The 144,179-nt window shown below is 39.0% G+C and overlaps 1 protein-coding gene and 1 long non-coding RNA gene across 10 annotated transcripts; one reads left to right on the forward strand and one right to left on the reverse strand.

The window, feature by feature from the left end:
- The first annotated feature begins 5,325 nt into the window (after positions 1–5,325).
- Positions 5,326–82,845, forward strand: LOC134535546 (endoplasmic reticulum junction formation protein lunapark-A). Of its 7 annotated transcripts, XM_063374713.1 has the most exons (10): positions 5,669–6,378; positions 6,750–6,951; positions 14,619–14,660; positions 17,286–17,473; positions 23,385–23,574; positions 31,918–32,146; positions 35,222–35,392; positions 38,421–38,579; positions 46,441–46,608; positions 49,363–49,897. In XM_063374713.1, exons 2-10 carry the CDS (start codon positions 6,949–6,951, stop codon positions 49,416–49,418), a joined length of 1,206 nt encoding a protein of 401 aa, XP_063230783.1. In that variant the 5' UTR covers positions 5,669–6,378; positions 6,750–6,948; the 3' UTR covers positions 49,419–49,897. The 7 variants fall into 7 exon arrangements, with proteins under 7 accessions (XP_063230781.1, XP_063230779.1, XP_063230782.1 ...); XM_063374711.1 differs by lacking the exons at positions 5,669–6,378; positions 6,750–6,951 and adding an exon at positions 5,326–5,586 and having other exon boundaries at positions 38,421–38,564; XM_063374709.1 differs by lacking the exons at positions 5,669–6,378; positions 6,750–6,951 and adding an exon at positions 5,335–5,586.
- A 561-nt stretch (positions 82,846–83,406) lies between these two features.
- Positions 83,407–92,631, reverse strand: LOC134535547 (uncharacterized). Of its 3 annotated transcripts, none has more exons than XR_010075638.1 (5): positions 92,408–92,625; positions 89,695–89,833; positions 89,067–89,372; positions 88,858–88,953; positions 83,407–85,682 (listed from the first exon to the last, which is right to left on the reverse strand). It is a non-coding gene; the product is annotated as an uncharacterized LOC134535547 (long non-coding RNA). The 3 variants fall into 3 exon arrangements; XR_010075639.1 differs by having other exon boundaries at positions 88,858–88,969; positions 92,408–92,610; XR_010075637.1 differs by lacking the exon at positions 88,858–88,953 and having other exon boundaries at positions 92,408–92,631.
- Between the last annotated feature and the right edge of the window lie 51,548 nt (positions 92,632–144,179).

Raw genomic sequence — 144,179 nt, forward strand, 5'->3', positions numbered from 1 at the left:
TTAAGCTCATCAGGCAACCAGACTAGTGCATTTCCTTACACTAACAAATACAGCATACCGTACAACCTTGGCTAGCACAGGTCCTGACTTGGACACAAAACATTTAGCTTCACACACTTACAGTGCTTGATGTGCAATTCCTTGATTACATAGGACTGCGCAGTGTAGGTAACATGTGCACTTATATTGTTACTTAATTCCCCAAGAAAAAAAAACCATTAAACACTATTGTAGTAGCTGACACAAGCAAATAACACTTGTTACTGTGGGACCATAGGCTTGTGGTAGGCCCTTAGCTGGGTTAGGTTATACCTGCCTATGCTGTGGTTGGTGGCAGGGTCTGCCAACTCATAGCAGTTGTTATGTATCCTGTCTGTGACCACATAGGGTCCCTTGAACAGCAAGAACAACTTCTTGGTGACTTTGTCCCATTTCTTGCTCACACTTGCACTCCTGCATAATACGAGCTCTCCTATGTTAAATTGCTTGACTTTCGAAGCCTTCTTCCTTCTTTGCCTTGCTTGTGCCTCAGACTGTAGGCGACTGTTGATCAGATGTTCTACCTCACTGCCTGTGGGTAGTTCTTCGTAATCGGTTTCTTTGTCAAATTTGGGCATATAGAGCGGGTCGATCGCCACCGATCTATCCAGATACAGAGCTTCATAAGGGGTGACATGTAGGCTCTGGATAGCGGGTATGAGTTCGGGGCGATGCAAACCTGACCCGTTCTAGTTTAACACTCTATCCTGGTTGTTCTGGCTGCACTGCTGGGCAGCTGAACCTGCTGGGTTAGGCCCTGTCCAATTACTTGGACCATTAGCAGCCCTGTTTACTGCTGCCTGAAACTCTGCAGCAGCAGGATTCACCGGTGCGTTACGTTGAAAATAGCCTTGTTGTGGCTGGAACTGTTCTTGTGATGAGAATGAGGGTGGTGGATATGCAAAATGAGTTTGTATGCCGCCAGACGAGCTGTGATGACTCGGTGGTCTGCCGCTTCTGTCTGGGCTGGCGGGGTTCTTGAGATGTGGCTGGCGGAAGTCATGTTTACCCCTAGTATAGTCAGCGTAAAATTGGCATTGACTCTGGTGACGGTAGTCAGCCTCACCATCTGAATCTGCATAACGATGGGGGTACGTGACCTTCCTGGGGGGCCGTTCAACAGATGTTTTACCCAAGCGCTGGCCGTGGTGGCCATCCTCACCATCACTACAGGCATGTTTGTTCGACCACCAGATAGTCTTGTTGTAGGGCTTGTTATGCCTATTCTTATGGGTATACTTGCCCTTTTGTTTCTTAGCGAGATGCCCTTGGTTGTGGTCCTCATCACTCTTGACTGTACTCTCCCACGTCAAGGTGTGCACGTTTGCCTGCTGGTCCTGTTTGGTCCTGTTCTGCCAGTAATTGTGCACTGGCACATTCTTACTGGGTGGTTGGTGAGGTGTTCTTTCAGATTCCTCTCTAGCACCTTGACCTCGCTGTAATCTCTGTAGTTTGTCTACAGCCAGAACATGGTCCCTAAACTCAGTAACATCTTTGTAGGTATGTCCCGACATTTGTATTTGGTAGGCGATAGGGAGTTGTGTCAGCATGGTTGCGATGAATTCATCGTCTGACATGGTAATGTCTAAATATCTGGTGCGCTCATACATTGATGAAAGGTGCGCCTCCAGACTGCTCCCTTTCCTACTGTCGAATCTGTCGGAGTGTAGCTGGGCCCTCAAATTCCCTTGTACCTTTAGATTCCAAAACTGGGATCTAAATTTTTCTTTGAATTGTTCGTAGGATTTGATGTGCAGGCTTTGCAACTCCCACCAGAAAAAGGCAGTACTTTTAAGGGCTACGTTCAAACACTTCAATTTATCATTGTCACTTAGTACAAAGGTTCGGGCATATTCCTCAAATTTGTTGAGGAACCTAACTGGATTTTCTAAGGATTTGCCAGAGAACGTAGGCATAGCCTCAGCCCAATGTTTGGCTGGGTGATGTATCAGAGCCACCTGATCAAGATGTGAAGTACTGCAAGATGGGGTCTGATGAGGTGGTGTGGCATTTGAGGTAACCACTGGGGCTGGTGGTGAAGGGTAACTGGCAGTCACGGTAGGCTGTAGGTTGGGTAGCTCTGTCCTGGAGGAGTTGGCAGTTGTCATCCGATTATGTAATTCCTCCCCTCTCAGTTGCCTCTGTTCTTGTAGTGAGCTGGTGCATGCTTGAGCAGCTTGTTCAGCGGCTGATCTTGCCCCTGACTCTACTGTTTCCATTCGTGACTGCAGAGTGACTGCTGTCTCCTCTATATGTGCGAGTCTCTGCTGGAGTAGCTGTGACTGGTCTCGCCCCTCTATTCTTACCAGTTCCATTGATCGAATCATGGAGGTAGTGTGTGACTCCAAGTTCTCAACTCTTTCTTGTTGTGTCAGTACCTGGTTGGCCAGCTGTCCCACCGACTGACATTGTTCCTGTAATCTGGCATCCAAACGTCCCTCCAGGTCACTGAGGCCTGTTTGCAGCTGATGATCTAGAACCTCTATTCTGGTGTTGAGTTCACTCTTCAACTCGCAAAGGTTTGCGTCCAGCTGACCTCTGACTCCGTCAATCTTCTCAGTAAGCTGCGTCACGTTCTGTGCGTTGTTATCCAAACGGTTGGTGATAGCTGCCATGTTCTGTGCGTTGTCCAGAGCGTTGGCGTCCAAACGGGTGGTGATAGCTGCCACGTTGTCGTCCAACCGGTTTGTTATAGTTGCCACGTTCTGTAATAACAACATAATGCTAGACCACTCAGTTGACTGCAGGTTCTCGGTCGGTGTGGTGGTGTGAGTCATGTTCGCTGCTTGCTCATCTTCAGCTGCAGCTGTAGGTGTGGCTGTAGCTGTCCCACTCTCTCTGTGACATTCATTTCTTTCTGGTGTGCTGGGTTCAGGCTGTACCTCCATTACCAGTTGATATACAGGCTCATATCCTTCCTGTATACTGTCGTGTTCTGAGAGATCTTCCAGGTTGTTGCTGAGCTCTGACCGACTCCTCAATTCATAGGTCTTATTAACAGACATCTTGTGTTTTTACCTTGGAGAGGTAGTCTACTTAGGGATTCTCTTCGAGCCCCACACGTTGCGGCGCCACTTCCTCTGTTCTGCACCTCCCTTTGTTACACTAATAATTCTATCTCTCTCTTTCTTTAATTTATTGTTGAAGTAGGGAGAGAAGGCAGTACAGGGTGGAGGAAAAAAGTGTAGGTACTGTGTTGTTGATACCTTCGTAAACTTAATAATATAACATTGCATAAAAACCTTAGAAACAATGCTCTAACAAATAAACAATAGTAGACGGTAACAACTGACGAATCCAATCTGTAGTTTACTATGGAAATATATAGTATTTTAATTATGGAGTAAGAAATTTGTATATTATGTGGATAGGAAATTGATTATTTAAAGAGTGGTGAAAAATCTGAAGTTTAATAGTTTGAACCATAGATAGTAAACATAACACAGCAACACTTTCAATAATAAACATACACTGACATACATAACCTGAACCTGACTCTTGATACATATGAAAATTAACAATATTATTCAACGATATAATTAGGAATCTTTTGTAAGTTTGAAAATATTATAAGAAATGTATATATTCATCCTTTCCAAGTGTGTATAAGAATTTAAGGTTGGTGGAGTTATAACAATTTTAATACTCAACAATAAAATATGAATTTACTTAAAAATTCTTAATTTATATTGTGACAAATCTTTCCTGGAGATTATTTGCAGTTCAAATGTCTTAGGATGTATGTTGGCACAGATCACACCCAAAAGTTCAAAAATGATTTAATTAAGTCCAGTAGTTGTTTCAAAATTTATATCGTTCATAAATCAAATGATTTCAAAGTGAGTTAAAAATTAGAGAGTTTAATATCAAGTTAAATTCTATTTTAAATAGAATTACACGGCTTTAGTTCAGCGGGAGTACGATTATCTTAAAAGTAGGACTTCTGGGTGTCTAAGTAGAATTACTTCTCTTTATATTATGTTATATACACAATCTAATTGAAGTTCAGTTTTATCAACTTTTGCAACAATATAGTTTGTTTGGCTAGAAATCTCACGTATTTATAAGCATGTAAGCAAATTTATACTGGCCGCTTAAGCCTTGAACAATGGCGACACTGCTTAATTATGGCGTCCCTAGCTAAGCAATTCTTAAATTGGCTTATACTTGGCATAACTGCTTTAAATCCAAGTAAATATTACTTACAGTTCGTTAAGATATTTAGTTGTAACAATTTCATTAATGTACACAACCGACGATACCCTAAACTCATATTTTTAATAATTTTAATTGTTCAGGCGTCAGGCCTTAGCCTACACGTAGTAACGCCAAAAATCACACTTTTTTAAGTTACTTCCTGTTCCTGTGTGGCTGAGATACGTGTATACCCAATATATATGGTTCATAACATCCTTTCATGGCCTTTGGTTACAACAATACGGTAAGGAACTAGAATAAAATTAATTGAATTTACAAATTAAACAGATGGTCAGAATAAAAAAATAAACGGTAAAAAAAAATTAACGAAAATTACAACAATGCAGATGAAAGAAAAAAAAATATTAATATTATTAAAGTTCCACAGATGAAAAGTTTATGGTTGTCATAAGGCGAAATATTTACTAAACATTCATAGCAGATATCTTAATAAACACGAAGATGTCTGTGCTATTACCATGTAATAGTACACCAAAATACCCAGTTTTACATATACATGCCAACATTCATCGCCAGAGCATAAAGTTTGCAAAATATGTAAACACTAAGAATTGAAGTATAGGGTATATTCCAAACTTTTCCATGCTGGTTCACCAGGTTACAGCGCAAATTCTGAAACAGCTACAATCAAATTTCTATCTATTTGAGCGCCAATTTATTCTTATGACTGATTTTCACAAAGTCAACCCACCTGTCATAAAGTAATCCCTTTTTACGGTAGATACTATAGTTATTTTAATAATCAGTGTTTGAAATTACATGGCCACTATTAACCACAAATTGCCGTATACCAGTTCTCTCCATAATTACATCATTTAATTTTTTAGACAGAGACAAAGATAGATGCGCAAAAACTCACTTTTGTAGTTTCACGAAAATTGGTAACGATAAACACGCTAGCCATTCTCAATTAAATTTTTACTTCTTAAAATTTGCAATAAAAAACGTAGATCAATCTGTATACTCAATAATGTACTATTAAGGTAATATAAATGAAAATGAAATTTAAAAAAATAGAGAAAAATTACAGGTGAAAAATGTCTTACACTTTCTATTCTTCTTTCTTCTATGTGTTTGTTGTCTATGATCGATGTACTTGTTACTTGTTTATGTTTTGTTTTTTAAAGAAAGGGTTTAAATTTTTGATTGCTGTTACTAGTTATATTATCCTGAAAGTGGTTTGAAAATTGGAAAAGAAATGATTTGTAGCTAATAGGATGAAAGTAGTGAAAAATTGGTTGAAATTGTTTTTTTTTATTATCGCTACGAGTCACATTTTATAAGTCAATATTGTTTCCTGCAATGGGGGTGCTATTTTCAAGATTTAAGGTATTATATTTATCTTTTTATTTCAGCAAATCTTATCATAGCTTATTTTTTGAAAACTAAAAGTTCACTAGCTTCTGGAAAATTTATTAATTAAAGATTCTACAGTTAATGCTATAACAAATTATTTTCTATCAGTATTCACTTGTTTTTAATTTGGTAGACCTTAAAATTTTCCTTTTCGCAAAACAGTTTAACTACAGTTTTATTCAATGTACATCATATAAATTCACACTAAAAACAAATCTCCTTTTTATAATGTTTATAAAATGCAACATTACCCACCTCAGCCACTCTCATAAGTATCCAAAGACAAAATGACATTTCAATTTTTTATGTTAATATCAGTTTGGAGTAAAGTTTAAATGTATCAGTTTTGAAAACCTAAAGTAACTGATGAAAATAAGTTTGTCTTTGGTTTTGGTTTTTTTCTCAGAGTTTGAGACCTTCAAAACAAGAGAAAGGTCCCTGGCCTCATGAAATGAAATTGCCCTATTGTCTATTGTCCTAAAATGAATACTTTTTACTATTCTTAAAACCATGCAAAATTGGATACCGTGGAATGGGGTTACTTTGATATTGAGGGGTTTCTTTGATCAGGTGCTACTGATTTTAAATTGGCTCCATAACATTGCCAAACAGTTGAATGCAATGTTACTTTCATAGTAGATGGCAGCACAAGTATTTTCTAGGCCATAATAACATTTCTTGGTGCCATTTTGTTTTTGTTTTTTTAATGGAATGCCTATTTGTTGATGGGAGACAGTTCATACATTAATTTTTGTCCCAAAAAGTGTAAGTATTGTAAATACTGCTAGCTTGTTCTCACTGTTTTAAGAGTTTAAATGTTTAATGTATGGTATATATGTTATAGTTTTGTGGTTTGTACAAATTTATGCATACCCATATGTTTATTATAACCTATAATTTATTGTGGGGTTACTTTGATCACTTTAGTTTGAAGACAAGTACAAATTGTACCTACTTACTGTACTTTTGTAAACATAATATTTAAACCATGTAAGCATTATTACACATATTTTTGTTCAATGTTAAAATAACGAAACAAATAGGCTTCTAAAATAAAAATAGTAAAATAGTATTACCAAGAACTGGGTGTGGTAAAAATAAGAATGTCTATGTACTGGTATGGTATCTACTTTCAGGTTCCAACTTTAATCTGGCTACAGGGCTTTTTTTCATAAGTTCAAGCCAAAACAGGCAAGATGCCTCGTGATTATAAAAGGAAGTTAGGATCTAGGTGCTACCAAAACTACACAGAATTGAAGTTAGAAGAGGCTTTAGAAGCAGTTGCTGATAATAAGATGTCGTTACGCCAAGCTTCAAGGGAGTTCAACATTCCTTATGGTACTTTACACAATAAGTTTAATGGAAAGCATGGAGGTAAGCCTGGGCGAAGAATAGTGTTTTCCGAAATTGAAGAACTGGCTATTATTAATGGGCTTCTTACGTGTAGTGACTGGGGTTTTCCACTGAGTGTCCAAGATGTGCAGATGTTTACTAAAATGCATTTAGATCTTGAAGGGCGCATTGAACCAAGATTTCAGAATAATGTGCCTGGAAAGGATTGGGTCCTGTCTTTATTAAAGCGACATAAAGATAAAGTAGGCCAAAGAATGGCATCAAATTTAAAAACCTCAAAGGCAGAAGTTTCCCGGGAAATACTTAAGGAGTATTTTAAAAATCTTGATGAAACTCTGAAGGATGTTCCACCATGTAACATATTCAATTATGACGACTCCAATGTTTTTGACGATCCTGGTAAGATGAAGGGAATTTACAGAAGAGGTGTAAAATATCCAGTTAAAATCTGCAATCACTCTAAGTCTGCAACAACTGTATTGATGTGTGGTTCTGCTTCCGGAATACTGTTGCCACCATACATTATTTATAGGAGTGAAGGAATTTATGACACATGGAAAGAAGGAGGGTTGAAAGGTGAACCTTGCTGTTCAGATTCATGTTGCTCGAGGGGCTTTCGATACAACAGAACCAAGCATGGTTGGATTGATTCTGCTACATTCCATGATTGGTTTATTTACACATTTCTACCTCATGCAAAAAGGTTGGAAGGAAAAGTTATTTTAATTGGTGATAATCTCTCCTCCCACTTCAATGAAAATGTCCTACAATTATGCAAGGTGAATAATATTCATTTTGTTTGTTTGCCACCAAATGCTACACATCTATGTCAGCCGTTAGATGTGTCCTTCTTCCGTGCCTTCAAAGTAGCATGGCGTCATGAGCTGACAGTTTGGAAACAAAATCATCCGAGAGTAGGTGTGCTACCCAAACATGTTTTCCCATCACTTTTGACTTCAGCAATCCAGAAGATGGACAGTGTGGTGCCCAGAAATCCCACTTACATAAAGAATGGTGTGTCGAGAAATCTGGTCAGTGGATTTAAAGCTACCGGTATTGCACCTTTCAACCCTAATTATGTTCTGGGCAAATTTCCTTTGGATGCCAATCCTGATGATGTCCAGAAAGGAATAAATGAAAGTTTGGTGGCATTCCTACGAAAACAGAGAGAAGGTGGACCTGTCAGGATTCCGAGAAAGAAGAAACTCACTGTCACACCTGGCAAAAGTGTAGTAGCAAGCTCTTCGGAAGATAGTGATGACAACGAGAAATTGGTGTCTTCTAGTGGGAGTGAAAGTGATGAGCACTGTGAGGAAGAGGAGGTTTTTTTGGAACCAGTCTTAAGTGATGATACTATTTGTCCTGGCCAGTATGCCCTGGTAAAATTCTACGGAGGATCACGAAAAAAAAACTGTTTTTAGGTATGCATGTATCATCCAGGAAGTCAATAATATGGATATTAAGGTAATGGGAATGAAAAGTGTGGATAATGGGAAGAAATTGTTCAAGGCAATGGAGAATGATATTTCAAGCATTACAAAAGAAGATATTCTCGGATATTTACCAATTCCAAAAATTCATATCGCAGGGCAAAGAGTACTGTATGACTTTGCAGCAGTGGTGGATGTGAAAGAAAGTTAAACTATGTCTTCATTTGTTAGATATTCGTAATGTTATGCTAGTTCTATGTTTTATTTTCCAGCATTCATGGAATACATAATTAATCTGAAAGTAGGACAGTGTGCCTTGGATATCTTATGTGAAGCACCACAAAATAAAACTTTTCATACAGTATGTTTGTGTGTTGGCAGGAAGTTAATTATAATGGCATTTTGAGCTAAGATAGAAACTGTGGCTATTAGGAAGAAGTTAAGACAGTGGAGAGCATTATTGCATCGATAAAAAAACGACAGTTGAGGATTATTACCAACCCCACATATTTTGAACATTGGGGCAATCAGTTTGCAGCAGAAGTGGATATGAAAGAACATTGAATTGCAGTTGTAATGATAATGGATTTTTATATATTTGTATAGAAAAAGTAGAATAAAAATCAAATCTTTACTTTCGCTGAAGTGTGTGATCAAAGTAACCCCCACGACATAAAATTATATTGTGAAGAAACTATCAAAGATATTCTCATGGGGGTTACTTTGATCTACTCCATAGGCTTTAACCTTACTTTCTGTGTAGTTAACCTCATAGTGATCAAAGTAACCCCAAACCAGGTGTATCATTGATCACACATTTAATAAGCTGTATCATTGAAAAAAATATTAATTAAGTGAATAACTAAATTTTAATAAAAAGTACTTGTATGGCTACACCAAAAAATAATTATTTAATTCCCTTAAATAAAATACTTTTTATATGGAAATGAGAACAAAGGGGACATTTGATCAAAGTAACCCCATTCCACGGTACTTCAGTTAGTATATAGATCCAAATATTTAAAATTTCGGTAAATATGTAGAGTCGCGGTATATGCGAAAAAAATGCTAAAAATCCGAAAATACTTTTATTCTATGCTCTTTCACTTCCTCTTTTCAATAAACCCGGCGGAGATAAGAATTTCCAAATACTTTAGGAGATATTGAATTTTTATTTTCCATCACAATACCGACCATTGTTGCTAGTTTACGTTTATGACTTTTTTATTTTCGCGACGTAGGTATAACGACTACATCATTTTCTACTAATGGCAAAGGAATGGTACCCGCCTCTAACGTATGTGAGTTTTTAACGTTTCAAATTTTAATGTTTTATTTGTTGTGCAAGTAATAAGTAAAAAAAAAAAATTATGTGAGTTCCTACTGTTCATCCTTTGTCCCGGTTTGTTAGGTCAGGTCAGCTACATTATAAATACTTTAAAACTAAACAACCATTAAAATTAATTTATATTATTTTTAATGTCTGCTTAGTTTGAAAGTATTAATAATGTAACTGACCTGACCTAATCGACCATTTTAATTAAATAGGCATTCACGAACGGTAAATCAAGACGCACATAAAGTTCTGCCATTCCCGATTACACCCGAACCATTTACCTTCGGCCAACCTCGGGTTTATTTATTAATATTTATATTTCTCTGTTTATTTTAATGTAGCTATACTAATCTAACTAACCGTCCATAGTGTTTTAAAGTGTTTTAATGTAGCTAACATAACATAACTATAATAAAAGTATTTTCAGATTTTAATAGATACTCCTAAACAAGCAACAATGTAGTCGTTTACCTACGTCGCGGGAAAAAAAATCATACTCGTCTCGTAAACAAGAAACAATGGTGGCCGCCTGAATTCACAGGTATTATGATGAAAATTTAAAAATTCGATATCTCCTAAAGTATTTGGAATTTCTTATCTCCGCCGGTTTTAATGTAAAGAGGAAGTGAAAGAGCATATAATAAAAGTAATTTCAGATTTTTAGAATTATTTTTCGCAAATACCGCTACTCTACATGTTCAAAATTAAAAAATTACATGTCTCCTAAAGTATTTGGAATTTCTTATCTCCGCCGGTTGATTTGAAAAGAGGAAGTGAAAGAGCATAGAATAAAAGTATTTTTGGATTTTTAGCATTTTTTTTCGCATATACCGTTACCCTACATATTTACCAAAATTTCATACATTTAAACCTCTAATAAATACATGAAAACAAATAAGCATAGCAATAAAATCTCTTTATTACAAAACAAATAAAATTAAACACACTAAATCAAATAATTATTTTACTAATGTTAATTTTATTTATATATAAATATTTTAATCAGTTGGCACATCCTGTTTGAATATTTAAGAAAAATTATGACTACATTAAATTATGACTACAATATTGTCAGTATGGAAAACTGGTAAGAAATTCACGAGACACGTGATGTTACCGAACCTGGTGGTGCATGGTGTACCTACATTTTTAAGTGCATGAAACTAGTTTACAGTAGTGGCATCGAGTCTAAATAAGCTTGAAAGAAATGCTGTAAATTGTCCCTTGCTTCATCAATGCTAATTGGCTAGTTTCCCATATTGTCCTATTATGATATTGATATGGTGAACACTGTATTAAAACATTAAAGTCGGTTTACGGATGATAATTTTACGTGATAACGTGAGTGGAAGAGAGAGAGAGAGAGATGCGTCACAAGCCGAACGCTTAGGCCGATCGTGCCTCTCTATCACTTGTTCCGCGCTCTCTCTTGCACGCTCGGCTCAGGCGGAACGTGACAATGGGTCATGCTTTTTCGTGAATGCAGCCGGCATTCATCGATTTATAAGACGTTATCACGTCAAAAAAAAAGAACCAGTCTAAAAAAGACTTGTTTACGGGTGAAAAACAAATTGAAAAATTGTATTGGCTTTTTCAATAGACATAGTATTAATTAATTCTTGTTGCTAAAAAAATTTATTGAGTGTATTTTTCACATTTTGTTCCAATGAGCCACTACTTTACAACATTTTTTCCCCACAAGTGAATTTTCAATTCTTACTGCCAAAATATGAAATATGTAGTTGAAAGGGTGTGTATGATACAGAAATTGGGAGTAGCCTAATAAATTTATTACTAAAAGAAAACTCCAGATATGTTTTAGAAATGGATAAAGCTGAATCCTTATAGCTCTTTGTACATTATTTTGGAACTCCTTTATACTATCAACCTTTTAGTTAAAGTTAAGTAGTAGTATATAAAACACTGATTATTTTTTTTTTCTTCTCACCGCCACTGTTAGAAACAGAATTAACAATGGATTTTTTTTTTTTGTTTTATAATGATTCTCTTCTTGCAGACAAATTTTTTTCATTGATGCTTTAAAACTTTTTACTGTATGTTTTGGCTAATGTGGCCTATGCTAATGTGTTTCGGTTATAAGTTATAAGAACAGTTATTTTGTATTAATTAAATATTTAGCAGCTCAACATTAGGTAGGTAAATTTAATTGAATGTATGTAGAAGTATTTTAACGTGTGCTAAGAAAACATTAATTGAACTGTAGTTGTGGTGAGCATTGTAGAAACTATTCTGAGATCTTCAGAAGACAACCGAAGTGCAAAGCTAGCATAATTACTGATGGTCAAGCAGTGGGTGTGTGGCCCGATAGACGTCAAGACTGTCGGCGGAGAGAAAAAACAAATTCCAGTGGCGACGTTCTGCGCGCCGATTGCTGAAGGAAGTTTAATGTGGTGTGCGTCGCAGTGAACTTGCGTGGAGCGAGGCTCCAATGTGTGGGCATGGTTCTCTCGCGATTTGGTTAACAGTCGCCGCGACTTCAGCCGACATTGTTGGATAAGATTGTGAGATTGTGAGAGTATGGCCTTTGGTGTACTCCATCAGCTTCATAACACAAGCTCAACGTATGTGTTGTCAGTTTCAGCCGAAGAAAACTATAAGTTGAATTTTTACAATTTATAGGCTCGAGTAAAAATTCATCCAGGATACAGAGGACTACAGTGCTGCAGGTGGAACACAGATTGCAGGCCCAGTTATGGCAGTGGTTTGCAAGTAATGTGTAATCATCAGAACTTTAACATAAATTGCAATTTGAAATTGGTATTGTAATAGGCGGCCAATTTGCTGTGACTACGGGACGGTGTGACTACTGCGGACACGCTGGCATTTTGATACTTTTGAATTACTTTCAATTTGAAAACTTCGGTATACCTAATGCATTTCACAAGATGCATACACTATTATCAGGAGCTCACCAAAGAAATGTGAATCAATTGCAGTTTTAAATTTTTTGGTACCAAAGAAAAAACAATGATGAACCTTTAGTTTGGTGGTTACTGATTGTTAATTCGGGCTATTTCTCAGGCCATTTTAGGTAACAGTTCTAATGAAATTCTAGTGGAGTTATGCCCATTGTAGGTAATCTAATGAAGTTTAGAGTTTGTTGAAGCAGGTATCTGTTGAGCTGTAATTTTTTGCTGTTGGTACCATATTAACAGAAATATTGTAATTTGTGTGTATATAGATTTTAAAGTATTAATATTTTAGTATTGGGTAATAATTTTTTTGTAGTAATATTTTTTTAATAGTAATTTTTGAGATTAGCTTTTCATGAAGAACTAAATCACTATAACAGCCTTTTTTATTTACTGATTTGTACAATATTAAGATTCTTGGTAAATAAAATTGCTTTTGAGGTTTACAGTAAGAAAAGTTTGCAGTTATTGATAATTATGTATTTATTCCATTTCATTCCTAAATCAACGCAATCATCCTGTAATTGTAACTCTACTAGATTAAAACTGGGTAATCTATTGCTATTTTGTAACAGTCGTTCCAGGGAGTTGAGGGATTTTGAGAATGAATTTAGCTCATGAAAGTAGTTTTGTTGTGATTTTCTTGGGACTCAACTCCTGACAGAGCAACAAAATTGTGAGCCTCTGTGAGTTAAACTGGGTGTTGATTACAGTGTGGGCCATACTAACTTAAAAATACGTCCATGACAAAAGATTTATGTGATCTTAACAACATGGTATTACCCTATTTCGGTGAAAATAATGTCTTCAGTTTCCTTCTGTATATGAATTTTTTGCATGCACTTAAAGTAAAATATTTTATCTTCATTTGAGGGTATCATGTATCCAAGATCATCCCTTATCCCAATGGAATGATCCTTTATACATTGATCTTGTGGTGCATGAGGCTTGCTTTTTCATTTAGTGTGTCAAAATATCCTGGACATTACAAAACTTGTGACATAAAACAGTGAATTATGATCGTAAGTTGAATATGAATGAAAAAATTCCACAAGACCTGACATTTGTTTTTGTAGTGATATTAAAATCTTTGTTTGGCCAGGATCTTTCAACATACTAAATTAAAAAAAGTGAGCATCATGTTACACGGGATCAATATATACCACAACTACCCTCATAACTCAATACTTCCAAATACATCAGAAATGCATGAAGATTGCGGGCTTCTTCTTTTCTAAATGTCTAATTGCTAACTTCCTATTTAACTGGGAGGTATTTCAAACCTACCACCCAAAACCTTCCAGTCATCTGCTCCCCTTCCTCCCCCCCCCCCCACCCTTTACTTTCCCTTGATACTGGATCATGTAATCAGAATGAAGGAATAAAACTGGATACCTATGTGATATGGGACAATTACCCATTTTAGAAACAAAGTTTATTACTGTGCAAAAATATTACCAGCCTAAGAAAGTACCGTAAAATTCTGAAACTAAATTTTGAGTAAGGCTCATTCTACCTTGAATTTGCAAGTCGTAACAGTTGAAGTAGTAGTGATTTTTGCATGCACTAAGAAAATACTTTACTTTATACTGTTCATAAGTCCACAGTCAATTACACTGTGTTTAACTGAATGGAACCAATATTTTTATTACATCATAGCTAAAATAAATATTCCTCATACTTCCCTGAGTATGAATACCAGGGACATACAAACAGCTTTACACAGTGCTGATTGGCTAGTCATTGCAAAACATCCTATGACTATTTTTGCAGCACAAAATATCTGTGAATGGTGTATGCTGAGCTTAGTTGAAAAATTAATTTCTTTTGCATTGGAAAATGTGCTTGCAAACAGATATGTTGGATTCATTCATGCAAATACTGCATTATGATTTTTAATCTATTTTAGATTATTTTAGATTTAAAAATTTAATACTTATCTTTTACTTTCAGAAAAAGGCCCCAACTTCGGACATATTGGAAAGTTTGGAACAGGTAAGTTTTTAGTTTTAAATAGGTACTTTTTCATCATTTTAATTTGGACAGTAAGCCAGGTTTTTTTTGTAGAAAGTTGTAAATAAAATTTCGAACTCCAGTTAACTGTAGCTACTAAGATTTCATATAGCTATATATTTAATATATGTATACATGGCCTTTTAACCTTTAAAGGTAATGCTATTTAGAAAGTGTTTGTGTGTTATTTTTTATTTATTTGGGCATTATGTCATGCCAACAGAGAAGTCACTAGAGATTGATACGTATAACACAATTCAGGGAAATTGGTAAAGGAATTAGCATACAGTAAGGATTCACCCTTACAAATTCAAAAAACCAAAGGCAACTGAATTCAGTGGAACTAAATCGAGATTTAAACCCAGTTGCTGCAGCATTTAAGACCTGTGTTTACTCCACTGTACTTTGTCACTTAATTTTTTATTTTAGGCCACCTACCATATGGTGTGCACAGCTTGAGAAAAAAACTGCTCAAGTTAAGAATACGCTGAGGGCGGATGAGTAGTATTTGTATTTCCTTTAAACCTGTACTTGGCTGAAAGGCCTGTTTTCAGAACAATTTTTAGGCATGAAACACCTGTTACAGATTCATGAAAGCACTCAATAGACTTGCATTGCACGTTTATCTTCATTTCTCAGCCATATGAGGTTATGGTTGCTGCTCAAATCCCATAGTTGTCCTATTCAAGAAAAGTCCACAGCCTTATGGTTTAGAGGCGATACCGTGCTAGAAGCACCAGTGAACATCACTCTTATCATCCCACTTCACTGACAGAAATACACCACTAGATGGACCCCTTCAGTTAATCTAGAAATGATGTGCTCTAAAGTGTGTTTCTATTTATGTGGGATATAAATAGGGTGTGAATAGGAAGCAGTGTTAAAGACAACGTAAAAACTCTAGGTAACTAATAGAATGTGTTCTACAGAGAAATTTTCATGTGTTTCACGCTTGGGAAGGGTCTTCTTGAATTAAAGTTATATTTGTGTTTCTGCCGCATTTCCTGTTAATCCAGCTGGTATCAGGGTTTCCATTATGAGAGAAAAAAAGAAAAAAACCTAGCAAGTTTTAATCTCTGAAAAATTGGGGTATAGTCAGGGAAATAATTGTTAGGTCAGGGATTTTAAACAAATGCTGACCTATTAACTATGCCATGCATATTGTATTTGGGTTTAATTGCAATGCTGGTGTGCCAAGAATTTTTTAGCATAGGTACTTAAAGTTGTATATTTATGGGTACGTGAGGCATAGTTCCATTTGTGATGATGGTGCCTTGGAATATGATGTAAGAAACATTACTTTGAAGCATAGTAGTTAGGAATTTTGTTTTTCTGTAAACAGCTTTATCACAATATTGTGGCTATGACAGCGATACCTTGTTTGTCTTCTATGGAAATATTACTTATTGTGAAAAATTATAAAAGACCTGGAAAAGTCAGGTAATTCTGTTTGTGGGTTTTTCTGGCCATCCTGGGGATGCATCACTACACAAGAAGTCAATATGTCTACATTAAATGCACTCTTCACTTAGGCTGTACAGTTTGATCATTGCAACAGAACTAGTAACACACACAGCTCCAATTAAGGTGAAGAAATATCCTCCATCTTTGATATTTTTAGGTATTTTTTTAGAAACTGTAATACTGTAAAAAGAATACAAATAAAAAAGAGGGTAAAATTATACTTTTTTATTATTTATTTTTTAAATATATTGGCCAAATGTGTACCACGTATAACTTCAGGTTTTCCATTTAATTTTTTCTTATTGTTCTAAACGTCTTCATTCTTTCACTTGTTATTTATCTCTGCTCGTCCGTTATGACCAGTTATGGCCAATATTTTTTGATGGATTCTCCTGAAATTGTTTGGTTTTGATTTTATTCCTGAATTCTTCCTGTCTTCTGTATTGATTCCGCTCTCTCCTACTTCCTTCTTGACCTCTTCCATCCACTCCGTAGTAAATTTTAATTCAGCAATATAGTTCAAATTCTTTTTGTTCTGTCTATTTTCATTCATTCGCACAAGATGACCACAAAATTTCAATCTTTTATGTACTTGCATAGTTACTCGATCTTCTTCTCTTCTTCCATGTCCTGTTTGTAATTTCCCATGGTTCTTAGGTTTTCCGCAGAATTTTCCCTTCCATCTTTTCACTTTCTTGCAGCTCCCTTTTCGTATTCAGAGTAAGACACTCAGAGCCAAACAGTCCCTCTGGTTTTATTGGCTGGAATTCAGCTTTGTAGGATATTGTTCAATATTATTGTTCTGAGTTAACCTGTAAACCACTTAAGACTTCCTGTTTCCATGCTCGTTCGTTATTTGCCTCTATCCAGTCCATTGGGAAAGTGTAACGCTCAGAGGGTAATGGAAAGGCAAAGATCATGAGTGGAGCGCTCAATCAATGGCATATTTCACACTTGCATACTTGTGCACCTGCAAACTTGTACATATTCTTATACATTCTTATACCTCTTTCATTGTAGGTTCAGTCTGAAAATGTTTGGAAGCCATGCACCCATATATCTTTTATATTAATTAAATTGGTAAGATAATATGATTTTTGTTTGTAATACTTTGTGTATTTAGTTAATTTTTATATGTTGTAGAAAATCAAATCAATTGAAGAAAACAGAGTTCGTGCAGAGCAGCGACAGAGGAGGATAGTAGGACATCTGATATTGTATTCTATCGGACTTTATATCATAGCAGCCTTCCTTTTCTACCTGTTCTTCTTCCCGGCACCTCTGAAGGAGCAGATCATCTACATCACGCCTATGCTGATATTCCCTGTGTTGTAAGTAATTTTTTGTATGAAATATAGACATAATGTAATTTTATTTATTTTTTTTTCATTTGGTTTGTGAACTTACAGTGAAGGGTGTTTTGCAGACTGAAAAAATCTGGAAAACAGGGAAATTGATAATGTCATAAGTTACAAAACTGGATTAATAATTTCCTGTTTTAGTAGTGTTTTTTTAATGTCTTAAAAACCAATCTGTATTTTAGTCACAAATTCATGTGTTGTTCAAACCCATCTGTTTTCACAATTAATTACATGCGAGAGAAAATATCAATCAATAAACTGTGTACTAAATAAGTGATTTGAGGCATAATCAAATGTTGATTGTCATTCACATGGTTACAATGTATTGTTTCAAAGTTTGTTTAAATATGGTGGTTTTACATTACGAATTGACAGAGTTGATTGTATTGCATTGGGGGAAATGATCACATTTCAAACTGTGTATTATGCAGTTTTCAGTGTCAATTTTTTGACATGTGTTTCAATAATAGGTAGTTGTAATTATATGTATTTATGTTTTTTTTGCAAGACTATTGACCAGATAGGGAAAACATTATGGTCAGATAAAGAAAAAAAAAGGAAATTCAGGGTTATTGTATAGAGCATGAGTGTGAGAACCCTGCATTTTGATCATGAGAATAATTTAAAGGAGATGCAAAACTAAACATTTGAAACAAATTTCTTCAATAGCATGTTTTCTTTGTTCATGGATGTTAACAGGCAATAATTTTCGTAAGTGTCCTAAGGCATAATTCAGTTTGTAATCTGTGAGAGAACTCTGTTTCTTGCCAACAGGACAAAACATTTGACAGTGCATTCAGGTGGATTCAAGTTCGAACCCCTGTGTGGTTTATGTTTTCCAAATTTCCCTGAATCACTCCAGGCAAATGCTGGGGCGGTTCCTATGTACAAGCCATCTTCCTAAATTTCTCAGTAAAAAAAAAACTCCACCACAGATCCAGTAGTAAATCACACCTTTAAATCTTTCCATTTCTTTTTGTCAGTGCCAGAAAATAAGGTTTTCTATTTTCAGACCTAGGTACTATTAGGTTAATGCAAAGTAGGTTGTTACAGCCATAAAACTCAACAATTATGAAGTGAAAATACATTTTAAAAAACTATGTAGTGAAGTAATATAAATGTTAGCTGAATGATAAAGGTGAATCTAAAATTTTTTTTTAATATTGCCTCATAGACATATCAGAACAGTGTAAAAAAATAGGAATTCAATAATAGCAAAAAAATATATATATATATAAGCAGTGTGTGTGAAAAACAGAATTCATAAAAAACTGTAGTCAAGTAACATTGAAGTTTGCTCGGAGAACATTTAATGTGTTTGTAGAGTGCAGATTAACTCTATTGAAATCATTGTTTTGTGTATTCAAATCTTGTTTTAAGCAACCTGTTATCTGTTTGGAATTTATAAGTTAAATTTGTAATTGGGAACCATTGAAGGAATATTGTTAGTAGGCTGTGCATAATTATGTAAGTTTTTTTTTTAATCTTTTTTTTTTTTAGATTTAATCAAATTTGAATACTAACAGCAAAATATTTTTCAATCAAATATCAAATTTAAATTATAAAAGTGGAAAATTTAATTACAACTTGTTTTTAGTGTTTTATTGTTATATTTCAACAAATACTTCTACATTAAATTTCACATAAATGGTTTTAAATACTTCAACCCAACTAAAAATATTATGCTTTAAAATTTTTTGGTAATTTTTTTGTAGTGTTTGCAAATAGCTCACTGTTTGTTTGCTTGCCTTGGAGGATAAATAAAAAAAATATTTTATATCAACAAACTTGGGAAGTTATAAAAACATCAATTCAGAACAACATTAGTTGGCTTTTAGCTGATACACAATTTTGCTAAGTGCAAAACTTCTGATAAAATTAACCCATAATTACAAAAGGATCAAATTATGAAAAAAATATTCATCACATAATTTAAATTAAGGCACTGCAAAAGGACCAAAGAATTTTCAGTTTTACCTTCATATTTTAGTAATTGCAGAATATCTTAATCTAAACGTAATTTTATGAAAGGAAAAGACATAGTCTATAAGAAGAATATTAAATTTCAGCTGAAATTTCTTGATTTGCTGTTCTTCGAAAAGTATAGCTTCAACCTCGGAATTAGTAATGCTATACTCTAGAAAAACAAGTATTTGCAATCATCCGAAGACTTTTGTTATCTAAGTCAGTCTTGATATAATTAGTAAGACTTTTTTGAGATTATTAGCTTTACCGACATAAATAACGTGCTTCATAATATCAAACATTCAATAAATCCCTGAACATTCAGAAGCATCTACAAGTTTTGATTTAATTAACTCGCTTCCAGTAATTTCTTTCATCACATTATTTAACTTATCGTCATTGCGAGCAACTATAAGGAGCGTGGCAATCCATAAAAAATATTTAAAATACTAATTTTAGCATTTTTAACTGTTAATTTTTCCTCCCAATGACGATGAAATTGAGTCATGTAATGTTTCTTTTAATTCCCTGCTGTATTATTGTCATTTTCTTCCATAACATTGTTTTTTACGGTATTGTCATCAAAGAAAAAATGTTATTTTAACCTCATCGCCTACATTTAAATCTACTTTTGGGTAATAAAGCGTAATATGCATTACACATGGCTTAAAATAAACATCAATATTACCGCCAATTGAAAGGTACAATAACGGTTCCTATATATTTACCCTCCTTAATAATTCTTGGCATTGCTTTTGCTAGATTAATCAGATATTTGTTTCGATTATTTCTAACTTCACTTATTACAGCAGTTTGGGATGCTATATCTCCTATATTCTCATTGTCTAAATCAAGATTATTATCAAGTTTTTAATTCTTTAGATAAACCAATTACTGCATCTATATCAGTGACATCTATTTTTTGCTGAATACAGTTGAAAGCAACATGCCAGCAAAATTGGCTAAAGAGTGTAATTTGTCTAACTTTAAGCTTATAGACAATTTATCTTTCAATTATGTTCTCTCAGGATATCAAAACAATAAACCTATTGTATTGAAATTAATTTTTGCTGCTAAAGACTTAGCAAATAAAGCGGAAGCTTTAAAAAAGCTTTTTCAATCACGTTCGTGTTACGATCCAAAGCTGTGACATAACAGTCATAGCTTTCTAATATTGCTTTGCTATACCCTCCTCCGTGTTTTAGAGCTAAATTTGCTAGCATTTTATTTAGCACTAGATGACCCGGTGAACTTCTTACCACCTAAAATTAATTTGATTGTACCTCTTCATAAGCGATTATCAATCCTTATCAACCTTCCAACTCTCATTCATTGAGGTCGAGAATTTTAGCAGCATCGTGTACGGTTTGGGTTTGGTTAGGTTATTAAATGAAATTCATTTGTAATTTAAATTAAATTCAATGTATTTTATTTACATGAAAGATAAATGCAGTTAACATTCTATGCAAAGCTTTCTGGTAAACTACATTTTTCGTTTTGTTTTTCGGCGCATAAATAAACAAAGATTATGTTTTACCGACACGCGAACACGCGACATACAGTTATCCATGCGCGAAACACGGAAACTCCAAGTTAATTCCGCAAACTACAGTGGTCATCAGTGCAGTTCGCACGTGAAGTAGCTCGCCGTGCATTTAAATCACTTCAATGACCTATGTCAGCTCGTCCTCTCCTTGGTATTGTAATGAACACTGTAAAACAACATGGAATTGTTTTCATAATCACTAAAATATATAGAACTTTCCTTGAGAACTTTACAACTTATTATTAACCTCAAACTTATTCCTCGAGCTTTACTAAAACACATTTAATGAAATTGTGGTTATGTCTAAGCCTACAAAGTCAATTTACCTTAATATAATGGCTGATCAAATTGAGTGTTCACAAAATTTAACCAACCAAATTTCTCAAAAATTCTTTAACAAAAAGAAAACTATTTAAATGTAATAGATTTCACACAACCGCACAGAATGAAAAACACATAGAGGAAAAACAGTTATGCATGGCGCAGCTTCAAACAAAAGGTCCGCCATGTACGCCATCTATTGAATGTAATCGGAAGTGGCAATTCCCATACAAAATTACCAATTAATGCCCGGCATGTGTTGGAATGCCTCTTTAATTTTGTTTTTTCCAAATTTTTAAAAGTAGGTATACATAAACAGAGTGTGTATGAGTGTGCCTCTATCCTGCTCTATCTCTATACCTCTCTGTAACTCCTTTGTGTTTCGAAGGTCAAGTGTGCAAAATTTAATTGAGATCGGATCAGTGGTTTAGGAACGCATATAGGACAAACAAAGAAATATTCAAAAGTAAATCAGAGTGGCAATTCCCATACAAAATTACTAAATTTGAATTTTTAAAATTTTTCAGATGTTTCTTTGGGTTTTCCCTAATGTTTTTCTCTGTAAACTATCCTTGTAATAAGGCAAACAAAACAAAAAAAAAAAATCATTCAAATCGGTTGAGCCGTTTTCTAGTTTTAGCGAGACTAACGCACTGCAATAGACTTTTATATATAGATATCACCGGTATGTGAGCACCGTCATTCTAAAAGTTTGATCCAAATGAATTTTGTGGAACTCGTCTGTGCAGACTCATCGTAAAATTCATCTTGTCTGAAGATTTTTTAATTAAGCTGTGATATTCATGTGCATATCATAGAGTTAACACTTTTCAAAAGCAATTTTTGAGCAGAATTTAAAAAATTGTCTAAATTTGTGGCTGCCAAATCTTGAAAATCGCCCCCTTACCTACAAAACATTCTTGTTCTTCAATTCCGACATGCTACATTAAAGACTGCGGCAATGCAACGCTTCCCTCCCCGTCAAAGAAAAACTGCAGGGCTTCCCCAAATATTATAGTTTCAAATTCATCGCGCTCTTCGGAATACGGATCAAGCGTCTAAACTGTTGAAAAAATTTCTGGATTATATATTGTCTTCCAGTCTGAACTAAAGTATGTCTGCTGTTCACTGTGCACATGTTGGAATAAATCCTTGAGTAGTCCTATTGGGCCCATTAATTCATTGAAATTGTGATGTACTCATTTATATTTTGCAACAATGACCTAACCATAATTTTAATCATTTGACGAGGTGAAATTAAGAGTTACACTGTACTTTAAAAACTAAATAATATTGGTTATTTTGAAGTGTAAATATTTGAAATTGAATCCACTGTGATAAATTATTTCTTAAGTGTCTCAGGCCTAATTGTGAGATAGTGTAATACTACTTACTGGATCTTGCTCGAGGTACAGATGTGTGTTCCGGGCCCGCCTGCAGGGTTAACTAGATGGGTGTGGTGAAGTGCTGGGACACACGGCAGGGATAGGTTGCACACATGATAGTACCGTAGCAGAACTCGCTTGCTGGCATCAATGTCTGCCAGGTCTACTTGCTGAGGATCGAACCTGGATCTTCTGGGTGAAATCTCAGCTGAGGGATGGATTCATTAGAAATTTGTACCTAACACACTAATTATTATAATTCTTACTTAGGTTATATATTCATGTAATCCATTAGGTCTGATGAGATAATATTTATATTACTACAAGAAGCCACACACTTTTTTTTTTTAAGTTTCAAATTTTGAATATAATCATTTTTATTATGTAGAGAAAAATAATTAAGAAGTGTGTCTTAAAAAAAATTAAAGGTAAAATGAGATGTGTCTGCATCTTCAAATGTGCGCCCTTGATGAGTGGCAAGTTTCTCTAATTACTGCTGCGTTGTGGCTTTCACTTAGCCATAGTTTAGCATTAGCAAGCGCACAAAACTATAACTAGTTAATTGTGAATAGTTTGGAATGAAAATATATTAATTACTTGAGTTGTTTAATTGTTTGTTGAGTGTTGCTAGTAAATGGCACTTTTCTCCCCTTTGATTTTTCAGAGTAGTGTTTTTAAAGAAGTTGGTAAGCTGGTATTATCATCGTAAACTGTTACAAGATCAAAAAAAGTTACAAAAGATGCGTGAAAAGAAGAAGAAAATGTTAGAAGAAGTAATGGATAAGGAAACGTACAAAGTGGCAAAAGAGATACTGGAAAAATATGCCCCCGACCAACTTAGGAAGCAGGCACCAGTATGTATTGAATTTTTTGATTAATTTCAACTTTTACCATATACAATTCTTAAGAGTATGTTAAACTCTCTTATAATTATTTCATTTGCGTAATTTTTTTTGTGACAGTTTTTAGAATACAAAGCCAAACAGAGTTTGTGGCAGTTAAGTTAGAATTAGGTTTAGTATATTGTCTTTGATTTTTTACTATTAATAATATATTTAAAATTTCATTCATTCATTTGAAAGAATTTTTGATTTTGAATCTAAGGTAGTTCCGAGATCTTGTAAATATTAAGATTTGATTATGAACATATTTTAAAGTGATTATTCATTAGGTTGTATTATTATCATAGTGAAAGTAGTGAAAATTTACAATGTTGAATTTGCACAGTTATCAGTAGCGGTTTTTTTGTGATTGTTTGTCATTAACATATTTAAATTTACTCAAGTCATCAGAAAATAAAAAAAAAACTTCATATTAATTTATCAAATTTATGATGTCATCACAAACGTACAAGTTTTATGTCGTACTAGCTGTGCCCGCGACTTCGTCCGCGTGGAATAGTGTCTTTGGGTAGCATTTTTAATTATTTAGGCTAATTATTTTACAAATAATACACATAACGTATAAATACTTTAATGAGCTATTTGCAGTGTTTCACACAGAAAACAAAACTTCCTATTACGAAAATTACTTATTTACATTTATTCAATTTTATAAGAACCTAAATTATATTTAAGAACCTAAGTGAATTAGTATTCAAATACTTTTATTGACCCAAATAAACAAAACCTCTATACTCTAACTTTTTACACTTAACTTAAGAACATAATCAAAGCAAAATAAACTTACTTAATTTATTTCAAGAACCAAAAGAACGCAAAAGATAATGAAAACTACGTATTACAAAAATACACACGAAACTACAAAATTAATGACAACAATGGTATTTTATTTATGATTCACAAACAAAAATCTTATGGAAAAAAAATTGTACTGATTGTTTGTTATTACAAAATAAACAAAAGGAGTTACCGTTCTCAGGTACCTAGCTAATATCCAAAAGTGCAACAAATAATAATGACTTAATAACATCTAACTAAATTCAAAAGTAATCTACTTTTGACGAATGAAATAAACAAAACAATGACCCAACTAAAGAAAAAATATTTAATTAAATGAACAAAAAATCATGTAAGCAAATCGAATTGTAATCAATTTGCAGTGAAAAATAATGAATTTGCAGCGGAAAAAATCAGTATTCGCATGCGTGTAGCACAGTCGTAAGCACACTTAGGCATATTTCCCCATCTACACCGCGCTGTACCACGCCGCGCTCTGCCCCCAACTCCCGCGCGGCTGCACAGCGCTCATTGTGTATGGCACGGTGCTTGACAAGTTTCTTACTCACGTTAACTTCAGTTTCACATTTTGTAATGACTCTGTAAATGTTACATCAGAATAGCTCTAATATTTTGTCTCTTGTCGCAAACTTATAAAACATTCACATAAACCTTACATATTTCCATACAAACTTTCATTCCCTATTGTTATTTTACACCCTTGAGGGTAAAACTTTTACAAATTTTGAATGTCATATTTATTTATATCGAATCAACAGCCTAAAAAATAAGTTTCAAGCTTCTATCTCTAAAAATGATGATACTTCCATACAACTTTTCATCCCCCCTTTCAACCCCTTACAACCCTTTTTTTGCTTTAAAAAGTAGCCTATGTCCTTTCTCAGGCTCTTGACTATCTGCGTACCAAATTTCATATAAATCGGTTCAGTAGTTTTGGCGTGAAAGCGTGACAGACAGCCAGAGTTGCTTTCGCATTTATAATATTAGTAAGGATTTTGAAGAATGCCAATGCAGTCTGAGTGAAGACATTGGGAAATCAGTGTGTGGCTAGATTTTTGTCAAAGGTTTTTTTTTGTAAATTATGATATATTTTCTTGTTTCTCATTGCAATTATTAAAATAATAGAGATTTCTGCATCGGTCTGCCAATGGATCCTCAGAAATCTAGGGCCTCTGTAGAAGTAGTGGATGGTGATATAAAGAGTATATAAGGATTAAAATAAGAAATTACATACAAAACAATTATTTGTACTTTGTTATATTCTCTGAAAACCCATTGCAGGGTTGCCAGTGGTCTAAAATTCCCTCAAAGTTCGTATTTTTAAGTTAGTCCCTAGAAGGAACTTTATCAATAATGAATTTTTTTAATTTGTGAAGACCAAAGACATGACCAGAAAATTATGTTTTTATTGACCAACTTTGTAATTACACATTTATGAGGAAAAAAAAGTGATTAAGTCATTTGCAAGTATTTTTCGGAAGAGCAAACATTTTTTTGGAAGCTGGGTGCATTTTGAACAGTGTAACTTTGAAATATAAGTAAGTACATTACATTGAAATTGAAGCAATTGTGAACTATAAAACATATTTATTTATTATTTATTTATTAGATTTGTGACATGCACACCAACAGCGGAAGCTTTGGGGGTGTGCACAGAACAAGTAATAAAAACACGACACATACAAACAAATAAATATAACATAAACAGGATAACAAAAGACGACACATACAAGTGAATAAATACAACATACACAGGATAATAAAAGACGACACAATAAAAAGAAAAGAAAAAAAAACAATAACAATAACAAACAAAACAAAACAGCAACTGAGATAATCTTAACTAAATGATCAAGAATGGGAAGAATAAACAGGATTATAAAATTACTCAAGATATTAGGGTAATCATAAAAAATTAAAATTTAAAGTTTTTAATACAATTTTCATATTTATTGAAATTTGAGATAAGTCTGTAAATTAAATCATTATTATTGTGTAAGGAACATAATAGGGATCGAAGGCGGCTTTTGAACTGCGGGACTCGAATACCAGAGTTATCAAGTAAGTATAAGCAATTAATTTTTGAACTATAGCACTTAAACACAAACAGGGCATCCAGATGGATGCGACGATTTGAAAGAGATTCTAATTTGGGTAATTGATGGTGTCTAGAACTAATTATTTTGAAAAATTTATTTTGTATGGATTCAATTTTGTCACTATCGGTGGTGTTAATACTGTTCCAGATAACTGAGCAATATTCGAGTTTACTTCTAACTAAGGACAAAAAAAGAGTAAGAATGGATTCAATATTAGATGCATAGTAAGTTATATAATTTATTAAATATAAGGTTCTACGGGAAAAGGATACTAAAGAATTAACATGTTGATGAAAGAATAGTTTGGAGTCAAGAATAACACCAAGATCTTTTATACTAAGAGATATGGAAATTTTTGAGTTGTCAAGAAAATAATCATATTTAACTGGATGAATTTTCCTTGTGAAAGAAATAATTTTTGTTTTATCTTTGTTAAGTGAAACTAAATTCATTTTACACCAATTATAATTATGGTGAGGTAAGGTTGGCTGAAGGATATAGGAGGAAAAGTATTATAATACTTTAATCAAAATAAAATATTTATTGTTAAAATATTTATTGTTATACAGATGTATCAAAATTCATGTTTCAACGCTTGAGGGTAGAAAGCTCTTATTATTTGCAACCATTTTTGCCAATAAACATGTTGCCGGAAACGCGTAGTTAAGCCCTGTAGCCCCAGAAAGAGTCAGCGTAGGCAACCCGTTGTAGAGTGTTATGTTGTGGATGTGCAGGCGTTCGAGTAGAGAAATAACCTTTTTAATCGTGGCACAGATTTTAATTTCACTCTGAAATCAATCACAGCTTCGGCTTTGTTTCACAACATTGAAATTGTTGCATACGTTTAAACAACGTGACAGCCTAAAGCAACGGCTTAAAAACACGCCTACCTACCTTGAGCGACACAGAGGTGGCAACGGCGAATCATGTTTTCACAGATACGCTGGAGCATATGTGGAGTCAACCTTATGATTTCGAACGCTTCAATGATTCGCTGTGTAAGCTCTTCTACCGTTTCTACTGGCGTAGCGTAGATAAGCCCTTTTACGTAACCCCACAGAAAGAAATCTAACTGGGTTAGGTCCAGTGACCTTGGCGGCCATGCGACAGGGTCCGCTCGTCCAATCCATCGGTTTGGAAATGTTTGGTTTAAATACTCTCGCACTTGCAGGGAAAAATGAGGTGGTGCCCCGTCATGTTAGTACCACATCACACGTCGGACATGCAATGGAACCTCTTCAAGAAGACCTGGTAGTTCGTTCTGAAGGAAGTGGAGGTATCCGGCGCCGGTAAGTCGTGGCGGAAGAAAAAAAGGCCCGATGAGTACGTCGTCAACAATACCGGCCCACACATTAACTGAAAAATGTTCCTGGCGAGCTGTAACACACGTTGCATGCGGCTTGACATCATTCCAAACATGACTGTTGTGCGAATTGAGAATAGCGTCTTTAGTGAACTTGGCTTCATCGCTGAATAAAACCGCTAACTCGGGGTTCCTCAATACTCTTCGAATGTACCAATGAGAAAAGGTCATGCGAAGAGGATAGTCCGCCGGACCCATGTGTTCCACTTTTTGAAGGTGGTACGGGTACAAGAGTTGCTCATGAAGAACTCGCCAAACAGCCATTTTGTCAGCGTCCATATCGGAACCTTCTGCCCTTGTGCTTGTATCCGGACTCTCCTCAAATCTCTGAAGTACATCTTCTTCAAAACTGGGAGTACGAACCCTGCGTCGAGCACCAGCATTTGGTTTTGTGACGGCACATGTACCAGTATCACGCATTCGCTGAGTAAGTCTTGCAAACATGGTGTGAGCTGGAATCCTACGACCCGGATATCGTTCTTCGTAGAGACGACGGGCGGCTCGTCCATTTTGTCTAGCTTCCCCGTAAACAAGCAGCATGTCCGTGTACTCACTACGCGTGTACTCCATTGAGCTCCACTAAAACGTCGCCCTTTTCATAACCACAGCGAAAGAAATGATACTACGAGTTTGCTTGTACTACAGAACAGTCAACGACAGACCACCAGTGATATCAAAACACACTGCGACACTGCGATGTCACGCTGCACAGTGCTATAGCACGGCACGAACTGAAGAAAAGAGGTGAGGGCGCCACCAACGGAAGTGAAAAGGGGCAGGGGTCAGCATTCGACATCGTACAGTCCTCTCGAGCGCTGCCCGGCGTCGTAAACACGTAATTCACCACAGCATCGTCTGTCTCGCACAAAGCCCAACAGGTTGCCTACGCTGACTCTTTCTGGGGCTACAGGGGCTTAACTACGCATTTCCGGCAACATGTTTATTGGCGAAAATGGATGCAAATAATAAGAGCTTTCTACCCTCAAGCGTTGTAACATGAATTTTGATACTTCCTGTATATCTGTTTGACATATGGTGAGGCAAGGATGGCTGAAGGGGAGTTCGTTAGTCCACTGGGACGTAGTGCCTGTCTATTCTTTAACTAGCTAGATATCGAGATTGCTAAAGACAGTATTTCAAGGAGGCATAAGACTAAGGAGCAATCGGCAAAAGTGAGTGAGTGTTTTTTTTCAGACACATTGTGTATATGACATGTAAATTTGTGAAGTGAGAAAAATAAATTTACCCTAATTCATTTCCAACCTCTTATTTAAATACAACATTTAATAGTTTTGAAGGAGTCAACAATCAGAAACAGAACTTTACACCCCACTACCAACAACTTTGAGTGTGTTCTGTATGTGCAAGGAACAAATGTCATCTTAGCTGAATACGATTTTGACTTGTCACAACCGGGTATGATTCCTGGTGGGGTCTACACTGAATTTTACATTTGAGGAACGGGACGGACATTACTGTGTTCATCTGTGCACGTCGAGGAGCATATTACATTCCTCGGCGACGCCTCGGGACGGTCCACACGACGCCTTTCCCAGGCGACTTAGCAAGTTAGACCCCCTTCCCTCATCCCCCAACTGTGGCTTCCTGGGAATTTCAACCCGGAGCATCGACCTCCAGTGAACCCGCGCAGGGTACATGGTCTCTCCAAGGACATACGCCCTTGTCCAACAGAGCCCTCAGCGAAGCCTAGCGGCGGCAAAAATCCCTAACCTAGCTCTGTCCGCTGGTTGCAAGTGCGCCCACTGCACTCTAGCGAACGTTTCTGTGACCCTCCAGCAAGTTAGACCCCCTTCCCTCATCCCCCAACTGTGGCTTCCTGGGAATTTCAACCCGGAGCATCGACCTCCAGTGAACCCGCGCAGGGTACATGGTCTCTCCAAGGACATACGCCCTTGTCCAACAGAGCCCTCAGCGAAGCATAGCGGCGGCAAAAATCCCTAACCTAGCTCTGTCCGCTGGTTGCAAGTGCGCCCACTGCACTCTAGCGAACGTTTCTGTGACCCTCCAGCCAGTTTCTCATCTTTGCCGCCAGAGCTCTCTAATCATCCCTCCCATAAGAGACAGCTTGTCATAATCGACTTTGGAAGGACAACCCCTCCCCCCCTCCTTGGATGGGCGCAGTAACTTGCTTTAATTAGTTGCGCCGACGTCATTTTTGAACATTCTGCGGGCAGCATCTGGTCAGTACGGACCACGCGTCGCGATTCGCGAGAGTCCACCTCAGTATTCCTTCCAAGACTTGACACTACGTCATGTAGTCTCAATCATCAAGGCATAAATGCCTTATTTTTCTTTTTTAAAATTGGCTGCCCGTAATAGTTTTTTTAAATCTAAATTACTTCTTCACTTTTCTGGTCATGGCTACCGCGGACTTCCGCGCCAAGAGTTGCCGACCCTACTCCTGGAGCCAGCCAACATGACTTCACCCCGCTGTTTTGGGTAAGTTATCGTAATATCATCCCCCCCCCCTCTTTTTTTGTCTTTCCCTGGGCGTAGTCTTGTCCAGCCTTAGCCGCCTGTTAACCAGTCTAAGCAATTTGGGACTTTGGTTACAGGCGGGGTTCAAGAATTGGATACCACATTAGAATGGAACTTCTCTGCCAAAATTAGCAGTCCGTGATTGGCCTCTCCCCTCTCCGGTCGACATACAAGTTTCTACATAAAACAATTTCTTCTGGACTTTAATCTACAGAAACCTCCGGTGCCAGGACCGCCAGTTTTCAGGACATAGGTTAAATTTCATTTCAAAAGCAAATTAAAAACAAAATGTAATTGTCTTTTTTTTTGAGCCTGCAGCTCACGTAAAACCAGGGTCAATTTTAAGATTTATGGTTGTTTTACTTTTATAAGTTTTTTTTTTTTTCCCCGGGGCTCCCTTTTGTTTGTAATTAATATCTTTTAATACATGTGTACTTAAAGATAAAAGAAAAGAAAAAGCTAAGTAAATTATTTTAGTAAATGGGCAGTTATATAAATCAAACCAGCTTTCTTGTTATTTTTATTACTCATCCTCGATCCACATAGCCTCATAGAATTGCTAGTAGGTTATAAGTAAATTCCTTTGTACGACGTCTGGGCCCCTCTGTGATAATAATTGTTGTTTTTTGTTTGTGGGCTGACACTTCCAAGGCCTTATTTTTTACTTATTCATTTTTTGAGTGTTTACCTGCAGCCCTGCGTACGTTACAGTTCCTCTGTTGCTGTGTTATCCAAAGTTGTTTTTTATGTGTAGTTACTGTTTTCTGTTGCAGCTGTCTCGTCATTGTCAGCCCACTGTGTTTGTCTGTGTTGTGATATTGTTCTGTCTAATTCTTCCAGATTTTAGCTCGTTTTCTTTGTGTTTGTGTATTTATCTTTCTTTGTCTGTTCGTCACGTTGTCTCTATGATATGCAGTGGCATATGTTCATAATAATGATTTTAATCAAATCATTAAAAGAATGTTATAATTTTATAGTGTTAAAGTCCATCACCTTCTACATGGTGTAGTTTATGTTTTATTACAATATCAGAAAAATAAATTGACTACACTTATAGAGAAAATATTTTTTTTATTGAGATGATATTATCGCTTATTGGGGAGAAGGGTAGCCATTCTTAAAAAAATTAGAACGGTTTATTTAGGAATGTTTGTTTTAAGAAAGTCTTCGATAAATGTTAAATGTTAATGAATTTAGGAAGTACCTAATTTCTATCTACCTGGTGGGTGGCAACACTGTCATTGATATTTCGTGTCAATAATAAATTTTGTGTCATTTTGTGACATTTCGTGAGAATATGGTGATGCAGTATCAAGTATCGAACTGTAGTGTTGTGGTGTAGTATGTAGTCAGAAAATGTAGTGTTGGGCTATGGCTTAACAGTGCATTACGCATTTTCCGCAGCACACACACCCTCAGAGCCTTTGCAAAGCCTTGCAGGTGCTACGAATATACAATTATGTATGGAAACAGCCATGAGGCTGTTAGTTTTGGAAATATGCTGTTGTGGTTTCCGTAGCAGTTTTGTTGTTGCAGTTGTCGCCTACGCAGTTGAAATCTCCGCTGCTGACGAGCTCTTTACAGCCAAGGCTTCAGCTGATGCAGCGTCCCGTGGGACAGGCCCCGTCGAGTGAAGTGGAGTTGCGTCGTCGCTCCATCGGCCAGGCAGCCACCAACAAGTCCGCTCTTCTGCCGCCCGGTGCTCGCTCGATGTCGTTGAGCCTGGAGACTGTTGCGGCCGGCCAGATCAATGGCAGACAACGGGGTAAGTTAAGTTTGGTGATTTATCAACATTATTTGAAGAGACACTGTTTTTATTGCGCTGGTGAACAATAGTTTCTTTTTCTGGAAATGAAAATAACGAACAACAAGAGCGACGTCTGCGAGATTTGCGGCAGTGTGGAGCACAACGTGTAGCTAATGAAAATGACGAACAACGAGAATACCGATTAGAAGAATAAAGACATTGAGACGGAAGACGTCGTAGGGCTTTAGTACTTAATAATTGTGTTTTTTTCAAAGATTGTTTAGGCATTTTTAAGTGAACACATGAGTTAAAAAGACACAAATAATATAAGTAAACAATTGATATTCTTAGTCTAACCTCAAACCAAACACTCATTGGCTTAGTGTTGCTTAACACCACCATCTACTGGAGTAGCTGTCAGGAAGAGTCATTTATGTTTAAGTTGATTATGGATAAAGTTGATAATTGAAAACACGGATAAGACATTTTATATAAAGGAATCCTAGCTAGATTGATTTATCGCCCCCGAAACCCCATGCATACTAAATTTCATGAAAATCATTGGAGCCATTTCCGAGATTCAGATTATATATATATATATATATATATATATATATACACATATATATACACACATATGTATATACGCACACATATGTATATACGCACACATATATATATATACACACACACAGACTCACACAGACACTGACACACAGAACACACACACAGAAATATGATGTTGTCCATCATGTTTTGCTTAGGGTAGAACGTCAAGTACAAAGAGCCTCACTTTAAAGGATTTCTCAATTGTAAGTACACCTGCCCCTCAAAGTAATACTGTTCGTTTTGCATAGTTTTTGAAGTAATGACGCTTGTAAATTACAGCATGATTTAAAGTAGCACGGTCATAGATTCAAAATATCACTTTTTTCATTAACGTGAATTTTTATTTTCATGCGCGTGCAATGGCAACAGCACTTGTGTAGCTATTCGCTTCCTTCATTGCATAATTGTCTCAGACAACGGTCCGAGTGTTCAGCCAATGTTTGTATTACGCCATCCTGTATGTCAGCAGCAGCTGTGGAGAGAGAAACTAGAATCTCTCAGGGCTAGGTTACCTTGAGCCTACTAGGATGTGCTAGTGGCAAATCATGGCAGACACACATTTTGTAAACAACAGAGTCTGGAATTACGTTAATAGTTAAAATAATCTTTCGAATAATACAATATATTTAGTTTATGATTTTTTAAAATCTTATTAGAAAGCCTCTGAAGAATGTTATGCCCAAGCCCTATTATGTAAACTATGTAGTCCATGAATTTTTAAAACTTAATTTTCGTTTGGTTGATCTCAGAATGTTACTCAGTATTTATTTAAATATACTTAAAATGTATTTAGACAGTAAATTGAGTTAGTGATGCTGGTTACTGATGAAGCAATATGGTATGATTTCTTAAACTTTCAAATACTTTTGTAAACATTTACATACTTTCTCATACTTTTGCCTACTTTTGCAACTTTTAATTTGCAACTCTAAAATCTCAACAATATGTTAATTAGCTAGCTATCATAAACATATTGATTCATTCTTAGATTTCATTGAAGACATTGACAGACACTTGTAAATTTCTACTTTCAATGCATGATTACGAGTATTTCAAATAATAGAGTACCCTAAAAAAATTCCCTGTCCCTTTTATATGTGAATTTGAACTTTTTATGTGTGTGGTAGCCACGTATCAATGTGTTTTTAATAATTTAAAACGAAGAAGGCATTCTTCACAAATTATTGAACTACCATGATAATATATACCAAAGAACTTGACATTTACTCAATACACACACATTGGGGGAGCTGTAAATAATCATCAGGGGACAGTAAATCACTTGGTAAACACTCCTACTAAGTCCAGATAGCTAATATAAAGTTTCACGCTGGGTTTAGCTGGCGATGAGCACAACAAATTGCAATACAGTTGTCTAGATCACATTTAACATTAACTGCCTTCTATCGACACTTTCCAATCCATTGACTTTGGTATGCCTGCTTACAGAATTTTAAAGTTGATTAAATTTATACTTTAGCAACCGTATCTATAATATCACTTCAGTTATTTTATTATTTATTTGCATTCAAAATTAAAATTAGTTTTTTTATCATGCCAAGTAAGTTTTAACTCCTAACGCGTGTAAATATTTTTATTCTTCCTTGAGTCGGTTTCCCATGTTGTAAGGTGGTGGGCAGTTTATCTAACTGAGACATTGGTTCAGCTCCAGGCCCCAGGCTGATCATCACACCTCAGTAACCAAGTAGCTCTGCCAGGCCAGTGCCCGAGTGTCCGCCCGGCAAGGGGATGGGGATCACATGTTGGGCTTGCTCAGCATGTGTTCAACCTCTGAGCCCTCAAGGATCACCCCGTGGTACTCCCAGGTTTCAAGGGCACTCGCAGGCAGTTCCCCGCTCTTTAAGGGTGCTCGGGAGGAGCGCTGGATCACCTTGGGCAACTCACTCCCTGATAGCCACAGGCCTTTGGGACCACAGCCGTGGGTGTTTTCGGGGAATGTCCCCACCCTAGCCATTTTCACCGACCCACTTTCTTTGGTTCGCAACTCCCAATTTGGGCATTGGTGCCCAGAAGCTCATGGCCCCTGACCAACCACAAAAATTTGACCTTGGGCAGTCTTGGTTAAATCACCTGTCCCGCAGGTGGGACCCAGTGCTCTCGCGTAGCCTTTTAGCCTGTGCTTGGAGGCAGAACCTCCCGGTACAATCCCAGACACGTGTGTCCAGATTTCCAATCCTGGGGGCCTAGAACCGTCTGCCCGGTCTTGCACGACCCGGACATTAACAAATGCTCGAACCCACCCCTCCCCCCTTCCACCCGCCAAAAAAAAAATCAGAACATGAGCAGTTTGAATGTTGTTAGAATAAAGCGTGTGCCAAACAGAAGAATGAATGAAACAGCATCTATTATATTATTGTTTTCATTGGTTGTGGTTCTGTGTATGTATTCAAACAGTAGTGACAGCTAAAGCAGAGGAGATATTCATTGTTTTTCTACTTCCTGGTTCTTGTTTCTGATTCGCAGGTGTTTCAGGACCTCCCATGCCTAGACCAATATTCCCGCGGGAGCGTTCCTATGCAGACAAGCTGATGGAGTACATCCTGGGCGATGGCCCAGGCAACCGTTATGCCCTGATATGCAAACAGTGTGAATCTCATAATGGCATGGCACTCAAAGAAGAATTTGAATACTTAGGTGGGGTAAATCACTATTTCAATGAAATGTGCATTTCTGTAATGTTAACATAAGAAAGTTTTTAATAGAACTTTTTAACAGTAGTAGTAGTAGTAGTAGTAGTAGTAGTAGTATTAGTAGTATAGAGAAAACTCACTCAAGCTCATTTCAAAAGGAATTGGGACAATTAGTCTGCAATTACTAATTTCATTTGCTTTTGCCTGCTTTTTCCTCAATATTTACAACTGACATTACAAAAGCAACTCTGTATAACATAATTTTTTAAATAGGCTTAAAATAAGAATCAAGTAATAAACAAAACAATTAATTTTCATAGTGACTATGTAGCATTGCAGAACCCTGCCCTCCTAATTAAATAATTTTTCTTTTAAACTTCTTTTTTGTATATGTAAGCAATAATAAGTCAATGTTTTTTGAATGATGTATAAGTTTTGAAACAGTATAATCAGACGTTATGATGTTATTTTGCACGTGCTAGGTGTTTTAAGAAGGTATTTTGTATTTTAACAGACGTTTTTAATCATTACTATTTTTTATGTAATTATTCACAAATGAGCCGTTGTACTAGAATTTTACCTGTTTAGGCCTACTTTTTCAGGTTTTTCTCAATAAGTTTAATTTTGTAAAGTAATTCGTACTATGATTATTGTTCTTAATTTTAATTAACGTGTTGCAATATAATTATAGATCACAGGACTGTGTCTGGGCTGGTGTGATGGTTAGAAAGAGAGGCATGAGAGGCCTGTAAGTGTAAGTGAGAAAGGAACAGTGCTTCCCCGCCAACCGAGATAAAGACGGTAATTTCCCCCCTGCATGGGAACTGATTGATAACTGCTGTCTCACTGTGTGGGAGAGAGAACGAGAATGGGAGTCCCCGATTTCGATGTGAAATTGAAAAGAGACAAATCAGGGGAAGCCCAGAGTTCTGTATGTAAAAGATTTTTTTCATGGATTGAAACTTGTTCTGTGATTGGCTTGTATCCATAAGCGTGAATGAAGCGTGCGTGTGATTGGTCGGTGAGGTCATGTGACGTCTACTCCCTGCGTGGAGAAGAGTGTGGCAGGACTTCACCAGTCGTCTGTCGATCGCTGCCCCAGTAGGTCGCGTTCGGTGGCTTCTCGCCAAATTATGATGTAATTTGCTAATGGATAATTTAACGTTGGTGGTCAGAGCCAGGCCGAGTATTAAGTCGACCTAATTTGTTTTATTTTCTTTCGAACAGTACTAAATTAGAAATTGCGGCCACCTTCGTCGGCGTTCGGCTCGTAGCGAAATTTGTTTTCGCTGGGTGCGGCCCTGTTCGAGGTCGCACCATCTTCGTGTACTTGCAGTGAAAGATTACTGAAGGACGTTATTTTCGTTAATTCACATCGCACAAACTGTGAGCATTTTTCGACGGGCAGATGTACGTGTTGAACGAGTGAGTAAAACTGTGAAAATGATTGGATTCGTCTATGCATTCTAATTGTGAAAAAATATTACAAAAAAACTAAAATTGGCGGAACATCTGTTTATTTTTTGTATATAATGAACCGTTATAACTGTCCTCAATAATAGCCATTTGTGGTGGAAAATTTAAGATATCAGACAGTGTTGCGCTCTTCCTTCATTTTCTTAATGACTCTATCCTAACGAATAGACATTAGTGTTAGAAAATTTAAGACAACTGATATCAAGTACCCCACACTTTTTTTCTTCATTAAAATTAATGGTTTTTTTATTACTTGATGTTTATTTTAAGCCTATTAAAAAAATTATGTTATACAGAGTTGCTTTTGAAGAAATTACTTAAATCTAATTGTTTTTATTTTTTAGTTCATACAGCAAAAGGGAAGCTTTTTTTTTTTTTAGTTTTTTAAAATATAATTTTATTTTTTACTTTTTTTAGTTCATAATTAATCAAATTTTTTATAAATTCTTCAAAATGTACCACAGGCTCAATTTGTGTTATCAGAAGCATGGATATAACTATAAACTACAAAGAGCCTGTTGATACTTATAGAGTAATCATTCTTCTATGGAAAACTATATATTATTCTATGATAATACTGAAAGTCAATATTGTATAAATTTTGTGATATGTTTTTCCAAAAGAGTGACCCAGTTAACAGTATTTTTAAGAAAAAGAATATTTCGTTGAAAAGGGCCAGGACCCACCATTACCCTGACCCACCGGCATCCCTCTTCATAATATTCCTCTCAAAATGCACCACAAAATCAATTTTCAGAGTCCTGAAAATTTTAGAGGAAATTGATTCCCCCCCCAAGGGCTCATCCAAGCAGGTCGGATGGTGCCTGAAGACCTCGGGAGCACACCATAATCAATGGACTTCAATATTCCTGAATTTCAAAATCGGGGGCAAGTAACCACCCTTTGAGGGGGGGGGGGGTTAGTTGAATCGTCAGGCACATTTTACACCATGCTTCGGCCTCTTGGATCTGAAACAAGGCAAATCTAAAAGGAATAAATTTTTTAAATTTTTTAAATTAGGGGGTTGACCTCCTGGGAGGGAGGGAAACGAAACAGCCATCCCCTGGGCTAATTTGCCACCTTGCCCCAGCCTTATGGGTGTATAAAAAGCATGGTTATTGCCCATAGCACGAAAGTAGGGGTTTTTTCCCCTTTCCTTCTCTTTTCGGGTCAAAGTTATGAAATGATTGTATTGTCATAGGGATTACATATACTTGCAAATTTTCAAATCGATATGACAGAAGTAGTTTAAATCGATTGCATAGTTAGTTAAAAGTGAAGCTAATAACAGTGTGTCAAAAAAATTGGACAAAATAAAATTTGTAAATTGAACTTAAGTTGAGTTTCAAACAATTGTCTTAAGCATATTAACATTTGCTTGTATTGTTAATTCCTCAAAGGGTACTTTTAGGCCTTCGTAATATTTATAAAGCTTTTATTCCTGCAAATAGTTACAGTAAATTGTTGAATGATAGTTGAAATATGAACGTGTGACGCTTCTCTTTGAGTTCATATACTGTAATAGTGTGAAAAGTGTGTGTTTGGTTTGTTTGCAGCTTTTAGGTGTTGTTATTGCTTTTACTGGAACCCAGCTCGCAAACAGAGGCCTCACGCGCCTGCTCTGGCGCTACCCGCAGCCACCAATCAGGACATTAGTACGTCCTCGTCCGAACTGAACAGCGCGTCAAGCTCAGAAGATGGTTTGTATTTCAGCCGTATGTTTCTGTTATTGACTCTGTGAACTCCTATTTATGCTCGGCTTTCACTTTTTTTTTTTTTCCGTAAATTACATCTTAGGGGGTCATGAAAACCTTTTTGCCTTTTTAGCTTCATAAAAATTTTGAACTATTTTAGGAATTTTACTTATATTTTTATATTTGACACCTAATGTAAACACTTGATAATTTTTGACTTTCACGAGTATGATATATAATGCAAAGAATGGTTTTGAAATTGTTGTAATTTGTTATTTACTGTAAATTATGTAATTAGCATAGGATAACACATAAGGGATAAGATATTTGTTATTTTGTGAGGTGTTCATGATTTAAATAAACAGGAAAGCATTTGAAGCTCTTTTACAGTGTCAGGAAATCCACAATACAGCTTACATATAGAGTTCTAAAAGAGAGGTTATTTTTTTCTTAAAAGCCACGTGGTTTTTACAGAAGACCCAACAAAAAACAAGGTTATTTTGTTTTAAGTGCATCTTTTAATTAAAAAAAAAATGGTGAGTTATTCTTTTAGTACAGGCTATATATGTGTAACATCTAACCTTGGCAACGAGAAAAATTAATGTGTTCACATGTTGCAAATACACCTCTAATACGAAACTTGGACATGAAAATTAACTTTGAATTCTTTAAAATAATGCAGAGCATGATAAATATACAACAATTGTGTTTTCAACTACATTTATTGATGCAAATCACACACAGTTTCTGCACCCGCCACTAGAATATTTTGCTGGAGCAGCTATGTCGACTATTGAATCATTTGATTTGCAGAGTGAAAGTTTATATGTACTTTAATGAAACAGCTCCAATGAAAGTGAAAAAGTTTTGAAACACCATGGCTTTAATTTAATTTTTGTTAAGGAATTTTAAAATACTGACAACCTTGTTAAAACATTTAACGGTTAATGCTATAAAGTTTTCTTTTGGCTTAATGAACTTTGGTTTGCATCATCATCCACCACAGAGGGCAGCATCGTGGTTACACATTTCTGTTCTTTGTCTTTCATTCCATTCACAAAATTACTCCTACCAAATCCTGTATATCGAGAGCTAAGATGTTACACATCAAAAATTAAACCATAACATATTGCTCTTAAGTAACTTCACAGTTTTTTTCCCCATAAATTTCTTATTGCATTTAATACTAATGGTGCTGGGAAATTTAAACATTGTTGAATTTAGTCATCAAAAAATGAACTCTTAAACATTCTTTTTCTGGTTTTGCGAGAGCTTAGTTAGTAACTGTGATTTAATGCTGTGGTCACTAAGGTTTTTAGGAAGAGGAACGGGAGGAGGCTGCCTTTACTAGGAGTCAGGGAAAGAAGAGAGGCAGGAAGTGAAAGGGACTTTGCAACTAACTCCATTAGCACTCTTCTCTCTCTCTCTCTCTCTTTCTCCCACCCCCTCCACGCTTGTCTCATCTGACGTGCCCCTGTCTGTTCAGAATGCTGTCAAAAGTGGCATAATGATGCTGTTTAGAGGCAGAATGTATATTTTTTATCTAAGCCCTTCTCGTAGCTGATGGCCCATAAAAATGACGAATAGTTGAATTGGAATAAATACAAAAGAGAACTTTTTTTTCGTAAAAAAAGTTATAACAATTTTTACTCTACATATTTTATCTCTACAATATACCATTTTTTTGATATACTTGTAACAGAAAAGTTTTGAAAATGTAACATTCATAAAATTATAATCTACATATTTCTGTAGGAATTTGTGTAAAATATTTTTAAAAAATTAGAATATTGTTTTCTACTTTAAAGCATTAAAAATCAGGTTATTTTTCGAGTTAATTGTGTTTGTGAATTTTTCAGGTCTCTACTTATTACAATAAGTGTGTAAAATGCATGACATGAACGTGCTTATAATTTTTTTACTTACACATTAACACATATCACACAAGATGCATGTGCCAAATACAGTACTATCTTGCACACATTCATATTAATAAATATGAATTAACTACATATTACATAAATATATAAAAACTATAAACTCACCTGCAATTTGCTTTAGGGAGGTACAAACTGATACTAAACATGATTTGGCTGTGGCATTTTTCAAGTAGACTACAGTTTCTGTTTCTAATACTATACACTAAAATTATACAGGTGTGCGAAGACCATTTTTTCAATTGGAATCAAAATTGAAGATCGCTGAAGTCTAGGATTACTTAAATATTTTGCTACATTAATAAAAATCTATAGACACAACATTGAGTGCAGTATGTGTTCAATCAGCACTTCTTGCATACCACACAGTGCACAAGAACAATGTAGGAAACATTTAGCAAGTTAACCAACTGCCACTGCTTGTAAATAAAAAGAAAAAATTTTAAAACCAAAAATTACTTATGTAATAGCTTGAAACATGAACAAATTAGATTATTGCATATAACCAAGCATGTTTTCAAGTATCTAGAAAACAGTCTGTTATGCCAATTCTAAAATACTGTCAGGAATTTTACTCTGCTATACAGATACTATGGTGTAATTACAGCTTAATAATTATCTGTTCATTGTAATAATTTCATATTGCTAATTTGGAGAAATGTAAAACCTTTTGGTGAGATAAAATGAAATAAGAGAGACTAAAGCAAGCATACATAATGCTGCAAAACTCAACATCAAGATGTAAACAGTTTATAGGCCACAAAATTATGGTCCTGAATTTAAAAATAAGTTAGTATTTGTCAAGTTTAGTGCAAAATTTTGTAAATCAGTTTATTAGATACTGTGTCTACAAGTTTCCATATTATATTTTTCTAATTTTTGTTGTGATGGATAATAAAATGAATGCTGTCAAGGTATTCACATTCTGAAAGTCAAGAAAAAGTCAGATCATGGAAAGTCAGGGAATTTATTTGAAACCCTGGAAAAATAATTGAAACTACATAGCCAGTGGTAGTAATTTGAGTGGAAAATTGAATGGTCTAATCTGCCATCACCTAGATTGTGAAACAATTTTTTTTTCGTGTGGTGTTTTAGTGCTTAGTCATTCATACACTATTAAATGGCATATGCAAGGTTTTGTTATAATTTTAATTTTTTGTTAAATAATTCTAGGTCAACTATGGAAATGGTGGGGACTATTTTTTCATTATTTCTTTGGAAAAATCGCAAAATAGGTAATCAACTTAAAGGAAAAAAAAATAGTGAATGAAATTGAAATTTTGGTAATATAGAAGTCAGGGAAATTTTATTAGACTTGTGTGTAGACACTGACTGTTGAAAACTCAAATTCATTTAGTCTGTGTGAGACTTACAGTGCGAGCATTATTCAATGTGTGTCAGAGTGACTCAGATGGTGAAATTAAAAATGAAACTAACCATTTATTGAAATTATTTTATCAAATAAATTATTGTAAATGACCTGTTATCTTTACTCTCTGTCTTACACAGACTAACTGAATTTGATCTCTGAGCTTTTTAATATTAGGTACATATGTATTATTACAGTACTGAAATTTATTCAAAATGAGTTAATATTGCAAAAAAATACTGTTTTTATAAACAAGTAGTTTCATGCCGTGTTAAAATTTTAATAAATGATCCTTCTTTTTAAAATAACTTGCCAAGTTAACATAGTAATTTTTTTTACAGTATGACTAGTCAATGTTACGATATTAAATTTTTTTCACCATAGGTAATGCAAAAAAAACTTTTTTACCTAACATTATAGCTTCATTAATATTATTTTAAATTAACGATACTTAAATTTATTCAGAATTGTTTGGCAAAAATTATATTTGAGAAATTTTTTAATGAATCCACAGTATCTAATAATTTGGTGCAGGGTGGGGTTTTAAAAACTGTTGAAAAATACGCCTGTAATTTAAAAACTAAGATCTTTTTTTCCAGAGCCATCATTAATTGGCCTTATAACTGTTCACAGCTTACACACAGTAAGAAATATATTGCACTCTTTTCATGATAAGGTGAGACTTTTTTTTGTACTATCATTCAGCAAACATTCAGATTTCAACATCTCATTATTGTTACTAGACTTACTAATCATGTATAATTTTTTGTTTTGTTAATTTCACAAAATATCCAGCGACCCAAGTCTAAATGTTCACTGAATACCTGCCAAAAATGTGTCGCCTCGACTTGAACAGAGTGAAATAAAAGTTCAGAAAATTGTTTTCCTTCTAATGCCTGCATGTTTCAGTGAAAGACACTTTTAAGCTTTTAAGTATTCTGCTTTTAGAAAAAAAAAAAAAGGTTTGTATACTTATGTAGGTGTGTTCAAAGTTATACTTCTTTTTGATTTAAGTCATTGAAGTATTTTTGAATTTGCTGTAACAAAAATAAAATAAAATATGTAATTACTCAGTATTCAATATTAATATAAACACGTATATAAAATTAATTATTTGATTTAGTAAGACAAATGAGATTAATTTTAATTAATAATGAAAATCAATAAATATGCTGAATGTTTATTCAAAAGTATTAATTTTTTATATTTTTAATAATAATGGGATAATTTATAATTGTATACACATGTTTCTATGAAAACTAATTGTTGTCTGTTTATATTTTAATTGAAGTTATTTTTTTAAATATAGTTATTTTGGTACATGATGCATGCTGTTTTAACAGGGTTGCTACAAGTTTCAAACTCCAAAATTCCCTGATGTTTACAGCTTTTCCAGATCTGAATCTACAAGTTTCCCTGCCCTTCCAGACATAAACTATTCCATGGCTTACTTGGTGTTGCTTTTGAGGGGGAAAGACAGATATACTTTTAAATGTGTCACCTTAACAAAATTAATGAAATTTAGTTGAAAGATAATGCCATTTAGATAGATACACGTATTTGTATAATTTTGCTATAGATTCACCTAAAGCTATCAAACCTATATGTATGCATCCGAAATTAGTTTACCCCCTTTATATGTACAGTAATGAGACCAGGACTTCAGGAAAAGGAAAATCAACTAAATTTTGTGATTAGTAAACATTTGGGCATTTTTTGAGGTGCCGGAATGTAGGCAGAAAAGGTTATTTTTGCTTTAATTTGCTGTCGCAAGAAAAAAGTTACACAAATATTTGGTGATTTCCCTGGCTTTTCCAGGTATTTTCCTTTTTTTTCCCTTTTTTATATACCTAAAACAACCCTGTTTCGTTTAGTACATCAAAACATCCTGTACATACAAAAACTGGAATAGCACAATAGAAACAAATTATGTCAGGTCTTGTGGAAATTTTTTATTTTGTATATATTTTACAACCATAATTCATAGTTATATTTGGTAATGTCCAGGATCTTTTGATGTACCAAATTAAAACAGCAAACATCATGTACCACAGGCTCAATGTATACAGGATCATGCCTTCAGGATCAAGGGATATACAGTAGAACCTCTGTATGTCGAACTCGAAGGGAGACACCAAAAAATTCGAGTTATAGAGTTTGTTATAGAGTTTTCGACTTATGGAGGTTTTCGACTTAAGCTAATTTTGATTCGACATAAAGAGGTTGAAGTTCATTCTTATACATTTTGAGTTAGTCAGGTAAAATTATTTAAAAACTTCAAGTTCCATTTGTTACAGGTTTCAATGTTGACACTTGCACTTTCCCCACAAACGTTTTTAAAAACAGGTTCATGTCTTCTTTTGAACTTTTATAGCCATCCATTACTGGCCCTGAAATTAGCATGTCTCAATGATTTAGAGTATGTTTCCGCTTTTTCTTGTAACAGTGGTCCACTAACACTGATATTTTGGCTCCGACACTGCTCAAACCATTTAAGTAAACACTCCTCCAAGCCCGGAAATTCTGCAATTCATCGTCTTTTGCTAGACAAACTTTGACCGTTTTGTATTTTTCTCATGATGTCTGATTCATTTTTTATTATTGTTGACAGAGTACTCATTGGCTGGCCAAATTTTTCAGCAACATCTTTCTTCTTTTGACAGCTCTTCACAGCTTCAAGCACTTCCAATTTTTCAGCGAGACTCAAAGCTTTCAGTTTACATTTCATAGCACTCATGTTTTAACAATTTTGTTTGTAAACTAATGTACAAATTGATGTGTAGCAGTCGTAGCAGTCGACAACAAATGACTTACTTCACTAAAGTTCAAATGAAATCAAAAATAATAAAATTAAACACCTGACACCAAGCAAGCAAACACGTGAGTCATAAATTCATGGTAATCCTATGTATTGTATACTTCTAAATTGATTTCTAAGAAACAATGGTGTACTTACATTGTAGACAAATTCTGAAAGTCGATAACTTATTTTTCTTCGAACTATAGAGGTAATAAGTTTCAAATAATCGAGATGTAAAGGTTGTAAAATAAAACATTGCTATGTTCGAGATACAGAGGTCCGATTTAATTTTTCAAGTTATGGAGGAAAAATCTGTACCAAAATGGCTTGGAGGGACTCACTGATTATTTCGACTAATAGAGGGTTGAGATTTCGAGCAACGGAGGTTTTCGGGCTTGAATGGAAGGGAACACAACATTTTTTCGAGTTTGGGTTTCCGACTTATCGAGGTTCGACTTAAAGAGGTTCTACTGTACTTGAATATGTGATATGGAACTTTTTACAAATAATCTTGACCAAACATTCTACTATCATTTATTTAACTATGCAACTATGCGCCAAACCTACCAGATTTCTCAGGCTATTAAATATTGTAGGTAAATCAATTTTTGATATTCAGCATGAAAATATATGTAGAATATTATAAAAACACTTGCGAAAAAATTAAATAAGATAAATGTTTAATCTCCAACCCAGTTTTTCGCTAATACTAGCCCTGGAGAAGCACGGTCGCCACAAGTCTCAAGGTCGTCTGCACACAAAAAAAATGTTGAGATAGCCACAAAACTTAACACGAAAAAAAATTTGTGTCTTCTCTGGTTTCAAATCATACAACTAGCATGATAAATTAACGAAAATGCATTTTAAAATACATTTTACGGACGCAAATAATAAAATAACTCGTAGTTTCTACAACCGCTTCTAGAATGTGCACCTACAAGTTGTTTACCACCACCGCTCTGTGCACTTTTTTCGCCCTGTGAAAATTTTGTTTCATGTTGAGCGCTTATCATAAAAATTCGCATCACTTTTTCATAATGTGCCTAACGTAAACGATTAAAGGATAGTTGTACTATTATAAAATTAATTTTTTAATACCTATGCAAATTCATGGGTTTTCATTTCATAATAAATGTAATTTATTTTATTTTGAGTAAATATAGAGGGTATAGCCATACCTAGTATGAAATAATCAGTCCAATGGACTGACCTGTCTATTTAATATTATAGCAATAAGATAAACAAATAAAATGTATTCATATATCCTCTTAAAGCAAAATTTGTATATAAGGTAATATCGTAATATGTTATTAAAAAAGTAAAACAATTTTTCCCAGACGAGATTTGAACCACGTTTCTTGAGGTCTTGAAGTGCCCACTCACCGTTACACTACCAAGCTTGCTGAGATTTTAGAAGGTGAATGAGCATTATAACATTGTATTGCCAATGTCTTGAGATTACATTTTGCTATGACTATTTTAGTTGCCATGGCCCTTATTGTTTATCATGGTGAGTATGTACGGGTTTAAGTTAATACATGTGGGTCCGCAAGCTTCCTGTGAAAAGTGAAAATCTCATCACGTGGTGAGCATACAAGTCACTCTCATAATTTTTCCATGATGAGGCTAAAGAATTATAACTATACTTCAAAAATCTTCATAATTGTCAAAAAAAAATTTTTTTAATTTTGCTGAAGACAAAGTTGAAGAAAATTAGTCTTTGATTTGACCATCTGAAGAGTCAGCCACCATGATGACAAATTTGTTTGTGGGCAGATGAGCCTGCGCCGGAAGACAGTGCCGTTGCAGAAGTGCCGTCCGAGGGCAGTGAGCCCAGGGCGTCAGAGCCAGGCGAACTGCCGGCAGCAGAGGCAGTCGCCACGGACAATGAAGCTGGCGGCGGTGAGGAGGCAGGAGACAGCCCCTGCAGGGACAATGTGAAAGGTATTGTGAGAACGTAGCTGTTGAGTTTTTAAACTTATGAGTCTGCCATTTTCAATATTACTAGAGAAATAATAATGGAATCTAAGATTATGCATTAGTGTGTTTTATCGCATAATCGTCGCACATTTTATACTAAAATCAAGTTTGAAAAGGAGAAGTGCAAATTTTTATGTGAAAAAAATTTTTTTTCGTTATGTAAAGCTATTCATAAAAAATCAAAACCCTTCCATGGAACACATGTTTATTAATAAAGAGGAGTATACAAGAGCACGCCAAACAATTCAAATTAATAAGTCATGCAACAAAAACCTTTCTTCAACTTTAAATAGAAAAACAAAATCTGTGACCCAAATGCGAGCCTGAACTAACGTATAACTATCATCGTAGTACACACCACGAAAGAGTGTGGGCCATCAAATGTAGTTAACTTGTCACTCGACAGAGCACGCGTTGCATGCTATCGGCGAGATATCAATATCGATATTCGACTAGTACGTGTGCACGCTCTATACAGGAAGCAACATAAGCAAACATGAATGATGCCAACTAGCGCTGGCTACATTTTTATAAGCGGTACACCGTGGCGACGCAGACAAACAGACAAAGGTTATAACGTTTAAAAAGTCTTTAAAAGAATATTTACTCATTAGACAACTTCATATTTCCGTTAATTGAATAAGTAAGTGGTAATGTCCGAATAAATATTAGATTTCTTTTTTAAAATACATTGTTTTATACGGAAAAAATACCTGCACAAAGCGCTTGGCATCTAATAGCGGGACCGAAAACATAATGTGACATTTACATAAGAGAGGTTTTTTTTATCCAAATTTTGACGCCCTAAAATATCAGTGCGACGATTATGCAATAAAACAAGGTACAGAAAAACCATTTAAGAAGTACCTTAAGAAACTTACAGAGTTTTTCTGTGTATAAAGAACTAATGGAAAATTCACTTTGACTTTTTATGTAGGTGGGATGATTGGGACATCCCTCCTTTTCGAAGCATTTTTTTGTATTGAAGCTGCAAGCTGTACTTGTGGTTCTTAATTTTTACTTCTGCAGGCTCACACCACAGCTGTTGGAGGCACAAGTAGTCCTTGAGTATGTATTTTTTTGGGGTATATCAGGAAATTGAAGCAAACTGTGATCAAAGTAATGAGGTGTGGTATATATAACTGTAAAGGTATGTAGGTAATTTACAGCATGGGTGTAACATATTTTAAGCCTACTCTTGATAGCTGAGGTATTTGTTTTGAGAGTTTTATTATAGATACAGCTTTAGGTAACTGATACTGATGCCAGTTTGCTTAGGCACTATTAACAATATCATTGTAAGTACTGAATCAATTGTAGCTGATGATTGTTGAAAATATAGTATTATGTATGTATATTGATTGTTGCTGCTTGCATTTTCTGCTATTTGTCATGTACATAGAGCTACAGATATTACATTTTTGCGAAAGATGTTTTTACGACTTGTGCCTGAGAAATGACATGATAATTTTGATTAGTGGTGGACTTACCTGTTACTTTTGAGTATCAGTGAATTCAGTTCCAGTGAAATTTAATGGTGAAAAACAGTGAACAATGAAATCACTATCTGTTAGTGCTCGCAACTGCTTCCTTGCATCGATGAAAATTGAAATGAAATGTTTCTGTGAAATCACTGCCGACTAGACCTTACCTCAGCAGACACTACTGTTTCCCGCACTTCGGAGCTCCCATTGCTATTGGTAAACAGCAATGGTAACCTGGTGGCTACAAAAGAAACTAGTACATGAAAGAGCTTCAGCTTTTGGTCATTAAATCACATTGGGTGTACCTTACCAGTGAATTCATCTACTTCCATAATATTCTGCTTGGCTTACATTCAGTGAACAGTGATTTTTTACATTTTTTTAGGTAGCCGATTTCACCAAATTTCACTGCTACCTGTAAGAACTGGTCTTGGGTATACCTGTGAAATGATATCAGTGAAAAGTAACAGGTGTGGATTTTACTGCCCACCACTAATATTGATGCATACAAAATACCCAGAATGATGAATGACAGTTAAAAATAGGGATAGTGTGTAGCTATACAATTCATAGTGTATTTGTAGTGCACAAAGGTAATACATTGAAACTTGATGCTATGCATACTTTTGCGAGGTGGCACATGGTAACACACTGACCTCGTATTCCAGGTCTCTGGTTTTAAACCTGGTCCAACAATATTTATTTCTCGATTTTCCTCAGTTTCCTAAAATCACCCGAGGGAAGTGTTGGGATGGTACCTATTATAGCCCAATATCCTTGTTATGTGCAGGTGATGCTCACTGTCCATAATGACCTGAGTGTCAACAAGACATAATTAAAGATGCAATGCTTTGTGACAGTAGTATCTCGTGTATACGTACAGCTATGGCCAATCGGTTGTTGGTTGTTTGTGAAATGGAAGCTATAAACTCACACAGAAGTCGTTAAATCCTATGTAAATTGCTATAAAAATGGGCAGGGGTATTTAACCCTTCCTTCCCTCCCTCCGCCCCAGCATGTGTGCAGATAAATAACCAAGATCACTCCAGGATAAAAGAGAAGTTTGCATTTGAAGGATAAAATATTTAATATGCATTTTGTTTTTGTGTGTTACATAACATAATATTTTAGGGTTGATACCATCTAATTTCAATAGCAGTCAGTCATAATAACTGTCAGATTTTAAATCTAATTTAAAATGATTTTGAAAAAAAAAATTTTATTTGTATTCCAGATGAGGTGAATACCACAACTAACAAGACTTCTGAAGGTGATAAAATTCATGACTAATTGTTATTTACGTAATTCATTAAAGAAACACACCAAATAGCACATTTTATGCAAGAGTATGTTGTTTGCCAATATGTTTCTATGAGACTAACAGAGTGTTTCCTTACTGACTAGGTTCTGTTTAAGTAATGTTCATTGTTTCAGGTTATTGTATTTATTGTGGTTATGTAATTCTTGTTACCATTTGTGGAAAAATTTTCCAGTTTTTATATGTTCTATTTATTTATCTCTTTACGTTATGAAAGTGCCATTTAGGCATGCTGTCTAATATATTATACCAGCAGTCATTTATTTTTTGGTGTAATTTTTTTTTCACTTTCTTATTAAATGCTATTGACCAAGTGTTTTGTCAATTACAAAATAATTATTATTACTGTGTTTACCTGTGGTAAAAATCGAATGATAATATTTAAAATTTTAAGTATACTTCCCTTGGAAATACATGCTATTTATGTCAGTAAAATGACATTTTGAAGTTACAAGTGTGATGTCATTTATTACCTTTCAATTTTAAGGTAATTGTAGCTATTTATGATCAGATATAGAATAAATTTCGTTAATCTATTAGTACGTCAAATTCATGATTTTATTAATGAAGATCACTGCGTACTTAATGATGCAGTTATTATTGCAAGTGAGGTTCTTTGGGTTTAAAGTTCAATGTTTTCTGTTGTGTAGTTAATGTTGAGATGTCCTATTGTAGAATTGGGTGGGTAGTGGTGTAAAGTTTATATTCATCCACTGAACAAGTGTTACCACACCGTGCACTTATTTAAGTACCTTCTGTCAAGTGGCTTGAATTTCCTAGTCTACTGCTTCCGACATCTTACTTCTTGGAGTTGGTGTACCAGATGGACATTCTTATGTATGTCGTTGGAGGTAGTGTATTTAAATGATAGGTCAGTTTAGTTTGCAAACAAATTTAGTCTAGTACACATTTGGAGGCATCTTACCTAAGTATGAGCAATATAGTTTCCATGCATAAATCCTGGGTTTATATTTGTTACACCCTTCTGTCTCTTTCATCTTAGCAAAGTTAAAAAAAAAATATTTATGTTCTTATTCAAGTTTGGTCTGTATAAATTTACTTAATGTTATTTCATGTGTTGTGTGCTTTTTAATATGTACATCTATTAGTTAACCAAGATGTTTGACTCATTATATGAAAAAAAGATTCAGTTTAATGACTGGACAAAGATCTGGTAAACTTACATTTAACATTTATTTTATACCTAGCTTGGTTGCAAGCTTGAATAACGGCTAAGGGCATAAGAAATAAATTACATTGTTTAATTTTTAGTAATATTTATTTAATTATAAAAGATTTTGAAGATTTTTTATTTAATAGAAATAACAAACTAATTAGTATGTGTATCTGGTAAAAATAATTAATTTTTATAGTATAAATAAAGAAGGAACACACTTTTATTGGCATAAAATAGCTGATCATAGAATTAGCATAATTAAACAATTAATTTAGAGTGGTAGTGTACTTGCACTTAGTCTTTCGTGAGTTTTCAGCTGTGAATTTTAGTCTCTATTAGAAGTTTGATTATATGAGTGCAAAAATTCATATTTTGATGGTTAGAAACAAATTGCTTTCGGAGTTCCTTATGTAACTTTTTTATGATAGAAAACTGTAATTTCACATCTACATAATTTGAGAATGTCCTTATTAATTTAGTGTTGTGGCAAAAATAGGTGTTGTTTTTTTTTTTTTTTTGCATGGGTCTGTGGTATGTCACACGTTAGATACTGTAGCAGCTATCTTGTGCAGTTGTAAAATAATTCACTGTTTCTTTTGCGTTGATTTGTTAACAACTGATTTGTTCCAGCAATGTAGATATGCTGAGATCAACTAAACACAATTTACAAGTGGAAAATTTATAAAAATTATGCAATAATTTAAAAATGAATTTCCAATCTTAAATATTGCACTTACGTAAATTAAAGACTTTGGGCAGTACCTATTTATTCTACCAAATATATCTTATTTTGATTGTAATTTATATGACCTGTAAGAAATCAGTATACATATAAATGAAATATTTGTACAAAATGGGAGCAGAAATATTCAAAATGAATTAACCCATTTTTTTAGTACATTAATAATTATTAGCAAATAAGTAGCTTAATTTTATTTAAAGTCATATTTTGTTCAGTTTTACTGGTTTAAAAGTACACAAAAAAATTGTAACAACCAATCAGTGGAAAGTACACTTAACTAACTACTAGATACTTCTACCTAAGTGATATAATTTTGTTAAGTTTTGTATAAAACAATACTTTATTTTTTTTACAATATTTTATACAATACCAAAACAAACACTGGACAAAATCAATAGACAAGAACAAAAATACATTTAAGTAAAAATCCAAATAAAAATGTACAAACTACATTGGACAACAAACAAAGGACAAGCGAGATTAAGATAATTTTTTCTTATTGTTCAGTTATTAATTTCAGGAAGATCATAATTATTATAATTTGTTATGAGTCTGAATAGAATATATTTTTTTTATCCAGTAGAGTCCCGCTATTCCAAACTAATTGGGACCAAATACTGTTCAGTTTAGCAGGAATTCGGAATAGGCGGATATCATGAATAATATCAACGTATTGACTCGTTAAGATGTAAATCAAGTGCGGGGACATCTGCTAATGTCATCTATACATCGTTGATCGGCTTGTGAACAGGTTCAGTGAAAGTCGGAAGGGAAGGGCAGTGACCTTCAACGACTCATAGCGCAGACGCCCTCCTGCATTCCAAACACATGACGTATCTAGGTCAGTGTTTACTCTTGCGAAGTTTTATGAACTGTGTGTGCTTATTGCAAATTCATTGTAAAGATTTGTTCCATGAGTGTTTAGTTACTTTACCGAGTCACTGTGCCTTTTTATTTACGTTCGTAGTCCTTGACGTCAGCTTTTAAACATTAATCCTGGCAAGTAAACAAAGTTGTTCTTCGTGTACTTTAAAAGTAAAAGTTGAAATGTTAAAAAGACTGGACAAGGGAGAAAGTGCTACTAAATTATCACTTGAATATGGTGTCGGAAAAGCAATGCTTAGTGGCTGGAAAATAAAAATTATGTTAAAATTGAGCAGTATTGTTCTGCTTTAAGTGAAAAAACTCTTGAAAAATAGCAAAAAATGACTGTCTTCATATTAAAAACTTGACAAGGCCTTATTCTTGTGGTTCACTCAAGAAAGACATAGGAATCCCCATTACTGGTCCTTTGTTAAAAGAAAAGGCGCTTGTCAACTAAAGTTTATGTATGATGACCCATTATTTTCAGCTAGCTGTGGTTTTTTGTATCGTTGGAAGAAAAGACACGGACAGCTGATAATTGCTGGGGAGAAGCTGACGATGAAGCAGCTGCCAATTACCTAAAAGAATTTAAAGACCTTGTTTCTTCCCAAAACTGCTCACCGAAGCAAGTTTACAATGCGGATGAAACCGGACTGAACTTAAAGGCTTTTCCTACCAAAAGTCTTGCTTCTTGCTTCGTAAGAAGAGAAATCTGCCCCAGGGTTTAAAATGGACAAACTTGGTATAACTGTCTTAGCTTGCAGCAACCCCTTGGCAATAAGCAAATTTTTGCTAATGGAAAAAGGTAAATCAGCAAAATCACGAGCATTCAAAAACTTTAACATTAACTCACTTCCTGTATATTTTAAGAATAAAAAAACAGCTTCGATGGAACGTGACTTTTTCAAGGAATGGTTTGAGCACCAATTTGTCCCTAAAGTGACTTTGTTCAATAGAGAAAATGGATTGCCTAATTGTGCTCTGCTGCTTATAGACAATGCTCCGTCCCACACAGAAGAAATGAAACTTGTTTGTGGAGACATCCAAGCAGTTTTTCTGTCACCCAATGTAACTTCAGTTCTTTAGCCTATGGCCCAGGGTATGTTGCAGGCCACTAAACAAAAATATAGAAAAATGCTGCTTCGCGCCTTACTTGAAGATGATGAAAATGAACTAACAATCCTGCAAAAACTTCAGAAAATTACAATAAAAGATGTGATTTACTGTATGGCTGAAGCATGGGATAATACCACTAACGGCGAATTACAAAAATCATGGAAAATTCTCTGGCCTACATTGGAATTTGTTGAAACAACTTTTACACCAGTAAAAGACTGTGACCTTCTTCCACTAGTCAATAAAATCCCTGGCTGTGAAGATGCAGAAGAAAGCTGTGTTGAGTGGACTGTTGTCGACGACAGTGGCCACCAGGAGTACGGAGACGAAGACATTGTAGCAATAATGCAGGGCTAATCAGCTCAGATCGACTCGGAGGAAAGCGAGGAGGACCTGAACACTCAAACTCGCCTTACTCTACGGTCGATCAACACGCTTCATCAACACCAAATGAATTTATATTCATGTGGCGATGGTGGAACATTGCATCCTCAAGTCGATTCAGTGCTCCTCATCAGAAAAAAATCACTGACTTCTTAAGTGTGTGTAAATTAGTTTTTTTTTTTTTGTTTAGCAGTGATTAAAAATAATTCTACAGAATTGCATACGTAAATGGAGCCGAAATGTGTTGTAAGTAACTAGACTTAATTCCAATTTGGTTTCAGGTGTTTTCATCAAGCTTAGGCTCTATGTCTTATTTAACTTCTTTGTATAACAAAAAATGTAAGTTTTTTCCACAAACGTCTTTTTTAATTTAATTTCTCCTGTTTTTAAGTTAAACTGAACTCTGTTCGGAATAGCAAGGTTCAGAATAGGGGGACTCTAATTTTCACCAATAACACAGGTCTGCGATGAAAAAGTTTTTTAAATAAATTTATCACAAACATGTAGATTTTGGTCTGTATATAGCAAATATAAACTTTGTTTTAACGCATCATGTCACATTATTTTTGCATATAGATAAATATTTAATAGTTCGTTAGATCGGTAAGTTTTTTTTTTTTTTTTTACAAAATTGATTCCATTCTATACTCTATGACTGACCATCCTATAGTCTATTGTTACTAACCTGCCTTTCCCCTGTGAGAAAAAGTATTAAAAAAAAGTTTTATGTAGTCTATGGCTAATCATAGTGGTTTAAACTGCAAAAAAAAAGTGTAATAAAAGATTGTTTTATTAAATCTGTAACTATGGCTCCTCGGAGTTTCAAAAACAATTCAAATGTATTTTGCTATATTTGCGGACAATATACAATAGTTAAGCAAAGATTAAAAATAACAGACTTTGTAAAAAATGCTTATTATGCTTACTTCGGAATGAGGTTATGTTACCAAGAGAAACAGTGGGTTCCGCATACAGTATGCCGGCTATGTGTTGAAGTGTTAAGACAGTGGACTTACGGTAAATCAAAAATCATTGTCATTTGGTATTCCTATGTTGTGGCGGGAACAAAAAAATCATACAGATGAGTGTTATTTTTGTTTGACCAATGTAACAGGATATAATTCTAAAAACAGCGCCAAAATTGTGTATCCTGATGTTTCTTCTGTAACAAAGCAGTTCAGTTGCGGACGAGCGTTCAGACTGAGCGGACGTGTTTCGGGCGCACTCCTCGGTTTCGATGTTTTGAAGCGATTAACTCCGTGTTAAACTTTTTTAGTTAGTGTTCAGGATCATTAATCATTAATTCCTCAATACTAGATCAATCGGAATTTGCGGGTTTTGATCTATCAAGTAACGATGTATCTATATCAGTACTAGACAGTGACGTCTGTGCGACCATGTTTCGGTCACCTCCTAAAAAACACCGGTAAAACCTGTGTTCACTCTGGAACTACCATCGAATGACACCCTCACTTCTGAAAGTATCAACAGGAACACAGTGAACATGGAAGATCTGCTCAAAATAATGAATACGGTATGTGTAAAAATCGAAGAGTTAAAAAATGAGAACTGTATACTGAAAACCCTGCTTATGGATTCCAGAGCGGAAACAGCAGAAATACGGCAGGAACTAATTAATATTAAAGGAAAACTATTCTCCGACAATCATCCTGAATCTTCATACAGTCAGGCCCTCAAGAAGCCTTTCATCGCCAAGCCAGCTGACCGCGCAATTCCACAGAACCGCGCCGGTAATAGCAACCTGTCCTCTGACCTACATTCCACTCAGCGCGACAGCACAAAGGAAAATAACAAATGTGACGACACAGATGGTTTTACGCTGGTACAGCACACACGTAAAGCCAAGTCAACAAGCCATCTTGAAATGAAGCGTGAACTGGTCATGAAAAAAACACCCATGAAAGTGGGCATTAGAAATATATTCTCGTTAAAAATGATTCCCAAACCTATTTATAAAAAAACGAAGGCACTGTTTATAACTAGGTTTGATCTGACCGTGCAAGAACAAGAGATCATTGATTACATATCTAATGAACTGAACTTATCCCAAGTTAAAGTAACAAAACTCAAAACTAAATTCAACTCCTACGCATCTTTCCACATTTCCGTGCTGGAAGAGGACTTTTCTAGAATAAATAACATTGTCTTTTAGCCAAACGGCTGCTTGTTAAGCCCCTTCTACGGCAAACTACATCATGATCAAATTCTAAACAACAACTCTGCATCTGAAGAACCCATCATCAGGCCTAGTGCATCCACTTCCACATCCACCTCTACTTCTATTTCCGCATCCACATCTACTTCAATCTTGGTGCCTGGAGGAGCATCTTAATCTCCACCTGTGAAACAGTTTCTTGAAGAATATTCAGTTGCGTATCAAAATGTGAGAGGTTTACGAACCAAATCTATTGAATTTCAGGAAAACCTAATTAGTTCACATTTTGATATTATTTGTTTAACAGAAACATGGTTTAACAAAAATAATATAAACTCTCACTATTTTACAGACCGTTATTTAGTTTTTAGAGATGATAGAAACTCACAACTGACAATGAAGAATAGAGGCGGAGGTGTCTTATCTGCCATCAATAAGCATAAATTCTTATCAGTGCATCCATTGTATGATTACGTTTTCCCCGGCATCGAAGCTGTCTGGTTAAAAATAAAACTAACGCCTACGAAATCATTAATACTTGGTACTATCTACTTACCTCCAGATATCACACCTAATGTTTACCGGAATTATTTTGAAGCCTTGGAAGATAAACTGCTAGTTTGTTGTGATGATATATTGATTCTCGGTGATTTTAATGTGCCTGGCATTGACTGGTCTAATTCTCATCCTGATAACATTATACACTCACATGTCAAATCTAAAGCCAGTTACCTACTGAATTTCACATCCAGTCTTGGTTTATCACAATTTAATTGTACCCAACCAGCTATAAATCTCTTAGATCTGTGTCTTTATAATCTTCCTCATTGTTTGGTATCACATTCTGCTGATATCCTTATCAAAGAAGATATATTCCATCCCGCTCTAAATATTAACATCATGTTAGAAACATGTCATAATAATATTAATCCCTCTTCTGTGTTCAGAAATTTCAAAAAAGGGAATTATCTTGGTCTTTACAACTCTATTAATGACTGTGACTGGTCACTTTTTTATAGTTCTACTGATGTTAATGATCTCGTGGATCAACTAACAACTTGTATTTCTGAAAAAATTGATACTTATATACCTCTTTCTAGTAAAAAAAAATCTAAATATCCTCTTTGGTTTTCCAACGAATTAATACGTGCTCTTAAATCTAAAAAACATTTCCACAAGTTGTACAAAAGAAACAATAATCTTTTCTACTATGCAAAGTTCTCTCATTTTAGAAAATCTGTGAAATCTCTAATTAAACGCGACAAAATCCATTGGACTCAATTAACAAACAACAATATCAAGAAAAACCCTAAAAGTTTCTGGAGATATGTTAAATTAATGAAAGATGGTTATTATGAACAACTTTCTCTTAAAGTAAATGGTGATATATCACATGATCCGAATGTGGTAACTAATGTGTCTGCTCAGTATTTCTCTAGTGTATATGTAACCCCAAATACTTCTCCCCCAATAACTACATCGGTCATGTCTGTTGAGACTATAGCTGTGCCTAAAATTTCTGAAAGTCTAATACTCTGGGCAATTAAGGACTTAAAATCAACTAAATCCACTGGTCCTGATGGCATTCCCAATTTTATTCTTAAAGGCTGTGCCCAACTTTTAGTACCTCTACTTTATCACATTTTTAACACCAGTCTGAAAACTAATATATTTCCCAATAATTGGAAAATAGCAAAAATGATTCCTATTCATAAAAATGGTTCAAAATTAGATGCCTCAAACTACAGGCCTATATCATTACTTAATGGGTTCTCCAAAATTTTTGAAAAAATTATAGCTAAATTTTTAAATTTTCAACTTAGTAATACTCTCACCAATAATCAACATGGTTTCAGGTCTGGTATGTCTACTACCACTAATCTTCTTACCTTTCTGAATCCTGTATATAATATAGTTACTAATAGGGGTCAGGCCGATGCCTGTTACCTCGACTTAGCTAAAGCCTTTGATACTGTAAACCATTCCTTACTTCTTATTAAATTATCCCATTTAGGTCTTTGTGGAAACTATATCAATTGGTTCTCAAGCTACCTATCCAACAGAAGTTTTTTTGTATCGATCAACAATCATAGATCTTCTCAGTATAATGCGTGTTCTGGTGTTCCCCAGGGAGGTACTCTTTCACCTCTTCTCTTTAATATATTTATTAATGACATTACACAAGTACTTTGCTACTCTACTGGCATTCTTTTTGCTGATGACCTAAAAATTTATAAAATTATTTATTCCTAAGAGGATTGTGAATTATTACAAGAAGATATTATTAAAGTTAATAATTGGTGTCTAAGAAACTTGGTCAAACTCAACAAAGATAAAACCAAGGTTATATCGTTCACTAGGAAATACCATCCGATTAAATATTCATACAAATTAGCGAATTCTATCATCTCTCAAGCCCACTACACAAAGGATCTCGTTATCATTCTTGATTCAAAACTATATTTCCATAAACATTTAGATTACATATATTCCTATGCACGAAGAACTCTAGCGCTTATAAAATTTATTACTTCTTATGCAACCAACTCAGACTCACTTATCTCTCTTTACATGGCACTTATAAGATCAAAATTAGAATATGGTTCTGTTATCTGGAATGGTATCAACTTAACAGATACTGAAAAAATCGAAAGTATTCAAAATAAAGTTATAGATTTAATTACTACAAGGAACCTCCCACGCCCCAATTGGACACCTCTGGTAGACCGTAGGGCCTATCTTGATGCTCTTTTTGTTCATAATTGTTACATTCATAAATTCAGATGCCCTTATTTTCTTGACAATACTGCCTTAAGAATTCCTCAATTCAATTCCCGCTTACGCTCTACTCTGTGTACTCTTCTTACTAATAATGATATTATTTATAGACTTATAACAAATTACAATAATCTATATTTGAATTCCAACAGTGTTTAATTATAAATTCTGATTTATGTCTGTCATAGCTATATTATTTTTCCTCCAAACTCTCTTAACATTTAATAATATGATTTTACCTATATGTTTTATGTGTTATGTGTAATGGTTCTTTAACCTTTGTTAGTGTTTTGTCTGTTTTGTTATTATCACTGCTAGTGTGTGGTACTCTTGCTCTCGTTTGCTGGCCTTCTGTAGATGTTTTCCTCCTATGGAACCGACGGAGGTGGGAGTCCATACACTGGTAGTGATAACTATGTTCCTGTTGTTACATGCAGTGCCCACCACTAAAGTCTACCACTGTTGGTGGGCATGTGACAAATTCAAAATAAATAAATAAATAAAAAATAAATAAATAAAAAGCCAGTTCCACATGGACCCGAATTACCCATACCAGTTCCTACTAACAATAACAGCTTCGAAACGCCTTTATCACAAAACTCAGAACAAAGTGATCATCTGCAAAGCAGTGGTGAAATTTTTCACCATACAAATGACCCTCGGCCTTTAAAACAGCAAGAACTGAATGATTTGGAACGGGATCTTGGATTACCTAAGGACGCTGCAGAACTTCTCAGTTCTCGACTAAAAGAAAACAATTTATTAGATGCTGCAACTACATTTTACTGGTATCGAAGCAGAGAACAAGAATTTGTGGAGAATTTTGAGAAAGAGGATAATTTAGGATTTTGCTGTGATATTGGCAGTTTAATACAAAAATTCAATATCGAATGCAATACACAAGAATGGTGACTCTTTATAAATTCTTCAAAAAGAAGCTTAAAGGCTGTCTTTTTGCATATCGGCAATAAATTTGCATCGATACCTGTATGCAAATATTGATAAAAACCACCCTTGAAAAAACCTGGAAAAAACCAGGAATTTTATTATCCCAGAAGAGTGGCCACCCTGGTAACTGTCAAATAGGGATGTAATTAATGGATAATAAAATTACACTGCAATTTTTATAATTGGTTAAATGTCAGTAGAAAATGTCATAACACCATGTTTAATAATTCAAATATTAAATATAAAAAAATCTAAGCAAATTTTTATAGTTTAGAGTTTAAACCCAGCTTGGTGCTGTGTCTTCACACAATATCTATAAAAATTGATGTTAAGTTTTACTAAAGAAATTTTGCTGCTTCGAGATTACTATATCACAAAGTGCTATGGTTGAAAGCATGAAAATTATGTCAGTATCATTTATGAAGAATTTAACTTTAAGAAATTATTCAATATGAGGTAGCTATGTAAACTGTGTTAGTTTCCTAAAGCCGTGAGTGCCAGGCACATCACTGCCATTACATCGAGAGGTCATTTGTGAATAGAAAATAACAAGTTAGTAACACTTTTCTGGCACTACGAACCGAGTCAAGTATCGGTTAAAGGTTATGGCTAACCAACATGTGTTTTGTAATTAGAGGCATTATTTTCTATCAAGCAGAATAAATTTTAAATTCAAATTCTAAGTTATACATTAAACATTTCTGTGTGTATTTTTGTGTGTGTATGTGGTTTGTCTCATATAAAAACTATATCACTTAAGTATGTACAATGCAGAAAAGAAATTGTGGCCATAAAAAACTTAACTTAAGAATCTGTAATAAAATAAATATATTAAATAAATCGAAACTCAGCAATAAATTATCACTACGATCAATATTATGTTATATCCTGTAATGAAACTAATGTTTAAGAATCACATATAAACACAGCAGAGAAATTACATATCACTAAACACGTTATCCAGAACACCTGTAATTAAAAAGCATACATTAGCACATTTACCCTGAGCATATATTCAAATGCTATATCTTTTTATGGTTACAGGTGTTAACAAAAAGTCATGACAACAACCTACGTAGAGTTGAATTTCTACTCAAGTTTTTTAAAATGCATTCTAATTATTGACAATTATGTTTCCTAACCTAACCAAAATTTACCAAACCTAATTTCATGTAAATAAACCTCATTTGGGTTGGGTTAGGTTACATTATGTTGGTTGAGGATAGGTTATGTTAGGTTAGTATCTGTGTACATGCCCTTACATTTAATATGTTTTGCTTGTGGGACATTACCTAATATATAACCGAAAATATAAGAACGTTCTGTTTGTAATTTGCCCGACATTCAAAACAAGAAAGCTGCGAGGAAGGTACTTTTACACTATTTTAAAAACACGCCCCAACCTAACGGAACGTTTTCACGCACATACTTTCATAACGTGTTAATTAGTCACTCACTTTTTCACGGTCGTGACGCCCAGATCTAGAAGAAATGCTGTCATTTCTGCGACATCACCCTGTTCCAGTTGACCTGTATTCATTAACATTGTAACTCTTCGTGCCACGTTGATAATATCTTGCTGTCTCTGATGACCGGTTGTCTCCTTCTTCTTTACATTCATTTTAATAACCTAACAAACCGTAATAACTAACACAAAGTTACACTGTAAAAGCAATAGTTCACTACAAGTTACAATTAAGACAACCCTTTAAATTAGAAAATAAATTAGTACACAAATACACTGGATGTTTTCGGAAAATCAGAAGTCGTTTTGAGCAAACAAGCGTTCAACATGGCTCGAGCCGACACACAGTTACGTAGGTGATTCATCCGCAACAGCTTGCAACGTCATCTGTAAACAAAATAACTTAACTTTCGTATATATTAAACAATATTACTCCAGGATCTGGAAGTAAACATATGTGAAACATTTTAAGCAATATTTATCGTTATTTCAGCTGTTCAAAATTACATACTAAGGAACTATTTCTTCAAGTGTGTAGCCAACATACCGATAAATATCATTGCCACGCGTGTTTAAAAACTTACATATAAAATTAACAAATACAAATTATTTCAGTATTCATACACACGTACGGAAACGTAATAGCTTGATAAATTATGTCGTCCTATTTTGTTTATTTATTTGTCAAACAAATTGCACAATAGTAAACCAAATATTCTTAGTTCCATTTTTCAACAGTTCTTCCCAAAAGTACGAACTTACCGTGCGGCGACTATAGATTAGTAGTTGTGGACATTACTGATCTAAAGCTGTGTTGACAGTTTGATAATCTATTTTGTATTTGAAAATTAAAAATTTTAAATATAATTTTTTCAAATATTTTTTAGAAACCGTTGGTGCCACCTTTATTAATTGCTATTACTTTCGAAATTTTCCATTTATCAGTAAAAACATGAGTTTTGAGACTTGAACTAAACAAATGTTCAAGTAGAGGAACCAGTAAATGTGAGCAACCTTTCAATATGAAACTTGGAATACCATCAGGTCCAGTGTTCAGGGAGGATTTCAGAGTCTTTGTTCCCCAGAGTACAAGGGATTTTGATACAACAGGAACAGATATTGTGTCATGAAAGGTTGTTGCATTAAAAACTGTATGATTAGAGGATTGTGGGACATAAACATTTGCAAAATATTGGGCAAAAACATTTGATAGTAAATTTGGATCACATTGTAACCATTTTTCATTAATTTTACGTAGTTCCAAGACTTTTTGGGATTCTCCTTGATGTTCATTTTTCTAGTCCAATAAATTTTATCATGTTTAATGAAGTATTTGCTTTTACCTGATAAAATGAAAAATAATATTAGTAAAAGATATTATTGCTTCTATAGAGTTTGTGATAGTGTTTTTTCGACTTCAGTGCTTGAATTGCTTCTTTTGAGAACCAATGAGGGTGTTTCGATACCTTTTTGGTTATCACAGGAATGAAATTATTTATGTTCTTGCACATACATAAATATAGTTAATCCACAAGATAGTTAACATCAGAAGATTGGTATAAAAGTTAGACCAATCACAATTTTTAACAGCATTCTAGAGGCCTAGATAGTCACCATTTTTGTAGGACCTGAAAATAGTGAGTTTGGATTGTAGGGAAATCTATCAAATCAAATTTTTATATTTAAAGCAGGGTGATATAAAATCTTCTTTTACAAGAGGTTCAGCCGCTGTATTTACTGAAAATTCACACATGTTAGTAAAATAAAGATCTAAAAGATTTCTACATTTCTAGGAATTATGGTTTTATTAATCTTCTTTTACAAGAGGTTCATCTGCTTTGTTTACTGAACATTTACACATGTTAGTAAAACAAAGTTCTAAAAGATTTCTAGGAATTAGGGTTTTATTGTACTGAATAGGCCACGACTCAACACGAAATTAAGGAGATGCTGAGCCTTGTTTTTTTATGTGCACAAGTTATTGTCGTCCCCGGACGACAAGGTGGAACTTCTGGCAGATTTCCTTCATGCTTCATTTATCCCTAACATCCTGCAAGGGGTCATTTCGCACATTCCACCTCATTACACCCCTCCTCCTCCTCTTCCTGAGCCCGGAGACATCAAACTCACAACTCCGTGGGAAGTTCATTCGATCACTTCTCACCTCAAACCTAAAACCACCCCCGGTCGAGACAACATCCATCCGCACTTCGTCTTCAGAAAGGCAACCGTGTACTTGACCAAACTCATCAACAGCATTCTCCTTACAGGCAATTTCCCCACCAAGTGGCAGGCTGCAATCACCGTGCTTATTCCAAAGTCGCACGCTCAAGCTTACCTTCCATCAGGCTACTGCTCCAATAGCCTCCTTTCTGTGTTCTCTTAAGTGGCCAAGAAAGTAATTCTGCACCACATAGAACATCGCCTTATTCCTCTCTGGCCCCTTTCTCCATTTAAGTTTGGGCTCTGGTGGGGGCTTTCAGTGCAGCACACTGTGGCCCGCGTCGTAGACCGCGTCACTTCAGGATTAACTTCATTTCAACACACTGGTGTTGTTCTACTAGACCTCACTGAAGCCTTTGATAGTGTCAACCATCGTGCACGCCTTGTTGGCATATCAAGGCTTTCCCCTCATCACTCATACATCGTGAATATCAGCTTCACATTGATCATATTCTTTCACAGCCCTGCGACATCCGTGCCGGAGATCCTCGGGGTTTGACTCTCTCACCCCTGCTCCTCTTATTCACATCCGATGCTCCCAACTCTCCATCACTGTCACATCAGCTTGTGAGCAGATGACACTGATGACTTCCCTGCTCGCCTCACAAGGGCAGTGGCCATCCTCATTTCATACTACCATAGTAAAATCACAAGCTTTCCTCTTCACCAGTCGTTTTCCCCGGCCTCCCCCCCTTACTAGCCAGGGTGTGGTGATCCCGTGGTTGCCGTCTGTGATGTATCTTGGAATATGCCTGGATGAGGGTCTAGGTGAGGGGCACACTTGTGAACAGTGTGGCATCATTCCGAAGAGCCATCCACGCCCTTTCTCCTGTCCTTCTTTCCCACTGACCTTCCGCATCAATCTCTTTTACTTTTACATTCTACCTAGCCTCCTTTACTGCTCCCCCATCTAGGCCCATGCCTCCCCAACCATCTACTGCCTTTCCCTCATCTCCCACAATTTTTACCTCAGACTGCTGCTAGGGAAGCCTCGCTGGACACCTGACCCACACCTCCTCACTGCATCCGATCTCCAGCCACTCCCACTGTTTGTCACTTCCCACGCCGACAAGTTTTATGGTTACCTCCGTGAATCCCGGTACTTTGTTGTCCAATTTATAGCACATTATGACCCCACCCTTCCTTATCCACACAAACGCCTTCTTAATTACCGCCCACACCAACATCCTTCCTAGTGCCACTACTCTTCCCCCCCTTCCCCCTTGATTTTACAAACCAGCCAACTTTACAGTGCCGTTATTGCTAGTCTGCACGTGTACACATATCCTGGGTGCCACCAGTATCGTGACCACTACGTGTGTGAAAGTTCTAGTTAATGTTATGATACGCCTAGCAGACACGTGATTTTAATTTCCTCTCATAGAGTGGGGTTTTTTATCCGAATTTTCCCCATGTATGTGTATATTAATTACCATCTTATATATAGGTTGTGATGACATACAACTTTTTTTTTGCTTCCATCACACAGAAATAAATAAAAATGTTTGGCATTGTTTATGTTACAAATTTCTCATTGTAATGGTTCAGCTATTTACTGATTGTACGAGAGGGACCAAAAAAAAAAGATTTTTGTCAAAAAACATTTATTTATTACCTTTTTTTTTACAAAATTTCTACAATCACCTTCAAAGTACTCTCCATTAGATGCGACACACTTGTCAATTCTTTATCCCACTGTTTGAAGGACCTCTGGAACTCTTCAACTTTGATATCCTCCAGTGCCCTTTGCAAAGCTGTTTTTACCGCCGCCACATCAAAAAAATGCTTTCCTTATAGATTTTCCTTCATTCTCTGGAACAGGAAAAAGTCAAATAGGGCTAGGTCTAGCACATACGGACGGTGGGGGATGTCAGACCACCCCTGAGAGGCGAAATAGTGGTTCACTCGTAAGGCAGTGTGTGTAGGGGCGTTGTCGTGATGAAGGAACCAGTCACCTGATCACCAAAGTTCCGGGTGTTGTTTCCACACATCCTCTCGCAAACGTCTTAAACTTCCAAATAAAAGTGCTGGTTAACAATCTGGCTAGGGGGAACAAATTCTCGGTGTACAATTCCACAAAAATCAAAAAGACAAATGATCAACTTCTTAACATTCAACCTCACTTGTCTTGCTTTTTTGGTCTGGGGGAGTTGGGAGTCTTCCACTGACTTGATGCTTTCTTTGTTTCTGGGTCATACCCGTAACACCAACTCTCATCACCTGTAATGACTTTGGTCAAAATGTTTGAATCACTTTCAATCTCTTTTAAAGTCCTGGCCCATATTCAATTAATGAATTTTTTATCCTGTTCGATAAGTCTAGGAACAAATTTAGCGGCAACACGTCTCATTTGAAAATCAAACCTCAGTTGAAATCTGCTGGCACGAGCTTTTACTCATTCCTATCTCTTCTGAAATTTTGTTGATCGTGAAATGACGATCCTTGTTGATTTTTTCAACGTTTGCATTGTTTCTAGTTGTTGAATAGCGCCCAGAACGAGCATGGTCTTCAACACTCATCTCACCTGTTTAAAAATTCCAAACTACTCAAAAACTTGTGTGCAGCTCATAGCATCCTCCTTGTAAGCATGTTGAAGCATTGGTAAGCTTTCGTGGCCGATTTTTCAAGCAGGAAACAAAATTTCACACACACTCTTTGTTCTTTTAAATCTTCCATAATGACTTCGCAGGTGGAACACCAGAACAGTAAGAGAAAAACAACACTAAGATCAAACATTAACCTACAAACTGATGCCGTCTGAGCAGCTGTTTAGTGAAGGTATCTACTAACCCCATCTAGCAGGAGAACTCTCTACTACATCTACGAATAGCAGCACGCTCTCAGTCAGGTTTTTTTTTAGCCCTCCTCATACCTTAATTCATGAATAAATTAAATTTTGAAACCAAGCATTGGAACATTGGAACATTGGAATGCAATATATGTGCAATGTTATGAGCAAATTGAAATAATTTATACATAGGCCTATGTATCACTCCTGTTCACAGTCGGCTATGATGATGTGTACCGTTTCAAAGATCAGTGAATGGGGAACTAGTGAAGCTAGCAGCTAAGATTTTTAGCCTGGACAGTGTTACATTACCCTGGTTATCTTGTTTCGTTTCCGGCTGTGATTATGGATCATGAAACCCAATATGTTTTTTTGCTAGAGGGAGGGATGAATATGAGAAAAAGAAGGTTACTACAACAATATTTAGCAACTGCTGCAAAGCTATATAAGCTACATGAAGAACAAGCTGTGCACTTGGCCATACCTGTTACTGTAAAATACTTTGGGTGTGATATTGAATGGTTTCCTTGGTTTCCTCTTCTGCTGGAACAAAGTTATTTGCCAGCCAGTAAATGCAGGAGGTTTCCTTGTTGCCTAATGGCAACCCTACCAGGTACTTGAATGGAATTCAAAGGGCCTGCCTAGTTATGGGGTATATCTATGTTAGTGATGCGAGATTACAAGTGTGACACTCACTAGTGCTTCCAGTGCAGTATTTCCTCTAAGAACATTATTGTGGACTGGTGTGCAGTCTTCTCGTCGTGAATAGCTGTGAGATTTGAGTGGTAACCATAACATTATACGGCGAAGAAATGAAGTAATGTAAGGCCATCGAGTGCTTTCAGGAATCTGTACCCAGGTGTTTCATAAATTATCCTGTGAACACACATATAGCCATTTTCACGCTTCTAAAAATAAAGTTTCAAAACTTAATACGGAAACATAACTACTTGTCCATCCTCAATGTATTTTTTAATGCTTTTCATAAACAGATCCTACTCTGATATCTTATGCGTGGTTTCTTCTGAAGCTCTGTGTTGAGCTAGGTGGGCCCCCATGTTGACAGCTTGGTGATTTCCTATTTGTGTAAATGTAATGAATAAAAGTTTTGATTTTATTCACCAATTAAAAACTTACAATATATATATATTTATTTCTGCAGTTTGCTGTTGGTCTATTTGTGAATATATGATTCTTCATTACAGCAATAAGTCTATACAAAAAATTTTAATACAATTTTTTTAAACCAAATTATATACAATAAATAAGAATATTATGCTAAGTTAAGCAGTGATGATAGTAATTTGTAATTTGCATTAGGGAACCTGTGTAGTATGTAACTCCACAGTAAATTGTCAGTCCAGAGAGAGTTCTAAATGTTTTTAAGTTTATAAGATGTTGTAGCAAGTGTTTTTGTCTGGAAAGGGAAAACATTAAAAATTATGTGTGATGTTTTGGTGGGAATCAAAGACTGTGAACCAAGTAAGCCTGGATGGTTAAGAACGTTTATAAATTTTATTTTATTCTGAACCATTTTATCATGCCTTTCTGTACCTCACACCAGTGATAGATGAATATGCCAGAGCCACTTTCTGCTAACTCCATTTATTATTTTTGTTTACGTGGTGGCAGTCACAGGATAATAATTTAATACATACATATTATGACATGCAATATATATTATTATTGTCAATACAGTACTTTTCATTCACACCATCATGGATTTTATGCATAAAACTTTTAAACACTGAAATAACTCACCACTTTAAAAGTCGTATATTTTATAACCCAGTATGAAATTGCAATGCACTTGCATTACAGTGGACAATAGAATAATATATTATACTTGCTTTAAAATTCTATGACTGTTACGAAAACACAACAGTATCTGACAATTTAATACATTGTCTTCGCTGATTTCACTTCAAGATCAGTCTGACGTGGGTTGAAACTTCTCTTCCTCGATTGTCTTCCTTTAGCGGTGCCATCTCTTTTAAGCATGAAGCAGTAGTCTGCTGTCATCTTTACATCACACCTGCCCTGGTATCTCTTTTCCATGTCCTTTATGTCCTGGTGAAAACGTTCTTGTTCTTCACTGACATCGCCAAGATTCGCAGGGAAAAAATCAATATGTGAATGTAAGAAGTGAAGTTTCACACTCATGTTACATACTAATTTCATGAAATCCTCCAACATCTCTTTTACCATTCTTTTTTACTCTGGATGGTTTTTGTTATTACCTAAAAATATGGCCAAACTTCTTCAAAAGAAACCTCAGGCATTTTTTTCTACAAGATTCATTGTATTTTTGAACATACTGGCTTTCATTAATTTTCTGATCTGATTTGTTACCAAATACTGGAAGCAGTCTCCTTCTTTTGGAAGAGCTTTAGTGAACTGCTTCATTAATCTGAGTTTAATGTGAAGAGGAGGTAATAGTACCTTACTTTGTTGAACAAGTGGTAATGTCTGTGAACCAGGTTGTAGGGTTTTTCTTTTGGAATAGTCTGTCTGCTTCCAGTGTTTGTCTTTGACTCTGCTGTCCCATTCACAAATAAAACATGGCATTTTTATGTAGCCAGATTGTAGACCAAGTAGCATACTAACAATTTTTAAATCACCACAAATTGTCCAAGAATGTTTTTCATAATTCACACATTTTAGCAGAACTTTGAGATTTTCAAATGTTTCCTTGAGATGCACTGAATGCACAATGGGTAATGAACCAAAGAAATTTCCATTATGTAAAATTACAAATTTGAGACTACTTTTGTACGAGTCTATAAATAACCTCCACTCACTTGGATTGTAAGTGACGTTAAAGAAATTCAATAAACCCTCTTCTTCTTTAAAGAATTTTATTAATTCCTTCTCTCAAGTCCCATACCAAGAGAACGAAACTCCAGGTGGTAGGAGATTTTTTGCTTTCAATCTTGATCCAAGCAATTGGGCAGCATCCTTTGTCAGATTTAAGTCACAAGTTAAATCGTTAAGTTTATTTTGAGTGAATAATTTTGGCTTAGAATGTTTTTCAGACTTGTAATCATCAGTATTATCACATTCATTTTCTGAACTGCTCTCCTGTAGCACATTTCGAGAACGGGAGTTGGAACTGGGATAAGAAGAGATTCACAATGCGTAACTGGTCGTACTGCCGAAGGAATGTTCAGATATTGTATGTCCTTAGTTTTTGCGTTATGACCTTGAATGTTAACCATACAGAAATAACAAACGTTAATATGATTTTGTAACTCCCTCCAAACCATTGGAATTGCAAAGGTAATTGATTTTTTGCACCATTATTCCACAGTCTCAATCCCTCGACACATGTATGACACCTTGTGCGGTGTCAGTTTTTGTCTTGAACACCAAGCTTTATGCCGAAGTAAGCATAATAGACATTTCTCACAAAACTTGAGGGCGTACGGTGTTGTGGTGAAATTATCGGTGGAAATTAGTGGGCGCCACCACGTGAGTGGGCACGTGGACCCGGCTGGAGACTCTAACCCAGGGCGTTACGTGGCCCGTGTGTGGCGAGATATTAGCCCTCTAGATGTTACACGCAGCTCCCGACCCTACCTAAACCCGCTCTCAGCGTCGGGCACGCTTCTAATCCGCAGTGGGCTCTCAGGGCGTCACACACGCCGCTGGCCAGGTTAGGAACCCACGTGGCCCCCCCCCGAACACGAAAACATGTAACACAATTAATTGGTTTTTATTCTACTCACGGTATACGTCCTTACACGCTCCTTCACTGATACAACTGTAAATCACCCGAGGCACGAATCAGATTAGAGGAGGCTGACTACGCACGTGGTCGCCTCAAGGCAGCGACACGACCGCCCTCGGCCAGCGGGAGAGAGAGACTGGGCTGAGCTCATCGCTCGCAGGTGGCAACATGGCGCCCTTCGCGCCGAACACAATTACCGTTACAACTTGCTGTAGCGTGCCCCGGGTTACTCTTAGAAAATACATAACTAATTTTACAATAATTATTAGATTACTTCCATGTCGGCCACGCGTGAAACAAGATAGTAAAGACGACAGGTCACCTAACCCAAAATGTAATACTCTAAACTACCAGCCAGGAGCCATACGATCAACTGGGACTGAGCTAGTGTTATAGAGCCGGGAGGTAAACACCTCCGACTGCGCACATCACTGAAACTAGATGTAACCTAGCCTTAACCTGTCAGCCACTCGGCGATTGAATTGTACCAAAAAGCCCGAAATATCGTCACAGGACTCCTACAGCATTTAAGTCTTTAAACTGACAACGCAGCGTCATAATGATGTGACTGTTAAGTGCAGATGTTAATATTCAATAAGCAGAGAACCATAGCTTCGCCGAGTGCTGACCATAAGCTAATCAACGCGTGCCGGCGGACTGATTCCCTTCTCAAGAGAGAGAGGAGGCCAGCGACTGTATTAAGCTACGCGGCGCTTATATAGGCCACTGAAACTATGACACGAGGAGCGCTGGTGTCGCGGCCGGAGGGGGAGGAGAGGTGAAAAGGAGGGGATGTAGGGGAAAAGTATTCGGAGAGGAAGGGGAAAGGAGGGGAAGGAGCGCTATCATCGGAATCGGCGATGAAGCCATCCGCTTCAAATCAAATCTTTGTAAATTATATAACTGTATTATATTTCGGCATTATTTGAATTTAAAAAAACTGGTATGTCATTTGTTAGTTTGCGTAGCTGTTATTGTGTTGTTTGGAGTACATGAAATTATTTTGCAAGATCCTACAAGAAGTAGGTTTAGACATGCACGTACACAATTTTCTGCTGTTCAATTTTTTGTGTAACATAGTATGATTTTATTTTCTTTATAATTCTACAGATAATTTTTAATTTTATATACTACCGTCAAGTGGGGTTACTTTGACCACTGGGGTTACTTTGACCAAAAAGTAATAAAATATTGTAGCACCTCTGGTGGCAATTGTATGAATATTATCATATCAAACATGGCGTACTTTCCATTGTGTGACCTCTTTTAAATGTTCTCTATGGACTAAAAAAGCTTTACATAATATTTCATGTTTATGTTATTTATGATGTTCATCTGTTATTTTTGATGCTAATTAGAAGCGAGATAAAATCTGCATGGTGAAAGAAAATCTTCACAGTTTCTCAGTGTTTTACGATTTGGTAAGTACAAATTATGTATCCTGAATGGATTCCAATAAATATTTACATGCTCATGGATGTTTAATATGCAGTAATCATAATTCATTAAAACATGGCATATTTTTATGTGAAATGGGGTTACTTTGACCGGTCAAAGTAACCCCAGTGTCAAAATAATATTCATATATTTTTTTTAATATGGTAGGTACACTATCAGCTACTACATTGTTTTGTAAATCTGTTCACAGGAAGATCATGGCAAGGAAGTATATAAGAGAACCACTCAATAGGAGATACAATAGTATTTCTAAAGATGTCCTCAAAATTGCAATGGCAGAAGTAAAAGCAGGAAGAATGTCCATAACACAATCTGCAAAACACTTCAAAATTGCAAAAGGTACATTCATCAACCGACTGTACGCAAAACATGAGCAAAAGGTAGGTAAGCCTTTATGGTCCTCTTAAAAAATACTGGTGCCAAATTCTTGATAACTGGAAAGATGGGCTGAAAAAGAAAACTCAAACTCTGTCAAAAGACAGTTTCCCATCATTGTTAAAGGTTTTGTATGACAAAGTGAAGGGTCCTGGTGAAGATGGCTGTAGTAAAAACCTCATATCTGGATTTAGAAAGTGCGGGATAAGTCCGTTTAACCCTGAGGAAGTTTTGGAGAAATTGCCCCAGAGAGGAAGTACAGATTTGGAAGAAATTATGCCTATGGTTTCTGAAGTGGTGGTTGAAATGCTACAAAACATGAGGCATGGTAATGATGGTACTTCACAACCCAGAAGAAAACGCACCAAGGTAAATGTAATACCTGGGAAGAGTGTCGGAGTAGAAGACATTGGTAGTCGGAGTAGAAGACATTGGTAATAATCCGTGTGGATCATTTTCCAGAGAGGACAGTGGTTCTTTTGGCAAAGAGGAATTGGTTGATGATCCATGTGGATCTGTTTCCAGCAATGACAGTGATTTCAACATTTCATCGGAACCATCTACAGAACAGGCTACAAACAGCGAACAGGCAACCAGTTCACAAAATATCAACCCTGGTGATTTTGTGATCGTGTGGATACCAACTATGCACAAAACATGCAAGATTTTTTGTTGGGGAAGTTACAGTAATTCACAACTCCGAATTGCAAGTGAAATTCCTGAAACGACAAAGGAATACTAGTAAATTTGTGTGGCCTGAAATTCTTGACGAGAGTGTGATTTCAAGGGGTCAAGTTGTCAGTGTGCTGAGCAAACCCGATCAGCTGAAACGTGGTTTGCATTTTTCACAGGATGAACTCAGAGGATTTGATATAAACTAAGTGTGTGTTACTGATGTGAAAAACTTTGAAAACATTTCTGTTCAAGTGTTAAATGTTTTACAAATATTTTATGTGAAATATTGGTTCCTAGTTTTTAAATATGTCATTATTAAAGTTGCATGACACCTATAATTATAATATTTGAATATTTTATGTTTGGCATTCTAAGTTTGAAGTAAAACAGCATGTAAAATATAGTATATAACAATATTAAAGCTACATTTTATCATTTAAAGTGTCAATCATTCATCCCTGTGGGGTTACTATGACTCAGGATGCCTCAACCTGCGGTTTTTAACACGTGGTCAAAGTTACCCCACACAAGGGATAACATTGACCACTTAGAAAAAAAAAATCCTGTTCCAAATTAATGAGAGATAATTAAGATGTACACATTTGCACAGTTAGCTGAAGTGCCAGCCCCAAATTTGCTATGTTTGGTTTTACTTTCTATCAATATGCTTACGAATTATTTAAAAAATTTTAACAAATTTGGTCAAAGTAACCCCACTTGACGGTACTGTCAAGTATGGAAAGTAAACATACACAATAATGGGAAAATCATTATTGTGGCTATCCAATCAAGTTTCGTAAGTTGTAAGCACATGCATACGCCCACTGAAACTCATTGCATCTGAACTGTCATGCAGACAAAATATTGTTTTATTGCAGCATGTGTTTAGCCATGACATCTACCATTGGAGGGTGAGAGAACTAAACACTGATAGAGTTGTTAATAAAACACCAGACATGCGCATATTCTGTCTCACTGTTTAATTTTCTTAAGCCTCTGCACAACCCTTCCCAAAATATACTTGTCACTGGCTTGTGTGGTCTCCGAGAGTCCTGTTAGTGCAGAGGTAATCTGCCTGACATGTTGTACTACACAGCACTGTCAGAAATGCTGCAAATGTCCTGCGATAGTGTGCTACGTGTCTAGTGTAAGATGCCATTTTAATTATAATTGCAACTGTGATTTTCCTTGTGATTGATTCTTGTGGCTGAAGATAATGTGCGTGTGTGTGCTTATGTTTTCATATGGGAGATGTAATTGTGTAGGTATGTAAAAACTACATATTTTGTATTTTTTCTGTAGAAAAGAATTTACATTTCTGGAAAACTTAATTAATTCTGTAACTATACTGGTTATTTTTTATGTTTGTGAAGGAGTATAGTTTTGTAAAACTTGGCATGTTTTGAAGTATTTAAATCTGGTGGATTAATGAATTATTTTGTAGATATATATCTTTGCCTTATAATTTAATATTTTGACATTGATAGCCTTTTATTTTCCACAACTATTGTCTGTGTGATTTAATTGTAAATAATATTTTTTTTTTTATGTTAAACATCTGATATTTTATAACTGCAGTAAAATATGTACGCTAAACCAATAAACATAATTTGTCATAAATAAAACAGTTAACATGATAGCTTCAAAATCTGCTTAACACATGATGTTGTCTCCATGGTGGTTAAAGGTGATTGCAGGTTGCATTTATTTAGGTCAGATATGCTCAGCTTGCAACTAAGTTATCTATTACTGTACTCCCAGCAGCTCACTGAATAGAGTTAGCTTGGAGTGTAGTATATTTTGGACTAATATTCTGACAGTCTGACAGTCTTAATTCAGTTAAGTTGGAAGGTGATAACTTTAAGATAAAAGTGTCCTCTACATTGCGTAAATACATTTTCCTTGTTGCTACTTATTAGTTTAGTGGCACTAGCTTGGTAAATTATGCATTTTATAAAAATAAACACTGTATTCCTAGCATACAAGTCCTTTATAGTCCTCTGTAAAAAATTATGCCAAAATACACAATGATTTAAAATAGAATGCAGTTTGCAGGTGTGTTGGCCTTGCATAGAACAGCTTTTCTGCGTGAATGATCCATCGTGCTGACGGCCGGCATCTGGTACAGCATGTTTCATGCTAAGACTGCAGTACAGAGTAAATGGTGATGTGTGTTGCCAGATAGATACTACCCAGCTCAACATTAAAAATCTTATTTAGTATACCATCTTTAAGTATAATAATAATAATACATTTTTAATTTTACTATTTGATTTTTCTACGACCATAAATTAGTGTCTGTTGACAATATTATTACAGCTGCAGTCATTCTGACAAAAAAAAATTGTGAAACATCAATTACTATTTCACACGAGAAACTGTTTCTAACAGTCCATCACTATTAATAACAAGGCATTCCATAAAATTATATGCTATGCACCTAAGAGAAAAAATATAATAATAAATGATGCATTTTAAATCAAGAAGGCAACTTTCGATAACAACTCCTTAGAAATAAAAATTTTATATTATCAGATAGGTACTTGATGAAGTACAAAAGGAAAATTTATTTCCAATATTCTCATTACAAAGAGTAAAACTATTGTGCTCACTGGTGTGTATCTAGCAGCAGAGCACAGAGAAATGACAGTGTTAATGGCAGAAAATGAGCATTGGAAGAAGACAAATGCCTTGAAATGCACACTGCAAACTAGGGATGATACACATTATAGCACTTAGCATTGAGAGAGCAGGCCCTAACTAAGTGAAGCCAGTGGGCAAACACGTGATAAGTGCTATGGCGACTCTGGCACAGTGACAGTACCACTGGACAGTAGACACCGTTGCATGCCACGAATATTTGTACAGGAAAGAAAAGCACAAAGTACATCAGTCATTGATATTCTGTTGTTATGGAGCAGTTGTGCAACATAGACTGATACTGTACTTTTTTTTTTTAAAATAGAGTTAATTTTGTCGTAGTGGGAAATATTTTGTTATATGCAGAGTTGTTTGTAAAAAAAAACTAATAAAAATATTACTGAAATTTAATTTACATGTTTTATCTGTGGGTGTTTCTGTCATACTTGTAAGGGGCATTAGGTGTCACCATCTTGCAATTTCAAATACTTTGATACCGCTTGCAATTAAGCTTCCGTGATAAATATTTTTGTTTGACCCGGCGTAGGACTTAGCTTTGGGTACTTGTTGAAGTCAACACTTGTCATTATCGGTGAAATAATGTTATTTCCTCGCTGCTCTTACAGACTAGAGCCTGTTACTAAATATAAGGTTGCAACAAGGTATAGAAGGTTTGGAAGATATGATTTATGCCTTGACATTCCAAAAATTTAGATAAATAGTTCAAATTAGATTTATTGCAAATAATATATGGAAAAATCCAAGATGGTGGACCCTAATACCCCTTAAGTAACCTATTAATATATCTTTGTATGTTTTGCTGGTGTCAGAATATGTTGTTTTAAAGCATTTTAATTGTTTATAGAATCTCTTGCTTTGTTTTTGTTTGTCTTTTTTTATCTTACATGATATTATTTGCTTGATTTCAAGGGTTTATTTGTAAATATTTTTGTGTTTTACAAGTATGTATGATTTTCAATTATTATTTCCAAGCTTATTTATTAATTTATTTGTGTGCAATTGAAATTACTTTAACTCTGAATTTGTGATTTTTTTTTCTTTTCCCTCCCCACCCACACATAATTATGTGTTTTGATTATTTTCTTTAACTCACTGTTTAGGAATGTTTGCATTTGAAATGATGTGGTGTGACTTCAAGATTTACATTTTTGTTTGCTCATTTTCTCTCTAATTTAGCCCAACGAACCAGTCTTGAGCAAGATTAATATTATGTGCATTTTCAGAAGTAAAGATAAGTTTACATATTTTAAACATAGTTGTGCCCTTTGACTGTGACTTGATGCAAAGTGAAACCATTACAACGTATCTCAGTAAACCCACAATGTTGGTACTCAATAATGAATAAGTGGCCAACCTAAAAATATAACATAAAAGGGGCTTCATTAAAGACTGAAAATATTGTGACTCAACTAGTATTCATTGAAACCCTCTAAAGTATTTATTTTAAAGCATATAATTTTAAAACCCTTTACAATGCTCTACATCTAATGGTTAAGTATAAAGTACTTTCATTATAAAATCACTGAAAAATTGTAATTGAGCTCCATAACTGTGGTAATGTAGATGTTGGAAGGTTGGTACGCGGTGTGTGTTTAGAATGGCGACTAGAGAGACAACACGTGTGTAAGATTGTAACATCAGTTGTACAGTGTATGTTAATGAAAGAGAAAATAAAACATCAATACATGGCGCAGTCGGTATGTCCAACTAACTAGGATTTACATCAAATGTCCTTACGTTAACGGTAATGTTGATCACCTAGCATTCGGGAGTGCTTGTACATGTTTAGTAAATTCAACATGGCTGCTGCTTTTAATGTTCCTGCCAATTTATCGCTCACGGGCAACTTAGCAGAAAACTGGAAAAAATTTTGTCAAGCATTTCAGATCTATCTTGAGGCTTCGAATCTACAATCACAGAGTGAATCAAGCAAGATTGCTATTCTCTTAAATGTAATTGGGGAAGATGCGTTGGATGTATACAACACCTTCACCTTCACTGCAGACGAAGAAAAGAACAAAACTGTTGCCACAATTCTGAGAACAAATTTCAGGCCTACTGTAATCCCAAGAAAAACATTCTTCATGCAAGATTCTTGTTTTATAACCGCAAACAGAAGGAAGGTGAACAATTCGATGCTTTTGTGACGGAGCTAAAAACACTGTTGCGGGATTGCGAATTTCAAAACACAGATGAAATTCTACGTGATAGAATTGTCTTTGGAACACGAGATCGGGCGACACAAGAAAAGGTGCTGAAAATTGGAGTTGTTACTCTGGACGAAACAATTCGAAGATTCAGAACAGCAGAAATCACTAGCACACAAGCAAGTCAGGTTATTAACTCCGGTGAAGAAAGCCACTGCAAAATCACAGTGGATGAAATGTACAGAAAAAACAGCCAATACCGTACCACGAAAGCCCCAAATGTACAACGAACAACTGTTGAAATTGCTTGTAAATGGTGTGGCTATCAACTTGCAAGAGACCGATTGAAATTTCCTGCACGTGGAAAACTATGTTCCCACTGCGGACGCATGAACCATTTTGCCAAGATATGCAACTCACGTGCAATTGGTGATAAGCAACAAGTAACTGAAGTAAAATGTAGTTGTAACAATACACAACATGCTGCTGAGTATTAAGATTACTACTGTGATGAGATCTCAGCCAGGCCTACCGGTGAAGATCATAACTGCGGTGCAAATACAAGATGTGAAGTGAACACCATTGCATTGTCAAAAAGCTGGACTGAAACTTTTCTTGTAGAAAATCTCGTGAGTGTCAAATTCAAACTTGACTCTGGTGCTTGTGTCAACATCTTACCCCTTACAACCCTCTCCAAACTGCAGTGTGTCAAACCAAGCATCAAGTTGCGACAAGAAAACATGTCACTTGCTGCTTACAACTCACATTGATGTTGTGGGCCTATGTGACTTAACATTGTCTCTTAACAATTTGAATTCCTTGGAAACATTTGTGATAGTGAATGAAGATTCTGTGCCAATCTTGGGACTTCCGACTTGTGAGAGGTTAGGTATTCTACAGAAGAACATAGTCGATGAAGTATAACGCCCCTCGTGCCTCAAAATTAAATTATTTTAAATTAATTAAAAAGAGCCTTGGAAACTTGCTGGGTAAGAATAATAAGAAAAATAAAGTTATTGACCAGAGGTGGCACGAGGTGGAGAACAAGACAATTTGGAACTCCCTGACACAAGCAACTTGGGAGCTGGTGGATCGTTTAAGGGAAGAAGGTATATCATAAATAAATTAACACTACACAAGTAGCTTGGTCTATAGGTTCCCTGTTTTATTTAAAAATGTAAATAATGAATTCTGTTTTCCATTTGATTTGGCATTTATAAGTTTCCCAATTAATGATATTAACAATATACTTAAGTTTTTCGAGAAAGGGCCGGCCCCATATTAGTATAACAACACATACTCAACTTTAACAACAAACAATTACATAAACAAAAATTTATAAGTATCACACCAAAATTTGATTCGTCCAATTATTACATTGATGATTAGTTTTATTCATTCTACATATTCTTGAGGAAAGCACTGTTCGCTGGTAGGCTATTCATTCGATTAATGTAGTTCGTAGCTAGAAAGTGGGGGGGGGGGGGGGGGAGGTTGATTTTACATTACCAAAGAGTCTTCAAAAGATAACGTCGGGTCGCGAAAACATCTCTTCTAACGTGACCCCCAAGTGGAGGTGCAGGACCACGAGCTGGGAGCAATTTGTCTCTCCAGCACTTCGACCCTGTCTGAAAACCAAGCCAAATTCAAAACGAATTAGACCTGCTTCCAGACAGTCATACACCTTCGGCGCAAAAGGCCAACAAACGGGAATGTGGGGGAAAAGGCCGGATTACTCACCAAACAGGGTGTAGAGTTCGGAGCTCACTAGGTGTCTCGCGCCGACATCAGGATTCCGCGGACCGAGAGAACGCGGATGCGCGAAAGAAATCGAAAATTTAAAAAAAAAATAAAAAAAATCAAACTTAAAAATTAGAGACATGACTTGAACTAATTACTACTACTGACCGACTACTGAACAAATGGGATCACATCCCATAGAGCAACTGACTACATCTCTTCTGCACCCGAATTCGCAATTCCCGCGAAAAACCTCCTAGCGCAGAGGACGTCGAGAAGACATGGTCAGTAGCCGCGATCAAAGGACTGAGTACCGCAATGGCGGATAAAGCTCCTAATTAAATCGGGCGGTGAGGCCCCGGGTCAAAGGAGGGGGAAGGTTCGGTTCTAGTGCCCGAGTGGTTGTACGCACGACTTCAGTAGTTCGCGCCAAAGGGCGACTGCTGCGGTCTCTACCGGTAGGACAGGAAGCAACGAACAATCGACTTCTACAGGTCGGGAGGAAGAAGCATATGGCCATAAGGCGTAGCGGCGCTGCGCTCTGGCGGCGTAAAGGGGAACTAACGGAGGCGGTGAACTGACTCGCCGCCAGGTATCTCAGCTTGCTGGCCACCATGGGTGAAGTTGCTTTTTTTTGCCGCTAGGTTTCGTGGAGGTCTCTTGGCTAAGTTCATGTCAGGTCACTGCTCCCGGATTTCTCAGAACTAAGGGGGAAGGGTGGGGGAAACAAAAGGCGCAACGAAGTTGGGAACAACCGTCCATCGGATACGCGTTCGTGACAAGACTTACTACACTGGCACAAAGTTTAAATCCGTGGCGTACACCGGCCTAACAAAAGTAAATCACCCCCATTAACAACCAGATAAATTTAAAAAATAATAAACCCCAAAAAATTTTAAAATTATAGAAAAAATAAAAAAAGGTGACGAAATGTCTAATTTCCGGCACAGAAGTGTGTCAGCTATCCAAAGAAAACATAGTGACTGCCTTCAGAGATGTTTTCACTGGCATCGGTAAGTTTGAGGGTGACTACACTATTAAGCTGAAAGAGAACTGTGTGCCATCATCTAATCCACCTCATAGACTTCCCATCCAAATCTTAACACAGTTAAAAATTGAATTAGACAGACTTTGTCAGTTAGGCATAATAATCAAATGTGACAACCCAACTGAATGGGTAAACAGATTAGTGATTGTTGAAAAACCGAATGGGTCATTAAGGCTCTGCCTTGATCCTCAGGATCTGAATGAAGGAGTATGTACAATTACCCACAGTTAAAGATGTTGTTGCAAAGCTTGGCAAAGCAAAATACTTCAGTGTGCTTGATCTGAAGGACTCGTTTTGGCATGTCAATCTTGATGAACGCAGCTCATCATACTGTACTTTCTCCACTGTATTTGGCTCCTATCAGTTCAAACGACTACCCTTTGGTTTGAATATCTCCACTGAGGTATTTCAAAAATACAACACTCAAACATTTGGTGACATTGATGGTGTCATAATATATGTGGATGATTTGTTAATCTATGCTGAGGATGAGCAAGCTTATGACAATATTCTGAGAGAAGTGCTCAATAGGGCACAAAAGTGCAACGTAAAGTTTAATGTCCACAAATTTCAGTACAAAGTGAAAGGGGTGAAGTATGTTGGTCACACTTTCACAGAAGGTCGTGTACTTCCAGATGCAGACAAGATCTCAGCCATTGTAAATTATGATGTACCTGGATGTAAGCAAGACCTTCAACGTTTTCTTGGTTTGGTTAACTATCTAAAAGACTTCATTCCTCACTACACTGAAGTCACCACCCCATTGCGCAACCTTTTGAAAAAAGACTCTGAATTTGTTTGGGACCCCAATGTTCATGGAGTAAGCCGTCAGAAGCTGAAGGCTATACTAATTTCAGAACCATTCCTACAAACGTTTGATGAGTCAGCAGACATTGTAATTCAGACTGATAGCAGTAAGGAGGGTATAGGTTGTGTTCTGTTGCAGCATGGCAAACCTGTGTGGTATGCATCCAAGTATCTTTCACCTACAGAAATCAATTATGGTCAGATAGACAAAGAATTTTTGGCAGTCTTGTTTGCATGCAAGCGTTTCCACCAGTACATTTATGGTAGAGACGTAACCATTCAAACTGACCATCAACCTTTACTGTCCGTAATGAAAAAAGAAATTCACAAGATCTCATCCAGAAGACTACAAAGACTACAAAGCATAAGACTTAAACTGAGCTTGTATAAAGTGCATCTTGTTTATGTACCTGGTTCAAAAATGTTTGTAGCTGATGCGCTAAGCAGGGCGTGTTCAAAAGCTGATGTCACTGATGTTGATGTTTCCTTAACTGAGGTGGTACACACAGTAAACATGTCCAATGACAACAAAGTGATTTTCCAACAGGAGACAGCAAAGGATGCCCTGTTAGCCGAATTGAACAAACTGCACACAAATGGATGGCCAACATCAAAAACTAAAGTACCAGACATTGTAAAATTCTATTATAAATTCAGAAATGATGTTGTAGTGGAAGAAGGTCTAGTATTCTTGGGACATAGAATCATGGTTCCTGCATCCCTCAAAGACTTTGTATTAGAGCACTTGCATCGGTCACATTTTGGCATCTCAAAAACAAAGCCAGAGCTAAAACTTTGTTCTATTGGGCTAACATGGACACGGACATTGAAAACACTGTGGCAAAGTGTGGTCTCTGTGAGAAATTTAGCTCCAAAAACCCAAAAGAGCCCATGATATTACAAGAACCACAAACTTTACCATTTCAGAAAGTGGCTTGTGACATCCTCGAATTTGGCTCGGGTACCTATCTAGTACTCTGTGATTACTATTCCAAGTGGGTAGAATTAGTTCCCCTCACCTCCAAGAGTTCATCTGCTGTTGTAAGGGTCTTAAAAGTAATTTTCTCAACACATGGTGTACCCAATATCTTGGTTGCAGACAACATGCCTTTCAATTCCTTTGAAATGCGAGAGTTTAGCAGAAGTTATGGCTTCACCATTCAAACTGCAAGCCCATATTATCCCAAAAGTAATGGTCTGGCAGAGCTGGCAGTAGGGATTTGTAAAAAAAATGTTAAAAAAGTGTGCAGAGCAAAATCTTGATCATACAATGCTACTTGAATATCGCAATACTCCCATTCTAGGTTTACATTTCAGTCCAGCTCAACTCTTGTTCAGTAGGAGGACCAAAACTACTCTGCCAATTCACAATCACTTGTTCAAGCCTAAAATTGTTGAAAACTTTGATTTGTTACAGGCACGAAAAATTTTCCAAAACAAGCAGCATTATGACAAGACTGCCAAGCTGCGACATGTTGAGTTCCAAAAGGGTGACAATGTTGTTTATCTAGATGAGGGTGTGTGGAAGCCTGCTTGTGTGATTGATGTCCTAGGTGCCCCACGCTCAGTACTTATCCAGGATGAAAAGGGTAGGGTAAAGAGAAGGAACACTAATCATTTGAAGCGATCCTTTGCAAGAAGAGAATTTGCAGTAGCAGGACAAGAAATTAAGGTCGGCAAACAAGGGTACTGGTCAGGTGAACACAAAGTGGTAAAATTAGCTTCTGAGCAGCCCACACAGTCTGAAAGAGTGTTGGACGGGGGATTCAAAGGTTTCACAGACTCAGATCTTAAGAATAATCAACCAGGGGACTGCAGAGCTCATCCACACATGCCCACAAGGTTCAGGTCACAAAGAATCCCACAAAAACCTGTCTACCTTAATGAATATGTATCAAGATAAATTCATTATTAAATCTAGTGTGTGTCAATGTAGCAATTAAGAGGTAGATGTGGTAATGTAGATGTTGGAAGGTTGGTACGCGGTGTGTGTATAGAATGGCGAATAGAGAGACAACACGTGTGTAAGATTGTAACATCAGTTGTACAGTGTATGTTAATGAAAGAGATAATAAAACATCAATACAATAACAATTACTAATTACTGACATTTTAATGTTATTTTTTACTATTCTGTCATATTCTTCCATCTTGGGGTGTAAATATTTCTCCACCATCTCACAATAGCATGTTGAAATCACAGTCACACTTGAACCTCCTTCACAAAATAAGGCCAAATTATGCCTATCGAGGAGACAGCACACCAACTGTCACTTTTGGGATGTGAAATGGTCTTTGGGGCAGTTCACAAGGGCTTGCAGTTGCCCAATAACAAGCATTTTGCTTGTTTACTGTACCACTTAGGTGAAAATGCAGTTCATCACTTGTCTACACAATAGTGAATGGGGTACAGCTGTTGGGATTGCATTGCAAGCATCTGTGCATTTCACCCAGCCCTGTGGGTTGAATTCCTACGCAATCATGATCTTTTAGGGGTGTAACTGAAGGTCTGTGTGTAACATTCGCCTTATTTTTCTGGACGATTTTTCAAGGGCAGCAGCATGTTTTAAGTGCAGAAAACATTGGAGATTGTTCAATAGATGCCCTAACTGCCTTAATGTTCTTTTTAAGAATTCTCACATTTTGAGGTCGGTAGATTCCATCATCCTTTATATTACTGATCCATTTCCGATGGTTTTAGGGTCAGGAACACTGTCAATATGATTGAAATTGAGTTGTCTGTGAAAACCCCTGCGTCGCCAAAAAACTTTCCCTGTTTTTAAAAAAGGTCTCCAAAACAAAGCCCTGTTGCTGAACTGTCCACCGCATGGTGACTACTGAAAACAGTGTAGTTACTCCGACCGAACGGCACCTGTTCCACCTCTCTACCTGCTCTGGAGCTCCTACAGTGAATTCTTTGAACTAGGGACTGCATTCTGACACATCCTCAATTTAAAAAAAAAAAGTCTTCAGGTACATGGAGATTATTTTTGACGTGACGTCTAATAAATCGATAAACGCCGGCTGCACGCACGAAAAAGTGTCCCGTAACGCACATTGTCCCGTTAGGCTGTGTCCCGTTACGCTCATTGTATGCTTGCGCCGCATCTATCTCTCTTCCACTCGATTGGAACAACCATCGATTTGAATTTTTCGAGGCACATTATACTTGAAACATTCCCATTTGTTTCCTACTTTTCCTATCATTGTCCTATCCTTAACAGAATAACACAGATTGGAAGAAGTTAAATAGCAAACATGTATAAAAGTTATAGTTAAAATAATCTCTTTGTTAAAGTAATAAACATACCGTATTTACTCGCATATAGGTCGCGGCAATTTTACCAGATTTGATGGGGAAAAAATGAAGTGCGACCTATATGTGAAGAAAAATTTTTTAGGAATTTTTTTTGCAATATTTTGCTTTAAAATGCGAAAAAGAAGTTTATATAGGTATAGGCAAATTTATTTACAATGTACACATACAGCGAAACCCCTTATTTACGTTACCGTTATTTACGTTTTCCCGTTATTTGCACTATATTCTTCAGGTCCTGTTTAGTTCCCATTTAGTCCAATACAACACTTTCATGCAAATTACGACTCAAAAATCGAATCCATCCCGCTATTTACGTCACGTACCAACCATAAACAACCAGAAAATACCGTGGGTACTTTTAGAGTATATAAGATTAGCTAGTAGGCCTAAAAACATCGTGAAAAACGTAACGTTTATAGTCGGCAATGAACATTTTAAATCGCAAAATATACATATTTTATAACATGAAAAGTTGCTTTTATTTCTAAACATGTAATAATTTCAGCCTAGGCGTGTAAAAGTCTGAGTAATTATAGCAGGAGACAATCTAAAATGCACGAGGGAAAAAGGTAAACACACGAATGTATGAACGTGGCTGATTGTTAATTTCTGATACTGTATTTATGTCACAACTTAGCCGGAATACTGGTACGAGACAAATTTCACAAGATAAAATGAGCGGAGTCTTGGTAACTGTTTTGTACGTATTTTATAATTTCGGAAGTATTGTACAGTTGACGCATATTTTTTAAACTAACAATTTATTTCTGGTGATCGTAATTAATTAATTATTGGTATCAAGACATCAAGATGGACGTAAACTTGAACATGTCACGGCAGTGAGAAAACTGGTGCGTATACCAATAAACAGGTATTAGAACTGGACAAAATTGGTACATGGGAGGTGGAGCTTATATTTTTTTCTGCTAAGCTCTCATCTATTGGCTGGCTGCTGATGCAAGGTCACGAGTCTGGGCGGAGTGTTGAGTGAGTTATACTGCGCATGCGCAGCTCAGTGAACAAAGAGAGTCAGCAGGCGCGCCGTAACAGCAGCTGATCGAGTACAATGACCTTTCTCCACGCACGGCGCACGGCGCAGTAATGAATTACCGGTGCGACCTATATGGGGGGAATCTTAAATACCAAATTCAAGACCTCAAATTATGGGTGCGACCTATCTGCGATGGCGACTTATATGCGAGTAAATACGGTATTTGAATTAATGAGTGCAAATAAAAGTAAATTTATCAATTAAATTGTAGATTTCATTTCACTCCTTCTTTGTATCCATACAAAATAATGATAATTCAATAAACATGATTTAATTTTATTCATTAAAGTATACAATCATTTCATCAATGTTTTGTTATGAGATCACGTTAAACTATCATCTGTAAACAGACTTTACAGACAACCAATTTGTTTAAGTTACATACAAACTTCCAATACTTCTACATTATTTCTTCTTTCGTGATGACAGTTCTGTGGTAGCACCAATAACAGCCTTACATACCCACACTGCACTTGCAATGGTAACGAACAGTGTTGTCACAGTTACAAAATTGGCATGGTTCAGATTGCCAACAGGAACTGATATCAAGATGTTTTTGGTAACCTGCAAACAGAAAACCAGTTCGTTTATAATAAAATATATTTATGAAGTTAATATTTGACACATGCTTTAATATGTAGGCTTTTTGTAAATAATCTTGTAGCTAAATTTGAATAAAACCTTAAAAGGAAAGTACACCATACCCTCACTTAGCATGACTAGTGCATTACTAAAAATGTTTGTGTTATTCGCAATTGCGTATTCTGAAGCATCAGTTACCATAAATAGCAAGCCTAATGTGTTCCAAAATGTGTAGGGAAATATTCTTTACATAATATAAATGCCTAGAAAAACATTCAACGATAAATATGTCACACCATTTTTCTTTATAAGACTACCATCATACACTGTATGACAAATACGACAACGTGTAACGGGAGATAGGTGGTTATGTACTTATTGTCAGTCGGCTGGTTGACTTGCCCGCCCGGGCGTGAATTTCAACTCGCATCGCGTACTTTTCCATGATCTTACAAAACCATCCTTTACTGGCAATGAAACTGATATTACTGTCCGGATATTAATATTTTAATTTTTCAAAAATTAAAGTGCTTATTCGCATATCACCACCTGGTCGCACCAATCCTGTCAGGCCCGTGATGTATTTTTCTTAGCACCATTAACTGAACAACCTTTTCCATGCGAATCATGTGTTCGTTCCTGTTCCGGTATCTAATGTCAAATATATTCCCACTAGTACAACCAACATCATCAGATAAGAGTCCTTATTTCATACAATTGTACACACAGTTGACTTGCGTAAAACTTAAGTGTGGCCTTCAAGACATTCTGCATGCCGTAATACTTCTAGTTTTGTCTCAAATACGTGAACACGAAGCATTATGCTCTCACTTGGAAACTATGATTCAAATTGCAGGTGCTAGCGCACGTACAGTTACTGGCAGACAAATGGGCAGAATTAACTTTGTATTTAGGTGTGCGAGTTCCTGCCACTGGCTAGACTGAAATTCATCACGGCCCGATCTGTGGCCGTGCAACAACAGTACAATCCAGTGGCATACACATAGACATAAAAACATTTAGTCCTTTACATTCCATAGCCGCAACTGAACTTGCCATAGCTGATGTGTTTGTACGACAGCCGATAGTGTAATCATGTGCGCGCAACTATTCTCCCCTTGTAGAGCTAACTGTATGCCATGGAGCATCTTTTGTTTACAGAGTTGAAGCATATTTTGTGGCATCATGCCTGTCTTTTATTTTGCCTGTGGTGATTTCGTGCCGACTGAAATTCACAGACGTGCTATTCAAGACTGGGGCAATAAAATTAACATTGCACTAAATTAGTTACCGCTGTTTGACAATGTGCTAAGTGAGGGATTGGTGTCCCTAGACTATTAGTTGTAAAAGAGTCTGCTTAAATAACCTAGATCATCTGCTACTCATTTCCCGAGTTCATGTCTGAAATGCCAATGAAATATGACATCTAGGAAAATGTGCATGAGCTGTGGGCTGGTGATTTCCCGCTCCAATGCACTGTCTCAGCTCCATCCCGGCATTTCACTTCTCATCCATAATTTAATGGTGTTTAAAAGATCAGAAGCCCTAATGCATTCGGCCTTGCTACAGCCATAACTTCAAACCCCTTTTAACACACTTGTCAGTGGCAGATGTTGGTGAAAAAAAATTATAAAATATGTTAGTGTATTACCAAACTAATGAATGAAAGGAGTGCTAAATGTTGACAATCTTCAATCCTTGCAACTACTAAGGATGAAGCACATCACTATTACAGGAATGCATGATGGCTTTTTCATAACTATTTAAAATGAACATAGGAATCTAGCTGTAGAATTTTTACGCCTGATCCTACAAACTAAATTGTTTTGACAAAAAAAAATTTCTGACGTAAGTCAAAATAGATTTCTGACACATTGATTATAAGTTAAAGCATATCATCACAAAATTATGAATGGGGGGAAAAATACACGGTATAGTTATGTAGGTATTACAACCATTGTGATTTATTGACCAAAAATTTATGTACAAATGAAAGTCCATTACTGTCATATGAGGAAGTAATTATGCATATCATCATCAATTCCACTCTTAACTAACGTGTGTAATGTCGCAAGACCCTGCCCTCCCCACTTATTAAATAATTTAATTAATGGTTAAATACTGAATTATATTCAATACTATGGTTAGATTTTCTGATATAATTTAAATAATATCTTTTTATTCCTTGTAAGAAGTTGCATAAGAAGGAAATGGAGGGAGATGGAAAATTCAGTAACTGTGGGAAAAATGTGTTACTATGCACCCGTATTGCTGGTAATTTGGTACAGTATTTTTGTGATTGGTCAAAAGTGAGATTACCAGACCACGTGATTTATTTTGAGTGTAACCTTTGTCAAAAAATGCCTCGCTACGAGGGGTTAGAAATTGTACCCTGCTATGGTTTTATGAGTGCTGTGCTGTGATTGGCTGAGAGGCTGTGCACCTGCTCATCCTCCGGGTGGTGATCAGCTGTACGTAGCCTCAGCAGCGTGGCCACACACGGGGAAAAGTCAGGGAATTTGAAACACATCAGGTAAAACCTGTAAAAGTCAACAATTTTTTAATGGGTCAGTGAATTTTTTGAGATGAGCTTGATTCAGCATTGTAATGGTTTATTCAATGGCCATTTGTTATAAAAATGTGAATTGGCTCTTATCATTTTCAAAAGCATGTCTGCATAATACCATATTCATCCAATAATCCACACAGAATTTTTTTCTTAAAATGTGTGTTTAAAAAGCATGGTGTGCAACTTATTCAAAACTTGACAATGCTGCACAGCAATAGTTCTTTCTAGCTCCAATGTTGGTTAACCTGCTGTCGGTTTAATGACACAGACATCTTGCACGTGGTTTGACAGCGCATATATTTGTGAAAAAGATGTTGCAATGATTACCAAAGGTTTGCTGTTACGATTATCTACGATGGCTGAAAACCCCTAAAATGATTCAATAGTACAAGGAAATCAGAAATTAAGTTATGACAAGAAAGTGAGCATCTATGTAACTGGAGGAAATAATAAGATTGTTGACTAAATTTTAATGGTGCTTCACTACAGTACACAAAACATCTTCGGTCGGTATAGTACTCATTTTTCATTCATGACCATTTTTTCACCATACATTCACAGTTAATCCAAAAATAAAATATTTACTACCTAATATCTGTAAAGATGTGTATCTTCTCACCAACAGCAGCAAACAGTGTGCAAAATGGTTATAGTCCTCTCCAAAATGAAATTCTGCATATGCTCCTGAAAATAGTGGGATCTGAAATGATGATAGTGATTGTGTTGCCTACACAGTCACTGCACTGAGGATGTAATAATGAACAACCATTGTCAGTAACTTGAGGTAGGTAACTCACACTTTGGTAAGGAACACTGATCCAATCACACATCTCCCGGTGGCACGGCCCACAAGGTGCCTTGCTGGTTTGGCTGCACTCTGCACTGGAGTTGCACCTCAGCAATAGCGCAGGTGGTCCTAAGACAGCCGTGGCCGCACTGCCACCGACCGTAGCCTCGTGGTAGCGCAGGTGAACAGGGAGTTTGGCAGCAGCCGTGAGGGTGTTGCCCGCACGCTGCAAGTCAGCGTGAACGTGGACTTTGTGAGGTGCGGATTCATGTTCCGGAGCTTCTACGTCGACAAACCCCGAAGGACACGCCATCACCTGTAATCATGTGCCCTTGTGCTGTCCATACTGCTAATAAAATGTACTCTGTAGCAAATTGTTTTGACAACATTCAATGTATTACTAAGACAACTGTTATTTTAAAGTATGTAAAGAAATTATTTGTTGGTACCTAAACAATATCATTGATTAATAACATGCATTTTGGGGGGGGAGGGGGGGCTTACCATCCTTTCTCACAGCACACACTACCCATGTTGAAAATAAGAAAAAAAAAATTAAAGGGGTAGTTTTATTATCTTAACAAAATGTGACGTGCCTAAATAATTCATAAGAAAAAGAAACAAAGAGCAAAACCTACCTTTTTCATTCGTCTCAAATCTGCTAGTTCATCAGGATTAACAAAACATCCTGAAGGAATTGTTTGTTCAAAAACCACCTGGCAATTATTCAAAATGCTATGTTGGTCAACTATTATCTTCACAGAGAAACCAAGTTCCCTGGAAGAAAAAAAAAAAGTGTTTACACAATTTTGACATGTACTTAATATGTCAAAATAAACATACTGGAAAAAAATAAAATTTGGAAGACTAGGTTAAATAATTTAGGCTACTTCTGTGTAAGCTTTCATTTGTCGATGTAGCCCAAGCAAATAGCATTCATGAATCAATATTACAAGCCTGTGCATTATTTTTCATAGCATAATTAAGGAAAGTAGGTATATTAAAATGTTTATAAATTCATACCATTAACACTTGTCAGCATGTTGTGGCAACACCACTGATTTTTTTTTCTTCAAAGTTTTGTAGCAAATTGATTTAAAATTCTGTAAAAGTAATTAATTCAATGAGAGTAATAGTTTTATGAACTCTCAATAGTGCAATATAGAAATTAATAGAAATTTATACTGCTCTATTAATAATGTTCGCAGGCTTTCACACCCATTGTCTAAAGTAGCTTGGCTTCTGGGTTGTAGCCGTGTCCTTGGCGAATAATTCACGACGTTTCGGTCGACATTGCAGTCGCCATCATCAGGGCTTTAAAAAGAAGTGTAAGAGGCTGCACGCAAGTGTCAGGAAGACAGGAGTGGAAGAGATAGACAGAGATAAAGGAGCTGGGAAAGAATCTGGGGAGAAAAAAGAGAGACTAGGGATGCGTACGTGGAAAGGCTAATGGGGTGGACCTTTACAGCTATGTACGAAGAGTGAAGGGAGAGGAGTGGTGTTCAGGGGAAGAGAGGGGCAGGACTGTAAGTGGGACAGGCAGAAGGCAAACTTGCTAAAGGAGCAGTACCTATCCGTATTTGTAAGAAGAAGCAAACACGGTACAAAGAAGGAGTTTATAAATACGGATGCAAGAGGTACAAAGGGGGTTGGGAGTTTGAAGAGGAAAGCAGCTGGGCCAGATGGGATAGGGAACAGCCACCTTAAGTTGGGGGATTAGGAGATATGGAGACACCTAATGGTGATGTTCCAGCAATCCTTGGAAGAGGGAAAATTACCAAAGCAGTGGAAGGAAGTGGTGGTATTATCGATTTACAAGGGAGGTAGGGTATAAGGCAAATCCACTGATTTACAGACCAGTCAGTCTGACGTTCTGTGTAGGGAAAGTAATCTAGAGGCTGGTGTGCAGGTATGTGGTGGGGGTAATGGATAACAGGGTGGGTGGACAATAGACAGCATGGTTCCAGAAGAGGGTTCTTGTGAGGTGGTTGCTGGTAGATCTGGTGGAAGCGGTGGACAGGGGGAAGTAGATAGTCACAATTTTCATCAACTTTGAAAAGCCATTTTATAAGGTACTACACAAGAGGCTAATGGTTAAGGTAGAGTTGTTGGTAAAGGATGACAGGGTCGTAATTTGGGTTGGAGACTTCCTGAGAGATAGAAGTGTGCGGGTGGGAGAGAAAAGGTCTGGTAAGGGGGAAGTGATGTCTGGAGTGCCACAGGAGCATGTGTTGGGGCCCATGTTGTTCACGATAATGATGAACAATATAGGAGAGGAAATGGAGGCAAGTATGTGAGTATTTGCAGATGATTGCTTAGTGCATGAGGTGGTGGTACATCTGCAAGGGGATATGATCAGGCTGAAACGATGTAGAGAGGAGATTGGGATGTCGCTGAATGTTGGAAAGAAGGTGGTTAGTCACGAGAAAGAAGAAGGTATGAGGGAAGTGTATAACTGGAAGAAGGAGGCTGATGAGTATAAGTACCTAAGGGTTACCCTGCAAAATAACCTGAGATGAGCAGAACAGGTTCAGCAGGTGGTGAGTAAGGGGATGAGGGCACTGGGGATGCTTGTAGGACCCTTTGGGGAGCAGGGAGGACGTTAAGGGAAAAGGCATACTCCACACTGGTCAGGATGGAATATGCAGCTGTGATCTGGGATCCCTATTCAGTGACTAAGGTAAGGAATGTGAAGAAGGTGCAGTGTAGAGCAGTGAGATGGTTAATGGATGTGAGAAGAATAATGAAAGGGCAAGAGGTGGAAAAACGTAGTCCATCAGAATGATTAAGGAGTTGGGGTGGGAAGCATTACAAGGGAGGAGAAGGGTGTAAATAAGAATGGATAAGGTGATAACGGGTGAGGGGGGGACAGCAGGGAACTAGGATAGGCAGAGGTGGGTATAAGAGCGAAGAGATCACTGGTAGAAGCTAGAGGCTATGGAGGCAAACGAAAAGTGGGAGGCACGCTTTCCTTGTGAGGACAGAGAGGAAGTGGAACCTAGAGGAGAAAATGAAAGGGGTGAGATTGAAGGCACCTGAGACAGGGGATAAGAGGAAGGAGAGGATTCCTTGCCATCAGGTAACAGATAAATTGCGAGTTTAAAAAGTATATCAATCAAATCCCTTTCAAGATAAAAAAAAGTTAGCAGAAGCCAACTTTGAAAATTTTTTGCATGGGTAAAAGTTCCGTACCGCATATCCAAGTCTCCTTGATCCTAATGGCATGACCTGAATACATTGATCCTGTGGTACATGAAGCTTGCTTTGGTTTTGTACATTCAAAGAACCTCAATATAACAAAAATTGTAATGTAATAATAAATGATAATATTTTTGCAATAAATTACATTACCTATGAAAACCCTCTTTACTCAAATTAAAATTTACAGCTGGGCGTAGACTGCAAACGTTTGTACATATAACATATTTCCATTTAATAAGCGTAAAAAATGTTACAATAATTTTAATTTCATAATTACTCATGGTATGTACAATATTTAATTATAATATGTAAAATTATAAACCACATATAACAGCAACAACGACTGTCTCCATTTTTCTACCCTCCCCTCCAACAAAAAAAAAACAGTGTAACGTAGGGTAGTACAGAGTAGGTCAGTGCAGTTCTGAGCAGTTACGGCATTCACTTAATAGTGCAACGGTCGATAAAAAAAAAGTTACTTCAGGGAGAATAATTTTTTTTTGTATATTTTAACTAACTTTGTATTTAAATAAAGCACTTTTTTCTGAATAAATTTTTTTGCTTATAGTACCTATGTGTATACTCACAGTAGCGCAAATTCGGGAGGTCTTTTGTTTATATGCTTCCATTGATAGATGTGTGATCTTGAATATAATACCCATTCTTCCCCTTCATTTCACGATACATTCATCAAACATTTTGTTGCCATTTGTCCTTTAACATCTACATCATCATTAGTTCTGATAGCGTACTGAGAATCCCACCCATTATATTCTTTTCCTGTCACTCGACTTGCCTTTCACCAGACTAGCTACCTGCCTCTGCCTCCAACCAGACTTTCTGTAACACAGCCATGTACATATCCCATACTGCTTCAGCGTACTCTGGCATATGATGCACTATGTTGGTATAAGCCTTCTGCTTGCATATATTACTTATTTCCTCAATCCCTTGATCAATAACCAAAATCCTACCTGTCCACAGAATTCTCCTATTGCCTTCCTCATTCCATGTTGTATTGATGCACCATCGCCAGGTACTTGTAAATAGTGACTTCCCATATAGTTTATTCTCTCTAGTGGTAGCCTCTCTTCTTGCCTATTTTTTATTCTTTGTGAAACTAATCATGGTGTACTGTAGGGTTGGATGGGGGTCATTAATGCTAGAAATAAAATTGTGAAAAAGTGTTGAGACACGTATCTATGGGATAGGGGGTGATCATAAACACAGCCAGAAGAACAGGTAGAGTGAAAAATGGAATTAGGATAGGATCGAACCACATGATAGGTATTAGTTGACATCGTACACCTCCTGTGGTAATAAAGCTCAGTCTCCACCTTGCCAGTACCAGTCCTCGATGGTGGAATGCACCCCTTGTACACTCCATACAACTAAAGAGCGCAACCTAAAAACTAAAGTGCACAAAACTCTAACCACACAAGATAAAACCAAATTATATAACAAAGTCAGTAACTAGTAACAAACGGACTATGAACTGCGAAAGTTCTTAAATATTTTCAGTCTTTATTCAATATCCTAACTAGGAATCAACTCTCTATGCTGCTTAGGAAGTGTGGAGAAGTCTACTAGTTAACCTCACCCAACCACATATGCATAGACTCAGATCTTAGTGGATTATGCGGGGGCCGAAGACCCACATCACAATACAGCTAGTATTCTAGCTATCCTTGTACTCGCCCAGAAAGATTTCAGCAGTTTCGCCTTAAAAACCACTAGGTCCATCCCATAGCCCGGCCACGAGACCTTGGTTAATGGCAAATGTTGTCCAGTGTGGACAAATTTTCATGAAAATCGAAGGACTCCACAAGAATCCAGCAAGGAACGGACAATGTAAAAGGAAGCTGCCATTTTGTGCGTGAAATTACTAAGACTAGATAATCCAGCATGACCAAGGAAGCACACAAATGGCTCCCCCTCCCATGTGACATTCCAACAGAGTGAGCAACACAGGCATGCGACATCAAGGCACAGCCTTCACCTTCCACCCACCAGACTTTTAGCACTCTATTTGCCTTCTCCTTCATAGAGAAGTCCACACCCTTATCCTTCTTCTGGTTGCTCATGCAACACCTGTACTACCCCCTCCCCACTCTTTCACTCTCACTCTCTCACACATCCCCACTGGCAGTCATAACAGGAATTGGCGAACAAACAACCCGGCCTACACACAAGCCGTGATGTCAACGGAGCGGCCACGATTACTTATGCCCCCACGTAAGCTGAGTCGAGATTCTACTGCTCTCAGCCCCACGATGTGCTCACAGTACTAACAACCTCAAAACATTGACATATTAAATAGGTCACTACAGTAAAGAGAAACATGCACATGCCGACCAAAGCCCAATTATGTGCAATGAAAAACAGAACCAGCCTACCACCAATGGGAGATCAATTGGATAACATCTGGAAAGGTACATTAGTCACATGACTCGTGCCACAATTACAACTAGAGAAACACACACCGAATGAAGACAACTAGCAACTCCAAAACTGGAGCATAAATTATCAGGAGATCAGACGTGTAACCGGACTGCAAACAACACAATGTCCACGTGGGAGAGGGTAACACATACACCCATTCGCTCCATGCGCTACAGCGAGCCGATTAGCACTGCTAAAGTTAATAAAGACATATATAAAACATATTTTAGACAAATATATAAAACATTGAAAAACCTGCTTGGCCCATAACATGATACCGCCCGACAAATGGGCAAGAGGACCAACAGGAACGATCGCAACTAAAAGAATCTATGTGGGTATTTCGGCATGACCTAGCTAGATTTCACAGATTTCAACTATCGCTTCAACACGGGATCCTTCATAGTGCAGTGGGTGTCCCAGTTCTACGGCACCACCCAAAGGGACTGAGATCTCATCAAAAATTTCATTGTCCTTAAAATAAAACATTTTAGGCAGATTTCACCTGAACACTACCCACAGTCACGATGTTATTAAGAGACGAACTGCAGCCATTAATGTGAGTCAGTCGCACACTGACAGTAGAAAATTACATCCACTAGGCAGGGACAACTAAACATAACCTCCAGAAAGTATTGGGGTGACACCCGCTAGACAGGACATGGCTAAACAAAGCCCACCCCACAACCGGCGACAACCTGCCTTACAAGATCTACAGCCACCTCAACAACAATGTAATCAGATGATTCAAGACATGCCGATCACATGTCGGAACAGCAGAAAACCAGAAAGGCCAGCTAAAATCTGCTAACCCCATTCTAACAAAGCTGTCCAAAGGGAACCCGCCACTAACATGTCGACTGCCCACTGACACTAGCCATGCCACCTTCCACCACATCACAACAGCCACAGCATCAACAAGAGCTGCTGGCAGGAATCAGGCCACAGGGGAAGAGAGCTATATTCCTTGCCCACCATGCAACCAGAAAACCCAGCACAAAACAGAAGCAACCGCATACCAACTCTGGGACAGATAGTTCGACCGCTGAACCATCTACTCTGCATTCCAGTTGAGGTAAACAACCGACCGGCTACCGCTTGGTAGACACGGAGGCGAGTCACATGTTCAGTCAACCCACCCTCGTGATACCCACAGCACTACACCCACACCGCGGCGAGTTGTGCCTAGCCACCATCGACCACGCTGGCGAGATGGTGGGATACACAGACATTAAGGTAAGCCGAAGGGACGTAACTACTTAGTCACAGCACTTGTTGTGCATGTCTTGCACGAAGATCTTGCATAAGGGAAACCATGTTTGGCAGAACCACGATGCCATGCTAGAGATGGGAGCTTCACGCATCCATGTTTTCCTGACAGAGCGCTTCACCGTATAAGCCCCCATCCTAACTGGCGAACTGTTAACATTGGGTGACCTAAGTTTAACATTTCTCCAGAGTTCTGTAACAGTGTTAATAAAGGTCTATGCGAGTGGCAAGACCTATTCGCATCAACTGATCCTCTGAGAACGCACCATGGTAGCAGAAAATTCCATTCCCACTATCAATGACCAGCCCACATATGAGTTCCCTCGTGGGTACGGATGCGTAAATGAGTGATGCAGGATAAGGTGTTTGAAATGTAAAATGCTAGGCTAAAACCTTAAAACAGCCCCTATAACAACTGCATCATACATGCATCAAAGAATGAGTAGCTGTGTTTTTGTGTGGACTTCCGGCCTTTTAATGTTGTAACCATATAACTCTCCCCCCTTTTTAACCAAATCAGCATCGAAGCGGTCGTAGCCAGAATAGGTAAGGCTTACATATTTAGCACTCTAGACCTGAAGTATGTTTACTGGCCGGTGCCTATATGACAGGAGGTTAGGGAAAAGACAGCATTCACTGTACCAGATGGCAGACAGTTTCAGTTCTGTGCAATACCATTTGGGCTAAAGTACATGCAAGCCACATTTCAAGCCATGATGACATAGGACTGTTTACTGTCAATTATCAACTATCAACTATCTTGATGATGTTTTTTCCTTGGAAACTTGGAAATACCATTGCAGTTTCTTGGATCTAATGTTGGAAAGAATGACCATCACCACCTAACAGCCAACCCAAAGAAATATCACATCTAGACAAGCGAGGTGGACTTCCTCAGCCATTTCATCAGCACAAACGGAAACCACACTCAGTTAACTAACTTATAAAAATTGCAGAGGCCGGAGCACCCCGGATGCATAATAGTGATGGGTCGTTCGTGAACGATTCGTTCAAAAAGAACGAATCTTTGAGAGAACGAAATCTTGCGATTCGTTCGCGATGTAAAGAACCGGCTCTTTGAGAGCCGGTACCTTGAAAGATTCGGAAGAACGAAAACGCGGAGAGAACGAGATGAGAGAACCGGCCACGCGCCCGGTCTGATTCGTTCGTGAAATGATTCATGACGTCAGGAGTCTGAAGAATTAGTAATCACAGCGTGCGCATGTTCACAAGAGCAAACGATAACTGATCAAATAAAATAGTGTAACATGAAAAGTATCTATACCTGAAAATGTCAACTGTTAATTAGTGGTTTAAAATTGCTTTTTCACATTCGCATACACAAATTTGGAAATAAAAAACTAAAAAAAAAAAGTATGAATTAAAAATAACAGGGAAAGTAACTACAAACGTTCACACTTACCATTTTTGGGTTAATTAATGTACTTCATTTGTTTCTCTTCATACTGAATCGCAGTAGTAGTATTAAATTTTTGTCTTTTTTTCTCTAAATGTGTTGGTCTACATGTAAACATTTTACTGTCACTAGAGTGTAAATAGCGTATATATAAATATTTGTGTAACTTAAAAAGTAATAAACTATAAATAATCTTGTTTCATATACGCAACTGTGATTCACTGGCTACGGAAAGCAATGTTCAAATTCAAATACAAAAACACGTACCTAATACTCTAAAGTATGAACGAGTTACGACACCTGATAATAGAGCCAGATCCCATACACAGAAAAGAACGAATTGACCGAGATGAACTAATCGTTCTGAACGAATCATTTCACGGAACTGATCCAAAAGAACCGATTCGGTCAAAAGAACCGTTCTGCCCATCACTAATGCATAAGCAACTTCATCATTTTGTATGCCTGATCAACTGGCTAAACAGCTATATTCCGAAAATTTCACACCTAAAGGCGCCACTGACTTACTGACACCCCAGATGTAATACCACTGGAAACCACCAGAGCAATGGGCATTTGTTCATGTCGTGAGTGCATTCACTCACTGCCACACCCTAGCACGGGTATATCGCGAATGCGAGCACGTTAGGGGTGTGCACACTACTGTTCCACACGGACTCACAAGGGGAGAGACAAGAAATAAATTACCCTACTACCAAATTCGGGAAACCCGAGAAACAGTACCATAGCTATGAGCTAGAGTGCCTGGAAGTGGTGAAGGCAGTTAAGAGGTACTGTACCCAACTGGTAAGGCAGATAGTTTACCCTCCGGACGGACAACCGGTGCCTGACCTAGCTGAATATCATGCAAGGGTGGAAAAGGAAGCTAATTTACTGGGCATTGCTCGTTCAGTCATTTGATTTCAAGATTGAACATGTACCAGGGTCAGATAAACATTTACCCGACAAACTGTCCCGGGATCCGGATGGACAGGACGAATTATTGTACATGGAGGAGTAAGAGAATATTCTACAGCCCTGCCACCACAGTGTGTGTTACAAGCACAGATCTGCATGTATTCGCATCACCATAAAAGGGGACAAGATGGATGCATCCACAAACACAGCCGCCAACATAAAATTCCATATGCTCGAGGTACAGAAACTGTGCCTCGATGTCACATGGCACTGTGAACAAGTGGAAGTGTAGCTGCGGGCATATAATGAAACCAGGGGAAACCAGATTCTGGAGGACGTACGTGCCCTTCGAAGTCCATGAGGCAGTGCTACGATTTCACCACGACCACGACCTGCCGGACATCCAGGCACCGACCAGATACTGGGAGCCATCAGACAACACTACCACTGGCCAGGCATGGCCCAAAACTTTGCAAGTATGTCAGAGAATGCGAGACTTGCCAGGCATGCAAAGCCAGGATGAGAGATGAAGAGCAGCAACAGCAGCTCTGCCAGCCAACGACAACATTTCATATCATATCCCTTGACATCCCACTCATCACGTAATAAGTGGGTTTTATTGGTCATGACAGGTGTATTCATTAGGTGTACAGAGGCATACCTGTGCGACAACATGTGGGCAGCTAACATCATATATATCCTGTCTCACGAGTTCCTGTCTTGGTGATGCTACTCATAGTCTGCCTTGACAAACAATTGTAACCAGTTACTAGGGAAGTGGTGAAAGGACTGTTACCACGAGTCATATATGACACCACAACAAGCCAGCCTATCATGAAAGAGCCAACCCCAACAAGTGCAAAAACCAGGAGTTAAAAGTGGAGCTATGCCTTCGCCTTAGAGACGAACACACCCAGTGAGACCACCACATGGCAAATGAACTATTCTGCATACGATGCCAAATGAATGCTACCACCAGAATGAAACCAGTGGAGATGATTTATGGTCACAACCTGCTGCCACCCAGTGAATGGGAAATTCACGGTATCTCACACCCAGAGGAAGGACAGAGGAGCACAACCAGAAACAGGAGTACAAGGACATTATTGCCCGACAAAAACAGGTGAACTATGCACAGGACATAACCCCCCAGACCACACGAGCTCCACTCAAAGTATGGGCGGAAAGCCAGGTGTTCGCCCATGTTCACCCCCTATCAGCAACTCCATGAAACTACTGCGAATGACTAGCACCTCGCAGGAGAGGGCTATACACCACCCTGAAGCAAATTAAAAAATAGTAATCTTGTAATAAATTTCCAAAATTGAAGCTGAAATAGGAATAATGCTATATTTTATATGAAACTCCCATTTAACCCATTGTTAATGATGCATTCCACTACTACTAGCGCCGTTAGTTTGTAGGCCGCCGCGAGATTCACTAAGCTGACAAGATATGTCAAAACTAAGGATAGGAAGTTGCCAGACCTATATATATATATATGACGATGATTGTAACAACCTGCCTGAACCTGAAGACTAGACTATCTTAGAATTACACATGGTTATCCCTATGTAATCCAATTTCACAAAAGAATTGAATGAACCTATTTTAGTAAGTGCTGACTTATATGCGTTGTGCCAAATGATATTTAAAGTTTGACCAAGAAAAATATAACAACTACCTGAGAATTTGCGCAAATATTGGACATCTTGTGAAGATCTATGAGGTATTCATATTTAAAGGAAAAAGGATCACTATTACACCAGTTTTAGAAGTCTTAGTATTGACACATTTGCATCAAGCACATAATGATATTCAGGGGTACCTAGTTAAAATTAGCATGAGCTTATATTATGATGATCCACTATAGAAAATACCTTCTAAACCACGGATGCATGTAGCATTTCATTTTTCATCATAGAGTCAGATCATTTTTCCTCATTACAGATGCCTATTCTGGTTATTTTTATTTAAATCATCTTACTTCAACCATTAGCAATGCAATAATAATAAGATTAAAGTGTAGTTTTTCCAAAACAGAATTTCAGATTAACTATGAAATTTTTGGGGGTGTGGGGCAGAGGAGGCTCAATTCACACCTCACCAGATTCAAAGGTTTAGAGACGAGTGACATTTAACCAAACAGAATACAAAATTGGCAGATTCCTTATTAAAAAGGTACATGCAAGACCCCAGACCCTACTGGCCAAGTGTAAGGAAGATAACTCTGATATATCAATGATCACCTCCAAGAGTAAATTTCTCCATTGTAACATTTATTAAGAAGTAGAACACGGCACACACTTGATGCAGCCTTCATTGATCAAATGAATCAGTCGAAACCTACAAGCATTTTATCACCACACAGAAACCAGGCCGGCACCACTCAGAACAGCACAGGATATCCTCCACTGTGAGCCTCTGTAATGATGGGTGCTAGCAAGAATAGTGTTGTCATTACCCAACTCCAGGTCACATATCACTGAGATACTCAAAGGTCGGTACCGAAGGAATTCATGATTTCTCAAGCCACTCAAAACCAACTTAGGGTCTGAACAGCAAAAAAATTCATAACCGAACATAATTTTATCATTTACAGGACGTAAAGCAGAATAAAACTCTGAAGCAATTGGAAAACCATATAAAACATGCATCACAAGTCACTACGCAGAAACTTCTACATGTAACAGCACATATTTTTATGGTTCAATGAAGAGCATATCCAACTGACTACATCACCAAGAAGGACATGAAGTGATTACCTACACCATCATGCAATGCCTCTTTCCAGGAAGACTTGCAGTGGGAGAAATGTGATTCCACAAAAAAATGTTGGTAACCTAGACATTTTCTTGTAGGGTAATGTGATGTGATAACTTGAGTGTTAAAGTGCTTGCAGTCATCTATAAATGAAAGTGAATATGTCGTGACTATGAGGCTGGTCATGGCCACGAGCCTGCTATGTTAGTGCAACCAACCAGCTGTATGCCATTGTAGAATTGCCACCTCGATGGTGACTTGCCAATGATCTATCAGTGTCTGTATTTAAAACGTCCGACAGTGCATTGTACATCAGATAAAAAAACTGCATACAGCTAGTTCATAAGTACTGCCGAGAAAAATCTGCCATACAGGTTGTTATGGTTCATCGCCACACCATTAGGGCGAGTGCAAAGAGCATGTGTCGGAGTGTACCTTATTAAACATGTCACATGAATTAATGTACTATTGCCAGCACAAAATCCGCCCTATGTTTAATTTGTTTTGTATTTTCTTTGGCACTTAATACAAGAACCGTCTTATTAATAATTACATATTATTTTACTCAATGTTTTCAAATTATGCTTCCTGTTTCATGAACATGGCCAAGCTTTTATCGCAGTTCGATGCAAGTCTCCACCAAATCTTGCCTCCCCCAAAAGCAAGTCACTCTCAGTAGCCAAAAATAGTTAATGTCCGATTTAGATCCGGGGTACATTATATTTTATCCACGTCCCATGGACTCATCAATATTGTAAGTTATTGAAATATCTTCTTTTATGCCCCAAAGCAAGCCACACAGGGCTTTTTTCATTTACAGTCCATAACAATAAGTATTTATTTGCAGTCAGTTTCCCATCCATGTGACCCTATTCTATTTGTTCGGATATGGAATGCGACATAGACTTGAAATAAGCCAATTATTTTGTTTTTATTTTTAAGTTTTACTCCACACTGTGTTTCTGCCATTGAGTGAAAAGTGAGTCCAAAGCCTCTTTCCAACTTTTGTGGTTCAAACACTTTCGGAACTAACGTGTCGTCAACATCCATCGGTAAATTAGTTCAAGTTTCCTGTCAGTGCGGTATTTAATGTGTTTATGTGTATATGTTTGAAAAAGTTGAAGCACACTGTCATCCTCCCATTATTGCTGGGTTAAATGGGTGGTTGGATGTTTATTGAGGATGCCGACTAGCCTAAGTTTATGAATGTTTTGGGCCAGATCACGTGTTCTTGGGTCGTGACATCGCCATGTGGCTCGCAGGAAGTAGAGTTTACTTAGCAGATTCCCCTGGCTGTTGCATCAACCAAGTACCTACTCTGTGCTAACTAATTGTCAGCTAATTACGAAATGATACAACATGAACTTTGCTATAGTTGGTTTTATTACACATGTTAATCATACACAGTGCTACCATGGGCATGGCTTGGTTATGCCTGAACCTAGGTTCCACATTGCATGTGTCTGGTGTTACATTACATAACAAGTTAAACTGCCTGTTACTCTATGAGGGTGCCCTGGCTTTATCAAAAACCTGATATATTACTTTGTAAGGGCACTACAGCCTTAATCAAAAACCTGATATATTACTTTGTAAGGGCACTATAGCCTTAATCAAAAACCTAATAGCGCTGAGGAATGTGGCACTCCGCCTTGATTGGAACTAAATGGTTCACACATTATGAAACAAGCACAATGGCTGTTACACGTGATTTTACAATACAAAAACCCTATTAACCCTACAGTTGCAGATACATTTACAGATGGTGGCTACATTTGTGTTAACACACCATGTGAATACACAAAAATCTTAATAAAACACCTTATTCCAAGGGGAAGAGAACCTTTTATGTAGAATACATTAACGCATGTCAACTGGTATTCGTAAAATGTTAACGGTTGGAAGACCTAGCTGCAGAGCTGGTAAAGTGGTTGAAGTACTCAATCGGTGTTGATAGTGACAGTGCTGCGGACAGTGAGAAGCTCTGTGGTGTGTGGGCACAACTAGTACCGGTGACCAGCGAAGGTCGACTGCTATTGTCCCTAGTAGCTGCGTGCTACTAGGGCTCGGCTTCGCGCGCAAACATGCCACGTGCAGCAGGGTATCCCAAGCCATGTTTCGGGTGTAAACGCGCGAATCAATGCAGAGATTATATATTAAATCTTTATTTATGTGATGGAAAATTTCCAACATTAATTTATTATAGGAAGACACAATTGCTAGTACAATTACAGTAGTATTCGATTGCCACTCGAGTAGCAATCGATTCTTCGGTGGCATTGAACATTCGAGGTGGTGCAAGGCCTTTTTTCGTGGCACTCGCTTTATTGCACACACACCCCAGTGAGGCAACAAGGGATTAAAATGGCCTTTATGAAGGAAGAGATCAATTGGGACGACGTCAACACCAAGGCCATGTTTATCCTGATTATCCTGTTCAAATTGCACTTATCTCAATACTTGTTCATCAATTCCTCAAGTGCATTGTTGTAGAGATTTCTGTAGGTTTTACACATCGAGGCTCCAACTGACGACCTGGGTCCTGTGTAATGATGAGCCAATATACTATTATGAAACATAAGCAGGGTCGCGGCACGCACAGGTTCGGAGCTGGCTGGCAGCCCCGCACTGCCACTGACTTCACGTGGCCACTGCAATGTGAGACATGCCGTGCCCTCCTTCTCTCCGCTCACCAAGCGGCGCTCTGCCTCGGCGCCATTATCTGACACCTGGCACCTTCCGACGCCTTTCTCGATAATATTGATGTCAGGTCGGCGTGGAATGACGCGACTGGCCCCAGCCGTGCTCATGAATTCTAGAAGTGGTGCATGGGCCAATACAGGCCCAGGACGCCGGCCTCAGGGAGTTTTTCCTGTGGCGAAGAGTCTGGGCGATAGTGCCACGGATGCGTCGGAGTTCTGCGGCGAAGAGTCTGGGCGATAGTGCCGCGAGTGCAGTGGAGTTCCTGAGCGAGAAGTTCCTCGGCGAGCGAGTTTCTCGGCGATTGTGCTGCGGGTGCGGCGAGAGTCCCGAGCGAAGTTCCCAGCGAAGTTTGAGTGGATCCTCGTGACGGAGGTCCACGAGGGGTGCTGCGGCGAGGTGCCAGAGGGTGCTGCGCCAGAGGTGCGGTCCAGCAAGGTGTGTGGTTTGTAAAAACTAAGTGACTGAGGAATAAATTTTTTTTAAAGTGTAATTGATTATTAGGCATTTTTAGAAGAATATTTGTTAGTGTTGTAAATATTGGCAATTAATAAAACTGTGTAGTTGTATAATCTTTAATTGGGCTATCCAATACCGACCCAGTAGTTTCCCACAACGACGAATTAATTTCATTTCAATAATTCGTAACAATACTTACCCAAGGAACATGCCAAATCTGTTAGATTTGACTTGCAAATAAATCCTTTCTTAAAAGTGATCTTGTGATCTCAATTAACTAGTGTTAGTAGCATCGCGGTGTAGCCTTGTCTGTTTCACAATCTACTGACATACTGCCACGTGGTGACATCGCAACCTGAGTTTGAGGTATACTCGTACAGTAAGTTGGCACGCTGGCAAACAGTATCCCTTCTAGTGCCCGGCAATTCGTCACCACCTTAACATCTACTAGCAAAAAGCAGTAAACTGCCATGACATCAGTGTGCAATCCCAATGTTGGGTTAAGAGGCCCCCTCTACAGCCATCATGTGGACATCTGGCATATAAACACTAGGTACTCTATCGTTACAAATGTGCATTATATAGTAATTATATGGAGTTGACGTCGACCCAAGTGTCGACCCAGCTCTCACAGCCCGTTATTCCATGCCAACGCCTTCTCCTGCCTGTGTCGTGGGTGCGCCGTATAGTGCTGTGCGGCTTGGGCAGAGGGGGGGGGGGGGGGGGGGGCGGCAAGAGAGATTCGCGCGTGCCAAGGGAATCAGCGGTAAATACATAAGGACTGGACGCTGTGTTACAGCAAGACTAATTATTGTAAATATTCATTAATATTCTTTTATTGTAAATATTTTATTATATTATTTGAAGTGCTTATGTTTTCTTATCATGTTCACCGGGCGACTATGTCCCACCCGCCTGCAACACGTCAGGGGAGGCGCGGGACGCGAGAGAGGGAAAGGGATGAGCCGTCGCACGCCGCGCCGCAGCGCGGAGGGGAAGTCAGTTGAGATCAGGCCGGCACGAGGAGCGGTCGCGTCAGTGAGGAGTCGTGCTTCGAGACAGTCGCTGAGCTGTAAGCAAACGAGGAGTAAGTGCATCGCGAATCAGGCATAGGGGCAGCTAGGTGTCAGCTTCCTATTTATAGCTTGCTCTTTTTTGTGGCGGAGAATAGTAGCTTATACAGTGCATTAGTGCATATAATATCTCGCGGGACATTATGCTTTCATACAGTAGCTCGCGGCATAGTGTGTTAGTGTCGCGTCACCTTTCCGGGTGCCTCTGAACTGCCGGACTTAGCACGGTGTAGGTTAGCCAGAGCGTCACGTCGAGTATTCAGTCAGGGGATAAACCTTCGCGCGCCAACCAGACTGTCACAGGCGGTGTGGGGACAACCCCATGTAAAGGGCCTTTTAACAATAAATAGGGTGTTCGTCGCGGATTGGTGGATATTAATTCTACATCTTAGCTAGTCCCTCCCGGGCCACACTGGCCGAACCCCACTCTACCTAGTACAACTGAGCAACCGGGCGTCGAGCGACGAGGGAGGGCGAGCAGAGCGACGACATAGTATTTGTTAATGGCTCTAGTGGCATGTTAGAGGCGATACAATGTTTTCTTATGGACGTTTTGAAAGGAAAATGTGGTAATTTCATTATATGCTTATGTTTAATTTACAGTACAGTACAGTACAGTACAGTTGTCACTCATGTATCTGCATAATATGAGGTTAGTGGTTAGCGTGCTTTAAATTTGAAGCTAAATCCTAACTGCAGTTACCATTGATTTTACATAGTCGGCCAGTACTGGATATTGAAAGTCAACTAAAGGTGCTGGGCCTGGGGCTTCGAGGTAATGACTAGACATTCGTGATATTTAAATGATTGTGTGTTCCCAGATGGCATGGCCCTTATATTAGTTAAAAAAAACTTTACATACTGAAGTAGGCCATCCTTGTAAAATGTATAGTCCGCGGCACGGTTATGTGGTGGAGTTAGTTAAAGTGGTCGGGTTGCACCCAACACCATAAAATGACTCGAAGGTATGTAGAGAGAAATTAAGGAAAAGTTTAGGATGTTGAGAATATAATTGCTGGAATGAAGAATCAGTGATCACATTAATGATGCTTCCCAAAGGACAGAGTGCCTGCCCCGGCATGAAGAATACTGCTGGTGGGAGATGGCACAGTAGTGGGGATATTTGTCACGCTCGTGCCAAAAATGTAATAAATATGCTAAATTTATTTATATTTTTGTTAAAAGCTTAACACATTACACTTTCTTTACGAGACACATGTCACCTACTTCCTTTCTGATGATGTTATTAGGGGCTAGAGTTCCAGGGCGCAAATTGACGTGTGATTGCCAGAACAGTTTATCTTTGGGTGACATCGAGGGTGTAAAGTCGACATGTGACATTTAGGCAGTTGTACATTGGTTTGACAGTCCTACCCTATGGTGTTACAGTCCTCGATGACACTATGCTAACAGATGAGAAACTGGGGTAGTTACTATGGTGTTAAATCACTAACACACAACTGTAGTAGACAGTTTCCATGTGACGAATTTATTTATGTAGAGCACATGTACAAAACACTCACCTCTGTGACCATCACTACACAGAGCCTAGCTCGTTTTTGCACATTGCAGAGCGTGTGGGCTATGCTTGTGGATCAACGGTGAGAAAAGGGTTCACCCTAGAGCACTAATTAGGTGTGAATATTAACTAAGCACGAACGAAGTGCTAACATTAAATGACCCTATGGCACATATACAGTGCAAACATGAATTGAACCTAGTGCATGAACTAGATGCGAACATGAATTGACCCCAGAGCACTAGTTAGTGAGAAAATGAATTATTCTTTAGCACATGTGTGGTGCAAACATTAATCGACCCTAGAGCATAGACTAAATGCAAATATGGAATGATCCTGGAGCACTAGTTAGAGGCGAACATGAATTTACTCTAAAGCTGGTGTGCAGTACAAACATGAATTGACCCTGGAGCTCTAGGTAGGTGAACATATTAAATAATGCATGTGTGCGATGCAGGCAAAGTGCTTACGTGCACATTAAGGTGTGCTGCCTGAAGCTGCAATGTGCACTTAGTCGGAAAACTGTCCGAAAGATTGCGACACTAACCTGCGCAGAGCGACTGCGCACCTCCTGCGTTCTCAGCTGGCCTCAAAGAACGGCAAACCAAGTCAGCACCGGATTTCTCTAGACTCGTAGCACAACAACGCGTCAGCTGGCCTGGCTGAAACACGGTCATGCTCGCACACACAGAAAAGTATGTGCAAGGCTGGCATTATTTCCAGGCCAGCCCAAATTACCACACAGATGTTACAAACTCGAGCTTGAGGGAAACCAAGTCCCGAACAAGAAAAAAGATTTAATCTTTTTTTCAACAGTAACAAAAAATTGATACACTAAAGATAATTATTTTTTAACTCTGTGACAATATTGTAATCTGCCTTAGTCAGCAAGCTCATCCTCTCCATGTTAAAGGAAATAATTACTACACCCCAAAGTTATTGAATCAGGCATGTGTCTCTCTTACCATATTGACCTCATATATACTTAGTCTGCAAGCACCCCGTCAAAATTATCTTAAATTATAAACCCTTCCTGAACTTATGCTGCCTTTCATAAAGTTAAATCTTCCTATCCTATCCATTACTTATAACTCATTCCTATGCACTATTCTTATCATATAATCCCCTTCTGATGAAATTCTTACAAGCCAATAAATTGTTAGATTCTCTTTAGATCCGTTCTTTGAATACTGTATCACGGCAGTCTAATTCCATAATTATTATGGGCTTTCCTCTTCCTCTATAAATGTGTTGGGTAACACCCAGAGAGAGTTTTTAGCTATCCCATTTTTTGTTCAAAATTTTCATACTGTTTTGTCTGGTACCATCACTATATTCTTATTTTTTTACTCGGCTGTTTATTTTGCTCTGCTTATTGAATTTTCTTTAACAATCATCAATGCTGTCATTGCTCGATTACTAGCAGGTACTATATTGCCAACAATTTAAATTATTTCACTTTATTCCCAATCCCTAATTGCCCAATATGACCACTAAGAACTGGTAGTACTTTATTTATACATTTTGTATTTCTAACAGATTAATTCTTTTTATACCAATATTCGTTGCACCCCTACTGGATCATGTCCTCAATATATTTTTACATTGCTCTCATTAAATATTTTTTGACAGGTTACTCCTTATTTACTCATTTTTCAACCTTATATAAAATGTAGTCTTCCATATCCGCAGGATTTCACGGCCATTGTCTGAAGTAGCTTGGCTTTTGAGATGCAGCCGCGTCCTTGCCGAATAATTCTCCGATGTTTTGGTCGACATTGCAGTCGCCATCATCAAAGAGCATTTACATACTGAGTAGCCAAGCTACTTCATGTATTCTTCCACTTATCTTAATTGTTAGTATTTCTTTTCTGTAATATGGTGTACTATCTGCTCTCTCCATTGTCTTCATCTCAGATGCATGTGTTTGAATTTCTATCACTTCCTCTAAAGTACAGGCCTGATTACAATTGGACGATCCTCGGACATATTGATATGTGATGCTCCCAATTCTGGAAGCTGATTGTGCATGTCACTAGGGCCTGTCATGATGCTATGTGCTGTGATGTCCTGTCGCCAACCGCCGTTGGCCGATGGATGCTGCCATAGGCGGCAACTAGCAATTTATTCAGGGCCTGCATGCTCGTTCACAGGTAGAGCACGACCTCTGGTCCAGGGTGTGATGTAGTCATGTGGCCGGCAGACTACAGGAAACATTTGCATAAAAATACTCTGCTGGTACAGCCTCCACAGATGCTGATTTATAAACTAACTAGTTACACAGAGATAACACATTTATGGCTTCTTAACTAGTACTTAATGAGAGACCTGAAGCTTTGGTAAGATTGTCTTTATTGACACAGTACATTCATAAACTGTGCTACTGCTGACATGGCTTTTGTTACATTTGTAAGAGCTAGAGCTCGATGCGATATGCCTATATGCTCTTGTGGTAATGTATACAGTTAGGTTTCATGGTAAATGATTAATGTCTCCCTGATCTTTAGTCAAGGGGCGCTGGGGTAGACATTCTCGATGTCCTGTATTGAATGCAGGTAAGCTACTGGAATAGGTACTTAAAGTCCTGCAAGCTACATGCTACTTAATTAAATTACAATTACACTTATATGTTATGAGTAGTAGCATTGAATATATATAATGTATAGAAGTCGCGAGCCCAGGTTAAATTTTCTGGCCGGTTTCGCAGAAGAATTGTTGTAGTAGGATGCTCCGTCGCAGCAATCGCTCCAATCGCTGGGTATCGACAGCGCACGCCCCTAGCGGTCTTAGAACGTACTACGTTAACCAGCCAGTCATGCCACCTCCCTTCACCCTCCCATGTACGGGAAGCTGGTATCAGCACCGCTCGGCGACCTTGACGATAAGTATTCCTTACCACTGCCTTTGAGAGCCACGAAACCCCGGGAGAAGACAGTTACTGGAATGGATTATGGAGGAATTGTGTACCTTAGTAACATGAAAATTAACTCATAATAACTTTGTATCAGGCCTACAGTCAGTGTTGAGTTTAAAAATAAATAAATACCTATTAATTTTAACTTTATTTCGCATTGATAATTTTATGTCAAACATTCTGAAGGGTAAAAAGGTGCGTATACGGGTTGTGAGAATACGAGGATCAGTTCACGAGGCACATCAATGTTCCGATGTTCCGCTTTCCAGTTAAAAATAATGACAGGGAAGTTGTGAATTTTATAACTTGCCAATTTTGTTTTACATTATTTATCAGTTAGATGCTGTGTAAAAAAAAGTTGTGCGAGTATGCGAGTAAAGTCCTAATTATTTAGTATGAATTAGTAAAGAATTATTTTCTTTCATATTTAAAATATCCACGTTTTAATAACTTAAAAAAAAACTAATTAGATTACAACAACCACATATTTTTAATTTCATAATTTTGACTAAAACCGAGTGAACGCTAGTTAATTTTCGATGTAAATTTAAATAAACTCAAAGTTTTAGCCAAGTATTACCCACGTCGTCTGTTTCACATAAAATGCATTTGTTTGGCAAGCGTTTCAACAAAAAATTTAAGATCGATTGCAAAATATGTTTTAGAAATAACTAAACAATTAATTATTTGTGAGTAGATAGACTGCAGCTTCATTAGTATTTTTTTTTGTTTATTACTTTATAATATTAAGATGTTAGTATCTAGCTTAATGATTGCTGTCAAAAAACGTCATGTGAAAAATTTTGCGTTTATTTAGCAGAGAACCTACTTTGTAGGTGGATTAGTGTAAGAAAAACATAAGTTCGAACTTTTGTTTTATACAAAAATAAAAACAAAACCGTGGTAAAAATTGGTCCACACAACCACCTTAGTACTTTTTTTAATTAGATAAAACTGTTTAAAATGCATTAAATTCTACCGTTATTACCTAAGTTATGAACAATTTAAATTCCAAAATACTTTATTATGTATCCAGGAACAAAATTAACATGTAAGACACTTATATTGATATTCTAAAAATTAGGTACTCATTTAAACACGAGGTGTTATAGACTTCTAGCCCAGCCAAAGAATATTATGTGCTCAAATTCAATCCGATGTTTATGATTTTGTGGTTCAATTGTTCAGTGGTCTGCACGGAATGTCACATCAACAGTCATGATAACTAGGAAATGATAATGTAATTGAAATATTTTGGGCAAATAGATGAATCAGTACCACTTGTCGGCTATATGACTGTGTAGTAAGAATCCACCATTAAGAACAAAGTCAGCGTTCTCCAAGTCCAAATTCTCCCTTGTCACCTAAAACCTGTACAGGGTTGCTTTCTTGGTTTTGCGTATCCCAGCTTCGTCAAAGAGAGCTAAATGAAATGGAGCCAACTCATACTGCATATACATGATAAAGTCATTCTATTTTTCTTCACTTATCGTTATCCTCTGGAAAACTAACAAATGATGAATGAGATATTACAATTGAAAGTAATAGTGTAGCTAATATTCGCCAGAGGGAGAGCTTGATCTTTTCGTGACAATGCTTGATTAGAATTTTTCCAACATTACTCTGTATTGATTGCTTGCCAATTACTATAGCATTTAAAAAGGTAACTGTGGCATCCTTTACTATAGTCCAGTTGCTATAGACATGATTTGTTGTGATCCAGGAAATGGTGGGTGATTATTTAGCTAAGCAGAGATCTTATATTAATCTGTGGCATGTCAGAAATCAAGTTCAAAGATATAAAATGAGTACCGCATAACTCTTCAATGATGAACAGATGCAGTTGCAGTTATCCCCAAGGTCCACTCGCTCAAGAACTTATCAGTGAATCCTCGTCCTCGTGTGAGGCTTCCAACAATTTTCATGTTACGCATTTAAGTCTGTTCTGTGGTCTGTCTGACCAAATGCTATCAGTTATCTTTGAGAAGTAACCCTGATATGCAAAATGTTTAATTTTGGGATTATCTTGGACTCTAGCTTAAACATGTCTTGTAAAGTCAAGTGACAGCATTTGGCATACGAGAGGCACGGTTCAGAAATAAATAGGTCAGTTGCTATAGGAAAAAGGTTTGAGATAAATAATTTAAAAAAACTGATTTTTTAAGCGAAGCTATCTCAAACAATATTGGTGATATGAAAAAAGTGAAAATAATCTTTTATAGGATTTTTAATGCTCTTTCATTTTTTATTAAAAACGTTTTCTTTTAAGGTTAATCATTTACGAGATATTTATTTAAAAATTCAAAAACAAATGCCTTTTTTTATAATCCTTTCTAGTTTCTGACTTAAAAAAAATAATGAGATTATTTTACTTAATGTATAAAACGTATACGTAACGTATACCTATGGAAAATAACATAATAGTTTTGTTAAATGTAATTAGATGGCATTGTGCATGTTTCGTATCGTTAAGAATGTACGGAAGTAAAAGTTACAAAATTTTTATACGCAATGTAAAAGTTGTATATACTGATATTTAGAAAGAAATAATTCTTGGAAATTTATTTTGTACTGTTTTCTTTTTGTTTTGTTTTTTTAAGTTGTTAAGTGATATTTAAATTTATTGTGCATATACATATAATAAAAGGTTAATACAGCTGTGGTGCATGGGAACTTGCACGATTACAATTTCGCTCAAAATTACTGTGCCCCATTTAGCCACAGTCTGTTTCACTTAAGGTGGCTTTAAATTACATTTATTGCGACGGTTTAAGTCTTTGGCCGCTGAATATTTTACTGTAAAATTAACAAAAATTATTAATACATGATTAACTAGTCTTGCACTACATGAATAAGTGTTAGTTTTGTGCCGGAAATTAGGCATTTCGTCACCTTTTTAATTTTTTCTATAATTTTAAAATTTTTGGGGTTTCTTGTTTTTTTAATTTATCTGGTTGTTAATGGGGGTGATTTACTTTTTGTTAGGCCGCTGTACGCCACGGATTTAAACTTTGTGCCATGTTTTCGGAGGCCCGAAGGCCAACGCACCCGCCTTCCGCCCCTCCCAAATGTGCGCCCTTTAAGGGTAGATTGGGAGTCTGCTTCCATATCTGTATAGTCCAGGGCCCCTTCCTACTGAACTACCAGATCCAGAAAACATGTCCCCTCCACCACTATGGAACCCATAGTGTCTTCTTAGGAACCTGTAGACTGAAATCCCTACATGGGGCTATATGCAGGTAAGGGTTCAAGTCAGGCGCATTCACAGTCCAGCAAAACCAACACCATGATATATATTTAAGTCCATTACATGTCCTTTATATGCCATTATATATGATTATATGTCCATTACATGTTATATATTTGATTATATTCATTATATTGATTATATATATATTATACACCCATATACAAATTACCGGACATGCTTCAGCACCTGCTACCCATCAGTCGTCCAGGTATTGCCATAGATTGTGGACCATCCACTGGGGCCCTGACTAACCAGTGGATAGTCAATGATCCTGTGCGTGCCTTATCCAGGAGTACATCATCCAAGTATCTCAGTAGTAGTTGAATACTACTCCGCTGACAGTTGCAAGGGAGAATGCTCACGGAGCCAGCAGCTCAACTTCATCTGCCACTTGAAGTCTCGCTATGACTCTCCGAGCAAATTCACGGAAGAGAACCCAACTCTCTTTCCGTGCCACCACATTTGCAAGGTCGTAGTCACACCCAATCAGACCCAGGTGGAACTTCAGCTGTTCACGAAGATCCTCAACTTTTTCACAATCATGCAGCACATGTCTGACATCATCCACTGTGTGGCAGTGCCCACACAGCGGATTCTCTGCTAGACCAAATTGGTGTAATTTGGCCTTGAAGTTGCCATGCCCAGTTAGAAGTTGAACCGTGGCCCGCGTCAGTTCTATATGTTTGCACTGAAGTCGATCTTGTACATTCGGGAAGATCTCATAGGTATGCCTACCTTTTTCACTTGCTTCCCACTTGCGCTGCCACTGCCCCATGGTCACTTCCCTGAGCCTTATGTGGTCCTCCGGCCTGAGGGTGCCCGCAGCTTTCAGGGCAGCAAGCTGCCCTTTTTCAGCCACGAGCAGATCCAGTGGGATCACCCCAGCGAGAACCTGCAGAGCGTCATTGGATACGGTACGGTAGGCCCCGGTAACCGCAAGAAGGGCAGCACGCTGCGCCGACTGCAGTTTCCTCCTCATGTGTACCAGTCCTGAACGATGCCACCATGCAACTGCACCATAAGTCATGATTGGGATGAACACCCCCCTATACAGACATGCCAGCGTAGGCGACGATAGGCCCCGGTTGGTCGGGGACAATCCTCGGAGGCGATGAAACATCACCACAGCCTTTTGGGAAACGTACTCTAAATGCTTAGCAAATAAGAGCCGATCATCCAGTAAGACTCCCAGATACTTATGTGTGGTGGTAAATTTCAGGCGCTCACCCCCCAGGCTCACTTGTGGGTAGTGAGCCCAGGCTCCGCTAAACTTGCCCTTTAGCATCATACATCTGGACTTTCCCGATGAGAACCGGAGTTTCACCGAGTCAGCCCAGGATGAAATCTGCACCAAGATCTCATTACATCGCCACTCAAGAGCAGCCCTGGAACAACCTGAAACGAGAATAAGTCCATCATCAGCATACCCAAAGATCTCACAACCCTCAGGCAGCCGGATCCGGAGGAATCCATCGAACAGTATGTTCCACAACAATGGTCCAAGCACGGAGCCCTGGGGGCAGCCCTTTGACAAAGTCTTTTCTACTTCCGCATTCCGCAATTCCACCACAGCTATGCGGTTGCGAAAGTAGTCGCACAACAAGGAGTAGAGGTTCTGAGGACACTCCAGCTCTCTCAGCCGGCTGAGGATCCCCGGCCACCACGCAGTGTCAAAGGCACTGGCGATGTCCAGGAATATCCCCATCAGGTATTTTTCCGTACATCGCCCCACACTGCTGAGGAGGTCATGCAGAGCGGTTTCCGTTCCAACACCCGATCGAAAGCCGTACTGACGGATGTGCAATCCCCCCACTTGCTCAAGGTGGTGGGTAAGCCGCCTGTTAACTAACTTTTCGAGAACTTTCCCCAGGAATGGCAGTAGTGTGAGAGGCCGGTATGATTTTGCATTAGCCGGGTCCTTCCCATCACCTTTATATAGGGCTCTAAGGATGCCCTTTTTCCAGGTCTTCGGAAATTTTCCCTCAGCGAGGGATTTATTGTATAACTGCAATAGTTGTTCTGAAATCCTGGGGTATACTCTCTTAAGTATTTCTGCCGTTATTTTATCGTGACCAGGGGCTTTTTTGTTTTTCATGCTATTGACTGCATCCGTGAGCTCTTCCCTGTTGAAGGGAGGAGTGTCCTCCGCATGATATGGTTCTAAGATGTTCATTCTGGTGTGCGTATGCGAGTTGCTCTCTCCGACAAGGGAGTCGTCAGGGAGAAGCATTCCCATCATCTCGACAGATCTCTCCACTATATCCGTGCTGAACTGGTTACCTATGTTCAATCCGTGCATCGCACTGGCCACTCGCCGTCTCTGAGCAGCTATTCTGTATACTATTCCCCAGGGATCCCTGTTACCTTCAGTTTCCACAAAACTTCTCCACGACTCCAGTCTGACTTCCCTTACTCGGTGGTTATATTCATGGCGGAGCTGACGATACCGCCGCGAACCCTCCTCACGATCTGCTCCTTGCAGAGAGGACAGCCGACACCTAGCTGCCCTCAATCGTTTACGTACACCTTCAAGTTCGCTTGTCCACCAGGGATTTCCAACGCGGTTATTTTTGCGTTTCCTCAGCACAGCTTCACAAGTCTCCTGTATTATCTTTGTAATTGCTTGTGCTCTCACATCGACTGAGTCCGATTCCAGCCTCTCCTGATACTCCTGCACCTTCTGCAGGAGTACTTCATCAAATTGTTTCCAATTTGTGTCCTTGTGAATGTAACAGGTCCTAGGGACAGTATCAGTAGCAATATTAGTAGGAAAAAGGTCTACATAGAATTGAATCATTCTATGGTCACTTGAGGTATGATCTGTTACCTCCCAATTTGTAATCACTCCCCAGGCACGTTCCGTGCATGCTGTAACATCAATAAATGTCTCGCTTCCTTGGGCCGAGACATATGTGGCCATCCTGCCAGGCTGGTTTACGATATGCAAACCATGTGCCAAGAGAAACCTGTCTACCTCCTCTCCATTCCGATCTACCACAGGTGAGTGCCACAACTCTGATTTAGCATTGGCATCTGCACATAGTATTACTCGCTTATTTCCGATACTTCTAAGTATCCTATCCCATTGGTCCAGGTGAACTTGGACATCGTCTGAAAACTTGAAGTAGGAGGAGACCAGGTATATCTCTTCTCGTGCAGACCCAGTCAACTGCACCACAATATGATATTTACCCGAGAGGTGGCTGCATACCAGCAAATCTAAGGATTCATTCCAGACTATTATCGCTGCCTGGGGGTGTTCTCCTATAAATACCTTTCTTCCTGTCAGTCCTGGCAAATTTCCGCCAACAGAGTACGGCTCCTGCACCAACGCAATGTCAATCTTATTTTCACGGCATACAGCTTCAAGCTCAGCCGAGACAACCGAAGAACCCCGCATATTAAGTTGTGCACACCTAACCATAATCTATGCGAGAAGCCTCTAAGGCGGTCATCTTGACCAGAGTTGGGCATGTGCGGGCAGTAACCTCATGATCAAGATCAGTGACGTTCTCTCGCTTACAATTGACACAGCAAACCCTCGTGGCCTCGCACTGCTTATTAGAGTGCCCTTCCTTTCCACATCGACCACATGTTTGCGCCTGCTTGCAACTACCGGAAAGATGTCCGTATCTCTGACATTTATAACACCTCAGTGGGCTCAGAAAATCTGCAACCCTACAAGAGGTATAACCCAGATAGATCCTTCCCATAGAGATCATAGTACGTCTAGTTCCTGGATTGCATTGTACAACCAGATGGACCTCCTCTTTTTTCCTGTCTCCAATCATCCTCCTGATTTTGAAGTCCCGCTTAAATTCCTCATAAGTGCCATCAGCTGCGCTACAATTCTTACTATAGATTGTTTCAGCCACAGCTTCATTAGCCAGGTTTCTTGGCACATCATAAATTATAACCGAAGGAAGATGCTTCCTTGGTTCATGCACTCGCACTTCAGAGGTATCCTTGAGCACAGTTCTTATGTGCTTCAGTGTGGCATCATCTCCGGCACTCCACCTTTGGCGACCGGCCTAATCGCCTTTATCTTGACATCTTTTTTGGTTTTATCCAAACCAAAACTTTGTGCCAGTGGACCGAAGCCCCTTCCCAGGGGGGCCTATCTGATATTTTGCTGGCTAATGTGGACATGGTCAGCCCGGTTGAGATTTCTCCCGCCTGCAGTCAGGTCCCGAGTTTGTAATTTTAATTCCCTGCATGACCAAAACTGCATCGAGCAGCTCCTGGGCTGCAAGCTGCTACCTTGTAGAGGGCTGCTGAGAATAGCATGTCTCGTCACGAAGCAGTCTCCAGTGGAGCTGCGTTCCCACCTTAGTGGCTATTTCTGCCCCCCCCCCCCCCCTTCCTCTCTCTCCACCTCACTTTAGTTCTGAGAAATCAAGCTAGGAGCAGTGAACGGACGGGACGATGACCTGATGCAAAAACCTTCTCCCTGGTCCGACAGACACATCCCCGACATCTAGCGGAGGAAAAAGTAACCGCGGGCCTGGTTGCCAGCGTGCAGAGCTTACCCTCATGACACCTGGTGGCAAGTCAGCTCACCGCCTCAAGTAGTTCCACCTAACGCCGCTAGAAGGCAGCGTCGCGGTGCCATAAGGCACTATGCTTTCTTCTCGCGGCCTGTAGTAGTCGATTGTTCTTTGCCTTCGTTTCGGTCCAGTAGAGAGCACGCATGTCGTGTTCTTGTCGCGCCCGCCTCGGACTCCTTTGGAAATCTTCGGCTTAGAACCGAACCTTCCCCCTCCTTCCTAGGGCCTGAGCGCCCGTTTTAATTAGAAGTCTCGTCTGTCACCGCGGGCACTTAGTTCTCTGAGCTCGGCTACTGACCACGTGTATTCGGCGTTCTCTGCGCTAAGAGACTTTTCGCGGGAACGGCGATTTTCGGTTGCACAAAAGATGTAGTCAGTTGCTTAAGGTATGTGATCCCATTTGTACAGTAGCCAGGCAGAGGTAGTTTTTAGAAAAGTCATGCGTAGTTAAATTTTTTTATTTATATTTAATCCCAAAATTCTGGTTTGCTTCGCGCATCCGCGGATTCTCGGTGCGCGCCATCCACATGTCGGCGCGAGACATCTCGCGAGCCCTGTTTCCACACCCTGTTTGGTGAGTAATCCCTTTTTTTCTTTCCCCAAATTCCCGTTGTTGGCTTTCGTGCCAACTGTGTATGACTGCCTGGACGCAGGTCTAATTCGTTTTGAATTTGGGCTGTGTTTCAGACAGGGTCGAAGTTACGGAGGGAGAAATTGCCCCCGCATGATCTTCGGGACCTCCAGCTGATCCCCCCCCCCCCCTTTGTTAGAAGAGTTTGGCCCGCAGTCCGAGGTCATCCTGGAAAGACCCGGGTGATATGAGATATATATTTTTTTCTTACTTAAATAGAAGGAACCTAAACAAAGATACCAGCGAGCAGTATTTTAAGGACGTCATCCTCAAGAATCTGTAAAATCGAGGAAACTCATATATATATGTAATTGTTGGGACATTCAAATTTGGTGCAATTTTTAAATTTTTGATTATGTAATAATTTTTTGTTAAGGTGTAATATGTATTATTTTAAATAATCCTGGGGCGCCCCCCCTTTAACTTTGTTAATTACTAAGATTTTTATTGTCAGGTTTGAATAATACGAACACAAAATTCCTTAATAATAAAACAGGGAACCTATAGACCAAGCTACTTGTGTAGTGTTAATTTATTTATGATATACCTTGTTCCCTTAAAAGATCCACCAGCTCCCAAGTTGCTTGTGTCAGGGAGTTCCAAATTATCTTGTTCTCCACCTCGTGCCACCTCTGGTCAATAACTTAATTGTCTTATTTTTCTTACCCAGCAAGTTTCCAAGGCTCTTTTTAATTAATTTAAAATAATTTAATTTTGAGGCACGAGGGGCGTTACAATTGGTAGCAGAGCATTGTTTGGTCTATAGGCATACCTAAATCGAGTAGGCATACCTAAAATAAAATAAAAAATAAATATAGAAAAAAAAATGTATTAAATTTTGTGATAGCAATTTTGTAATAATAACATTGTGAACTGATCGCTGGTACACACGGTAGTTATATTGCTTTTCTATTTTAAAATTTATTTTGAGATTTACGTCCCACTGTGATTGTGTTTGCGCGCGGAGACACCGCGCGGCCCCGTCGCGTCGGTGCGACGTCCTTCAGTCAGCGTGCCTTATCAGGCACGCGTGTCATTCTCCCTGTCATCCTCTTCACCCCTCCCCACCACGTCTCACCGGCTGGAGGAGGCAAGGTCATGTCGTTGCCCCCGTGTCCGGCAGCGAAACTGCATTGCAATCTAGTTTGTTCCTCACGGCCGACAGTGCCCTGAGTTTGTCTAAATTCCTCCTTTTATCTGTGTTTTTTTATAACACATCTGCCTGCAAACCAGGCAATCTTTGTGAAAAACAGATAATAGAATTCCTTTCGGACATTGTGGTATTTTTTTGTTTTGTCTCTCGGCGCCTTGCGCGCGCCGACGTGTTATCTCTTCACCACATGACAGGGCCGCCAACCGCGCGCAACTCTTCTCTACTCCACCCACGTACCACGTGTTTTGTAAACAAACTACCCATGCTTTGTATGTCCTAATAATATAATTTTTATGTCACAAAACAGGCACTATAAATAATCTATACTGCATTAATTCTAGCAGCAAAGTATTTTCTTAATCTAGGGAAACGTAAATTATAACATAATATGTTTATATAACTTAAAATAATATTAACAATACAAATAATATGATAATATAAACCTTTTGTTTTAGCTAATGTTAAGAAACTTCCATTGTTTACTATTTCTAAGTATCTTAAAATTAACTATGAAGTATTTTTAATACATAAAATAAATCTAAAAAAGGGTCCATTCATTAAGTAACATAAAATAAGAATATGTTCATAAGTAATTTTAACAAGTACTCTAATCATATTGCATCGTTCACAAGCAAAGTGAATATACTTCGACGTACCATTTCATTGTGTCACCATACACACACATGTGCCTAGCTTTTGTTTAGATTTATTTCGTGATCACCCAAAGAGAGGTGCAATCACTCATGCCTTTAAGAAAAGGCCTGAATTAAATTGTTTATACACACGGGTTGAATCCCCAATACTTTTTACGCTAGCCATGAGGTGAGGAATTTATTGTAAGATAGAGTACTATACCTTTTTTAACGTCGAGTTTTCTATGAGCAATTTACCAATTAATCTAAGAATGCAAGGTAAAGGATAAATAATATTTTTGTAATTATGAATTTTGAGTAAACAATTTATTAACTTTTATATTTTCTTGGATCGGTGTTTATTTCCTTTACAAGGTGGTGTACAGCTATGTAATTTTAAACATCTAAATTTTTTTCATTATCCATTTTTCATCCAAATTTGTTGATCTTTCGGGTTTCAAACCCGAACTAACTCAGGGGTGAAATTCCCTCGTAGGTCTCTCTGCTTCAGCCTGATGGTCTGATCAACCATCAGAGCTTGAACATATTGAGCCTGTGTGAGTAAAGAAATGTAGGTATCCGGGACAGAGGTGTACTTCGCTTTTTAAGCAAGTCATTAAATTCATATCATTCGTCTGATCCATCGTCAGATTGTGCAGAGCTATGACTCAATGCCTTCGACTTCTTATGGACAGCGAAACAATTATGTACAGGGGTTATATTCCCAAATTTAGTTTGTAAGTTACGGGTTACCGTACCCATTTGCAGGGGTTACTATCCCCATATATCACTGAGTGCTCAAGGAAGCATTTCCCTTGTTTTGGCCTCAGTAATTACAGCCTCCCTCACAGCGCCCATTTTGTGTTCCTACACGATATCAAATATCTGAGATCAACGGGATGAATTTCATTTCATTAATATAACAACGGCATAAATAGTTGTAAGCTTACAGGTAGTTTAAGGTTAAGCTTTAAATTTAACTTTTTATTTATTAAATGGTTTTAAGGATTTATTTTAAATAATTCAAACCAAGTTTAAATGGACTCTATTTAATTATTAATCTTGTCTTGGGCTAAAGTTTTACAGTCAAAGGTCATGGAATTAATTCTGCTTTATTACAAGTAGTAGGGCAACAGACATATTTTTTTTATCTTTTCTTTTAGCTCATTAATAATAATAAAATCAATCATATTAAAATACGTATTCCCCAGAAATTAAGCAGCTACGAGGTGACTAGTCTCATTTTAATATTTAAGGTAATCACCGAGAGTACTGAAATACTTTCAACCCCCAACGAGAGGTCCACTTAATTAATTTGTGTATGTTTGAGCATCCCGTTTCTAGGCTAGCACAAGCTAGGTAATTTAAGATATTTTAATTTTTAATTTTTACATACCTTAGTTCAGTCTTTAACAAGCTACTTGACGTAAATAGTTTAATGTTTTTTACTCAGAATACCTCTCTGATTATTTTTTGAATCTTCATGAATCTTGTTCCACGATTTCATATATTTAATTTCTGATTACGTTCCCTTTTTTTTAATAACCATAATTCGTAAAGTAAGCAAGAATAATGTTTGTAGTGTTTTTTTGTACTGATTTTGCGTTAATACTTGTACATGCTTATTTCTTTATTTTCCCTTGCACGTAAATGTGATGTACAGTGACGTACATAGAGTCTGAGCACTGAAGCTGTCACATCTAGCCATTTTTCTTTTTTCTTTTGCATTCTACCCCAAAGTTGTATTTCTTTTACATCGTTATCGATGAGATTGTTTATTTAAGTAAGAGCTACGTGACTTCCAGACGACAAACTGGTTTCATTTATGTGTTTTTCTAAAATAGGAGCTAGGTCAAGCTAGCCAACGAGCGGCGCAAAAGTTAGGGTCCTCTGAGCCAACGAGCCATGACCAAGGTTCTCTGAGTGAAATATCTCATGACCATTTTCGAGTGTTCTTTGGGTTACATTCCCACCACTCACCTTTGGACGGCCTATGTTCAAACCCCCTCTCAGGCAGTGCGAAGTCTATCAGCAGTCATGGAAGATCTAACCGCTCCATTATAATTTATCCCTTTTTGATTTATAATTGTTGGTTTATTGCATTTTACATTTCTTTAAATAATTTAAGTTTGAGTGCGAAGAGTCGTTAATTTATCGTTTTGTTTGCAGAAATCTTTTAAATAATAAATATTAGTTATTAATAATAAACATCAGAGTGGTATGCGCTGAAAATTCTTAATTTATCGAATATTTAATATTTTTTAAATTCATTCTTTCCTACGGATGGTTGATTTGTTGGGGTTTTTCATCCCCAATCATTTAAAATTCCGCCAAGGGAATTCCACCCTTAGGTCCTGTGTCACTCTGGGACTGAGGTTCTGTTTCGCCTTCGGGCAAGCAGCAAATTTGACCGTCATCTCCATCGCCTGACTGTGCAGGGCTAAGTCCCAATGCCACTTTCATTATTTTCAGAGTTACACAAATCCCCACATTTCTTTACTGGCACCCGACGGACCAAGTTCCGGTTCCGGCCCAGTGTTTTCGGCCCGCCTCACAGAGCCCATATTTAGAGTTTTTGTCACGTAACACCATTCCCAACATCTGAGATCAACTTTCCTCATGACATCATTCACCGTTAAGGGTAATTTAAATAATTATATACACCTTCGATTTGAACAACATATTTTTTTTATAAGTAGTAGGATACAGGCGGACCTGGTACTAGTTTTACTGAGCAGTGTAAGTGGTTTTTTTATTTTCCTATATGCTCCGCATTAAAGCGGGGGAGTATGTGCCGGAAATTAGGCATTTCGTCACCTTTTTAATTTTTTCTATAATTTTAAAATTTTTGTGGTTTCTTGTTTTTTTAATTTATCTGGTTGTTAATGGGGGTGATTTACTTTTTGTTAGGCCGCTGTATGCCACGGATTTAAACTTTGTGCCAGTGGACCGAAGCCCCTTCCCAGTGGGGCCTATCTGATATTTTGCTGGCTAATGTGGACATGGTCAGCCCGGTTGAGATTTCTCCCGCCTGCAGTCAGGTCCCGAGTTTGTAATTTTAATTCCCTGCATGACCAAAACTGCATCGAGCAGCTCCTGGGCTGCAAGCTGCTACCTTGTAGAGGGCTGCTGAGAATAGCATGTCTCGTCACGAAGCAGTCTCCAGTGGAGCTGCGTTCCCACCTTAGTGGCTATTTCTGCCCCCCCCCCCTTCCTCTCTCTCCACCTCACTTTAGTTCTGAGAAATCAAGCTAGGAGCAGTGACCGGACGGGACGATGACCTGATGCAAAAACCTTCTCCCTGGTCCGACAGACACATCCCCGACATCTAGCGGAGGAAAAAGTAACCGCGGGCCTGGTTGCCAGCGTGCAGAGCTTACCCTCATGACACCTGGTGGCAAGTCAGCTCACCGCCTCAAGTAGTTCCACCTAACGCCGCTAGAAGGCAGCGTCGCGGTGCCATAAGGCACTATGCTTTCTTCTCGCGGCCTGTAGTAGTCGATTGTTCTTTGCCTTCGTTTCGGTCCAGTAGAGAGCACGCATGTCGTGTTCTTGTCGCGCCCGCCTCGGACTCCTTTGGAAATCTTCGGCTTAGAACCGAACCTTCCCCCTCCTTCCTAGGGCCTGAGCGCCCGTTTTAATTAGAAGTCTCGTCTGTCACCGCGGGCACTTAGTTCTCTGAGCTCGGCTACTGACCACGTGTATTCGGCGTTCTCTGCGCTAAGAGACTTTTCGCGGGAACGGCGATTTTCGGTTGCACAAAAGATGTAGTCAGTTGCTTAAGGTATGTGATCCCATTTGTACAGTAGCCAGGCAGAGGTAGTTTTTAGAAAAGTCATGCGTAGTTAAATTTTTTTATTTATATTTAATCCCAAAATTCTGGTTTGCTTCGCGCATCCGCGGATTATCGGTGCGCGTCATCCACATGTCGGCGCGAGACATCTCGCGAGCCCTGTTTCCACACCCTGTTTGGTGAGTAATCCCTTTTTTTCTTTCCCCAAATTCCCGTTGTTGGCTTTCATGCCAACTGTGTATGACTGCCTGGACGCAGGTCTAATTCGTTTTGAATTTGGGCTGTGTTTCAGACAGGGTCGAAGTTACGGAGGGAGAAATTGCCCCCGCATGATCTTCGGGACCTCCAGCTGATCCCCCCCCCCCCCCCTTTGTTAGAAGAGTTTGGCCCGCAGTCCGAGGTCATCCTGGAAAGACCCGGGTGATATGAGATATATATTTTTTTCTTACTTAAATAGAAGGAACCTAAACAAAGATACCAGCGAGCAGTATTTTAAGGACGTCATCCTCAAGAATCTGTAAAATCGAGGAAACTCATATATATATGTAATTGTTGGGACATTCAAATTTGGTGCAATTTTTAAATTTTTGATTATGTAATAATTTTTTTTAAGGTGTAATATGTATTATTTTAAATAATCCTGGGGCGCCCCCCCTTTAACTTTGTTAATTACTAAGATTTTTATTGTCAGGTTTGAATAATACGAACACAAAATTCCTTAATAATAAAACAGGGAACCTATAGACCAAGCTACTTGTGTAGTGTTAATTTATTTATGATATACCTTGTTCCCTTAAAAGATCCACCAGCTCCCAAGTTGCTTGTGTCAGGGAGTTCCAAATTATCTTGTTCTCCACCTCGTGCCACCTCTGGTCAATAACTTAATTGTCTTATTTTTCTTACCCAGCAAGTTTCCAAGGCTCTTTTTAATTAATTTAAAATAATTTAATTTTGAGGCACGAGGGGCGTTACAGTTTTGTTTATTGCTTCACAAATTCTTAGTGCTTCATATAATTCATATGCCGTCGTCCGGGGTCTCGGGCTCGAGTCCCGGTGCGGCTCCTAGCGGGAATGGCTGTTGTCGATGTGTATCCGGGTGGGCGCCAGTCTAGCTCTGTTTCTAGTCGATAGGTGGGTCGTGGGGTCGGTTGCCCTGCGTGGCCCACTAGGACCGTCGGCGGTGTTGCGTGGGATATGAGGTATTCCTTACTTGGCGGTGGTTGGGAGTTGTATGGTTAATTGATTAGATGTTGAATTAATGCGGCAAATGACGTGCGTCGTTTATTCATGCGACTGTGGGCTTGGTGTAATACCGTGGATTACACACCACGTCGTACAGAGAGTGACGTCACACAATACATAAGTTACACAATTACACAAAGTTATTCTGAAAAGTTATGTAATGAAGGCGTGGATCAAGTTTACAAAAATGTTACGTGATGGTGCGTTGCACAAGTTTACTGAAATGTTACGTGGTGGCGCGTCGCACAAGTTTACTCAAGAATGTTCCAGGTTCAAGGCGTCGCACAAAATTACTAAAATGTTACGTATTAGCGTGGCACTAGGCGGTTCTGAGCCTGGTTACACAAAAGAGGGGTGAGGGCGATTGGAGGTGGCCAATCCCGTATATCTATGTCTCGAGCTAAATTCGTCCAAGTTCCCTTAAGGGGTGGTGTCAGCGCCGGGGCGACTGGTTTTAATTCAAGTTTTGTGGTTCGGGAGGCGGCCTGTGCCGTATACTGAAAACTACCCCGCAGACCAAGTGTGGTGTAGGGGGTTTTAAAAGTTATGCGGCCGGATTAAGTCCTGGACCGAAATTTGGACTGGGTACGCATGGAGAGATTAATAAAAAGAGGTTTCCAGGAAGTGACTATAATTACCAGAAGTGAGTTCAATGCAGACAATGGATGATGTCTCTCCGTGGGACGTGCGTCCGCCCCGGTCCACGAGTCGCGCTGTACTGGCGTGATGTCATGGCGTCCGGCCAAGGCTCGGTGTCCCTCGCGCCAGGGTCACCTCTTTACGTTATTTTCCAATTTGACACGTTAATAAGAGATTTTAAGGGCGCTAAATTCCTACATTAATTATTAAGGCTAAATTAACATTACTCACCCCTTCTACAATTTAGAGTCAGTATGTTTACGAATTATGTTTTTTAAATTATACGTCACACCAGAGACTGTTCGTCTCTTGCTGGACTGCTCCGGTGGGGGTTAATAACGAAACACAAGGGGTTAATAATTATGTCACAAGAAATACTTAACTAATCTAAGCAGCAGGCCGCCAGGGGGACACTCACACACGTATCGACACATTTGCACACGTGAGTGCCCGGGCACTCCTACGTCGCACTTTCATTAAGCGAACGTTTAACTTATACGTAATGTTGTTTATATTCTGTGTGCGTTTTATCAAAGTGGTCGACTGTAATGTCGGTCTGTTTATTGTGGGGCCAGGTTCTACCTTGTTTGCTGGTGGCTCGCCTGACTCGGGTGGGCCATGGCTAGGGGCGCGTTCCGTTAGCGGGGTTGAGTACTGGCGGTTGCAGGTCGGGCTTTACGGTGGTGTCCGGTCGGACGACGTCACATATGTCAAAGTCTCAAATTTCGTTGTACGACCTGTCAAAAATGTCACCTACTATGATAGAATGATTATGTGGCTTTATTTACATTGAAAGTTTTTGTGCATGTAAATAAACTCTTCAAACAACTCTAGAATACAGAGAACTTTTTTCGCAAGTGTTTTATACACCAACTTAACTCAAAGTTACTGGGCCCTCATTATTTAAAAATTATAAGTACGTGTAATCATTGGTTTGTGGTATTTTTATTTTACTTCCACCTTTTTTTAATTTTTTTATGTGACTTGTAATGCAATTTAATGCACTGTGTTGTATAATGCTCCTAAAGGAGAATTTACAAACCAACCTTACTTCTGAAAAGTATAGGTAGTAAATATTTTTAAAATTTTCTATAAACTTTTTTTATATCTAGCCATGTTAATAAAATATTAATTTATCACTGCACAATAATATTCACTTCACGTATGCAAACATAAATAATATGTATTTACATGATTACTGTTTAGTTATTTCTTTAATATATAATTTTTTTCCCCGATAAAAACGAGTTTCTAGTGTTAGAGCTTACTAAAGTTTTTATGAATGTATGACTAAGTTCGTGCACAGATTTACACTGATCAATTATTTATATAATAGTGTCCGGAATTTTATAATTTCCGCTTTGCATACATTTGGTTGAATAGATATTAAAGTGGATTCTTTGAGGTACCTACTTTAACTAATTTGGTGAATAAAATATTTATTTTATATCCAATTAGACCAATGTTTATCCAAATACAATAATTATTACACCATCTGGAATCAAACACCAATAAATTACTGATATATGTGGCTGTTTTTAAATAATTGTGTAATATTTCAAGGATTTATTTTTTGCTTTCGGTTCTTTAAACAATTTACGCATCGTTTTGACGAGCATAACCTCCCGCCTTGTCAATGCGCTAGGTCTCCACACAGCAACGGAAACAAAATACCTACAAAAGAGAGAGAGAGAGAGAGAGAGAGAGAGAGAGAGAGAAAATATGCGCGCGACCTTGAGACAAGCGATACTATAGCGCTCTAGCGTGGGAGACACTAACCACGAGAGCCTTCTTTTGAAAACAGAGCTGTCTGGCGTGGGAGCTTCCAACTACCTCAGTTTGGATTCCAAAACTGGCAGAATAAATCGTATCCTCTCGCGACTTCTATATGTTATATATATATATATATATATATATATATATATATATATATATATATATATTCAATGGTAGTAGTATGGTCATGCTACAACAAAATCAAAACCCTAATAAACGACATGGCGAGATGTGAAAGGCCTCTGTAAGTGGTTAAGAAACATGTAATTTGCAGTAATTAATGGAAGCACCTGGCCTTAAGCTAGCATTGAGCCACATGGGCTGCACAAAGAGTGGGCTCCGAAAGTCCTCAGGCCTTAAACACAAACATCGCATGGATGTGCTTATCGCCTGCCCTGAGTGGACGAAGTTGAACACATTCTGACGACTAATAAACATTGTCGCGGCCTCGTCTCTGATGAAGGTGTGGAGACGGGGTGGATGTCGCTCGGTCGTTCGGTTGTCGTGTTGTTTGCCCGGCGCCAGCTCTTGGGTAGAGCAGCCTCACACTCTGAGGCGGGAGTGGACTGTTCGGCCCAGTGCAGCTGACCGAGGACATGCTGACAGGGGGTGGCTAGCAGGAAGATTGGGTGTAGGAGAGAGGGATGCCTGCGGTCTCACAAAGAGTAGCTAGCGGAAAGAAGTAGGAGAGAGAGGGATGCCCACGGCATAGAGTAAGTAAAGGGAGAGGCGCCACTCCCATAGTAATGATCGTTTGCTTAAATTTGTAAACAAAACCCTTGCGATCATACCATTTCTTTGCAACTTGACAACGAAAAAATTACAGCCAGATACAACCTGAGAAAGGTTTAGCGTGTGATAGTTGGCACTGTTGGCACCTTTGTTGTTGTCATATTTTATATTTTTTTCGATAAAGGCTACTGATATTGTAAAATTGCTTTATGTTAGTCCTTATAATGGGACGTTAAACTATTTCCGCAATAGAAAAAAAAAATGTATTGATTGAAGGTAGATTTGAACTCTCGATAGTCACTTTCAAGCCATGACGCCTTTACCCACAAGACCACCAATCTATCTCACAATTGATTAAACAAGTGTATGTATTTATATAATATTTTTCTGCACTAGTAAAGTCCAAATTAATTATACAGCCAAATTGAAACTAATGATCGTTTAGTAATGAATTTTATTTCTGTTTATTATATTTATTTTCCATTCCATTTTTAATTTTTTTTTTTTAATTTTCAACTTCAAAAACTACAGTAGCAGCCCTAGCAGGTAATATGGAGAACGACAGGCCAACGTGCTCTAATTTTCGTTTTCGGCAATATGCCACGCAGCATCTAGTTTTCAGTGACATTTAAAAAATATATCCTTTTACTTTCAAATCCCATTATTACCACGAGACAATACAAAGATGGCCGTATGTAATTATAATAACTGGATATGTAATAAACTAAAGAGATCAAAACTTGTAATTTTTTTTTCCGATGTTGGTGAAACATGGTATGATCTCATTTTTAAGGATTCAGTTAGGTCTATCTACTGTCACCCCCCTGGTCCATGGTCTCACAAAGAGTCGCTAGCAAGATAGGTGCGAGAGAGAGAGAGAGTGAGAGAGAGAGAGAAAGGAAGCCCACAGTCTCATGAAGAGTCACTAGTTGAAGAAAGAAAATGAGGAAGGCAAGCCAATAATACCATTTTTGCCTGTGGCAATATTTATTCTCCCAGATTGGCTGGGAGAGAGGAGAACCATTTGTCTTAAAGTTTTACATATTTCTATCTCTTTTGATCTTTTGCATTTTACAATATTATTTCCACGTCTACAAAACATACTTACAATATACACTTAATAATCTACCTAAATATTTACAATAATAACATATATAAAATAACTATAATACATTGTCTCTTTATATTTACAACTGCCATCTGGTGACGAGTGGTGGCACTACCAGGGCCATGGCTGGAGCGTTGCGCCGCGGACAGGACTGTGACCCGGGTTTTTGTTTAATAAAGAGGAGGTACGATGTCAGACACCCCCCCCCCCCCCTGGAAAAGCCCGGGTCTAGGCCGTCCGCGCGCCCTCCAGCAGGCACATGATGCCTTCTCTCCTCGTAGTTGCGAGCGTCAGGGCTGGCCTGCTGGTTCCGGACTCCCTGGGTCGCCATTCACCAGTGTGTCCAGTTTGCTGCATGTGACGTAATCTGCCAGGTACAGTGGGGGCCGGCGGCATCGTCGGTGGTGTCTCTGGTTGTCCTCAGCTGGTTCCTCCACGTTGACCCGGAATTCGGCATCGGCGAGGGAGGCTCCATGCCCCCACCCACCTCGGGTAGGGGAGGGTGGTTCTGTTGTCTCAATGTCTTCTGGTTCTGTCACCAGGGGCTGCTCCTCTGTGGTGTTTACGCCCGCCTCTGGTGTCCCCGTGACATCAAGGATCTGCATTCGTGCTGGGTGCCTCTGGTGCTGTCGCCTCGGGGTCGTGGCAGGGACTTCTGCTGGCCTCTCCATTCTTGTCCTTGGGCTCGGTGATCCCTCGAACAGATGCTGTATTCCTTGGGGTGTGACAGATTGGTGGTTGTCCGGCATTGTTCCTGCCACATCTGGCGTAGCATCCTTCACGGCATTGCCCCCTTCTGGGAGTGCTGTTTTCCGGATGTGGTCCCGGTGTCCTTTTCGCCTTTGCCTACCCCGGCACACCAAATCAGTACTTTGACTTAGCCGCTTCAGGATGCGGTGTGGTCCCGACCACCTGGGGCTCAGTCCAGCACAGTAGTTCTTAATTGCATTGGACAGGGGATGTGTGCGGACATACACGTGGTCACCGGGCTGTAGCTCCGGTGGTTGTCGTGTGGTCTGCGGGGTTATCTGCTGAGTGTAGGCACTCTGGTGTTCTCGCGCTGTTGTCAGCTCCATCGCTTGCCGCCGACAGCGATCCTCGGGGTCTTTCCCTTCATCTGTTACTCCGTGGGCTGTCCATTCGCCGGGCATGGGCAGATTGTGGCCTTGAACCATTTGTGCCGGGGACATCCCTGTGGCTGCATTGGTTCTGCGGCGTATGCAGAACAGGGCCTCCGCTATGTGTTCATCCCATGTGATATGGTCGTCCCCCAGACGTATGCGCATTTGGACTTTCAGCTCCTGGTTACGTCTCTCCGTTGGGTTGGCTCGTGGATGGTAAGCCGGCGTAGTCCGGTGTTCCACTTGCCATGCCTGACATAATTCTTGCCACTGCCTTCCGATGAACTGGCTGGCATTGTCCATCAGGAGGTCCCTGGGGTATCCCCATCGTGGAAAGAATTCCGTCTGCAGGATTCTTGCAATGGTTTTGGCTCGGATGGTACTGGTAGGATATGCTTCTACCCATTGTGTGAAGAGGTCCGTGACCACCACCAGGAACCTCTTCCCTCGGGCAGTATGGGGATACGGCCCCAAAACATCCAGCGCGATGGACTGGAATGGGGTAGTGGGGAGACGCGGCTGCTGCTGCTCGGTCCCATCACTCCGCCGTGCCTTTCGCTCCTGGCACTTCTCGCAGGTCCTTACATACTCCCGTATGTCCCGGGCTATGCCGGGCCAGTGGTAGTGCTGGCTGGTTGCCCGTCGGGTTTGGTCCGCTCCTGGATGTCCTGCCAGGTCATGATCGTGCATGAAGCGCAGAATGGCTTCCCGTGCTTCCGAAGGAATATAGATGCGCCACTCCTGGTTGGTTCTTATCCCCTTCGTACACAACATGCCCTCTCTCATGGTCCATATCTCATCCAGTCCTTCTGCTTGCTTTTCTCGTCGACGCTCCGCATCTGGGGAGGTGCGTTGGGCGTCGAGAACCCGTTGTTTGAGTTCGATCAGGTCCGCTGGAGGTGGGTCATCATCTTCTCCCACAGTGAGCAGGCGACAGGTTGTGTCACTTGACATGTGGTCGTGTGCCCTATGGGAAGGTGGTGTATTTCCTCCCATGACACGTCATCTTCCAGGTGGGATTCCTCATCGGGGTCTCGTGACAGGGCGTCCGGCAGCTGGTTTTCTACCCCAGGGATGTGTTCGACAAGGAAGTCGAAGGATTGTAGGAACAGGGCCCACCTTACGAGCTTGCTCTTGCTTCCCTGAAGTGTTCGTAACCACGTGAGACATTGGTTATCTGTGCATAGCACAAATGGCCTCCCCTCCAGGTGGGGTCGGTACTTCTTAAGTGCCCATACCACAACTAGGCACTCCTGCTCATTGCTGTGGTAGTTCCTTTCTGCCTGTCCAAACTTGGCGCTAGCATAATCAATGATGCACTTGTCTCCCTTTTGGTCCAATTGGTATAGCACTGCCCCCACACCATCAGTGCTTGCATCTGTCTGGACATACAGCACACTCTCGGGGTTTACTCGGGACAGTGTGTAACATCTGGAGAAGGCTATTTTCAGATTGTCTAGTGCTTCCTGAGCAGCTGGGGTCCATTGGTAGCACTTTCGAGGTGACAACAGGTCTGTCAGTGGGGTTGCGAGCGTGGCGAAGTCTGCGATATAGTTCCGTAGCCAGTTGGCAAGGCCCAGGAACCGTTGCAGCTGTTTGCGTGTTCTGGGGGGTTTGCCCCTGCAATCTTTGCTAGGTGTACCGGGTGGGGTCGGTTGCCCTCAGCATCCACCACGTGTCCTAAGAATTCCACCTCTCTTAGTCCGATGTGGCACTTCTGGGTGGCGCAGGTCAAGTGGTTCATTTCTAGCCGTTCCAGGACCAGCGACAGGTGGCGTGCATGGTGCTCCCAGCATTCGGAGTACACTATCACAACGTTGAGGTAGGCCACCACGAACTGGCTGATGTATCCCTCTAGTACACGGACCATCATAGTTTGGAATGTGGCTGGTGCGCACTTCAGGCCGAATGGCATGGCACAGAACTGGAAGCGTCTGCCATCGGGTACCGTAAATGCTGTCTTTTCTCTGTGGCTTGGGGTGATTGGCACCTGCCAGTAGCCAGAGCGTAAGTCAAGAGTCGTGAATACCCGTGCATTGCCTAGACTTGCCAGGGCTTCTTCTACGCTTATCTGTGGTGGAGGGGAACTGATTGTAACCCTGTTCAGCGGGCGAAAATCCACACAGAACCGCATGGTTCCATCCTTCTTGGTCGCTAAGACAATACGTGAATTATATGCACTGTTTGATGGCTCGATGACCCCATCTCGCAACATTTCTTGCACCTGCTCTCGTATAAGCCGTTGCTCCCGGAACCCATATCCTCTGGGGGCTTCATATATGGGTTCGTCATGTGCGGTAGGAATCTTGTGCTCGGTCACTGTGGTGCGCTTTAGGGGATTTGCAGTGGCAAAGATGCTTCGTCTTTTCCACAGAAGTCGCCTAAAATCGTCCTGATATTCGGAGGGTACCTGATTGTCCAGGTCTTCCAACCCTGTGGGCTCCTCCTGGGGTGGTGGTATGCTTCCTAGTGTATATTCTGCCAGGCGCTCACATTTACCTTAATTTACCAGGCCTGATGCTGGCGAAATCAAGGTGTCCTGCTCTACCAACCAGGGCTGTCCAAGTACCAAATTTCTCTGAGCCCTTCTAGGACGACTGCTGGAGTTTGGGTCACCATCTCCCGTATACCCACTGTGATGATGGCATCTCCAATGGCTGTCCCGGTTCCAGTGTTCGTAGCAAGGCGCAGGGCACAGTGTCTGAGTGTGAATTCTGCGGGTGGTACACAGTGCTGGGCGACGAACACATGGCTCGCCCCTGTGTCTATAAGTGCGTCAGTCTGTCTCCCGTTCAGGGTGATGGGGATCCGCATCAGTCGGTTTTCTAGCGTGGTGAGCTGCCCCAGTTGTTCAATGTTGTTCTCTGTGGCTTGCAGCAGGGAATTGGCGGGCGCGGGGGGTACGTCTGTAGGTCCTACACCCCCTACTGCCCGTTTCCCGCTGGTTGTTGTCGCTGTTGGTGTCTCTGGCAGTCCTGATTCCAGTGATACGTGCCCTGTGGGCATCCAAGACGGCACTGTGGTGGTCGGCCTCCATCGCGCCGATTGCCTGCATTCCGCCATTCTGAAGATATGTTCTGGCCTGTCCCACCAGGTGGGCCCTCGATCGCCCGTGTTGCTGTCCGCCATGGACGTTCCTGCAGTATGTCCCTGCTTGTCCCTGCAGGTGCTCTAACCTGATGTCTGGGTCCTCGTTCGGGGATAGTTGTCCCGGTCCGACGTCCCAGGAGGTGTCGTAGGTTGCCTTCTGTAGCTGTTGCCTGTCGTACATAGTCCTCTACTGTTCCATTGCAGTATGGCCTGAGGAATGGTTGTAATTCTTCTCGCATTAATGCAGTAACTTCTGGCAAAGCTTGCTCGGGTACTTCACCTGGGGCTATGCGTCGGTACAGCCGCAGCTTGTTTGCCACGAACTGCTCTACTGACTCTGAGTCCTTTTGGGACTCGCCGTAGAAGCGAGCCTTACAGCTCATGACTGCCATGCAGTCGTCAAAGCGCCGTGTTAAGCGGGTAGCGAACTCCTGCCACTGCATGTCATAGCGTCCCCACAGGTTCCACCACTCACGAGCTTGCCTGCGTAATTGCTCACTCGTGCGATGTGTCCATTCTTCAATCTGCACCCCGAATTGTGTCAACCGTCCCTGACACCACTGCACAATCTCGCATGGGTCCTCATGCGCTAGCCCACTAAACTCTGGTAGCACTATGCGTCCTGTTGTGGTAGCTGTCCGCCCCATATGCATGTTTGGATGCATTGCTGGGCTTGCAAGCACCTCCCAGTCTATGAAGTTTGCCCCTGCCTTCTGTGTCGGTGCCTGTGTGGGCCTTGGTGTTGATATTGTGTCCCAAACCAATGTACCCGTTGTTAACTCCGATCTCACTGGTTTGCCCTCAGATGTGTCGTGCCACTGTCCCTCTCCTGTCATTAGGTCAAAGTCCCTTGGTGGCTGACCTGTCTGACGTGTGGTTGTCAGTCTGTGTGGTATCATTGTTTATAAATTTCTACACTGTCTGTCCTGCACACATTCTTCTATGCTTATTTAGTAAATATACACTTCGGGTCGCCGAATGCTGCTGGTTGTTCATGCTCTCTTGTAGTCTCGATGATGAAGTGTGCCACACGTTTGGGCGCCAAATGTCGCGGCCTCGTCTCTGATGAAGGTGTGGAGACGGGGTGGACGTCGCTCGGTCGTTCGGTTGTCATTTTTTTTCCCGGCGCCAGCTCTTGGGTAGAGCAGCCTCACACTCTGAGACGGGAGTGGACCGTTCGGCCCAGTGCAGCTGACCGAGGACGTGCTGACAGGGGGTGGCTAGCAGGAAGATTGGGTGTAGGAGAGAGGGATGCCCACGGTCTCACAAAGAGTCGCTAGCAGAGGTTGCCCGCGGTCTTACAAAGAGTCGCTAGCAGAAAGAAGTAGGAGAGAGAGGGATGCCCGCGGTCTCACAAAGAGTCGCTAGCAGGATAGGTGCGAGAGAGAGAGAGAGAAAGAAAGCCCGCAGTCTCATGAAGAGTCGCTAGCTGAGGAAAGGAAAATGAGGAAGGCAAGCCAATAATACCACTTTTGCCTGTGGCAATATTTATTCTCCTAGATTGACTGGGGAAGAGGAGAGCTGTCTAGGCAATTTTGTTTTTTTTCCTAACCCAACTATAAACTAAGTGTATTTTGTTTGGGAGGGTCTGGGTTAGGGAAGACTCTAGGTGCGTCCCAGGCCGATTGGGCGCTTGGAATGTTGTGTCCGCTTGTGTGGTTTAGTGGCACTGGTTTTTTGGGGGCGACTTAGTCGTTTCCCCCCAGCTGCCAGCCAGCTGAAACTTAAGACTAAGTTGTTTTCTAAATCTAAGTGACATGTGTTTAGCGCATGTGTGGGCATTAAATGTTTTAATTACGTTAATTATCCGCGAGCTGAGACATGGGCCTTACTCCGGAGAAACTATAGCTTCAGGTCGCCTGTCGCCTGTCAATGGCTGTCGGCACTTAGAGAAATTAGTTCGTCCGTCATTGCTTAACCCATTATCACAGCATCTACGCATCCAGAGCTACGAATAATTAATTTAAACAGTGTATCCGCGAGTTGGCGCGTCAGGAATCACTCAGGAAGAGGACACAGCACTTATCGCCTGTCGCCAGTAAGGGCAGTCGGTCGGTCGTGAAACTATCCAATTCCTTCATCGCGAGCCCTTTAGCCCCAACTTCTACGCTTAATTTTCTACGAGTTTGTGTGCGTGTAGTATTAACTGTAATGTGTGTAAGAGCTGCCAGCATACTTGTGTGAAGTGCGCTAGGAGAACTGTGTATTTTCAAAACACGCCTGCCCTCGCTATGTTAAAGTATAGGGCAGAATTTTCTCGCCAGTCCGCAACCGTTTGGTCGGGGTCTGGCTTTTTCGGTTAAGCTGCGCTTGTGATTTCCTCAGTCAGGCGCACTAGCTGATGCACCGATGCCCCGAGGTACTGTCCAGTAGAAGAATTGCATAGGGAAACCGAGTCGGAAACTATGCAAGACTTTTACATTCGCACAACACAAACTTTCTATGATAAATGCGAAAACAATTTAAACCCACATGTTTCCTCACTTGGTAATTATGATCCAGACGTTGCACAAAAATACAAACGCCCGAAATCCATCCTGGCGCACACGCCCCCCATAGTGGCCTGTGATTGGCTGGTAGCTCCGGCCAATCACAGCGCACCTGCGCGCAGCCGAGGCCAGACCCCAACACCGCGGTTGCGGACTGGCGAGAAAATTCCGCGCAGATCGACACTCGTATTCTGGCAGCTCCAGATTTAGAATTAAACATACTATTTTTTAAGTATAATTTTAAGAATTTTATTAATTAATGGGATTCTGACCATGTGCCTGACCATGTCCTGCGGTGCAAATAAGCAACATTGGACCAGCCAATGATTGACATGCCCAGGCTGGCAGCATAATGTATCGGATCCCACCACTCCCAGTACACTAGCTGAGCTGTAACCCAGCAGCGAGGCCCGACAGACACAGACGCACGACACGATAAGCCAATAATGCCTTCAGCTTTGTGCCGAGTACATTGGAGTGCGTATCCGCGTGGCATTGGCTACAAAATTTACCCATTATTATTATTTTTTAGAAATGTGTATTTTTATCTATATAAGTGAGTAGACTCACCAATGGTTTATAGGTGTTTGACCATGTGTCTGACCACGTCCTGCGGTGCAAATAAGCAACATTGGACTAGCCAATGATTGACATGCCCAGGCTGGCAGCACAACGTGTCGGCATGCATGGCTGCGTCAACTGGGGCAACCTGAGTGCTGCGGACATATAATTATGTTATTTAACATGAGCATATTTTTAATAATTAAGTGAGCAGTCTCACAGTCATTTAATAGGTGCCTGACCATGTGCCTGACCACGTCCTGCGGTGCAAATAAGCAACATTGGAATAGCCAATGATTGACATGCCCAGGCTGGCAGCACAATGTGTCGGGCATACATGGCCGCGGCGACTGGGGCAACCTGGGAGCTGAGGTCATATAATTATATTTTAATTGTTTTCACTTCACTTGGCTGGCTGGCAGCCAGGCGGGAAACGACTAAAGTCGCCCCCGGAACAACCAGTACTGCCCAAACAATGCGCACAGCAATGTGCAAGCCCCCAACCCCCCTCATGGTAGACTCTTTTCTACTCTGTCCAACTCTTCATTCTGAACCATCCTTCTGTTTCCCGTAATCAACCTGCTTGCCAATAATGCATGAATTTTTGCATCCCGCATGTAAGTGCCCAGGGTTTTCCTTGTGTCTATGCAGGTTTTACCTGGGCCCAACTTATCTAGTTTTTAGTCTAGAATAGTCAGTGAGAGGAGTCAGTCATGGCGCTAATTGCTGCCATGGCTGGCCAATCCCCTCCTAGCACACGATGCATGCACCCTCTCCCGCATGGCTAACCCCTGCATGATTAGAGCGTATAGGCTTCGGCCTGAGACGCACTTAGAGTCTCTCCCTAACCCAGACCCCTCCCAAATATACTTAGTTTTAATTTAGGTTAGGAAAAAAAAATTGTTAAGCTGCGTCGAGCGTGGCCGGGTGGCCGCTTAGGCGCGCTGTGATTGGCCGCAGGGTCCGGCCAATGACATGTCACTACGGTGGTCGGTGCGCGAGTACCATTTTCGGTCGCTTAAACTTAATTATTTCATCCGGGTCATATTGTCCAAGGGATGAAACAAGTGGGTTTTGGTTTGTTGCACATTTATCGTAAAATGTTTGTGTAGTTCGGATGTAGAAATCGTGTAATTTCTCCATGTCCATTTCCCTATGGAGAGCCTCGACTGGGCTGTATCTGGGGGCGTCTTTGGCGATACGAATGCATCTGTTTTGTATTCGCTGCAGTTTTAGTAAATGTGTTTTGGCTGCTGTAGCCCACACGGGGGCTGCATATGTAATTATGGGTCTGATGAGGGCAATATACAGGGCCAAGCCATTGTACATAGTGCCCCCCAGGTGCCTACTCATTATTGGGTAGAGGGAGCTGATTCGTCCATATGCTTGGCCGCGCTTGACGTCTATATGGTTTCGCCATAGTAGTTTGCGATCCATAATGACTCCTAAGTATTTAGCTGCGTCCTTGTGCGGTATATTTTCGCCAAATAAGGTAAGCTGTAGCCTATTGTTTGGTTGCGGCAGATTTTTGCGTGTAAATATTACTACTTTAGACTTGGTGGTGTTAATTTTAGTGCGCCATTTTGTGCACCACTGTTGCATTGTATCTAGCGCGGTTTGCAGTCTAGTCGTAGCTAGGCGTAGATTATGTGATCTGCTATACAGAACCGTGTCGTCTGCATAGCAGCCTAGTTTCACGAGGCGGTGCTCTGGCTTGGGTATGTCACTTACATACACATTAAATAAGACTGGGCCTAGAATGCTGTCTTGTGGTACGCCATCATTTATGTGTTTAAGTGTAGATTTAGTGCCTTCCGTAGTGACTCTAAACGTTCTATTGGCCAGGTATGATGCTATTAATTTTACATAACAGTCAGGGAAACCTGTGTCGTACAGTTTGTATATTAAGCCTGCGTGAAAGACTCTGTCGAATGCTCTTTCAACATCTAGGAATGTAGCAATTACATAATCTTCGACATTGTATGCGCTAGTTATTTCCTCTGTGAGGCGGACTAGTGGCTGTATTGTAGAGTGCGCTGTGCGAAAACCAAACTGCTCGTTGGGCAGAATGTTATGTTCAAGTATGTGTATATTTAACCTGTGTAATATAATATGTTCGGCTACTTTTGACAGTGTACTGAATAGACTTATTGGTCTGTAGTTTTGTGGGAGGGATTTGTCTTTCCCTGGTTTATGAAATACAATCACATTTGCCTCTTTCCATTGCATAGGGAAGTGCTGTAATACTAATATGGCATTAATGCACACGGCTAAGTATTCCAGCGTTTCGTCAGGGAGTTGTTTTAAAACTATAGCTTGGATGCTATCGTTTCCGGGGGCTTTTCTGGGTTTCATTCGTTTTATGACCCTTTTAATTTCTTGTGCGAATGTGGGAGCCGGTTCCACTACTACTGGTTGGTGTAATTTAGTGCGGAGTACCCTGTATATGTGGGCAGTGAATTGCCTATCGCAAGGCTGGTTGTGCGACTGGAATGCGGTTTCCAGTGTTTTTACAAAGGCTTCTGCCTTGTCCGCGGGTTTGAAAGCTATTCCCGTGTCAGTTTGGAGGGGAGGAATTTTCTGTGATTTATTGAGTATGCATTTCGTCATAGTCCAGGCGCTATTGTCCTGGATTTTAAGTTTAGACATTTTGTGTTCCCATGTGCGGGCGCGCCAGAGGTCTATTTCTTCAGATATTACCGTCTGTAATTCATTTATTCGGCGCTTGGTTTCGGCCTGTCTGTGTCTCGTGTACCGTCTACGTAGGCGGCTTTTTTGTGCTATTAATTGCGAGATGTATGCTGGCAGCTCGTCATGCTCTAACCTAATCTCCTTTTCTGGTATGCACGCAGTTATCCCGTCCTGTATTTTTTGTTGTGAGGTCAGTTATCGCTGCCTCCAATTCATTGCCTGTTGTGATATTAAGCTCTGTCGCGTCAGGAAAGGCATGTATTAAATGATTTTGGAAGCCCCTCCAATCGGCGCGGTGATAGTCTTTAGTTTTGCGGGGCGTGTTGGTTTCTGTGTTCGCATTGTCAAATATAATGTGAACTGGGAAGTGGTCTGAGGACATTTCATGTACCACTTCAAGTTCGAAACCTGTGTTAAAACGCTTGTTAATAACTATGTCCAGAATGTCAGGAAAACTATTTATTCGGCCTGTATCATGAGTAGGCTCTGAGGGAGCATGCACATGATAATTTCTGTTAAGTTAATGCGTATAGAGCAGTCTACCGTTCGCAGTAGTGCGCCTGCAGTTCCACTCTATATGCTTAGCATTTATGTCCCCGACAGCCAGGAAACACGGACCTATATTGTATAAAGCCTCCAGGTCTGCCACTGTAAGTGATCGGCCTGGTTTAGCATATATGGATATAATTTTTACTTGCTGTCTATTGATGACTAGGTTAATGCCTACAGCTTCTAAGTTAGTGAACTGTGGGAGCTGGCATTCTGTATGTTTAATGCGCATATGCACAGCAAAAGCTAAGCCTCCTCGTCTGGCACCATTATCCCTATCGTGTCTTTATGACATAATTTAATATAGTTAGTTGGTCTGCCTGTTGCAAAAATGTTTCGTTAATTGCCGCGATATCAATTTTAAAGTTATTTAAGTGATAAATAATTTCTGATATTTTATTTTTAGTTCCACGTGCATTCCAGAAAAGGATTTTGTATAGACTATTATTATTTCCGGCCGATTGTGTTTGGTTCGGACCGGAATTATTTGCTTCCATTGATGCGAGCAGTGAGGAGTTTTACGAAGCCCATTGTGGCCTGTATTTAGTCTGACAGCTCCGTTTGCGGATTGCACCATATGGCCATGAGTTGGCAGATTAGCATGATGGTCGCGGCCAGGTTAGGGTCTGACTTGAAGGTCTCAGATTTCTCCAAGACCTGCAGAAAGTCCTCCAGCACTGGTTGTTGCTGTGGTGCGGGCGCGGGGGTGGGCTGGGGCACCGATGACGGCCCAGGGGTGGCGTCAACTGCCATTGTGTCGGCAGGTGCAGGTGAGGCCTGCTGCGGCTGAGCAGGAGGGGCCTTCTGCGGCTCGCTGCGTGTTTTGGTCGGTGGCTGCGGTGCGGGTGGCGCAGGTGTGTTGCGCGGCTGGCGTGGAGCACCCTTGCCATTTTTGTGGCTGCTCGGGTGCTTCTTGAAATGTGGCATGGGCTGGCCATGGTGCTGTCTGCGTGGCCGGTAGTCGTTCGCATAGACTGGCCATTCCGTTTCACGGTAGGTCGGCTCCTGCGCGAGGGGCGCAAACCTGTTTTGCGCTGGTTGTGGAAAGTATTGCCCTAGGTGAGGGGGCGCTGGGGGGCCCCAGGGGCGGTGCCTGGGTGGTTCCGGTGGGCGCGAGTGCTGTCGCGGGTTGTCAGGTCGCGGGCCTGAGGGGCCTTGTGGCTGGGGCGGTGTTTGCGCCGCCGCAGCGGCACGCCGATTTTCTCGCATGTCGAACTTCGATTGGCGCTCTCGCTCGCGTCGTGTTTGTGGCGGGAGGTGGCGGCGCGACTCAGCCTTGTACAACGGGCAGCCCCGGTAGTTTGCTGCATGCTGCCCTTTGCAGTTAGCGCAGCGAACATATTCATGGTGGCCCCCGTGCGGGCCGCTGCACCAGCGGCAGACTGGCTTCGAGTTGCAGCCCCGACCCACGTGTGTAAACCGTTAACAGTTGCTACACTGACTCGGTCCTTCCAGGGGCCGTAGCTCTCCACTCTAATGCTCATTCCCGCGAATTCCCTGATGGCGAGAATTTTGTCGCTGTCGCAAGTCTGAGGGACTTCGATGACATGCTTGTCACATTTCTGGCGCGTATGCCTGTTTTCCAGGAACCAGAACGACTGCACAGGCAGCCGCATGTCCTGGAAAGTTTCGGTCACGAATTCGGTCGGGGTCTCCCTGTGGACTCCCCGAAACACGAACTTGTTTGGTATTTCGTCCTTTTGCAGCAGGACGGAGAACTGGGCACCGATGGCCTTAAGGGCCCTAATCGCTGTTTGATATTCGGGCACGCTCGCGGTCTGGATCTGGAGCTGGTCACGGCCACAGTTGTACACCGTGAACTTGTCCTGAAAGGACCCCTTCAGGGCGCGGTAAATTGCCGGGTAGTTGTGGGTGGCGTCCACAATCGCGTACAACGGCTTGATTTGGCTTTTTCCAGGTTTGGTCGCTGCCTGTGCGGGCTGGTCGGTCGCTGCCGCGGGCGCAGGGCCCTCGTCCTGGCCATACATTGCTGCGTGGTTGCGCTTAAGGCGTTTGTCGGGCACTGTTTGCCATTATCCTATGCCATTGTCTCTCAGTTGCGGTTCTGATGATGTCGATACGTCCATGGTGTCAGTTTGTGGTCAGGAACAGCCTAACTGCACTTGCCTCACCCACTGACCGCTTCCCTGGTACTTAGTTAGCCAGGGTCGCGGCTAGGCCAAAGGGTGCTGCACCCTGGGTTAGAGGTGGGTCAAAAAGTATCAACCTGATACTTTGTCACTGATACGCGCCTGTATCAGGAACGGCAAACGAGTACACTTGAAAAGTATCAAGTACTTTAGTATCAGTTCAGAATTCGCCTGGAACAACACCACGGCCAATGTGCGCAGAACCCGATCGCAGATGACGGTCACTTGGGCGGAGCTTGTGAAAGGGGAGGGAGCAGGAACGACGAATAAGGGCTAAAGAAGGGAAATAATGTAGGGGAGGAAGCGCAGGGGAAGGCGTTGAAGGAGAGGCGCAAAGCGAAATTGTTACGAGTCGTTTGGTTATTGTCCCACATCAAAGTATGCTCAGTGCTCAGTGCGTGCACAGTCTCGTTCAATAATAAAACTAATGAAATTTTAATATTAAAAAGTACTTTAATACAAGATATAATATTTATATTTGTGCACCTAACAGCTATGAAAATGCAAATAAATTCTCAGTTGACACTAAAAACAGATGTAATCAACATATGGACTTTTTTTTTTTTCGAAAAACAATTAGTAACTAGTGTTTTCATACATTAAAAGATTACGATTTTATCAAAAATTAAAAATTAAAAAAAACAGATACGTACATTAGTGAGCATACTATATCAATGTTTACGTTTCAAATGTTTCTTCAGATTAGTCGATGATGATTTATAACTCAGTTTTTGTTTACACAAATTACAATTAGCAAACTCATTATTTTCCGTAAAAAAATTCCACACAAATGAAGTCTTTTTCCTGCACTTATCCATTCCTTATTTCACTATAAAGATACAAACTACAAAGCATGACAGCCCGCAACAATGTACATGGTGGTAATTAATACACGGCCAGGACGAACTGCAGTGAATGTTGAACTGATTGATACTGGCTGTATCAGGCAGGCATGAGAATAACAGAGGTAGAGAATTACCGGGCGTGATGAATAATGTATCAGAAACACCGATACCTTTTTACGCTGGTGATGACGGCACGGAGGATGTGTAACCTGTAACGAGAATGATGATACCTTGTCGCTAAGAAGCGCACAGGTAAGCTTCTGCGGACTGTGCGGCACTAAGAAGTGCAAACACAGCTTGTAGCTCTCTTCCACTCTTCACTCCACGCTATGGCTTGATGTCCTCTCTGCTCGGCAGCCAGGCGACGAATCCAAAAACGTAAATCCACTGTCTAGGCCGCCGCTTTTCATCACTGGGGCGAAGCCCCTCAGCGCGGGGGAGGTACAAGCCTTTTAAGGGGCTCTTGTCCTCCCTTTTGGTCGTCATGCAAGTGTGTGAGGTGAGAGAGGGTAAACCCCCTCCACCTCTCGTCTTTCAGTGGTCTTTCAGCGTTTGCGCAGCGCAAACCCAGCCGTCCTCTCGAAGGAGAGGAGTGTTGCCACTCCCCTCCTTGGTACCCTTTTGATTTACCCCCCCTCCCCGCCCACTAAGGGAGAGAGTGTAGGCAGGCGTCCCACACCTGCCTCGTTCCCTGTCTTGGTAGTAAAATTTGGAAAATAGTGGGTCTTAATGTTCAGAAAAGTCTTAAAATTATTACAGTTAAGCCAAAAATGGGTGCATGAAGTGCCTTAAGTTTCGTTAATCGGCCGCAGAAGCACGGCCCTAGCTCCAGGAAGGTGCTGCATTAATTCTGTCTTGAGGAAACGAAGGCGGTGCTTCGAGTTGTTAGGTTTGGTTATTGGCTCTAGGAAATCACAGCCTGATCATGATGGGGATGTTTGAATTAAGAATTTAATACATTTATTAATTATGAGAATATTAATTGTTTTCTGCCTTAATGTGTGTTGTAGACTTGTGTAGTTCGCGAACGAACTAGTTCGGAAGAGCGCTCCCACAGACGAACTACGCGAACTAGTTCCCAGAAAATAGGCCCGCGAAACTCGCGGGCTTTGTTTGTAATGGATGTGTAGTATTCCTAATAAGGATCTTTTCGTGCACTAAAGTAAATGAAATGTATAGAAGAAAAATTAAAGTCCTGAAGTCAATACAACCACAAATGAATAGAAAAAAACAAAGTCCGAAAAGGATGCATATTTATATATTTTTTTATATAAGGAAATAAATTATACATATTTAATAATATAATATATAATAATATTTATATAGAACAGTTATATGTATGTTTGTATGTACTACCACAAACGAATAGTAAAAAATGTTCTTCATAAACTAACCTTACATAATCTAACCTAACCTTACCGATCCTAACCTGACCAAATGTAACCTAAC

Source organism: Bacillus rossius, chromosome 8 (genome assembly GCF_032445375.1).
Source record: "Bacillus rossius redtenbacheri isolate Brsri chromosome 8, Brsri_v3, whole genome shotgun sequence".
Lineage (NCBI taxonomy): Eukaryota > Metazoa > Arthropoda > Insecta > Phasmatodea > Bacillidae > Bacillus > Bacillus rossius.

What these genes read in the sequence shown, in the direction of transcription:
- LOC134535546 (XM_063374709.1), top strand. Translation starts at nt 5,560, where the DNA reads ATGGGGGTGCTATTTTCAAGATTTAAG. An exon ending in ATGCTGATATTCCCTGTGTT is followed by an intron (nt 17,474 to 23,384) that starts GTAAGTAATTTT and finishes TTGATTTTTCAG; the next exon opens with AGTAGTGTTTTTAAAGAAGT. An exon ending in CTGCAGGGACAATGTGAAAG is followed by an intron (nt 46,609 to 49,362) that starts GTATTGTGAGAA and finishes TTTGTATTCCAG; the next exon opens with ATGAGGTGAATACCACAACT.